This window comes from Plasmodium knowlesi (genome assembly GCF_000006355.2).
Source record: "Plasmodium knowlesi strain H genome assembly, chromosome: 10".
NCBI classification, from domain to species: domain Eukaryota; phylum Apicomplexa; class Aconoidasida; order Haemosporida; family Plasmodiidae; genus Plasmodium; species Plasmodium knowlesi.
In genome coordinates, this window is record NC_011911.2 from 593,999 (window position 1) to 715,894 (window position 121,896).

Genomic DNA, 121,896 nt, shown 5'->3' on the forward strand with positions numbered 1-121,896 from the left:
AAAGAATGCGAAAGTTACAATGGCCAGAGTAACAAGGAGTATGAAACATACAACGAAAATAGCAGTGGGCAAAATAATCATAGCACAGGAGCACAGGGAATGGTGGGCACCAACCTAGAGCAGACAGATGACGGGAGAAATGGATTGAACAACTCCACCCACAAATCAAAAATATCTGTAAGAACAGGTCAAGCAACTACATTTGGACATACAAGAGGAGGCATTAAAATGAAGGGGCATCGACATAAGAAAAAAGGAAGAGCACTCCATAGGTTACATGCAAATATGAATATCATAAAAGGAATGAACAAAAGTAGCGAATCAAAATTTAGTCATTCAGCAAATGCAACTATGCCCCATTCGCAAAACCTTGACAAGAAAGACTTCTTCACAAATGAGAACAATGAGGATCATGTAGTCCATGATAAAGTAAGGAGTTCGCCGGGGTCGCACTTCCATGGGCACAGTAATGCGAAGGAACACTATGGAGACAACGAGAATGATTACATGAATAACGAGAATAGTTCGCATAACTACGGAGCTCGATACAATGGGGATTATTTCGAGAAGGAAAACCACACTGGTAGGTCTATTGTGATATGCGCATCCTGTTCGCTCATCTTTGATTTGCTAACGAAAGAGCGAAAATTGAAAAAGTGAAAAAGTGAAAATTGTTTCCTTGCTCATATCCATTCATATTTCCCATCACCCCCCCCCCCCCTCTAATAGAGCACAAGAAGCGGAAAAAGAGAGTCACCGAGGAAGGTTCCAAGGACAGTGGCAAAATCAACGTAGGGAACAAGCACCAAGTACCCAAACTTCCGAACTTCTTTCTGTGCCGCTCCGAATTAATGTACAGAAACTACGAAACGGTGGAGGAAACAAATAACGACCAAGTTTGCCTGACATGTTCAGGTTTGCCTTGTCATTGCCGCGTAGGAGAAGCGACGTTAGTATATTCACCATTAATGTTAGAAAGGGTACGAGAGAAATGTTTGAAGAACAGAGGTTACCATAAGTGCATAAAAAATGAAATCGAGTTATCAGCATATGTTCAAGAGTGCGCAAAAAGCTGGAAATCAAATATAGACGAATGGGTACCTTTTTCACCTGAGTACGCATATAAATTATTACATTATGCAAATTACGATCCACATAAAGCTATCAGCATTATGAAGTCCTCGGAGTTTTCCTTCCGCAAAATTATGGACCCTCCCACGAGGAAATATCAGAACAAATGGAAGCCAAAGGATAAGCGGGAACATATGTCCAAAAATCCCTTTCCGTCTCCCTTGACCATACGAACGTACCTCTCCAAGAGGCACCATATCAGTGGCTACCACCTGAGATGACCATATTTGCATGGAGTACCTCCCTGGATGGGTAGCACACTTCTATATCCTTCACACGCTTTTAGTAGGTTACTGATATCTGTGTACGACACGTAGAGGTTTTCGAGATTTTAATGCTTCCCAAAACGTTCTCCCGCCTGTGTCCCGTCCCTCCTATATTTCTGATGATAATTCGAACTGCATTTCCCCTTCTCCATTTCTGAGTGTACATTTCCACACTGCTTTAAGAGAGATGATGTTACAAATGGAGAAGGAAAAAAAAAAAGTATATGAACAAAACGGGGGAATATTTTTCCTTCTCAAATGTAACTCTGTCGCGTTTTTGCGCGTGTGTATATATTATGTCAGTAAAGGAGGGAGTTGTGAGGCATATACTGCTTGCGAGATTAACCCGTTTTTATGAGCCGATTCTTCCTGTTGTTTAAGCGTGTATATGAAGAAGCGGGAGAAGTGGAAGTTGCGGAATTGGCTGAATGTCGTCATTTCAACTTTACGTCCAACTGGGAAAGGAACATGTTGTATTTACGAGAGGCTGTCCTTCTAAGGGGATGCCCACGTGACGGTGGTAATGTCCAAGCGTAGAAGAACAAAATAGAAACCATTTGGGATAAGAGTAGGATGTGTTTCCCCTTCGTAAGCACATACCTTACTGACATATGCGTACACAGAGCGATATGGGTAAAGACGCACCGGTGCACCAAATCAATTGACCTCTTTTCGTATTCATGTAACATTTTAACAACTTCATCCTTCCCTTTTTTCCTTCGCCTCGTTGGTGATTCGTTTCATAGCAACAACCCTACCCACTGCCTCTTCTGTGTCACTCCACCTCTCTCGCTGTTTCTTCTCCTTTTTTACCTTTTTTACCTTTTTTTGTTTTTATTTGATTTAATATACCCCTTTTTTAATTCCACGACGTTTTTCTTTTTTCCCCTCCCCACGTGCAACTGTGCGTGCTGAATAGTATCAGCACGCGCAAGCTCATATGATGCACACACACACTCTTGTGCTAATTTTATTTTCTCCTCCCTGTTAAAATATTTCATTCCGCTATCGGATTGTCGCCTTATGGCTTTATCTCTTTTTTTTTTTTCTTTTTTTTTCGAATAAAAGATTTTCCTCAAAACTTTTTGCGCACGTCTAGGACAACTGCACAAGCGCGCTTTTTTAAGTCTCAACCTTTTGGACATTAAAAAAAAAAATAAATAAAATAAAAATAACATACCTTCCCGCACAGTAACAAGCGGCCCCAAAAAAGTTGTATATTTCTTGCGCACAATAGTTAGGAAGCCCTAGTTTTTCTAACAAAGGGGTGACGGCGTAATCGAGGTTCTCATAAATATATGGAAATGTACACAAATAAACATATACATATTTGTGCAGTAAAAAGGAATGGGTCACTGCGATTAAATTAAATCATTAATTTTCTAGAGGGCATCGGGCTGCGCATTCGGTTAGTGCCATTGGTGAACTTGTGAAAAAAACAACCCCATGGATGCGTGGCCTCTAGCAACTTTCAAGGTATCTCTCTCCTTTCAAACCTTGCGCACTTTCCCTCTTATTTAGTGTCTCATCCTTCTTTAACTTATTCCCGTCTTCTCATCTCACAGTTAAAAATTAAGCAAAGGCACTTATTTTATCTTCACACACCCTCAGGGGAAGAAGGTTGGGTATTAGACTATCCCGCCTATGCAGTGATAACATCGTAGATGTTTTGCCTAATGTGCTTAAAGCGTGGATTGGTAAACAAACGCATATTCCGACCTGTGCATGCTAAAAGCAAGCACGTGTGTGTACAACATTTAAACTGTACTGTTGGCGCCTTAAAATTGTTGGGCACTCTAATAGGGGAGAAGGTTCGTTTCTCTGCCCCCAAAGTTTGTTAAAAATAAAGCACGCAAAAATTAATTAAAAAATGGAAAAAAAAAAAAAAAAAAAAAAAGACTCAAAAAGAGCACAAAATAATTCGCAGTGTGTTCGAGGAACGGTTCGCATGGAGAGATGGGTGTCAATTCCAAATGGCGTATGCAACGCTAGTGGATTGCTTAAAATGGCAAAAAAAAAGCAATAACATGAATGTATATGTATACTCCCTTTGGGGTTTTCCTACGCGTGCGCATATCCCTCTGCTTGGTCCTAAAACGAATATGTAGACGCTCAAGAAGGGGTGAAAAACACTTCACTTCACTGTAGCATCTTGGAAGTTCTAAATTGGTGCCTGCAGTTTTGCTCATATTAATTGAGTAGGACCATTGATCTCTCTATAACAGTTGGCTAAACAAGCTACTGTTATTACAAAAATATATTTAGGTACTCCTATACAATGGGATTTGTGCTTTTCTGCTACAATTTAAAAAAAAATAGGAAAGGATATAGTAGCATATGCTACTGCAACATCGCTGCTATAATCCATGGGCCAAGAGGAAGGGGTTAGTTTATTTACTCAATCCCCCCCCCAACCATATATATCCAAGCAGACACACACCCTTTTCTCCATGGTTGACGCCTACTCGGCTACTTTGTTTAATCCTTTATTTCCATCCACTTGCAACATTTCGTTATTTTTAAAATATGATTCTAAGTCGTTGTCTAGTCTCGACTTTACATTGCTCGAGCCCATGTAATTGTCCAATTCGTCGTCCTGTGGTGGTGAGGAGGGGGTAAATTTTTAAAGTGCGGGTTTTCTCTCAGGGGTGTCTTGCGGGGTAGGCGCGGCTACTCCCTATTGACAAATGTACCAAAAATTATTGCTATAATCACATTCGCATAAACATTTGAATCATATCGACTTGCACGAAGAAAAAAGAAGGCGGAAAAAAGGAAGGCCAAAATCCTTCACTACTGCTTTGCATATACACAGTTAATAGTAATAACGCAATATTTGTATATCCGCTCCCTGGAAAAACAGATGGGAAAACACATTGAGTTGCAAACGATGTGCTGGTAAAAGCTTATAGCCACTCTCCACTTACCAATTCCTTCGACGTGAGTTTGCCTATCTTGTCATGCAAATTCTGCGTTTTCTTGAAGAAGTGATTTCTTCTCTTGGTAGGTCGATACTTTGTTGTTCGTATTTTCCTGAAGTTATTTGCCTTGGTAATTCTAACAAATCCTCCATGCCCCTTGGAAAAAGGCCTATCCTGATATTTTCCTCCGATTCTTTTCTTTCCCTTCGTGTAAAATGAGTTAATTCCTCCTACTCTTCTGGAGTATTTTCTATTCATCATGGATAAATTACTTCTTCCGTACTGTTTAAAAATATGTTTCCTCACGTCTACTTTTTTTTTCTGTGGAGTGTATTTAATTATTTTTCCTGTAAATAAAATTTGTGTTGAGAATAATTAGGAAGGCGTGGGAGAGAGTAATTAATCAATCTGGTCGGGCCGAAGGGAGGTGCTCTTGGACGCATGGGAAGGCAAAAAAATACAAAAACAAAAATACAAAAACAAAAATACAAAGACAAAAACAAAACAAAAACAAAAACAAAACAAAAACAAAACAAAAACAAAACAAAAAACAAAACAAAAACAGAAAAAAAACAAAACAAAAAACAAAACAAAAACAGAAATGGTGGAAGGGTGGAGAATGAAAGTACAGCAGAAAAGCCACATATTCGGAGCCCGACGTGTGCGCGTAAACATGAACGACTGCTCATGTGGGAACATTCAAGTGTACACGTTCATGCAAAATGAAAAGGTGTCGCTGTAGTAGAGGGGTGCGAAGCGGAAATAAGTATTTTATATTATTTTCACATCGCTCTTTCTGCTTCATATATATTCATGTCTATATATGCACATATGGTACACATATATATCTATAAATATTTTTTGCACAACACCAGTCAGACTGCAAACTCAAAGCACCCACACATGTACATACATGTACATACACGTACTCATATTATGTATTCATATTTTGCGACATAGCTCTACTATTTTTATGGGGGAGGAGTGCCATCACAAATTCTGCAACGCGTTACTATGAAGAATGTGTTCGCCATTAGCTTCGTCAGGCGCGTTCCGTTGAGTGTGACACTCCACCCCTTTCTCTGTTAAATACATATTGAATGATGTAATTCCTCCGATGAGTTACACACTAGTTCTCGCGTTCCCTCCTACATGACCACACGTCTCCTAAACCATAAAACTCCCAGTTGCCACTTCACCTTGATAAGTAACTTTTTCCTCACATTACATCCAAGCATAAAGCAATGTTCTCCTTGTGTCCTTATTCCATTTCTCCACTTCACATATATACATACACGATAATACGAAGTTAGCCATTCAAGACGACCGGCTGACAGAAGAGAATTCCCATTTTTGAAGAAAATAAGGAATATAACAATACTGATACAAACTGGTAGCTCAACCCTGTATATTTTATCCGGCAAACATGTTTTTCCCTCCACTGATAAAATAAACTTTACTAAACGCTCTTAGACGGCACTGCAACTTGCACACTTCTTGGGGCAGAGGATTTCGTAAGGGGGGCGAGGCTATGGGGAGACTACGATGAAGTCGCACTCCTGCTGAACTAGTCCATACAACAACCGTTGGTAAGTAACTACCCCCTCTCCCTAATCCTTTCTGTATTTTATATGATCTTAAACTACGAATTGAAAATTATCCAATTTTTAACCTTCTTCTCAGGCTTCTCCGATAGGGTCCACTAAATATAAAAAATTCCCTTCCTTCTGGACATGTCCCCAAGAAGGGAAACATATATAGTGGAACAAACAAACGTTCTTATAAATCATACACATGTGTATATATAGTTTCAAATAAATACGCTCATCATTGTGCTGATTCTTCTTCCTCATCAGAAAAAAAAAAAAAAAAAGAGGCCAAATTTTTTGCTTGGTTCAACAGCCCACCCCCCTTTTTATCTTCTTACTCCGCCTCTTCCCTATTCTCCTCTTTCCTTTGCATAACTCATTGCAATTTGGCCATGGTTTCAACCTGACCAGTTTATATAGCAAAAATAAAGTTGACAACTCATGAATGTGCTATGTGCCCCCCCATGAAGTGGACTCGCATCCCTCCTTCCATGCATTCCTCTTCTAGTCGTGCAGACCAATAGACACCAAATTAGAATGTCCCATTCGCTTCGCCGCCAAAAATATATGTATATACTTACGCATGGAGATACAAAAACTGCTGAGATACAATACAATTGCGGATTTGGGGTTCTACAATTTTTAGACAAGCGTCATTGTTGTCCTATGACTAATCCACCTCTACATCGATCACCATTCGCAGTGTCACCAATAATGGTTACAGTCCATCGTGGTCCTCATGTCGTCTTTTTTTTTTTTTTTTTTTTTTTTTTTATATATGTACTCTCGTGCATGTATGGGTGCTTTTTTGTGCGCATATGTATAAGTATATATATGTACATGTGCATGTGGTTCAAACGGTATCGTTCATCCACGTATTCATTCTCTCGCTCATTCATTCATTTCTTTCCCGCAACACAGTCGTCTCCTCATGAATTGTGAACAGAAATAATAATTATTTAGTATGCTCCTATTCACGAAATAACTCTTTTCCCTCATAAAAATTATAATTGCGAGGATGCAATAAAATTGGAATTCATTGGTGAGTTCGTTCATTGCGCCCATTCCTTGTGCCGTATATTCCCTTTTTCGGCCCACACCATTTCGTGCAACGTTTATCTTTGTTCCGTCTTTTCTCGCTTCCTTTCGTTCGATTTCGATTTCGCTTTGCGTTGTTTTTTCTTTTTTTTTTTTTTTTTTTTACGCACCTCTACTTGGTTGGTAGGAAAACTTAGAGAATCCTGCTTTTCTCGTTTTTACGATTTTGGAATCTTTGTTTCTTCCTTGAATTTTGCTTCTCTCCATCTTCGCCATTGTTTCCGGTTTGGAGGGGTTAGACAGATATGCACTGAAATGTGTATATATTTAAGTCACTAGGATAGGCGTACTTGAACGCAGAGCGTTAGTTGCCAATTTTATTTAGCAAATTGCGTGCGCGCAATGCTCCTGTGTAAAGACAGCTTCCGTGCAACTGCTCCGTTCGTAAGAGGTATCTCTTTTTTTTTTTTTTTATTGGGAGTTTCCCCACGGAGATGTTTGTATATTTCCGTGTGTGTATGATGGTATGTCTGACTGCTCTCTTCACAATATGTGTCCAGTTATCCTTCCGTACGACTCGTTTCGACGTTCTTAGGTCTACTGCCTTGCTTCTTCTTCTTGAGAATTGGCAATTTTTGCTTTTCTATTTTGTAAGAGCGGGGACTGATCTGCTGAGGCTCTGCTTGGACTGTTAATCTCGTGCGCGTTGCAGCGAATACGTTCAACTGAATGATGAATTAAATGGGGAGTATATTTACTTAGGCTTATTGCAATTTCGTATGCGTAATTGTGTACATTTGCGGGTGCTCGACTGTGTGCATAAGGATAGTTGCACATCAAACAGCACTGCGCATGTGTTCAAAATGTGACTACACGGAAAACATGCTCTTCATAATGTTCGCATTTAAAAAAAAAGAGAAAGGGGGAATAAATAAAACTGCAAAATACGTTGGTGCTGTGAGTATTAAAACGAATCAGTATACTGACACTGAGTGACTGTGGAATTAGTTGCTCTTATTCACGCGTTAAACATTTTAATGCATGGTGCCTCTTTGTAAAAAGTGTGAGCATGAACGGGGACATGTATTTGTTTATATGTCGAATTGAATTATGCGCGGGGGGCGATCGTTAAAAAAAAAAAAAAGTCACGATGGAATTGCGTCATATCTCGCAGGTACAGGCAATTTTAATTGTTCCTCTGCTTCGCTTACTTTTTTTTCTTTTTATCTTTTCTTCGTCTGATTTTCTTCGCTCTTCCTCGACAAATGGTTAACTTTGTGGCCACATAAAAGTAAGGTACGTACGGACGTAGCTTGGGCAGGGGTACTCCTTTTCAGTTTTTTTATATATACATGGGATTTTATGCTTCCCTTTGGTGGATATATACTTTAATTGAATGAGTACATATATATATATATAATTATATGCGTACAAACAATACTTGGATTGTTCTTTTTGTTTTAATTTTTTCTTCTTCGTTTTGCCAAAAAATGCGCAAATATTTTTAAATATATTCAGCATGGCAATTTTGGCTCTCTGAATTGGATATATTTTTTTTTCTGTTTCGAAAAAGTAAATTGCTTTGCTCGTTATTTAGTTAATTTCAGCCGATAGGATGTTTGGTATTTTTCCTTCGCGAAAATGTATGTTTTGCTTTTTTGCGTTTTTTTTTTTTTTTTTTTTTTTTTAAAACCACGCATATATATATGTATATATACGCATTACGTACTCCATAATATTTTTGCGCATATATGCGCATATAATATACATGCACTGCGTATTTAAAGTTTTATATGCGGCGTATTCGCCCGATCGTCCTATGTACATGTATACATGGGCAAAGATAAATGCGCCCGGGCAACAACTCGGCGAAGAAGGAAAAGATGGGAGGGGAGGGTACTTTCCAGCGGAGGTGCCCAAAGAAGTAAAGCAATTTTGCGAACGCGCGCGGGAAAAAAAGAAACCTTTCCGTAGTGCCGTATATTTGGCCGCTTTATGTACTGTAAACCATATGTTGCCACATTATATACGTATTTCATTTACGCACGTTACCCCTATGCATTCTGTTCAGCATTACCCTTGCCGGGCATCTCCTTTTCACCAAACGGGTGAGTTTATATATATTATATGTATTTAATTTATGTAGGTATGTATATATATGCCCATATATGCATTCCCCCCCTCAAAAAAGTTCTCTAAATAGCCATGTTGCAAGAAAAAAAAAAAAAAAAAACTCCCTTTGAATAAATTTACTCCCCTCAAGGGATTTATCCCTTTGCCGCTTTAATTTGCATAGCTGGCGAGTACTCTTGCCCACATGTCACCACATAAGTATATACGTATATGTGTGCACAGGGGCAATATACCCTCTGAGTATGCCCCTCGCCGAGAGTACCTGTGCGCAAAGGTTTGATAAGGCCTAAAAACGCTTACGCGTCCCCAATTCGAAATTGTGATAAGGTGTCACAGGTTCCGTTTGACCTCTTCGCCAACCCGAACAGCTGCGGACCCTCGCTTTTAAGTTTTTACCCCTTTGATAAAATTGTCATTTTCTTCAAATGCCAAATTGGTTAATCGATTACCAACATCATCATTCTGCTATTAGCGCTTTCTCTTTACCCCGTCGATATGCATATTTATCCACGCGGACGCTTGGAGGTCCCCTCTTTTTATATACTAGTACGTAAACTATGTGCTGCAACCCCTGCCTGGGAAAAACAACTCGTGCAAAGTACGGTTATTAAGCAGAGAAAGAAAAACAAAAAAGTAACCTTCCCTCGTGGTACATGACCAAGAGCATTACTAAACAAATGGAAATTCCTTTTTGATCATTTTTTTTGGATGCTTTGTGAAATGTCCATCCCTTCATTTAGCAACGAAGATGTGTGTTACGCATCTCAGTGGAACAAATGGAAGCCGAATTTAAAAAAAAAAAAAAAATATATATATATATATATATATATATATATATATATATAATAATTAATTAATAAAAGGAAGGTCTAACTTTATGCAGTTCAAGGGTGTTCTTTCTTACCCCTGCTACCTCATGACGTATCGTCGCTGAAACTCTGACATGACCAACTCGAACAGGAGCTTCGTTATCTTAGAGAACGAGTACAAGTCTTCTGTCATGTATGGACAAAAGGCTCGGTGGTTCTCAATCAAGTTAAACGCTCGAATGGTTCGCTTCCGTGTGGTGCCAGCTGTTTCATCTGAGCCCACAGTATTATCTGTGTAGTTGCCCCCATCCGTACCGATGTCCGCTGTCGTGCGCTCCTTATCCAAATGGGCCAAGTGGGGACCCCCTCTCAATACGTAACAATCATGCTCAGCTTTGCTAAATAAATTTTCGTCCTCAGTGTACCTACTTATCTCGAGGAATACACGACTAAGTATATTTTCCAATTGCACTTTTTTTTTTATTCTTTTCCTTGCACATGGCGCGTTTCCTTCTTTATTTTGGGCTAATCCTCCCTGGTTGACGCTCGTCGGGGAGCATTCACTTGGCGAGTTGTCATCAGGGTTCTCATTTTTATCCTCATTCTCGGTGCTCTTTTTTGGGAGAAAGAACTGCTTGATGCTCCACTTGAAGGAAAAACCTTCCTGCTCCTCGGCGTTCTCTTGGTCTTCGCTTTTGCCCTCGTCAGGAAGGTCTTTTGTGCCGCCTTCCTCATTGGGGGCAATGTTCGCGTCCTCGCTTACATTTCCGTTACCCTCCTTTTCATTGCTTTTATTTCCTTCCCCCAGTGGTTCTCCACCCTTCTCTTCTACGCCCTTAATTTCTTCCTGCTCCTTTTCTACCACTCCTTTTTCTGTTTCCTCCACTTCTGCCTCATCTCCTCTTGCCTCCTCTCCCGCAGACATTCTTACTTCGCCATCCCTTTCTTCATCCACCTTTTCCTCGCCTTCTTCGCCTTCCTGGGATTCCTCCTCCTCGTCCGTTTCAATCCAACCATCCGCCAACCCAGTAAGGCGTTCCAGCGCGTCCCGCGCACCGTCTAGCGACTGTTTTGGGGCCTCCCCGGAGGGCTCTATATCTATGGTCTTGAACAAATCCAACTTGTTATGCTTTCTCGCAAGGGTAGAATAATCAGCCAAATTAACCTCCCTAAAGCAGTACCTACAGTAGAGGATGTGGGAAGAGACGTCAGGGTCCTCCCCCTCCGGAGAAGTTTTATATGTCCACCCTAACAAGGCGATTAGCTTGTAAATATTGATATCTTCGTATTCACAATTTTTCAGCTGCTTTACAATTTTGAAGTACATATTGAGGTCTTCATTGGGGTGGCTTAGTTTCTGTGTTCTGTCATTCGCATCTCCTACGATGTTTATGTATGTGTGTACATCTAGGGGGTCGTATGTCAGACTCTTCAGAAAGGCTTCATCCACAAGGTGGTTCTTCAAATGTTTACACTTCTTTCCAATAAGCTGTATTCCTCGGTCGACCAGATTTTTGTGACTCTGAAATATTTCCACATAGTGGCTCTTGAATAATTCTACATAAGAATTGAAGAGAAGAAACTTCTTCTTCGAGTCCTCATTCGTTAGATACTTTTTAACAATTAGAAGAAAGTCGCTAATCGTTTTTTTTATGTCAATATATGGCACATCGTGTGTACCATTTTGCAGGAGCGTGGTAACATTTTGGTACTCCCTAAGTAGGTTCTCCCTTTTTAAAGATTCCCCATCGAGATGGAGAATCTGCAGATCCATTAACTTCCCTTTCCACGGGCAATTTTTCAAATGGAGCAAACACAAGTCATTTATTCTTGTGTACATGGAATACGTGTCCTTTTCGTACACAAATTTGCATTTACACATTTCGCATCTTATGGTGGTTTCATTTTCACATATAAACCCACTTCTAGCCAAAAGGAGTGAAGATAGATGTGCAGGCTTTTTTACCCATACGTTGTACGTTTTTATTCGTTTCACGTAGTTCTCCTGGTCTCTTAAATACTGACGACTGCTCTTCGTGTATTCATCTTCCTCTTCTCCCAAAAATGTTTTCCTAACATTTATGAGTTCCTCATTTTGGGGTTCTAGCCGGTCTACCCCAGTTGCTTCACTTGGCAAAGGGTCATTCATCTGGGCTCCTCCCCCAATTAGTGGACTAGCTCGACAGTAAACGCCGCTCTGCTCGTAGGTAAAGAGAGCAACCTGGATAATCCCACAAAAGAGGATTCCCAAAATGTTCCTAAATCTCTACCGTAGTTACGCTTGGGAAGTTCCACTCTCCTCGCGGTTCAATCGTAGTGATAACTTGGGCCTGTCAGTTCATTCCTTCTACCGGATAGGGTCACCTACCATACGCATATGCCTGCGGTAATCACTACCCTAAAAGGCGCTCCCCCCCCTTCTTCACCTTCTTCACGTGGGGAAGAAAAATTAAAAAAAAAAAAAAAAAAATCACATGTTTTTTTTTAAAATTCTGGATTTTCTCATGCTTCAGTAAATTATGCGAGGGTGTATTTTCCCTGCGAATGTAGAGGACACTTAACGGGGTGATGAAAAATTGTGATGCTTTGAAAAGGTACTCCTGGGGGGGATGCGAATACGTGATGTTACATCGAAGGGGAATAGTGGAAGAAAAGGAATCCCTGTCCCTTCCCAAGGAAGGTTATCCTACCAAAGGAGAGCTCATTTTGTAAAAAATAAATTGCACCCTCTCCTCCGAGTTGTACTTTCAATGTGGCTTTATTGGTTACTTAAGCAGAATGAAGAGGTCAAAATGATAAGCGGTACAAAGAAGAATACCCCTAATAATGGCTAAAAATAAGCATACATAAGAAATGGCCTAAAAAAAACAAGTGTTGTATTAAGAAAAAAAAAAAATGCTTTGGAAATTGTACCTCCATTCACACATAGTAATAACAGATTTGAGAAAAAACCCGCTGAATGTCCTTTTTTGAGAACACCTTTCCCCTGGTACTTCACGAATTATGGTAAAGTCTTCACGTCAGATATAAGACAAAAAATATATGTTCAGACTGCTCCCAAAGAATGCAAAACTGAAAGTTGGATAACCCCACGACATAGCTTTGCAAATTATAGTTCATAGTAAGGAGGAAAAGTTTATATCCCGTTGGGGAAATAAAAAGAGGCGGTTGTAAGTAGGCCGTAAAAGTAGCTTAGCTGTGTTCATATTCCGTTGTCAAGAGGAGACAGTGATGGACATTTGGGGTCGTGAAACGTGTTTTTTTTTTTTTTTTTTTTTTTTTTCTTTTTTTTTCCCGCGGTTTGGCCTATGTAAAAAGACGTTATCAATTTCCTTGTACGCTGAGTACAATTGTTCGCCCTATTTTTGCACCATTTTCGAGACATTTTTCTCCCTCTGCCAAGCTCGCACACTTGCTCTAGTGCGTTATCCCGCTTACCACCGGACATACACTGTCGCACTGCAACTGCACATTGCACCTTTGTCCGCATATCTCACGTGCGCAAATTTAAAAAAGCGGCTCCTTGTAGCTTTCACAAAAATACGCCTTCCCTTCCTGAAATCCCAACTGCTTCATATGCCCAACGCGGCCAAGTCGTGTCGACAGACCATCTTTTAATACATAGCTGACTCTCACCCGATGCGCACATTTACGCAGGTAGCCATGGAAGTACGTCAATACGATAGGTTCTACAATTTTCGTTGCACAAATATCCGTATAGCCATGTTGTACATTAGGGCGAACTAAAATGAAAAAAACGATAGCTTGTGTTTTCCCCCGTGTGGAGAAGTTTGCGCGGATTTATTATTACCCTAGGAGTGCAACCATGTAAGGGTGTGGTGGTTGGAATAATGAGACTAAGTAAATTTTCACCTCCGGAGGCATGACATGGCCAAGGAACTTTTTATCGCCCATGCTCTCGGTTTAGGCAGAAGAGAGAGGGTGCGGACTCACCTAAAAATAATGCATACAAGCTATTCTTTCAAATTATGTTCGGCTTGCAAACGAGGCGTTCAATCAAAGCTTATTTGCCCCCTTATCCGTGTTGCCGACTCCCTTGTTTAACGTAGGAGGGTGTTATACTTCCCTCTGCCAAGGTGTGACGCAACGATCAGGTGATGCATCGGCGCGTGCTAAGCACATCAACATCGGACAAAAAGTATTATGTGCATAGAATTCATAGATTTCTCCTCACATATTCCACTCTGTAAAATACTCCTAATGCGCATACGTACGCGTCGCTTTCCTCCATGCGACATGACGTATACTTTAGGCTACATGAATCCCCTTCATACAGATGTGCACGAACGTGTACGCTCCTCTTCTATGTGTTAACGTGGTGGAGCGAAGGCTCCAAAAATAATTCCTGCGGAGTAATTGCTACTCCAGAAAAAAAAAAAAAAAAAAATTAAAAAAAAAAAAAAAAAAAAAAAAAAAAAAAATATTGTGCATTGTTTCTTTGCGCACTGTGATACTATATATTGAATGAACTCTAAGCAGAGTGGCACTATAAGGAGATTTTCGCGTTTGATCAATTTGCATTTTTTTTTTTTTTTTTTTTCCTATTTCTTTCTCCCCCATATATATATATAACCAAATTTATCTTCGCGTGCTAACCCAGTATGTGAACTCACTGGTTTTGTGTAACCTCTTCGTTTTAAATTATGTACATATGTGAAATGTACGAAGGGGCGAATGGAATGTACGTCAGCGTACGGGCGGATGCACAATACGTACGTTTGAAAGTGCGTACAGGGTACTTCTGAAAGTACGGATGGAAGTACGTTTCGGAATGAATACGCATATACGTGCATGCCACTACACATGCATCCACGCTCGCATACGAGTAAAGGAAGTATTGCGTATGCATATACCGATGGGTGAATGTACCAACGGCCCTGTTCCTCTCACTTATTCCTATCTGTGAGTGTAGCAACGGTCACATGCCAAGCTCCGATGCATATGTGCGCATATACTCGTACCTTAGGTCATTCATCCGTACGTTCGTATGTGTCAACTTATGCACCCCTGCACGCATGACTCATTTAAACCTTTTGAAAATTGTGCGAACGTTTATTCGGCCCCCTTGCTTTATCACTTTTAACATACCTCTTCTGGGGCGTGCGCCCCTTACGATTCGAAGCACAACTCGCCGTACAACCTCTTGTGCTCGTCGCCCCGTGTACGTGTACACCCATTTTGCTGCTTCCTCTTCTTAAGTCCGAGGGAGAAGTACCTACTCTGCCCCTACGTGTGTATGTCCACAGTAACATTTACGCATGTGTACGGTTACGATGCTTAACTTATGAGTTGCATTCTCCGGGCACATGCAGACAAACCGCATGCCTTATTGCCTACGAGAGCTTTGTGTGTGCGAACGTGTGTTTGCGTATGTTGGTACAAGTTTACACCGGTATGCGCCATGCGTTGGTCGAGCGCGTTGGTACAGACTGGTGCTGATCGTACCATCGCGCACACATAATTAACCAAATGTGTGTATTCGTGGATCTCACGAAGGAAACAGAAATATACATGTATATATATAATGAAAATGTAAACTGTTCATAATTTTCGCTGCTCTTTCTTTCTTTTTTTTTTTTTTTTTTTTTTTTATAAAATCATTTAGGGTATATTGAGAAACGAAGCCCATCAGAAAATGAGAGTTTTACGTGTAATGTGCTATTCAAATGATGAGCATCGTCTGCTTCTTTTCATGTTTTCCCCCCTTTCATGTTTCCTTTTTTTTTTTTTTTTTTTCCTTCAAAATTTTGAATGTAGTGCAAGGAAAAACGCTTGTAATCTTCATACAACACTGACTCCTTGTTCCTCCTTACCGAATAGGGACGCATCAGCGAAACTTTTTGTTGCATACACAGGTACGTGCATGTGTTGGGACGCAGTTCCTGAGCTTGCGCTGTGCATTTCCAACAAATAGTTATCTTCCCTCCTCAATTTTGTACCATGGATAACTCCCCAAAGGGGAACTTCATGTTCTTTCAAAAGAATAAAAGTAATGATAATCAACTGAGCCATAAATTTGAAGAAACCATGTATGCCAAAGGAGAGGAAAAGAAAAATGGGAAGAGGGGCGGCACAGATAGCAAAGGTGTAACACCTGTGCTCAAGGACCAAGGAGTTAACATCTACATCAATACTCCAACGAGTATTCTAGATAAGAACATGAACACGGTGAAAAAATATGATAATGTCACTGGGTCCTTGTCGGCCTCTTCCCCTATGGGTGAAAAAAGTTCCGACCATGGGCAGAACATTTTTGTCGATCGAGGCCTAGACATGAAGAAGATGCTCGGGATGGAGGAGAAGGAGACTCCAGGCGGGATGAGTATTTACACTCTGAAGAACTACAAGGTTAGCGGTCACGGGATGAGTATCCATAGGGAGAGCTCAAAAGAACCCCCTAAAAATACGCAGCAATTTAAGCCCAAATTTAACAAAAATAAAAAAAATACAACCAAGGAGGAGGGCAACATGAACAACATGTCGAAGGACATCAAAATTCGAAAAAGCAACATTCTAGAGTTGAATAAGTTGCTAAAGGAGAATTTGAGGATAGAAGAAAATTTAAAGAAAAAGAAAAAAGGGAAAGGAAATAAGGATGATGGAGAGGATGATGATGACGAAGATTACGACGGGGGGTATGACCAGGACTACTACCAGATGTGGGGCGACAACAGCAGCAGATATATTCCCCGAGATAATGCGCGCGATAAGGCAACTCCAGGGGAACAACATGAACATGTACAGAAGGATATGAGTAGCCAAGAGGAAGGCTCTTTGGAAGGTAAAAGAGACAACGGAAAGGAGAAAAAGGAAAGGGGGAAGAGGAAAAGTAAGGAGAAAAACAAAGACAATAAGGCGAAAGGAAAAAACGAGGAACGCGAAAGGGAAAAGGATAAATCTATTTCTAAGGGAAAAATGAAGGAGTTTGACCTCAACGATCAAGAGGAGAGCGACAAGAAGAAGGACCCGCTCTCCATTAGCAACCAGAACAACGTGGTTAATAGCAACATGATCAACAACGTGAGTGGCAATCCGAGTAACAGTCCAAGCAACAGTATGAACATCATGATGGGTAGCAGCTTGAATAGCGGTCCGAGCATCATCCTGAATATGGATAATAAAAACAGCGGAAAAAATAAAAAGGCGAGGAACAAGAAGGGAGAACAACACCAGGAGAAGAAAAACGAATCGCCGCAAAATCGAAAAAACGAACCTGGACAAGGCAAGAAGAACGACTCACCACAAAATAAGAAGAATGATTCGCCACAAAACAAGAAAAATGAAATGATGCAAAATAAGAAAATGGATTCCCCGCAAAACAGGAAGAACGATCAGGGAGAAAACAAAAAGATGGAGTCTCCCCACAATAGGAAGAATGACCTAGGGAACAACAGAAAGAACGAATCAGGGCAGAATAAGAAAAATCATTCTCCACACAACAGGAAGAATGATTCTCCACATAACAGGAAGAATAATTCTCCACACAACAGGAAAAACAAAAGGGAAGATTTTCTCACAGGTATGAATGCAAACTGCCTGCTCGATCAAGGAGATGGTAAAATGATAAAAAATGAGTTACTCATGGAAACTGGTGTAATTGGGAAGAATAAAAATATGGACAACTCGATAAATTTTTCCCCACACTACAGTTATTATTACAGCAATAACAGAAGTGACATCCCCACCGTGAACACATCCAGAAGGGGGGCATTCAATAAAGTCCACTTGGATCTCTACTGCGACAATAGTGGGAGCTACATGATGGACTCCAGTGACAACAAAAGTTTCAACTATAAGAAGGAGCCTCGAAATGATATGTTCAAGTTAGGCAATAACAATGTCAACAGTGGTGGTGGCCACGGTAGCGACTCCGGTCCCATTGGTAGTACAGGCAATCTTGGTAATCATGGGGGCCTATCACTGAGCGGCAAATTCCACATGAGTAAAAATTTCTTCAAATCACAAGAAATGGGGAACTATCATTTTCAAGACTTAAGCAGCACATATGATAAGTACAAGGGCTCCTTCGACCCGACGTCCATGTCTGAATTTCTTGACCATGAGAGTGGCAAGAGATATGTCCACAACAAAACATGGAGCAGTCACAGTGAGGTGAAAAATGTCAAGGACAACAACGTTGTGAACGTAAAAAATACCAATGTTATTGGCACCAACAGAAATAATCATATGAACCTGAATCTCAGCAGTAAGGATAATCGTCTCGGCATTTCCAAAGGGAGCGATAAGAGAACGCCTAGTAATATTATACACTCCAGTACCAATAATGTAGGGAAGAAATATACCAATAGCAAAAATTTGCAAAGCTTTAATAATAAGTTGAACTTTTCCAGCGACGGAGTTGATCTGGGCATGAGCTCCAAGATGAATATTTTTAACAACGCCGGTGAGGTAGGGGGGAGTGCGCTTGGTGGAAGTAGTGGTGGGGGGAATAATCTGTCTGCGTATCATATGGCTAACCACCATTTGGGGAGTAATCACCTCGGTAGTAATAACGTAGGAAGTAATAACATAGGAAGTAATAACATAGGGAATGGTAACATGGGGAATAGTAACCTAGTGAGCAATAACGTAGGTAGCTATAACCTCCCCAGCAACGTAAGTAGCAGCAACTTGGGGAGCAGCAACAGCGTGAGCAACGTATTGAAGGATGAGAGCCACCTATTGGGGAGCAGGACCTACAACAACATGTTGAGCAGCAGCAACATGAATCCTCTGTTGAACGGAGAAAATAATAATTTGCTAAGCAGCAGTTATGCGAACGTTACCAATGTCCTAAGCAGCAGCAACGGGATGGTTAGCAGTGGGAACAAGGTGTACAACAGTGGGGGTGGTGGTGAGGGTAACCTTAATGACAACATAAATAATGTTGGGAGCTTAAACGGAACGAGCTTCCAGACGAACAAGTCCAACTCTAGCGTCAATAACAGAATAAATAGTAGCAAGAATCATATGGGGGACATACTGAGTGGCCAAAATTACGTGAACAATGTTTTACTATACGACAGTGGAGGTGTTATGTATAATGGAAAAGTTGGAAGCATGAATAGTTATGCAAGGCAGAACTTACCGCACTTTTCCGGGCAGACCTTGGAAAATTACCCAAACCAGAGCGTGGATAACTACGCAAGCCAAAGTGTAGACCATTATGCCAACCCCAACATTGACAACTACGCAAACCAAAGTGTGGATCCATATGCCAATCCCAACATAGACAACTACCTGAACCCTAACATAGACAATTACGGGAGCCCCCATTTGGACAACTATGGTACCCCAGTCATGGACAGTTATGTGAACCCAATTATGGATAGTTACGCGAACGCAGCCCTGGATAACTATGCCAACCAGAGCGTAGATAACTATGCCAACCAGAGCGTAGATAACTATGCCAACCCGAGCGTTGACAACTATGTCAGTCCAAACGCCGACAACTATGTGAACCCCAGCGGAGACAATTATGCTAATCCTAATGTGGACAGTTATGTAAATCCGGACGTGGACAACTACCCAAACCAAAGCATGGATAACTACGGAAACCAGAGCATGGACAATTATACCAATCAGAATGTGGATAACTACGCAAGTCCTCACATGGAGAATTACACCTCCCCGCACATGGATAACTTCGTGAATCCTCTCATGGATAGTTACATGAACCCCAACATGGAGAGCTTTGCAAACCAGAGTCTGGACAATTACGGTGGCCAGAATATAGGGAATTTTGCCTCCCCGAATGTAGATAACTTTGCATCCCCCCCCAGTGTAGACAATTTCGCCTCGCCCAATGGGGAGAGTTTCCCCCCCCAGAACGTGGAAACGTTCGTTGGGCCTAGCGGAGAGTCCTACCCCCATGGATATTTGAACAACCTCCCTATGAATTACCTAAACGGAGGAATGACATCTGCACTGAGCAATAACAGAGGCACATCTTCTATAAATAACATGAATCAGTACTCAAACGAGCTTACTAATACATCCTCGAACATGCTGAACAGTATAGTAGGAAAAAAGAATAACCTTCTCCTGAGTGGCATGAACAACACAGTGAGCAGCTCCAAGGGAAACTTCGGCATGAATTACATCAATGATACATTTAAGAAGGCGTCGAATTTGTTCTTAAAGACTGTCATGAGGAGGGGGACCAGAAACGCAAGTGGAAATAAAATAAAAAGAAATAAAAATAAAGAGTTGCTAGAAAGCAAAGGTGGAAAGTACGAAATGACATCACCATCGAAGGAAGGGAACGGAAGTGGCATGGTGCCCGATAGAGGGGGGGTAAATTACGTACTGGAAGATCCTCCTCCAGGAATAGCAAAATATATACATAGCGGCGAAATGGCAGAAAGGATCAAGGAGAACGATGCTGCGAGCGCATTGACAACAGCCATCGCAACTGCTATCGCAACTTCAACAAGTGGTGCGGGTACTAGTGTCCAACACATGAAGTGCCTAGAAGAACATGATACAATAAAAAAGAAGGTAAAGAAAGAAAAAAGAACACAAGTTAAAAACATTAAAATAAATATAGACAAAATTAACCTCCTCGAAAATAAAAAGAAAAAATATTTGGCCGAAATTATTAGGTGCGAACTTATTTGGGGACCCACGAAAAATAAAGAACCTATAACTCCGGTGGAGAGTTGTGAGCTACATCCTGTTGTTATCATAAAGGACCAGTATGGACATTTGTACGATGACGATGAAGACAATGAGAACAATCCCATAGGAAAAACAGTTAATATTTTCTACAGATGGAGTAGAGGACCTCCTCGAACCGTTTGCTTCTTCCATCCGCAAAAAATTGCTTGTCTTCAATGCACTGTTACCTTTAGATGCTTTTGCTCCTATGAATGTTTCATGAAAGGATTTGATCATGTGCACAAGTATTATCGAAGCAATGGTCTCATTAATATTCCTTCCCACCCAAATCTACATACCTATGGTGTGCCTTGTTCACCATTCGATTGGGAAAATTATGAAAAAAATATCGAATTCGATGAGAAACACTACAATTCCTTGATGCAATCTGGATTGCTGAACTCCCCGGACATGGAAAAGTGGGAAATAATTAACAACGAAAGGAACTACATCCCTTGCTTGAAGGATGTAGGGCATCAAATAATGCTAGAGACTATGTTGCTGGATAAAAATACCATGTCATCGGAGAACGGGACAACCAGCTCCGACGAATGTGAAGGTAGTAGTGTCGACGAGGACAGCAGTGAGCATGGCAGTCAGGCGGGAGAAGAAGGCACTGTTGGCGCAGTTGGTGCTGTTGACGAACTTCATAAAGGAGATGTGCGCGAGGGCAGCGATTGTAACTTGTCCTCCTCTGATGAGAAGAACCCAGGAAAGAAGAAAAGCCCCGCAGAGTGTGCACGTTATGCAGATGTCCAGACGAGCGAGTTAGATACGATGAACCCAGACCAGGTAGGAAGCTTGAATGAGATGCAGTATGCTGGTAACCATAAAGAGGAAGACCCGTACTCAGGGCAGTTGGCCGACGGAAGTGGCATCGCCAATGGGGATGCAGACACGCCTAACCAGAACGATGCGGGAACGAACACGGTGTTCACTTCAAAGGGAGACTCGTCGACGGAGGCAAACGCGAAGCAGCCCTTACCTATTGACGGCACGTTGAATGAGAACAATAATGTGAGTAGCTCACCAGGAGAGGAGGGCAAGGAGTTAAGCAAGGAAGAGTACACAACCAAGAGTGCCCTTAATCACGGCACAAATGAAGAAAGCGAAGGAAACGAAAAGAGAATGGACACTTTTGGCGTTAATGGTATGGACAACGGGGGCATCAATGACACCTTTGTGCGCAACGATGAAGCCATGTGTGTACAGAATGAAGGAGAACCGACAAGTGGATTAATCCCCCCAATTGCTGAAGCGAAGGAGGAGGGGGCAGAATTGAAGGAGAAGGACGTGGCAGCGCCTGCAAATGGAGACTCTGGAGAAAACGTCGAGGATAGGCAAACGAATCAAGGTGCCAGAAGTGGCATACCGACTAGCCCTAGTGAAAGCGCAACTGCTGAAGTGGAGAGCAAAGACGCCACAGAAAAACTCACACACGAAGGGGAAAAGAATCAAATCGAGCCAACCCAGGAGAATGCCCTTCAGTTAAAGAAGAAGAAGAAGAGGAAAAAGAAAAAAATATACATATTGGATGACCAAGTGTGGAACAACATAAGGGACCCCAACATCTATCACAAAATAATCACGGGCTGTTGCATTCCCAATGTGACTATCTCCCCGAATTATAACGTAACATGTTTTAAGAATTCCACTGTGAGCAATGTAAACAACCAGTTCACCATCATGACATGGAATGTTTTGGCTGAAATTTACGGCACCATTGAAGCCTTCCCCCACTGCGATCCCTACATGCTAGCCTGGTCCTATCGCAAGACAAAGATCATTCAGGAAATTTTGAACAACAGTCCGGACATCATCTGCCTACAGGTGGGTCTCGCATGGTTATTACCCCCCCCCCATCATTAACCTTTGCTCAATCATAACCATATTTTAAGTTTTGCCCTTTTCCATTTTACCATGTACCTTATTTTTTTTTTTTTTTTTTTTTTTTTTTCCACAGGAAATTCAGAACGAACACTTTCTGGACTTTTTCAAACCGTCCTTGGGCGAGCTTGGCTACGAAGGCGTATACAAACAGAAGACGAAGGAAATATTTACGTCCCCCTCTGGAAAGAGAAGGGGAGGAAAATACACCATAGACGGATGCGCTATCTTTTACAACAAAAAAAAGTTGAAGTTTGTGGAGACTTACGCTTTAGAGTTTAGCAAGCTCATCAAGGAAGCATCAGTGTTTACATTGCCAAAGGAGGTCCAGAAGAACCCTTCATTGGTGAAGAGACTATTGAAAGATAACGTGGCGTTGGTCATATTGCTCGAATACATACAGCAGTATTCAAAAATGTATGACAGTAAGGAGGAAGGCGTGGAAAAGCCAAATAAAAATCTCATCATAGTTGCCAACACTCATATTGTAGCAAATCCTGAAGCCAATTATGTGAAAATTTGGCAAGCACAAATATTAGTAAAGGTAGTTGAATACTTGAGAATAAATTTTATAAAAAAATATGAAACGATTCCAAGCTTAATTATATGTGGAGATTTTAACAGTACTCCTTCAAGTGCTGTTTATCAGTTAATATATAAAAAAACATGCAGCAGGAGTCATGAAGACTTCAGTTCAGACAAGTACAGTTTATTGACGGATCTACCCCTTGGTCACAACTTAAATTTGAAGTCAGCTTATGCTATATCCAAGTTATTGTCGCAGAAACTTAACCCCGAAGAGTATAGTTCCAAAATGGAGATTTTCGAGCCCTTGTTTACGAACTACACCGGGAACTTTATAGGGTGCTTGGACTACATCTTTTACAATGACGAAAACTTGAATATCATTTCCACCGTCAATATTGCTGATGAGAATCAGCTAATGCAAGAGGCGCACATTTACCAACTGTCGAACTGCGCTTTACCGAGCCCCATTCGCCCCTCCGACCACTTGCCCCTCATCGCCAAGTTCGAGTTCAAGATTTACTGATTCGCGGATTGCTTGTACAGTGCGTGGGTAAGGGCTTCACTGCGCGCTTACTACCTCTCACCTTTCTTTTCTACATCGACTCAAGTCGCCTCCCCCGTTATGAATCTCAAGAAGCATGCAAAAACGTATGAATGCTATGTGCTATGTTACCTTTTCGTAATGAATGAAGGTCTTCATCCGTGGACCAAGTAGCCACGCTGAAAAAAGGATCCTTTCTGACTTTATCTCACCCTCGAAGGAACCCCCCCCCTCTCTCTTGCCCAATCACAGTTTCCCCACATTATACAAACCGTTTTCATTTTCAAACCGTCGGTTGGCGAATTCAGATGGTAGCAGAAAATTTTGACCCCCGGTTAACGTGGCCAATTTTGATGACGCCCCTTTTATCGTATCAAACAGTGCTACCATGCCTCAAACATCACCCCACTGTATTAATTTTTTCTCTTTTTTTTTTTTTTGTAATTAATTTTATTTACATTATTAATAAATTAATACAAATAGTGGTGAATGCACTGGGGGTAAAACGTTGCTCGTGCATCTGCATATGTGTATGTGTATATGTACATGCATATGGCACGTTTCTCCCTCCCTGTATGCTGTATATTTGCTCCCCATCTGGCACACGCTTAGGAATTCTTCCCTTTCGTGTTTAGGATACATTTTTAAATATAGCTAATTTTAAAGTGAGTGCTTTTTTTTTTTTTTTTTTTTTAAACAGCTTTTCACGTGTGTTTTTTCCTTTTGAATATGTCCACGTAACTCTTCCATTCCCTTCCCCTTGTGTGTGTATATAGCATGTATGTGTTGGTCCAAGTGCATCATTAGTATACGCACGCGTCCGTCACCGGCTACCGCAGCGTATATTTGTGAACCCAGGATGTATTTGCGCAAGGACACGTGCACATGAAAGCCCCTGCCCTTCGCCTTTTTTTTTTTTTTTTTTTTTTCGTTTGACTCTTGTTTTGTGTCCTTGTTCGTAATTTATTTGTACAAAAAAGGAAGTGCACATGTATGCATATATGTATATGGGTATATATATATATATATGTGCACGCATGTGTATATTCTTTCTTGTTCCTTTTATATAAAATGTTTTTTATAAATAAATTTCTCCTATATCCGCTTAAAAAAAATATAAAAAGTGAAATTACCCCTTGTAGCCACATATTGTTATAGGGTTCGTTTTCAGCACGACGGTGATACGATATTACAACGGTGCGTGCTGTTGAGGAAGCTACGTGAACATCTACGCCAATTAAAAAAATAAAAAGAGCCTTTTCCTATAGCATAAACAAATCTACAAAGCGTGCCGAACACGTAAGCATCCCTGTGAAGCGAGAAGTTACCTTCATGGATCCATTTACTGTTTCATTCAATTCCTTCTCCAACCTCATTTTCGGGGGTCTCAACCCCCCCCAGTGTTAATGCACCTTAATCACTTCGCGGATGAGCAAACACTAAAAAGGTAGTTGCTAATAGCGTACCTGACATTAACGCTACCGCAGTATGGAATAACCGGAGCGAATGAATTGCAAGCAAGTAGAATGGGGAACCAAAAATATATGGCATCATATGTTCAACACGCAAAGGCAACAATTTGTTCCTCTTAATGTATAGCAATAGGTTAGCCGGATATTGCCAATTTTTATGAACCTTCCAGAATTGTATAAATTTTTGTTTCAGTGCTTCTTTATAATATATTTTTTTTTATTTTTATTTTTTTTTTTTGGAAAAGATTGCTGAGTGCAAATAAAATGGCGCCCCCCTGCACTTCACGACGGGATTTTTTCCGCGGCCATTTTTTTTTTTCTTTTTTCCAACGCCGTATTTTTGAAAAGCCAAAAGGATTGCAGGGTGCAGGAAAATGGAAAAGGTGGTTTCGTTCCCCTACGACTTGGAGGCGTGCATAAGGGGGTGGTATATAAAAATAATACTTATCACCCACTTATAGCTAAACGGGCTTACGCATTAAAAAAAAAAAAAATGTATGATGATATTGACGAGGTTATGGATAATTCTACCTTGCATGTTACTATGTATATTATGCGCTCAACCCTTCACACGGCATACCGTTTTTTTATCAAAACGAAAGCTAAAAATCAGCGCAATATCGGTACACGTTCCATGTAGCACTGCCAGAAGAAAGGGGAAATAATAATAATAAAAAATACGCCTGTCGTTTATATTGTGGGAGCACTTCTGCACGGGTTGTATAAGATTAAAGAAAAGAAAAAAAAAAAGTGAGCCGATTTTTTTGTATAAGGTTAAAATTTTATTTTGGCGAAATTGTGGCTCAGTCGACATTTTAAGTGCGCCGCAGGTGATATGTACTTCTGCGTAAACGTTGCAGAAAAAAAAAAATAAATAAATAAAACAAAACAAAATAAGTAAAATAAAAAATAAAAAAAAAATAATTACGAATTAACGAGTTCACGAAAAAAGCATTTAGTGAATTAACCATTTATCGAGTAGCCAAACCAAGCGAAAGATATCGTAAAAGTAAGCCCCTTTCGGCCGAAATACCAAGCGCACAAGTTTTCGCGGCATCTTTCAGCAATTCTCCAACCTCCGTGGGGATACCTACACTTTATTGTGCCTCTTGCGAAATTTGCATAAGAACGGCATTTTCAGTTAGCAAGTTTTGTCGCAATTCTGCTAATTACGCTGAACGAAGGAAAACAAAATGGCGGAGCAATTCACAATTCGTGTGAAGAAATATATGAGCAACCCCCTGCTGCAAAGGAAACAGTTCGCCCTGGAAATACTACATCCCAACAAGGGCTCCGTGTCGAAGAAGGACGTAAAAGAAAAGTTAGCGAAAATGTACAAGCTCAACAACGTTAATACAATTGTACTATTCGGATTTAAATCCCTATTCGGAGGTGGAAGAACCAAAGGGTTTGGCCTCATTTACAACAACGTGGATGCTGTTAAAAAATTTGAAAAGAAATACAGACAAATAAGGGAAGGATTAATAACCAAGGAGAACAAACCAGGACGAAGGGCTGCCAAAGAATTGAAAAATCGAAGAAAGAAGGTATGTTTTTTTTTTTTTTTCTTCCACCGCATTTTTTTCACAGCAGTTACGCTAATGTGCTATTTTGCACGTGGTGCACGTGTCAACTACTGAGGGCACGCGTTGTCATTTGGGTGCAAGCTCAACACCTACTTGCCAGCTCAGTTGTGTATCCGCTTTACTCTGCCACTGCACCTGTGAAATTTTGCGTTGTGGAACTTATTTTTCATCCCTTTTTTCTGTGTGCTGTTTGTTCTGTTTTTGCCTGATCCAGGAAATATATTTTTTGCACATGATCTGGTCAACCTATTCATTATTTATTTATTTTTTTTCTTTTTTCCCCCTTCAACAGGTACGTGGTACGGCCAAGACAAAGGTTTCAGGAGCAAAGAAAAAGTAAACTTATCTGCCCCCTCACTTTTGCGTATTCGTACTTGCAAATTTTTGTGCTTAATTTCGATACAATTACACAATGGGATGTTTATGATTTTTATTATATGTTCCTCTAATGCTTTTTTTTTTTTTTTTTTTTTTCCCACTCTACACTTCTTTTTTCTCCCCTCTGCATTGCTACTAATGTTCACCATGACATGCTTACTTGTAAAAACAACATGCCTCTGCACAAGCCATTACGGCTTTCGACATCACGAACAACTAAAAGAGAAAAGTAAAAGAAATTTTTAAATAGCAAATGAGGAGAGTACTTCCAATGCATGGCTAAAAAAAAATTATGCATCGCGTTGCCAAAATGATGATGTATCCACAAAGTCCTTTTCTCTTGAAAGGCTACAGTACAGGGACTACCTTCTGTATTATTGTTGATATAGGTGTTCCCCCTTTTACCAAGAAAAAGCTCCTCATCCTAAAGACAACCGTATTATACATATGGCCAAAGCACATGAACCGCATATACGACACGACAGAGTGTTCAACCAAATTGTGTGAACATGTCCCTTGAATGTTTTTTTTATTTTCTTCCGCTTCTCTGTGGAACATTCCAGATGAAGCTTTACAAATTAAGTTCCCTTCCGGTATAACCAATTCGAAAAAAAAAGACAAAAAAAAAAAACACATAACAATGCAGTGCACAGCGGTCCCTTCTGTATAAATACAGCGGTTTTTATCCACCCAGGACGTTGAGGATGGCATTTCCACAAAGGAGTTGCTATGAAAAAACTACACAGAATTTGAGAAGCCGCTTCTTAAATTTCGTAATTGCATATTCGGGGGTATCGGTAAGCTCCTCTGGTTTGCCCTCATTCCTGGGAATGTCACATTCATTTTTCTCTGCACTCGCTTCTTCCCTTCTTCTGCTATTATCCGGAATCTGTGTGTGGTAGGATGTCAAAGCTAGCAGGATAATGATATGCCACAGGGAGTGTTTAAAAAATGAGCGAATGTTTCCCTTGGAAGGATTTCGTAAAATGGCCTGGAACTTGTAAAATATGTAAAGATTGGGCAATAGGGAGGTCAAAGTGTACATGTAAGAAGTGTATCCACAAAAAAAAAACAAAAAAGGTAACGATGATAAAAGAATTAAGTATGGACTACACAACTTGGCTGTGTATAATCCATTCTGTTTATCCTGGAGGGGAAACATTTTATATTTCCCTTTTAAATAATCGTCTTTATATAAATAGGCTATCGAATAGAAATGCGGAAACTGCCACAAGAACTGTGTAATGAATAGTATCCATGGTTCGGGGACAAGTAAGTTTTGCGACACCGCTGTGCAACCCATTAGAGTGGGAATCGAACCAACGATTGACCCTACGTGCGTGTTGTATGGTGTTCTCCGTTTTAAGGGTGTATACACACATGCGTAGAGCATTATGTTAAGTATGCCAAGTAGAGCTGTCATGGGGTTATTTAAATGGTACAATATGGCCGATCCTGTGATGGCTGTCAAAGTACCAAATATTTTTGCATTCCTCAAGGATATTTGCTTATTATTACATGCCAGTGGCCTTCGTTTAGTACGCTGCATTATTCGGTCTATGTCCCTTTCGATGATTTGGTTAAACGTATTGGCGCTACTGCTGCAAAGATATACGCCCATGGCTAGGGAGGCAAGTTCGGTTAAGTTAGACCCCCCTAGCATGAAATAGCCAAAAGTGCTACTCATGCTTACCCACAGAGTCAATTTAAATTTTGACAATTCAAGATAACCAGTCAAGTAGGGGTAGATCCCCATGTGGGTACTTCCCTTCTTATTTATATTACTACTGTCTGTTTCCTGGATCTGTTCTTCTCTTTTTATGAACTCCCCAGCGGTAACAGCTCCGCAGAAGGGGATGCTACCCTCCGTCCTGGAGAACCCATACTTTTTGCATTTTTCTCCTTCATCAGTAAGGACAATTAAACCTTTGTTGGTTTCTTTCGCTGGACCGAATTCAACTTGGATGGACTCTGTCACAGAGACACTGCTTTCCTCTACCCTGCTTTCCTTCTTAATTTTTACCATTTTGGCTGTATGGAATTTCATAACATTTACCATTTTGGAGGTGCCATTGTGCTTCCTTCCCTCACCATCCTGCAGCATAACACCTTTATCTAGGGATAAGTACTTTCTGTAAAAATGTACTAACCCTAGTTGGGCACTTCTGTTCGTTGTGTATCTCCTCTCCGTATGGCTGCCCCCCCCCTTACACGTATAGGAGTGCGTTCCATTATCACAGCAAAGGAACAACCTGCGTGGTCTCTTAATTGTAACGAACCTAGATCTTCCCGACTGAAACTCCTTCTTCCCTACATACGTGCTAAATACACACCCTCTTCCAAGCATCGTTTTCTTCCTATCATTCCGTTAGAAAAGAAAAAATGGGGGCGGGGGAGAAAAATCGAAAAAGGGGACATTCTCCATAGAATGCGCCTGCTTTTATATCATGATCGGCCTAATTGCACTGAATGGTACATATTAGCGGGGAGACGAGTCAACCCTTCACAGGTGTAACTAGTTAATTATTAAACGAGGATACAGGTCGTATTTGTTTTCTTCCTTCCCATGCTGCCTATGCTACGAAAAATGTGCCGCCAAGCAGGTCGTGCAAGTATGTAAATACGAGTGGGTAAAGTAACTTTGATTAAAAAAGAAGAATGGTGAACTATTGAGAATTTCCCCCTAACAGGAATACTAAGGGGGGGGGGAATGAAATGGCATTAAAAAGGATCCGCATTTTTATTTTTTATTTTTTTTAATTTGATCAATTCCCCCCTTGGGGCTGCAAAGAGTGAACATACTCCAACACATATTACGCGAACATGGAAATAAGTGAATTACCTATAGCAGGCTGATAACAATTCCAAAGCAGTAGCTTTACGCCCGCTCTCCACCAAATTTGGGCTATGGTGGACTAAGCACGAAGTGTATGGTCAGGCAAGCGACCCCTATTGGGTACTCCTCCCACATCGTGCCCCTTCGGCGTTCCCTCAATTTTCGCCATCAACAGCTTCGTACTATCTGATATAAATGAAAATGTACGAACGATCTGCGTGTAAATTTTTTTTTTCCCCTCAAACCAATGTATATTCGTGCAGTAGGGGGAAATGCGTCTCTTTCATCCGCGTCAGCTGCTTAGGTATTAAAATGGGGCAAATCATGTTTGTTGTTTCTTCTAAGGCAAAACGTTTTTTTTCTGCGCCATATACTTCATTTGCATTCTCTTCCCCCTTCTGCGGGCCCCAAAATAAGTGTGCGCTGAAAGTTCTTTTTCGCATAACTCGGTTGGAAGTAGTGAATGAGAAAGTTTCTTGTACCCCTTTGCGTTCCCGTCGCACAACGACATTGACACCTGGACGTATGAGTTTGCCTTTAATTATGTAATCCCCATCCACTAGTTAAAACGACAGAAGGTGTTCATTTTTTTGGGAGATGGACCATCTCTGGGAACTCGCGGCACACACCCTACCATACATGCCGCACACCTGGGAGGTACCCCACAACGGACGCTGCTCCGCTTCAGCATATCAAACCATTCTGGTGGCTAGCGAAAGTGTGTGCTGGCGTCGATGGGGATCCGGCCAGAATGTCCTAAGAGGAGTGCGGGTAAAGTATTGTAGCGTCAGTATTTCATCAGCATGGCAGTTCAACATTTCATTCCGTTTCCCCTTTAAGCGTTAAGCAGAATGGCCACCACATGCGCGAAGTCATTAGTTAACTCGTGAAGGTCGCGCCACGCGTACAGTGACGGATAAAACTTCTACGTACAATGCTTACACGGTACACCGCATTTTTTACTTGCACCATGGTGAATGAGAACATTTGTGTTATATGCCCCACCTTTCGATTGATGCACAGACAAAATGTGTGTGCAAAAGGAAAAAAGGAACATTAAAAAGGTTGTCAATTAATTGTAGTGCTCGGTTAACAGTGCAGTTAATTTTTAACAAGCGAAGCAGTTCATTCGATGGTTCAAACACATGTGATGTGTGCAGCGTCTTTGTAAAGGTACGAGATGGGGGGTAGGAAACACGGAGGATGAAGTGTACGTGGTTATTTACCTGCACGGTTCCCATTTTTTTTTTTTTTTTTTTTTTTTTTTTGAATTGCCATACTTTTATTTTGCCTGAACAAAAATGCACAGCTTTCCCCCCTCCAAAAAAAAAAAAAAAAAAAAAAAAAAAAAACAGAAAAGCCACATGCGATTTTTCAGAAGTCTACCCATTGGCTGTTCTTTGAAGAAGAGTTCGCTTCGCCTTTCTTCATTTTGACCCATCATTTCGGAGGTAAAACTTTACTCAATTTCGCTAAACGCAGCGTTAACGTTAATTGGTTTTACCTAACACCCTTTTTTGCCAATACACAATCACGTCGGACAGGAATACACATACAGTTTTACACTTTGGCGTTAAATAAATTTGCGTTTTCTTGATTGTAAAGGAGAGACCACCTCGATGGGTTGGGGTGTAGGAGAGAAGTCCAATTTGTGCAACGACATGGAGCCAAATAGGCTACCTTTAAATTGACCACATGAACCCACGGTGATGAAAAAGGTGACCGCCCTCAAAAGGGAGTAACAAAATGTGTAGTACGTATATAAACAAAGTATCCACCCAAGTGTGTGTATTTAAATTCAACCTGTGTACGCCTATGCGTTAGTATATATATATATATGTTCGTACAAATGGGTTACTTACGGAAAGGTAAAAAAATGTGTTTCTCTTAGCCCTTTGGTCCTGGTCATGAATGGGGGGGCCCTTCACCCATATTGTATAGAGGTTTGGCCGCCCCATTTAACAGTCATTTGTTTGCTTATTTTCCAGGCGCAATTAATATGACACCCTGGGGTGGAGGTGCATAAAATTATGTGCATATGCTTTATGCGAAATGTACACAACTTGGGAATGTTAACATAACACTGCCATTTTGGAAAAGGCAAAAAAGGAGTTTTTTCTTTCTTTTTTTTTTTTTTTTTTTTTGTTCCTCCTTTTAACATTTTTCCTTCTTCTGACTGAGTTGTCTGTACTGGGGGGGTGCGAACATTTTTTCGTCAAGTGGAACTCAAAGAAAAAATAAAATAAGAGGGACACACTAAAACTTGAAGCACAGAAAAGGAGGTAGCACAAATGGCACTTTCCACTACATACATATTTCCCAACATGCCATTTGACACTTTTTTCTTTTTTTTTTTCTTTGGTGTGTTTCTCTGCCAGCCCATGGGGTGTTACGCATCATTTACACGTGTTTGTGTAGTTATTTACATGTAAGAAGGCTTTAAGAAGGTTTTTCCAAAAATTGAAATTTTTTTTTTCTTTTTTTTTTTTTTTTAAATTTCTGCCAATTTAATAACTCAATATATGCATGCGAGAAGGGGATTTTTTTTTTTTTTTTTTTTTTTAATTTATTTTTTCAAATTACATAAACACTATTAAAACCAAAAAAACCTTTAAAACATATTTCGCATTTTCCTTGTTTTTTTTTTTTTTTCTTCTTCTTTTTTCTTCATTTACCCTCGATATGTATATTTACGTGTATATTTATATGCCAACGAGTTAACATTTTAACATACGCATTTTTCATCATACATTACTCTCTGTACATTATTGATACGCGCGTTAACCATACGTTTGGGAAACTTTCGTGCTGACATTAGCATGCATATTGACATACGTGTACTTATTCCGCATACCCCCCCCTTTCTGTAAAGTTTATGTTGTTGGGCCATTTTCCCTGTTTCGCTATCTGGGCACTCCGTCATCCACGCTGACCGTTGATAGTCACCGCTTGTTCATTACTCGTTCATTTCTCGCAATTCGTGCCTCCCTCCCCTCATAATCTAAGCGTTACAATTGCATAGGGATACCTCCTCCATTTTGCTCGCGAAGCTTTGCAAAGAGCATCCAACATTATCACTTTTTAACCCACTTTATCTTACCTTTTTTTTGTTACGAAAATGCGACCATGTGATCCCAATTCAGCTTTCTTTGGGTTTATGGGGATAGCCGCGTCCTCCATCTTTTCGAGTAATCCTTTTTTTTTTTTTTTGAGAATGAATTCATTTTCCACAAGGATAATGCATGCATGTGGTTTTGCAGCCACCTGTGTGATCAAGTTGTGCATCTTAAATTTCTAACGTTGGGGAAATTTATGTTTTTCGACACCGTGTCCTCTTTGTCCTTCCTACCCACCCGTTGTGTATAGTACTGTGTGCAATATTAACCTGCGTGAAAAATTATGCACACTCCGCATGTAAATTGTTTTATTGTTCATCTCTTTTTACCCTTCCTTTTGCAGACCTCGGGGCCGCCTATGGTACGGCGAAAAGTGGCGTTGGAGTGTGTAGCGTTGGTGTCATGAGGCCTGACTTAATCATGAAATCGATTTTGCCAGTGGTTATGGCTGGTGTCCTTGGAATTTACGGAATCATTATGTCTATCCTTATATATGGAAAAAGTAAGTGGAACCCACACACCGTTTCTTCAACCCGGGGTGTGCTCACCTAATACGAAGAATAAAATTCCCGGGCGTTAATGCATTCGGGGCGATCTTCTGCTTTTCGCCCTTCGCACAGATTCACACAGGCGCAAGTGCACACCCGTGAATATACCTATATCTACCCCCCTGTCCCTCCCGACAGTGTCCCCCGCGGCAGAGTATTCTACCTTTTCCGGATACACTCACCTTTCATCTGGACTTATAGTCGGACTGAGTTCATTGGTAAGGACAGAATTTTCGAAACGTTTACCTGCGGGGTGTGTATATACATAGGGGCGTACTCTTCCGTCCCATTAGAACTGCGCCATTATGCCAGTGTGGCGTGTCGCATCATTGGATCCCCAAGGGAGGAAGAACACGTGAGCCATTTTCGTGTTTTTCAATTTTCTCCACCTAAACCCCTGCAGGCCGCCGGACTGGCTATCGGAATTGTTGGTGACGCTGGAGTAAGAGCCAATGCGCAGCAAAACAGATTATTCATTGGAATGATTCTAATTCTTGTCTTTTCGGAAACCTTGGCGTTATATGGTGAGAAGAGCTGTGCGCGACTGTACGCAATGGATTCCTAACTGGAACTAGATGATGTGCATATGCATTTTATGTTGGCGTTTAGTCTGACCTGTGCTTTGCACTTTTAGGTGTCCATTCACTCGCCTTCCACGCATATGTGTTTACTGTTCCGTAGTATTCTCCACACACACACACAAACACAATCATATTTGCGCTTTATTGGCCTGTCCTTTTTTTTCCTCTCCCGCAGGTTTAATTATCGGCATTTACATCTCCATCTCCGACACTCCGAAGCTTTGTGCTCCCTATGCAACCATCTAGGATGTCCGAATTTTTATTTATTTTACGTGTTCCTTATTGCGGGAAAGTCTTTCCCCCTTTTTTTTTCTTTTTTTTTTATTTTTTTATCATGCATGCGATTGGCCACATTTTTCCGGACCATCAACCATGAACCTCTTTTTTTTTTTTTTTTCCATTTTTGACGTCAAACGGAATAAGCTTACATGCCACATAATTAAGTCGACAAAGGAACGCTCAGTGGGCAGCTACACGGGTAACGGTTATTTGCTCGAGCTTCCATTTTTTGGAGCATCTTCTGAGGGGTGCGTGCTCGTAGGATGAACAAGGACGGGTGGTGAAGGCGGCGCAGTTAAGTAACACTCCAAGCAACGCCGCTCAACCGAGCAGTGACCGCTCAAGCCTTTTGAGAGGATGCCCATTTTAAAGCACGGCAACTCTAGCATTTTTAACCATACGTGCGAAAAGAATTACAGTCTTATTCATGACGCTTATATTTTTTACATGTGTATACATATATATATGCATGGCTATTTATTTATTATTTTTTTTTTTTCCCATTTTATATGCGCAAAATAACAGTTCTTAAAAAAAAGTGAAAAATTATTTAAAAAAAAAAAAGAACATCGAAATGGAGGGGGCGCGCAGCTTTTCTTCTTTTGCAGCTTAGTAGGGAATGGGAAGAGGGGTCTCCTTTACGCCTGTTAGTCCCCGCTCTTCCTTTACATTCCTCCGTTCCGTACAGGTAATTAGAAAATGTACCTGGCAAGGTTTTTACAGTTATGCCTCGTCTCCATAGCAACGGGGCCCTTTATTTTGGTTGCCTTAAGTTTATTCTTCGATATAATAACAAAAGCGTTGTCATCGAATTTGATGTAACTGCCATCTTTCCTTTTCGTTTCTTTTTTCCTTCGAACGATAATTCCCTTGGGAGTTTTTTCCTGAATGGTGCAATCGTTTGTTTTGTCTCGTATGGAAACCCGAATGCGGTCTCCTATTTTTCCCGTACCCCACTTGTTTTTGCCAATTCCGATTATGCATGCTTTGATGACTCCACTGTTGTCTGCGCTTCGAACGATGGATTGTCTCCAAAGTCCGCTCAGAACCTGAGTCAATTGCATCATTGGGGAAGGGTCTATAGTTGCAGCAACGGGCAAACAGAGGTGCTTGCCTACATGGTATTAAGTCGATGTTTAAGCGCATGCGTAACTTCGGGGCGGATCCCTTTAACAAATCCACGTGCTCACTACCCTGCAAACGGACCGCCAAAGAGACCCCCTCTGCACCCTCCCCACAAATGCGTGAGCCCGCGATTGTTCTCTTCTCCACGGTCGTTTTGATTGTACTCCCCGCTGTATCACCTAGAACGCGTAAATAAGTTTTTCTGGTTTCCCCTTACTCGCCTGTTTCTTGTGTGTGCCTGTGCAATGGCATGTGTGGAGGAATCCGTTTATGGGAAATAAAAAAAATGAGATATAATATTACTACGCGTTGACCTTCACAGGAGAAAAAAAAAAAAAAAGCAAACTAACAAAAAAAAAAAAAAAAAAAAATTGCGAAAGCGTAAAAGTGCGCTAACTTCCGAAAAGTCGAAGCACGTTCGAGATAGAACATTCGCGCCAAACACATATACGCGCAAAGCGCAACGAAGATAAGTACACCTTAAATATGATTATGCAAAGGAGTAGGATTTTTCAAAAAGAAGTATAATTAAATAATTTCCTTTTTTAAGGACTCATGGGCATGGCAACCCCCCTTTTTTTCACTTTCATTCCTTTTCTCTTCCATTTCTTTTTATTCCTTTTCCTTTTCTCTTTTTCCTTTTCTTTTCCTTTTCCTTTTCCTTTTCCTTTTATTCCTTTTCTTTCCTCTTATTCCTTTTCCTTCTCTTTCTATTCCTTCTCCTTCTCTTCTATTACTTTTCTTTTTATTTCTTTTCTTTCCTTTCCTTCTCTGTACTAAAAACCTTTCTCTTTCTAACCCCCCCACCCCACGCCGTTCGCGTTACGTAAGTAGAACAAAATGTTTGTGTGTAAAACTTCCGCTTTGCCCCGTCCACGCTAAGCTAAAATCAGGAGTACACGAAAAAAAAATTTGCGCACTTGCAATTAATGGAAAAAAAAAAAAGTAACATACGTATGGTATGGAAGTACGCCTGCGGTGTATATAACAAGGTGGTGTCAATCAGCAGCAAAGTTCCTACAACGTTGTGCAAAGTTCTATTATCCTGTTAAATGCACAACTTCCTGTTCGAATGACACGTAGCTCATTACTTTTTTTAAGCAAAAGTTCCCTCCGCATTAGACAGGTCTAGCGGTGGCATAATGAAAGGGGGAATCATGGATTCAAGAGTTCATAGGCTCATGCCTTTATGGATTCAATGTATAGGGTTTATAGTTCAGGGTTTCGGCTTTACGGTTCACGATACACAGGTATAGGGTTCAGGCTTTAGGGTCTAGGGTTTAGGGTTTAGGGTTTAGGGTTTGAGGGTTTAGGTTTCAGGATTTAGGGTTCAGGGTTTAGGGTTCAGGTTTTAGGGTTTGAGGGTTTAGGTTTCAGGATTTAGGGTTTAGGGTTCAGTGTTCAGGGTTTATGGTTTAGGGTTTAGGGTTCAGGGTTTAGGGTTCAGGGTTTAGGGTTTAGGGTTCTCAGGGTTTAGGTTTTAGGGTTTGAGGGTTTAGGTTTCAGGATTTAGGGTTCAGGGTTTAGGGTTCAGGGTTTAGGGTTTAGGGTTTAGGGATTATATGGTTCAGGGTTTAGGGTTCAGGGTTCAGGGTTCAGGGTTTAGGGTTCAGGGTTTAGGGTTCAGGGTTTAGGGTTCAGGGTTTAGGGTTCAGGGTTTAGGGTTCAGGGTTTAGGGTTTAGGGTTTAGGGTTTAGGGTTTAGGGTTTAGGGTTTAGGGTTCAGGCTTTAGGGTTCAGGGTTTAGGGTTCAGGGTTTAGGGTTCAGGGTTTAGGGTTCAGGGTTTAGGGTTTAGGGTTCAGGGTTTAGGGTTCAGGGTTTAGGGTTTAGGGTTCAGGGTTTAGGGTTCAGGGTTTAGGGTTCAGGGTTTAGGGTTCAGGGTTTAGGGTTCAGGGTTTAGGCTTCAGGGTTCAGGGTTTAGGGGTTTAGGGTTCAGGATTTAGGGTTCAGGGTTTAGGGTTCAGGTTTTAGGGTTTGAGGGTTTAGGTTTCAGGATTTAGGGTTTAGGGTTTAGGGTTTAGGGTTCAGGGTTTAAGGTTTAGGGTTTAGGGTTTAGCGTTTAGGGTTCCGGGTTCAGGGTTTAGGGTTTAGTGTTTAGGTTTCCGGGTTCAGGGTTCAGGGTTCAGGGTTCAGGGTTCAGGGTTCAGGGTTCAGGGTTCAGGGTTCAGGGTTCAGGGTTCAGGGTTCAGGGTTCAGGGTTCAGGGTTCAGGGTTCAGGGTTCAGGGTTCAGGGTTCAGGGTTCAGGGTTCAGGGTTCAGGGTTCAGGGTTCAGGGTTCAGGGTTCAGGGTTCAGGGTTCAGGGTTCAGGGTTCAGGGTTCAGGGTTCAGGGTTCAGGGTTCAGGGTTCAGGGTTCAGGGTTCAGGGTTCATGGGTTCAGTGTATAAGAGTAGGATTCCAGGTTCCGGGATTAGGTTTCAGTGTATAGGAGTAAGATTCTGGGTTCCGGGTTCCGAGTTTAGCGTTCAGTGTATAGGTGTATGATTCCGGGTTCCGGGTTCCGGGTTCCGGGTTTAGGGTTTAGGGTTTAGGGTTTAGGGTTGTGGGTTCAGGGTTTAGGGTTTAGGGTTGTGGGTTCAGGGTTCAGGGTTCAGGGTTCAGGGTTCAGGGTTCAGGGTTCAGGGTTTAGGGGTTTAGTGTTTAGGGTTCAGGGTTTAGGGGTTTAGTGTTTAGGGTTCAGGGTTTAGTTTTCAGGGTTTAGGGTTCAGGGTTTAGGTTTTAGGGTTCAGGGTTTAGGGTTCAGGGTTTAGGGTTCAGGGTTTTAGGGTTTAGGGTTTAGGGTAAAGGGTTTAGGGTTTAGGGTTCAGGGTTTAGGGTTTAAGGTTTAGGATTCAGGGATTAATGTTTTAGGGTTTAGGGTTTAAGGTTTAGGATTCAGGGATTAATGTTTTAGGGTTTAGGGTTTAGTGTTTAGGGTTCAGGGTTTAGTTTTCAGGGTTTAGGGTTCAGGGTTTAGGTTTTAGGGTTCAGGGTTTAGGGTTCAGGGTTTAGGGTTCAGGGTTTTAGGGTTTAGGGTTTAGGGTAAAGGGTTTAGGGTTTAGGGTTCAGGGTTTAGGGTTTAAGGTTTAGGATTCAGGGATTAATGTTTTAGGGTTTAGGGTTTAAGGTTTAGGATTCAGGGATTAATGTTTTAGGGTTTAGGGTTTCAGGTTCATGGTCTCAGGTTCAGGGTTTAGGGTTTAGTGTTTAGGGTTCATGGTTTAGGGTCTCACGGCTTAGGGTTTAGGGTTTAGGCTTTAGGGTTCATGGGTTTAGGGTTCAGGGTTTAGGGTTCACAGTTTAGGGTTCAGTGTTTCAGTGTAACTGAATGAATTTAGAGGGATGTGAGTACATTTGGGGTATGATTATGTATGAATGAAATCATCTTGGTGTAAACTTTTTTTTTATTTCCAATATCGAATAATAGAATGGTAAAATTTCTATCTTAAGGATGAAAAACTGAAGTATGTTCCAGAATGAGAAGTAAAGGAAGTAATAAAAAAAAATAAAGGAAAAATAAATTAGAGAAGAAATAAAAGAAGTGGAAGTAATAAAAATGAAAAGTATATAAGAAAAAAAAGGAAGAAAGTAAGGAGGAAGAAATAATGTTTGATAAGGAAGGTGGGATGAAATTTTATTAGAAATGGATAGAAAAAGAAGGAACTATGATTTTAAGGAACAGAAATTCATTTTTTTAATTTGAAGAAGTTGATGTTTTAATGTGAATAATGTGAAGTTTTAATGTGAAAAGGATGAATTTAAGTAAAAAGTTGAATAATGTTAGGAAAAAGATTGTTTTAAGGAATTTTAAGGAATGTCAGAAGAGAAAAGAATAGAAGAATGTTTAAAGGAAATAGGAGGGAAGAGGGAATTCCATAATTATTAAATTAATAAATGTATGAGGTCGAAGTAAGTGTAGTAAGGGGGGGAGAAGGAGTCCCTTTCTTTTAATGTAGAATTCATTATATAAGTATATATACATTTGTATATGTATATATATATGTATATATATATATATATATATATATATATATATATATATATATATATATATATATATGTATACATATACGTATATATATATATGTATATATGTATATATATATCCTATAAATAAAAACAATAAGGACATAACCAATAGGAGGATTATTCCTCCTTATTGAAATAATGGAAGTAAATACAGAAATGTACTGTAGTGGCACATAGATATATATATTCCACCCATGTTGCAACGTTCAGCAGCAGGGAGGTATATATATGTATATTGTTGGAATTATATTTATACAGTTGCATGTTGGTCGATTCGCCCTTAGAGAATATGGCCGACGAGCAGAACACAGGGGGGCTCCAGTGCAGTGTCACACGGACGGAATTGGAGCGTTATGGGGAAGAACTGAGGACAGTTTTAATGCCAAACTACTATGATAAGGATCTATTGGATGATATTTCACAGGGCTCGTGTTGTTTATCTAACATATATAATTCCAGTGCCGATCCGCATGCTCGCTGCCATCTTATATATTATGTAGTGGGGAGTATACTATATAGACGGTTAAGGGATGACAGTTTATTTAAACAAACTATGGAGAAAGTGGGGGAATTATTAGGATCAGTCTTACAGGGGAAATCATGTGAAATGGAAAAGAGTGAGAGTGGTAAGAAACTGTTTGAATTCATGGAAAGGTGGTCCCTGTATAATTTAACCCATGATAGTACTTTGAAAGAACAGGGGGCAAATGACCAAATCAGTTGCGAAAGATATGCGACATACTTAAGGGACCTTGCCAGAGCATGTGCAGAGGTGAAGGAACATTGTAGGAATTCGCAGATTAATGATGGCGAGTGTGTAGGAATTGCAGAGGAAAATGATCAGGGCAGCCCCGAGCATTTATTAGGGTTAATATATGGCATAATTCCCAAGTTCGAGTCTACTTTGAAGGCCGAGAGGGAACAGGTATTAGGGGTTATTTCCCGTTAATGTTGGGTTTATATGAATGTGCATGTAGCACTTTGTACCTAATGTAATAAAATTGGGGAGGCATGCATAGGAGCGTCCATTCTTGCATATTTCACTTGCCTGTTCATGTTATATTTTTAGGAACAATGTTTGAAGCACTTACCTTCAAATTTGGGATATCTTTCACTTCTTAATGTAACAGATAAATGTAATATTAGTTCTGTACTCACTAAGGAAACAACAACGAAGGCTGCAATAGAAAATTCACTGAGGCAGTATCAGGGAACACCGCATTATGCGGATAAAATTATAAATACGTGGTGTTACGCAAATGGGTTAGGGAGAAGTACATTGTCAGGCGGGGAACATTGTCGTTATTTCTATTTTTGGTTAGGTGGTATATTATCTAGTGTACGGGGGGAAGTTCAAATTTTCTCCTCACTTATGAAGGCGATATACGATGAATTGGCGAAATTTGGTATTAATGATGGCTGCACTAATATATACGAGCACGACAACATTGACAATATCGACATTTTCGAAAATATGAAATTAATATATGATTATTCTAAGGACCACGGAACTATAAAACAATATGTGGAAAATCCCCAGGGCGCTGGATTTTCCTGTGCTAAACACTATTCTAGTTATTTGGAAAAAGTCCTTTCAGCCTACGAAAATATGAACGCAGAATGCCCACTACAGAAGGAAGGTCAGAGTAATACTAATAAACTATGGTGTAATGATCTTAAAACCATGCTTGCTCAGCATAGTTATGATGAACTGCTACAATTAAAGTCTTCCCTAAAAAATATATCCCCCCCGTCCACCACAGACTCTACCGCCGCAATCACCGGCTCTGCCGTGGGTGGTACATTATTCACGCTAGGATTACCATTAGCGGCTTTCCTTTCTTACAAGGTAAAACTACAACTACATAATTACAACTACATAACTACATAATTACAACTACATAACTACATAATTACATAATTACAACTACATAATTACATAATTACAACTACATAACTATAATTGTAATTGTAAATGCTAATTACAAAGTACAAAGTGTAATTGTAATAACAATAATTGTTCATTATAATTGTTTACTATAATTATAGTGTAATAATATAAATAATAATTGTATTTTATTATTTATTTCCTTCTTCTTTACCTTCAAAAAAAAAAAAAATTTAATTTAAAAAAAAAAAAAAAAAAAATTAAATTAAAAAAAAAAAAAAATTAAATAGTAAAATAAAAAAATTTTAAATAAGAATAGAAATATATAGAATAGACTGTATTTATTATATACACATCTATATATACCACATTATGCCTACATATATATACATACGTACATATATGTATGTATATATGATATATATTTTTACATTCTCTTCTTTTTTTCATTCACAAATTTCTTCAGTATGATCTTTTACCATCTGGAATACGTAAATTCTTCTTAAGAGGCGGAAATGGAACCAGAATGAGAAGAACAGCATTCGAACCGAATTCTAGCACGGAAATGGAAAATTTCACTGAATATTACACGGAAAACGGCTCAACAACAATAGATCCAACAGAATATTCCACACTAGCAGGTTCATCATCTAATTTAACAACAACTTCAACAGAAAACAGTTCTATTTTATATGATGAAGATGGACCATCGCGATCACCACCATTACCGAGAAAAAAAAGGGGAAGAGGAAATAATAGAAGGGGCCAAAATATTAGTTATCATAGTATGGAACGTTGAATGTAACATTAAATAGGGTGTCCCAAAAAAACCCTTCCTGAAGGGAAGGCATACAGAACCACGCACAATTTATAAAATATAAAGAACAAAAGGACGATTCCTTTCTTCTTATTTTATTATTATTTTTTTTTATTATTTTTCTGTACTAAATTGTTTATGTTCATGTGTAATCAATATGAGAGCCTATAGAGAAAGAAAAAAAAAGAAAAAAAAAAGTTTTCTTTCTTCCACCTTAATTTCTCATTTTGTTTGCAACCTTTTATTTTTTTTTTTTTTTTGGGGGAAAGGACACCTTTTTGTTTATAGAAAAAAAAAAAAAAAAACATTCTTCTTTTTTTTTTAAGAACACACATTTTTTTTTTTTCTTTTTTTTTTTTTAATTTTTTTTATTTATTTATTTCTTTTTTTCCTTAAATTATGTTTCCATCGTTGCGAAAAGTTGCCCCCAATAGGTGTTATATCCTATTCTCGTAAAAAAGTGTATGGGACATCCGCGCGCGGGCACTATATTACGGTTTCCGCGCAAAAAAGTGTGGAAGAACGCTAAAACATTCATATAATTAGAACTTTAAAAAAAATAAAATAAAATAAAAAAAAAAAAAAAAAAAAAAAAGAAGCAAATAATGAGAAAAAAAAAAAAAAATTGTGTTCTTAAAAAAAAAATAATAATGTTCTTAAAAAAAAAGAAGAACGTTTTTTTTTTTTTCTATATAAACAAAAGGTGTCCTTTCACCAAAAAAAAAAAGTTGTAAACAAAATGAGAATAAAATTTGGAAGAAAAAATCTTTTTTTTTTTTTTTTTTTTTTTTTTTTCCTCTTTAGGATCTCATATTCATTATACATTGAACATATGAGCACTATCAAACATTACAAAAATGAAGATAAAAAAAAAATAATAAAAGAAGTTAAAAAAAATTAAAAAAGTAAAACAAATATCCTAACTAATTATATGTGTATATCACATAAAAAAAAAAAAAAAGACAAAGAGGTGTTAAATCAATATTCTTCTTATCACATATTTACTCCACTCCTAAATCATAAACCCTGAACCCTAAACCCTGAAACCTAAAACCTGAAACCTAAACCTGAAACCTAAACCTGAAACCTGAACCCTAAACCCTGAACCCTAAACCCTAAACCCTGAACCCTAAACCCTAAACCCTGAACCCTAAACCCTAAAACCCTGAACCCTAAACCCTAAAACCCTGAACCCTAAACCCTAAACCCTAAAACCCTGAACCCTAAACCCTAAACCCTAAAACCCTGAACCCTAAACCCTAAACCCTAAACCCTAAACTGTGAATCCTAAACTGTGAATCCTAAACACTGAACCTTAAACCAGTAACCCGGAACCTAAATTTGGAACACGTTCCATTGGAATACTTTCCATAGGAACCGCTTCCATAAGAACCTCTTCCATAGGAACCTGTTCTTCTTCCATAAATTCGGATCCCATGAATTCTTGAACCAAAAGTTCCAGAAAATCCTTCTGGTTCAATTGTGTGTCTCCTTTTTGACATTCGTCCAACACTTCAAAATGAATTTCAATAATCGTGCGGCGATTCACGGGACCAGAACGTTTTGTTCTTGTTGGAGCAGAACGAGGTTTTCGTTCCTTCACCAATTGATATTCATGTGCAGCACCTTCATGCACATGACCGAGGACTTGTTCCTGTACCGATGAACCAGGAATTTCAGCAGGAGATCTTCTGAAACGTGCTCCTCCTTTACCGAGAGGACCAAAATACTACAAAAAAAAAAAAAAAAAAAAAAAAAGGGAGGATATTTTTGTTAAGAAGATTGTGAAATATTATTTTTACACATTTATTTTAATTTTTTTTTTTTTTTTTTTAACCATTAAAAATTTTTTTTTTTTTCCTTTTAACAATTAATTTTGTCCATTGAAATTTTTTTTTTCCTTTGAACCATTAAAAAAATTTTTTTTTTTTTTTTTTTTTTTTTTTTATCTTACCTTCCAAAGATAATAAGCCATAGCAGAAAGGCCAATAGACACAGGAGCCAAAGGAAGAAAAGGGGTAAGGATATCCGTAAGAAGGATGGGACAAACTGTATTCTCTAATGTTTGTTGCATATGTTTTTTGTTTTCGTCGTGCTTGAACAATGTTTCCACATTGGTCTTTACTTTATCATTGCCAATTTTGCAATCATCATAATCGTTATCATTCCATTTGCATTCAAAACAAGAATTACCATTCTTGTTGCATGGAGATGTGTCTTTCATAATTTTTTCACTTTTGCTAAAAGCGTGATCTATGCCCTTATCTATTTCACAAAGAGGATGTACCTTATACTTTTTTTCTTTATCTGCCATTACTTTTAATTGTTTTGCATACTCTTTAAGAAATAAACAACCCATCGTTTGTCCAAACGATGGGCCATTAAACTGGCCCTTCTTTTGGCCGTTGGGACGGCCATAAATGTGCTGCAGTCCTGCAGCAAAATGCAAACAAGCTGCTCTATTTGTTCGCCTTTCTGTATGGCCCTTATTATTCCAATTAGTGTCGTTTTTGCAGTATTGTTCAACTTCTTTCTGCTTTGTAGCGTCGTTCATATTATTTAAAAGTGCTGTTAATTCCGTCACGATTTCAGTCTTCAAGGTATTCTAAACATAGAACAAAAAAAAAAAGAAAGTAAGAAAAAAAAAAATATATATGTATATGTATACACATATGTATACACATATGTGTATACATATACATATATACATATACATATGTACATATGTATATACATATATATACGTATATATGGACGTATATATATGAATATATATATATATATGTAGTTGTCTATCGCCCCTTACCCAAGGTTGTGTTGTTCCGCTTGAGGTTGCTTGTCCACTTCTGCTCTTTAGTTTTTTTTTTATTGCGCATTGGAGTTGAGTACAGAAAGAAGAGGCCATTTCAGTGATAGTAGTTAAGGTGGTCCCTATGTTGGATTTAATGGTAGAGTTGGGGTTGGATTGAGATGAGTTGTTGTCTTTGGATTCGAGGAGATTGTTTATTTCGTTTTTGACTTCTTTTCTGTTGTCGTTATTATTGCAAGGTTCATTTCCACCTGATGAGGATGCTGCAATTAAGTCTTTATCAACGAGGAGGTTGCAAGGACCAAAATTTTCTTCCCTTTGACATTCAAAACAAACATTAGTACTACCACCTCCATTACATGAAGACGAAGATTTATTATTTTGTAGATTCCATTTAGTGAACATATCTTGTATTTTAGATTCATCAATGGGACATTTATCAGTCAACTCATCTCTTATTTTAGTTGCGTAAAGATTAAGTGCTGCGCACATCATAGTTTGTTTAAAAAACTTGTCATCCGCCTTTGCAGTTGCAATCTGGGTGCCGCCGTTGGCGACACCTTCGGCTTCAGAAATGTATTTTAGTCCTGCCGTGATATGATTACAAGCTTTTCTTTCAACACTATCCTCATTACCATCACCGAACTGTTGGCAGATTGTGGTATTCGAGTTATTTACTTTCTTCCCTCCTTCGGAGGCGACATTGTCGAACATTTTCTTCAGTGCATCTTTAACAGTCGTATCCCAAAAGTCACACTGTAAAAGAAAAAGAGAAGGTTATATATATGTAGTATCCGGTTGGTGTAGTATCCGGTTGGTGTAGTATCCGGTTGGTGTAGTATCCGGTTGGTGTATTATCCGGTTGGTGTAGTATCCAGTTGGTGTAGTATCCGGTTGGTGTAATATCCGGTTGGTGTAGTATCCGGTTGGTGCATAGTATCCGGTTGGTGTATAGTATCCGGTTGGTGTAATATTCGGTTGGTGTAGTATCCGGTTAGTGTGCCATCGGGGTTCCCCTCGGCCATCCGGTTAGTATGTAGTATCCGGTCTCTGTCGGCGAGGAGTCTTTCCTCTCCCCCCCTGAAGCAGCTAAAGCTAACCCCGGAACCTGAGTCCTGAACCCTGGAACCTTACTCCAATAACCCTAAAACCTTACTCCTATACCCCTAAAACCTTACTCTTATACCCTAAAACCTTACTCTTATACCCTAAAACCTTACTCCTATACCCCTAATACCTTAATCTAATACCCTTACAACCTTACTTCTGAACACGGAATCAGAAGAATTTTTTTTTTTTTTCTTTTTTTTTTTTTTAAATATTCATTCCATTCCCACTAAGTGTTGTGTTTTTTTTAGTAATACTTACCCAATTCTTCGTGGGAGTAGGAGTACCACCACTATTACCGTTCGGTGTTGCCCTGTTTTTGAACCATTTGGGTCCGGCACATCTAATATAATCGCATAACTTATTCATTTCATTTATTTTCGGTAGAATCTCTTTTGCGGTGCCCTCAATTTTGTTCTTAACTTGGTCTAATTTGTTCTTTACTGGCGTTTGTTCTGTTTTGCCATTTGTGCCAGATGTAGTAATTGTGCATTTGCCATAGTCCTCGTCATCCCATTTGCATTGTCCCCCAATTAAATTTTTACCAGCAGTGCCGAAAGCTTTCTTTAAACCGGAATTGATAACACACTTGGATTCTTTTTCCATTTTCTTTGCATATTCCTTAAGAAGAAAACAACCCACTGTGTGTCTCAAGGATTGGTGCTCAGATAGGATGTTAGTTCCTGTCGAAGGCGGCGTCCCCGTCGTCGGCGGATTGTACAGTTGGTTTAAGCCGACATACAAATAATTGCATGCCCTCTTTTCAGGGTTAGTTGCTTGTCTGGTGGCACCTGGGGTGCCACCAGTGCCACTGCCATTATCATACATTTGATCACATCCATTCTGATCCGTTTTGCCATCCTTTGTCATTGCTGTGGACAATTCTGTCCACAGCTTTCCTACGTCGCCATTCTTCTCCCAGAAGTCCTTCTGTAAAGAATAATATATATATATATATATATATATATATATATATATATGCATATGCATAAATGCATATGCATATATACATATACATATGTATATGTATATACATATACATACATGTATATGTATAAGTGTACATGCTTTGTCTTTTCTTTTTCTTTTCTTTTTTTTTCTTTTTCCATCCTGTTTTCTGCCATCCGGTTAGTATGTAGTATCCGGTTGGTGTGTAGTATCCGGTCTCTGTCGGCGAGGAGTCTTTCCTCTCCCCCCCTAAAGCAGCTAAAGCTAACCCCTGAACCTTATTCCTAAACCCTGAAACCTTATTCCAATACCCTGAAACCTTACTCCTAAACCCTGAAACCTCATTCCTATACCCCTAAAACCTTATTCCAATACCTTGAATCCTTATTCCAATACCCTGAAACCTCATTATAATACCCCTAAGACCTTATTCTGACACCCCTAAGACCCTGTTCTGACACCCCTAAGACCCTATTCTGACACCCCTAAGACCCTATTCTGACACCCCTAAGACCCTATTCTGACACCCCTAAGACCCTATTCTAACACCCTTACCACCTTATTCTGACACCCCTAGGACCCTATTCTGACACCCCTAAGACCCCATTCTGACACCCCTAAGACCCTATTCTGACACCCCTAAGACGCTATTCTGACACCCCTAAGACGCTATTCTGACACCCCTACAACCTTATTCTAACACCCTTACCACCTTATTCTCACACCCTCAGCACCTTATTCTAACACCCTTATCACCTTATTCTAACACCCTTACCACCTTATTCTAACACCCTTATCACCTTATTCTGACACCCTTATCACCTTATTCTAACACCCTCAGCACCTTATTCTAACAACCTTACCACCTTATTCTAATACCCCTACAACATTATTCTAACACCCCTACAGACCTATTCCAACAGTCCCACCACCTTCCTCCAAAAACCATATAACATTATTCTAACACTCCCACAACCTTATTCTAACACCCCAACAACCTTCATTCCTAAACCCGGAATCTGAATGTTTTTTTTTCCTTTTTCTTTTTATTCCTTCTTCTTTTCTTTCTTTTTTGCTTTTTCTTTATTCCTTTTTCTACTTACCGCAGTGCTTTGTCCTGATGCCTCAACTCTAGAGGATAAACATTGGAGACGCTTGCATAAAGAGGGACCCTTATTTCCTGGTGTGTCAGTTATTGGGGAGAGAGCGGTCTGCACGTTGGCTTCTTCCTCTGTGAGTGGTGCTTCCAATTTAGGTTTTACTTTCTCCTTCTGCTCTTTATCAAAGGAGCACTCATCATATTTGTCCGTGAGCGTGCACTCAATGCAGGGTTCCCTGTTACAGTGTTTGGTTCTAATTTTTGGTGCCGCCGCAAAGGCTGTCCGAATACCCTCATCTATGTTGCAAATTTTGCTCCTTTTCTTCATTTCTTTTACAACAGCGTTTAACATTAAGCAAGAAGCGACTTGATGGAACTCTTGGTTATCGTAAGGGTTCTTCTCCTCATCTGTTGGACCTGGGTTATGCGTTCGCTTAATTTTAGATATATGTTCTAGCCCTGCGGCAACAAGTTGGCATGCAGTTCTATTGGCGTCCCCGGCTGCACCAGTTTCCCAGTCTTTACTACTAATGTTCTGGTTGCAGTATGTGCCAACATTGTCCTGATTGCTTTTCATGCTTCCCAGGAGTTTTGTTAATTCCGTCTTGAACTCCTCTCCAATTTTGTCCTGAACATATAGGACAGGTATATATATATATATATATATATATATATATATATATATATATATATATATATATATATATATATATATATATATACATATGTACATACATATATGTACAATGCACATAGTCTAATACAGACAGTTCAAGTGCAATAGAAAAATAGTGACACTTACGTAGTTATTTTCCACTCTATTCTTTTTCCACTTATCACCTATGCACTGAAGTTGTTGACACGGGTTGCTCTTGTCTTCTGTACACGGTTTACCTATAAGCAGACACAGATGAACACATAGACACATACATATGTACACATATATATATATATACATACATATACATATGTACGACTATATATGTACATTTATACATATATATATATATACATATATACGTCTATACATATATGCATATACATATATACATATACATATATACAGATATACAGATATACATATACATATATACATTTATACATATATATATATATACATATATACGTCTATACATATATGCATATACATATATACATATACATATATACAGATATACAGATATACATATACATATATACATTTATACATATATATATATATACATATATACGTCTATACATATATGCATATACATATATATATAGGTATATATATATATATATATATATATATAGAACAAATTGTTTCTGTTTTTGTTTATGTCTTTGTATTTTTGTTGTTTTTGTTGTTGTATTTTTGTTTTTGTTCGTTGGTTTTTGTTGTTTTTGTTTTGTTGTTGTTTGTTTGTTTTGGAAATGGATGAAGGTGGATGTGAATGGATGTGGAATGGATGTGAATGGATGTGGAATGGATGTGGAATGGTCATATATTTGTTATTGGTAGGTTGGAGGAGAGAAAAAAAAATGTCTACTTACATATGGTCTTCTCCAGAGATTCTTTCTTGAGTGTAGCATTTTGATCTAGCATGGGTTCTACTTTTTCCTTTACATTCTTATCGTCATTATTCAATGTGCAATTCATTAAATTCCTTTCCCTAACACACGTAAAACACTTAACATTATCATCCTTGCAACCTTCACTTGCCTGCTTAATTTCATCATTCTTCGTATTAAATGCCCAATTTATCCCTTCCGTTACACTCCTTTCCTCTTTACATGGAAATTCTTCTTTTTCTAATTTATCTGCAATGGAATTTAATAAAACACAACGCATCGTTCTTTGGAACGATGCATTAATGTCGTCCTTATCGTTGATGTCGTAGAGACTTTTTAATCCTGCTGCTATAAGGAGGCAAGCCTCCTTATCAACTTCCTTTCCATTCTGCCCTTGGAGACCGTTGCAATATTTCTCAAATTCTGTCCTCTTATTCTCAGTTGTGGCCTCCTTGAGAGCTTCGCTGAGGGAGGTTACTTCATTTGGGATTGCCTTCCAAACGTTATCCTACAGTTGAAGTATTATATATATATATATATATATATATATATATATACATATGCATAGCGCATATATATGTATACATATGTATATACATATAGACATATACATAGATGTACATGTATATGTGAGTATATATATATATATGTACATATGCATATGTGTAATGGTTATTTGATTACCCAATTACGGGGGATCCCTTTTTCTTTATTCTTATCATGTTTCCTCCAGCGGGCCGCTACACATTGGACTTGGTCGCAAAGTTCTGTCACATTATTTACTTCCTTTGCCATGTCTACTATTTTGGAGTCGTCCTTCTTAACGATGTCCTTCAATTTGTCCTCAACCTTATCATTTTGGCCAGTACCATGTCCGTCAACTGTGCATTTGCCAAATTGCTCTTCTTCCCATTTGCATGGAATGCAAATTTTGTCACTGCCATTGCAAGTATCAGGTGCTTTCCTACTGAGGTCTTGCCACGCATTAAATGCTTTGCTTATCCCCCCGTCAATATCACAAACAGCCTTTTCTTTCATATGTTGTGCATAAGCGTGAAGTAAAAAACAACCCATCGTTTGTCTAAACGATGGGTATTTCTTAGATAGGACGTCGTCGCCTGACGGCGACGGCGTCCCATACAGCTGTTTTAAGCCCGCATGCAAAAATTTGCATGCCGTCTTTTCAGAATGAGTTGCTTCTCTACTGCCACTATTTGCATCATTCACATTATCACAATCAGTTCCGCTTATTGTTGTGCCATTATTCGTCATTGCTGTGGACAATTCTTTCCATAGTTTGGCGACTTCGCCGCTATCCAACTTCCAGAAGTCGTCCTGTATAAGTGGAGTAATATATATATATATATATATATATATGTACATATACATATGTATATGTATATACTTATACATATACATACATGTATATGTATAAGTGTACATTCTTTTTCTTTTTTTCTTTTTTTCTTTTTCTGTTTCGTGTTGGGGTGTAGTGTACGTTTTTGGATTCCCTGCCATCCGGTTGGTGTGTAGTATCCAGTCACTGTCAGCGAGAAGTTTTTCCTCTCACCCTCTAAAATAACTAAAGCTAACCCCTGAACCTTACTCTTAAACCCCGGAACCTTACTCCAGTAACCCTAGAACCTCACTCCTATAACCTAAAACCTTACTCCTATACCGTACAACCTTACTCTTTTATCCCTAAAACCTTATTCCTATACCCTAAAACCTTACTCCTATACCCTAAAACCTTACTCCTATACCCTAAAACCTTACTCCTATACCCCTCAAACGTTACTCCTATACCCCTCAAACGATACTCCTATACCCCTCAAACGTTACTCCTATACCCCTCAAACGTTACTCCTATACCCCTCAAAATTTACTCCTATATCCCTCAAAATGTACTCCTATACCCCTCAGACGTTACTCCTATACCCTAAAACCTTACTCCCACACCTCAACAACCTTATTCTAACACCCTGCAACCTTCTTCCTATACCCCTGTAACGTTATTCTTATACCCATAGAACCTTACTACTGTACCCTACGACGTTACTCCTATACCCTAAAACCTTACTCCTATACCCTAAAACCTTACTCCTATACCCCTCAAACGTTACTCCTATACCCCTCAAACGTTACTCCTATACCCCTCAAACGTTACTCCTATACCCCTCAAACGTTACTCCTATACCCCTCAAAATTTACTCCTATACCCCTCAAAATTTACTCCTATACCCCTCAAAATGTACTCCTATACCCCTCAGACGTTACTCCTATACCCTAAAACCTTACTCCCACACCTCAACAACCTTATTCTAACACCCTGCAACCTTCTTCCTATACCCCTGTAACGTTATTCTTATACCCATAGAACCTTACTACTGTACCCTACGACGTTACTCCTATACCCTGCAACCTTACTCCTATACCCTAAAACCTTACTCCAATACCCCTACAACCGTCTTCCTGAACCCGGAATCTGAATTTTTTTTCTTTTTTTTTTTTTTTTTTAATTCCTTTTCTTTTTATTCTACTTACCGCACGCTTGCTTCCCATGGTCAGCTGAACTCGAGATGCTAAACATTGGAGACGCTCACAGAGGGGGTTTTTATTATTAAAATCAGTTAAGGTTTTATGTATTTCGGTGTCCTTGGTTTTGTCGTTCTTCGGGAACAATTTAACCACATTGTCCTTTACTTCGTCTTGGCCGTTGCCATTGGGAATGGTGCAACTTTTAAGGTCGTCATCAGTATTGTCCGTCCAATTGCATTCAAAACAATTATTGGTATTACTAGCTGTACATTGATCTGACGCACTCCCCATAATGGTTTTACTATTCTTAAAAGCTTCCTTTAGACCACTTTCTATGCTACAAAATCCTTTTTCTTCTGCTTTTTCTTTTAATTTTTTAGCATAAGCTTTTAACAAAGCACATTTTATAATTTGATCAGAATATTTGTCAGAGCTACCATCTGAATTTTGGTACATTTGATTCAACAATTTTGCCATGTGTTTGCAAGCTTCTTTATTTGCATTATCTGAGCCCGAAATGCCGCTGCAGTAGGCATCTGTGGTGCTACCATTGTCTAGCGTATTAGAGAAGAGACTGTTCAATTTGTCCCTGACATTGCTGCTCCAGAAATCCTTCAATATAGAAAAGGAAAAGATATATATATACATATGTACATACATACATATATATACATATATACATATATGCATGTCTCATATATATACACATATATACGTATACATATATGTATATATATGTATATATGTACAGTCTTTTGCCCCTGCTTACGTTGCTGCTGCTACCCCGGCCTTCCTTCAATTCCCAATATTGTTTTGCACATTTTAGTCGATCGCAAAATTTCGTGCTGTTTTTCATGCATACTTCAGCTGCGGAAAGAAAAAAAGAAAGGGAGGAAGAAAAGTTAGTACGACATGTAAAGTGCCATATGTGTATACGTACGTTGTGTGTATGTATGTTGCATGTTGTGTGCTGTATGTTGTATGTTGTATGTTGTATGTTGTATGTTGTATGTTGTATGTTGTATGTTGTATGTTGTATGTTGTATGTTGTATGTTGTATGTTGTATGTTGTATGTTGTATGTTGTATGTTGTATGTATGTATGTATTTATGTAGATTAGATAAATGTATGTCATTCACAATCGATGAAAGTTTTTTCTCTTTTTTTTTTTTCTTTTTTCGGTTGGGATTGTTCTAAAATTTGCGGTTTATATGCCATCCGGTCTCCACCATCCAGTCTCCACCATCCAGTCTCCACCATCCAGTCTCCACCATCGAGCCTCCACCATCCAGTCTCCAACATCCGGCTCATAGCATCCGATTCATACCATCTGCTTCATAACATCCAGTTCCCATCATCCAGTACATACGATCCGGTCCATACCATCCGATCCATACCATCCGGTTCATACCATCCAGTTCCCACCATCCGGTTCATACCATCCGCTTCATACCATCCAGTTCCTACCATCCGGTTCATACCATCCGGCACCTACCATCCGGTTCCTACCATCCGGTACCTACAATCCAGTTTCTACCATCCGCTTCCTACCATCCGGTTTCTACCATCCAGTCTCCACCATCCAGTCTCCACCATCCAGTTTCTATCATCCGGTTACTACCATCCAGTTTCTATCATCCAGTTCCCACCATCCAGTCTCCACCATCCGGTTCATGCCATCCTGTTCCCACCATCCGGTTTCTACCATCAGGTTACTACCATCCAGTTCATACCATCCGGTTCATACCATCCAGTTCATACCATCCGGTTCGTACCATCCGGTTAATACCATCCGGTTCATACCATCCGGTTCATACCATCCCGGTTCATACCATCCAGTTCATACCATCCCGGTTCATACCATCCAGTTCCTACCATCAAGTTCTCACCATCCAGTTCATACCATCCTGTTCCTACCATCCGGTTCATACCATCCGGTTCATACCATCCGGTTCATACCATCCGGTTCATACAATTCAGGTTCATACCATCCGGTTACTATCATCCGGTTACTACCATCCGGTTACTACCATCCGATTCATACCATCCGGTTTATACCATCCGGTTCATACCATCCGGTTAATACCATCCGGTTCATACCGTCCGGTCCATACTATCCGGTTCATACTATCCGGTTCATACTATCCGGTTCATACCATCCGGCCCATACCATCCGGTACCTACGATCCGGTTCATACCATCCCGTTCATACCGTCCAGTTCGTACCATCCGGTTACTACTATCCGGATCATACCATCCAGTTCATACCATCCGGTTTCTACCATCCGGTTCATACCATCCGGTTCATACCATCCGGTACCTACCATCCGGTTCATACCATCCGGTTTCTACCATCCGGTTCATATCATCGGGTTAGTATGTAGTATCCGGTTACTGTCCGCGAGGAGTTTTTCCTACCCCTCCCGGGAGGGATGCTGGGATGCTTCCATGCCATCCGGTTACAACCATCCTGTCCCCACCATCCGGTCTATACCGTCCGGTTACTATCATCCTGTTCCCACCATCCGGTCTATACCGTCCGGTCACTACCATCCGGTTACTACCATCCGGTTACTACAATCCGGTTACTACCATCCGGTTACTACCATCCGGTTACTACCATCCGGTTTCTACCATTCGGTTCCTACCATCCGATTACTACCATCCGGTTGTTGTGTCGTATCCGGTCTTTGTCTTCGAGGAGTTTTTCCACTGCCCTCCGGGAGGGATGCTGGGATGCGTCCCTGCCATCCGGTTACTACCATCAGGTTCCTACCATCCAGTCTCCACCATCCGCCTTCCCACCATCCGCCTTCCCACCATCCGCCTTCCCACCATCCGCCTTCCCACCATCCGCCTTCCCACCATCCGCCTTCCCACCATCCGCCTTCCCACCATCCGCCTTCCCACCATCCGCCTTCCCACCATCCAGTTCATACCATCATGTTCATACCATCCGGTTCATACCATCCAGTTCCTACCATCCGTTTTCTACCATCCAGTTCCTACCATCCAGTTCCTACCATCCGGTTTCTACCATCCGGTTTCTACCATCCAGTTCCTACCACCTGCTTCCTACCATCCACTTCCCACCATCTACTTCCCACCATCCACTTCCCATCATCAAGTTACCACCATCCGTTTACTGTGTAGTATCCGGTTTTCCGTCTTCGAGGAGTTTTTCCTCTACCCCTCCCGGGAGGGATGCTGGGATGCGTCCCTGCCATCCGGTTCCCACCATCCGGTTCATACCATCCGGTTCATACCATCCGGTTCCTACCATCCGGTTCCTACCATCCGGTTCCTACCATCCGGTTCATACCATCCGGTTCATACCATCCGGTTCATACCATCCGGTTCATACCATCCGGTTCATACCATCCGGTTCATACCATCCGGTTCATACCATCCGGTTCATACCATCCGGTTCATACCATCCGGTTCATACCATCCGTTTCCTACTATTCGGTTGGTGTGTAGTATCCGGTTCATACCATCCAGTCTCCACCATCCAGTCTACACCATCCAGTCTACATCATCCAGTCTCCACCATCCGGTCCACACCATCCGGTTCATACAATCCGGTCATTACCATCCAGTTCGCACCATCCAGTCTCCACCATCCAGTCTCCACCATCCAGTCTCCACCATCCAGTCTCCACCATCCAGTCTCCACCATCCGGTTACTATCATCCGGTATATACCATCCAGTCTCCACCATCCAGTTCCCACCATCCAGTTCCCACCATCCAGTCTCCACCATCCAGTTTCCACCATCCACTTCCCACCATCCAGTTCCTACCATCCGGTATATACCATCCACTCCATACCATCCTGTCTATACCATTCGGTTTATACCATCCGGTTAATACCATTCGGTTCATACCATCCGGTTACTACCATCCGTTCTCCACCATCCACTTACTACCGTCCGGTTACTCCCATCCGGTTACTCCCACCCGGTTACTCCCATCCGGCTGGCGTGTAGTATCCGGTCTTTGCCTTCGAGGAGTTTTTCCTAACCCCTCCCGGGAGGGATGCTGGGATGCGTCTCTGCCATCAGGTACCTACCATCCGGTTCATACCATCCGGTCACTACTATCCCGTTATTACCATCCGGTTCATACCATCCGGTTTCTACCATTCGGTTCATACCATCCGGTTCATTCCATCCGGTTCATACCATCCGGTTCGTGTACCATCCTGTTTCTACCATCCGGTTACTACCAACCGGTTCCTACCATCCGGTTTCTACCATCCGGTTTCTACCATCCAGTTTCTACCATCCGGTTACTACGCCATCCGGTTCATACCATCCGGTTCATACCGTCCGGTTCATACCATCGGGTTAGTACCATCCGGTTCATACCATCCATTTCCCACCATCCACTTCCCACCATCCAGTTCCTACCATCCGGTTCCTACCATCCGTTCACTGCCATCCACTTCCCACCATCCAGTTACTACCATCCGTTTTCTACCATCCAGTTCCCACCATCGGGTTTCTACCATCCGGTTCATACCATCCGGTTCATACCATCCGGTTCATACCATCAGGTTTCTGCACCATCCGGTTTCTACCATCCGGTTCATACCATCCAGTTCCCACCATCCAGTTCTTACCATCCAGTCTCCACCATCCAGTCTCCACCATCCAGTCTCCACCATCCAGTCTCCACCATCCAGTCTCCACCATCCAGTCTCCACCATCCGGCTCATACCATACAGTTCATACCATCCGGTTCATACCATTCGGTTCATACCATCCGGTTCATACCATCCGGTTCATACCATCCGGTTCATACCATCCAGTTCATACCATCCACTTCACACCATCCAGTTCCCACCATGAAGTTCCTAATATTTGGTTCCTACCATCCAGTTCATACCATCCGGTTCATACCATCCAGTTCATACCATCCGGTTCATACCATCCAGTTCATACCATCCAGTTCCCACCATACAGTCCCCACCATCCAGTCTCCACCATCCGGTCCGTACCATCCAGTCTCCACCATCCGGGTCATACCATCCAGTCTCCACCATCCAGTTCACACCATCCAGTTCCTTTCATCCAGTTACTATCATCCGGTTCCCACCATCCACTTCCCACCATGCGGTTCGTGTATAGTATCCGGTCTTTGTCTTCGAGGAGTGTTTCCTCTCCCCCTCCCGGGAGAGATGCTGGGATGCTTCCCTGCCATCCGGTTCATACCATCCGGTTACTACCATCCGGTCACTACCATCCGGTGTCTATCGTCCGGTTACTACCATGCGGTTACTACCATCCAGTTCCTACCATCCGGTTACTACCATCCGGTTACTGTGTCCTATCCGATCTTTGTCTTCGAGGAGCTTTTCCTTTCCCCTCCCGGGAGGGATGCTGGGATGCTTCCCCGCCATCCGGTTCATACTATCCGGTTCATACCATCCGCTCACTACCATCCGGTTACTACCATCAGGTTCCCACCATCCGGTTACTACAATCCGGTTGGTGTGTAGTATCCGGTTAGTGTCTGCGAGGAGTTTTACCTACCCCTCCCGGGAGGGATGCTGGGATGCGTACCTGCCATCCGGTACCTACGATCCGGTTCATACCATCCAGTTCCCACCATCCGGTACCTACGATCCGGTTCATACCATCCGGTTCATACCATCCGGTTCATACCGTCCAGTTCATACCATCCGGTTACTACTATCCGGATCATACCATCCGGTCCATACCATCTGGTTACTACCATCCGGTTTCTACCATCCAGTTCCTACCATCCAGTTCATACCATCCGGTTGTTACGTAGTATCCGGTGTCTACCATCCGGTTCATACCATCCGGTTCATACCATCCGATTCATACCATGCGGTTCATACCATCCGGTTCATACCATCCGGTTCATACCATCAGGTTAGTGTGTAGTATGCGGTTCCTACCATACGGTTTCTGCCATCCGCTCTCTACCATCCGGTTCCCACCATCCAGCCACCACCATCCAGTCTCCACCATCCAGTCTCCACCATCCTGTCCCCACCATCCAGTCTATACCGTCCGGTTCCCACCATCCTGTTCCCACCATCCGGTTCATACTATCCGGTTTGTACCATCAGGTTCATACTATCCGGTTTGTACCATCCGGTTCATACCATCCGGTTTCCGTACCATTCGGTTCATACCATCCAGTTCCTACCATCCGGTCTATACCGTCCGGTCACTACCATCCGGTTGATTCCATCCGGATCATGCCATCCCGTTCCTACCATCCGGTCTATACCGTCCGATCACTATCATCCGGTTGATTCCATCCGGATCATGCCATCCCGTTCCTACCATCCGGTCGTCGTTGTATATAGTCCCTGTCTTCGAGGAGTTTTTCCTCCCCCCCCCCTTACTCAACTAAAGCTAACCCCGGAACCTGAATCCTAAACCCGGAACCCTACACCCTAAACCCGGAACCCTAATCCTAAACCCGAAACCCTAAACCCATGAACCCGGAACCCTACTCCTAAACCCGGATCCCAACTCCTAAACCCGGAACCCTACTCCTAAACCCGGAACCCTTCTCCTAAACCCGGAACCCTACTCCTAAACCCGGAACCCTACTCCTAAACCCGGAACCCTTCTCCTAAACCCGGAACCCTACTCCTAATCCCGGAACCCTACTCTTAAACCCGGAACCCTACTTCTAAACCCGGAACCCTACTCCTAAACCCGGAACCCTACTTCTAAACCCGGAACCCTACTCCTAAACCCGGAACCCTACTCCTAAACCCGGAACCCTACTCCTAAACCCGGAACCCTACTCCTAAACCCGGAACCCTACTCCTAAACCCGGAACCCTACTCCTAAACCCGGAACCCTACTCCTAAACCCGGAACCCTACTCCTAAACCCGGAACCCTACTCCTAAACCCGGAACCCTAATCCTAAACCCGGAATCCTACTCCTAAACCCGGAACCCTACTCCTAAATCCGGAATCTAAGTTCTTACACCCTGACACGTTTGTCCTAAACCCGGAACCCTACTCCTAAACCCGGAACCCTACTCCTAAACCCGGAACCCTACTCCTAAACCCAGAACCCTACTCCTAAACCCGGAACCCTACTCCTAAACCCGGAACCCTACTCCTAAATCCGGAATCTACGTTCTTACACCCTGACGCCTTTGTCCTAAACCCGTAATCTACGTTCTTACACCCTGACAACTTCGTCCTAAACCCGGAATCTAAGTTCTAACACCCTGACCTCTTCCTTCTAAACCCGAAATCTAGTTCCTAACACCCTGACACCTTCCACCTAAACCTGGAATCTAAGTTCTAACACCCTGACACCTTTGTCCTAATCCCGGAATCTAAGTCCTAACACCCTGACACTTTCCTCCTAAACCCGGAATCTAAGTTCTAACACCCCTACAACCTTACTCCTAAACCGGGAATCTAAGTTCTAACACCCTGACACCTTCCCCCTAAACCCGGAATCTGACTTCTAACACCCCCACAAGCTTCCTCCTAAACCCGGAATCTACGTTCTTACACCTTGACACCTTTCTCCTAAACCCGAAATCCAAGTTCTAACACACTGACCTCTTCCTTCTAAACCCGAAATCTAGTTCCTAACACCCTGACACCTTCCACCTAAACCCTGGAACCTTACTCCTAAACCCGGAACCCTACTCCTAAACCCTGGAAACTTACTCCTAAACCTTGGAACCTTACACCTAAACCCCGGAACCTTACTCCTAAACCCTGGAACCTTACTCCTAAACCCGGAACCCTACTCCTAAACCCTGGAAACTTACTCCTAAACCTTGGAACCTTACACCTAAACCCCGGAACCTTACTCCTAAACCCTGGAACCTTACTCCTTAACCCTGGAACCTTACTCCTAAACCCGGAACCCTACTCCTAAACCCGGAACCCTACTCCTGAACTAGGAACCCTACTCCTAAACGCGGAACCCTACTCCTAAACCCGGAACCCTACTCCTAAACCCTGGAACCTTACACCTAAACCCTACTCCTAAACCCGGAACCCTACTCCTAAACCCGGAACCCTACACCTAAACCCGGAACCTTACTCCTAAACCCTGGAACCTTACTCCTAAACCCCGGAACCCTACTCCTAAACCCGGAACCCTACTCCTGAACTAGGAACCCTACTCCTAAACCCCAACAACCTTCCCCCTAAACCCGGAAACTATGTTCCAACATCCTGACACCTTTCTCCTAAACCCGGAAACCAAGTTCCAACATCCTGACACCTTTCTCCTAAACCCGAAATCTAAGTTCCAACACCCTGACCCCTTCCTTCTAAACCCGGAATCTGAATTCTGACACCTTGACACCTCCCCCCTGAACCCGGAATCTAAGTTCTTACACCCACACACCTTCGTCCTAAAACCGGAATCTACGTTCTTACACACTGACGCCTTCCTCCTAAACCCGGAAACTATATTCTAACACCCTGACACCTTCGTCCTAAACCCAGAATCTAAGTTCTAACACCCTGACACCTTTGTCCTAAACCCAGAATCTAAGTTCTAACACCTTCAAACCTTTGTCCTACACCCGGAATCTATGTTCTAACACCCTGACACCTTCTTCCTAAACCCGGAATCTGACTTCTAACACCCTGACACCTTTGTCCTAAACGCGGAATCTATGTTCTAACACCCTGACACATTCCTCCTAAACGCGGAATCTAAGTTATTACACCTTGCCTCCTTTGTCCTAAACCCGGAATCAGACATCTGACACCGTGACAACTTCCTCCTAAACCCGGAATCTAAGTCCTAACACCCTGACACCTTTGTCCTAAACCCGGAATCTAAGTTCTAACACACCTACAACGTTATTCCGATACCCCTAAAACATTATTCTAACACCCCTACAACCTTCCTCCTAAACCCGGAATCTGACTTCTGACACCCTGACAACTTCCTCTCTAACCCGGAATCTAAGTCCTAACACCCTGACAACCTTCCTCCTAAACCCGGAATCTAAGTTCTAACACCCTGAGACCTTCGTCTTAAACCCGGAATCCAAGTCCTAACACTATGACAACTTGCTCCTACACCCGGAATCTAAGTTCATACACCCTGACATCTTTGTCCTAAACCCGGAATCTAAGTCCTAACACCCTGACCGTTTCCTTCCTAAACCCGGAATATAAGTTCTAACACCCTGACACCTTTGTCCTAAACCCGGAATCTACGTTCTAACACCCTGACAACTTCCTTCCTAAACCCGGAATCTGACATCGAACACCTTGAGCCTTCCTCCTGAACCCGGAATCTAAGTCATAGCACCCTGACACATTTGTCCTAAACCCGGAACCCTCTTCCTATACCCCTAAAGCGTTCTTCCTAAACCCTGAATCTAAGTTCTTACACCCCTACAACCTTTATTCCTAAACCCGGAATCTATGTTTTTACACCCTGACACCATCCTCCTATGCCTGGAATCTAAGTTCTAACACCCTGACACCTTTATCCTAAACCCGGAATCCGAATTCTGACACCCCTACAACCTTCCTCCTTAACCCGGAATCTACGTTCTAACACCCTGACACCTTCCTCCTAAACCCGGAATTTAAGTTCTAACACCCTGCAACCTCATTCCTATACCCGCAATCTGACTTCTAATACCCGTAAAACCCTCCTCCTAAACCTGGAATCTAAGTCCTAACACCCTGACACCTGCCTCCTGAACCCGGAATCTAAGTCCTAACACCCTGACACCTTTGTCCTAAACCCGGAATCTAAGTCCTAACACCCTGACACCTGCCTCCTGAACCCGGAATCTAAGTTCTAACACCCTAACAACTCCCTCCTAAACCCGGAATTTAAGTTCTAACACCCTGCAACCTCATTCCTATACCCGCAATCTGACTTCTAATACCCGTAAAACCTTCCTCCTAAACCTGGAATCTAAGTTCTAACACTCCTAACACCTTTGTCCTAAACCCGGAATCTAAGTTCTAACACCCTGAAACCTCCCTCCTGAAACCGGAATCTAATTTCTGACACCCTCACAGCCTTCCCCCTAAAACCGGAATATAAGTTCATACACCCTGACACCTTCCTCCTACACCCGGAACCCTACTCCTAAACCCTGGAACCTTACACCTAAACCCTGGAACCTTACACCTAAACCCGGAACCCTACTCCTAAACCCTGGAACCCTAATCCTAAACCTGGAACCCTACTCCTAAACCCGGAACCCTACTCCTAAACCCGGAACCCTACTCCTAAACCCGGAACCCTACTCCTAAACCCGGAATCCTACTCCTAAACCCGGAACCCTACTCCTAAACCCGGAACCCTACTCCTAAACCCGGAACCCTACTCCTAAACCCGGAACCCTACTCCTAAACCGGAACCCTACTCCTAAACCCGGAACCCTACTTCTAAACCCGGAACCCTACTCCTAAACCCGGAACCCTACTCCTAAACCCGGAATCTAAGTCCTAACACCCTGACACCTTCCTACTGAACCCGGAATCTAAGTTCTTACACCCTGAAACCTTCATCCTATACCCTAGAACCTTCCACCTAAACCCGAAATCTAAGTTCTAACACCCTGACACCTTCCTTCTGAACCCGCAATCTAGGTTTCTACACCCTGACACCTTCCTCCTAAACCCGGAATCTCACTTCTGACACCCTCACCGTTTCCTCTTAAACCCGAGATCTAAGTTCTAACACCCTGACACCTTCCTCCTAAACCCGGAATCTAAGTTCTAACACCCTGACACCTTCCTCTTAAACCCAGAATCTAAGTTCTAACACACTGACACCTTTGTCCTAAACCCGGAATCTAAGTCCTAACACCCTGACACCTTTGTCCTAAACCCGGAATCTGAATTCTAACACCCGTACAACCTTCATCTTAAACCCGGAATCTAAGTTCTAACACCCTGACAACTTCCTGCTAAACCCGGAATCCAAGTTCGTAAACCCTGACACCTTTCTCCTAAACCCGGAATCTGACTTCTAACACCCTGACAACTTCCTTCTAAACCCGGAATCTGACTTCTAACACCCCTGACACCTTCCTCCTAAACCCGGAATATATGTTCCAACACCTTGACACCTTCGCCCCAAACACGGAACCTGATATCTAACACCCTGACACCATTGTCCTAAACTCGGAATCTAAGTTCTAACACCTTGACACCTTTGTTCTAAACCCGGAATCTGAATTCTGACACCCTGACACCTTTGTCCTAAACCCGGAATGTAAGTTCTAACACCCTGACACCTCCCTCCTAAACCTGGAATCTAAGTTTTAACACCCTGACACCTTTGTCCTAAACCCTGAATCTAAGTTCTAAACCCCTGACACCTTCCTTCTAAACGCGGAATCTAAGTCCTAACATTTTCACACCTTTGTCCTAAACTCGGAATCTATGTTCTAACACCCTGACAACTTCGTCCTAAACGCGGAATCTAAATTCTAACACCCTGACAACTTCGTCCTAAACGCGGAATCTAAGTTCTTACACCCTCACACCTTCGTCCTGAACCCGGAATCTAAGTTCTTACACCCTGACAACTTCCTCCTAAACCCGGAATCTAAGTTCTAACACCCTGACACCTTCCTCCTAAACCAGGAATCTAAGTTCTAACACGCTGACACCTTTGTGCTAAACCCGGAATCTAAGTTCTAACACCCTCAAACCTTCCCCCTAAACCTGGAATATAAGTCCTAACACCCTGACACCTTTGGCGTGAACCCGGAATCTGACTTCTAACACCCCACAACCTTCCCATCTTCACCCAACCTATTTTCTTTTTTTCCTTTTTCCATCCTGTTTTCTGCCATCCGGTTAATGTCCAGTATCCGGTTCGTCTTCCCCTTCCATCCGGTTACTACTATCCGGTACCTACAATCCAATTCATACCATCTAGTTCCCACCATCCACTTCCCACCATCCACTTCCCACCATCCACTTCCCACCATCCACTTCCCACCATCCACTTCCCACCATCCGCCTTACGCATAGTATTCGTTCAGTGTCCGCGAGGATTTTTACTTACCCCTCCCGGGATGGATGCAGGAATGCTCCCCTGCCATCGGGTTCATACCATCCGGTTCATACCATCCGTTTCACACCATCCAGTCTCCACCATCCGCTTCCTACTATCCGGTTACTACCATCCGGTTCAAACCATCCGGTTCCCACCATCCGGTTCATACCATCCACTTCGCACCATCCACTTCCCATCATCCACTTCCCACTATCCGATTACTACCATCAGGCCGACCTGTACTATCCGGTCCCTGTCTGCGAGAAGTTTTACATACCCCTCCCGGGAGGGATGCTGGGATGCGTCCCTGCCATCCGGTTCATACCATCCGGTTCACACCATCCAGTTCCTACCATCCAGTCTCCACCATCCAATCTCCACCATCCAGTTCATACCATCCGGTTCATAACATCCGACTTCTACCATCCGGTTTCTACTATCCCGTGCCCACCATCCGGTGTCTACCATCCCGTTCATACCATCCGGTTACTACCATCCAGTTCATACCATCCGGTTCATACCATCCAGTCTCCACCATCCAGTTCATACCATGCAGTTCATACCATTCGGTTCATACCATCAGGTTAGTGTGTAGTATCCGGTTCATGCCATCCGGTATCTACCATGCGGTTCCTACCATCCGGTTCATACCACCCGGTTCATACTATCCGTTTCCTACCATCCAGTTCCCACCATCCAGTTCCCACCATCCTGTTCCCTGCCATCCGGTTCATACCATCCGATTCATACTATCCGGTTCATACCATCCAGGTTCATACCATCCGGTTCATACCATCCGGTTCATACCATCCGGTTCATAACATCCGGTTCCCACCATCCGGTTGTTGTGTCGTATCCGGTCTTTGTCTTCGAGGAGTTTTTCCTTCCCCCTCCCGGGAGGGATGCTGGGATGCGTCCCTGCCATCCGGTTCATACCATCCAGTTCATACCATCCGGTTCATACCATCCAGTTCATACCATCCGGTTCATAGTATCCGGTTCATAGTATACGATTCATACCATCCGGTTCCTACCATCTGGTACCCACCATCCGGTTCATACCATCCAGTCTATACCGTCCCGTTCCTACCACCCAGTTCATACCATCCCGTTCATACCATCCGGTTATTACAATCCGGTTTCTACCATCCGGCTCATACCATCCACCTACAACCATCCAGTCCCCACCATCCGGTTACTACCATCCGGTTACTACTATCCGGTTACTACCATCCGGTTCATACCATCCGGTCACTACCATCCGGTTACTCCCGTCCGGTTACTAGCATCCGGTTGATGCATAGTATCCGGTCTTTGTCTTCGAGGAGTTTTTCCTCTCCCCCTCCCGGGAGGGATGGTGGGATGCTTCCCTGCCATCCGGTTTCTACCATCCCCTTCATACCATCCAGTTCATACCATCCTGTTCCTACCATCCGGTTTCTACCATCCGATTCCTACCATCCAGCTTCCCACCATCCCGTTCATACCATCCAGTTCCTACCATCCGGTTCATACCATCCGGTTCATACCGTCCGGTTCATATGATCCGGTTTCTACCATCCGGTTCATACCATCCAGTCTCCATCATCCAGTTCCTACAATCCCGTTATTACCATCCGGTTCATACCATCCAGTTCATACCATCCTGTTCCCAGCATCCCGTTCCCACCATCCAGTTCCCACCATCCAGTTACTACCATTCGGGTCCCACCATCCGGTTCCTACCATCCGCCTTATACCATCCTGTTACTACCATCCGGTTTCCGTACCATCCGGTTCATACTATCTGGTTCATACCATCCGGTGTCCGTACCATCCGGTTCATACTATCTGGTTCATACCATCCGGTTTCTACCATCGGTTCAATGCCATCCGCTTACTGCCATCAGGTTCCTATCATCCGGTTCGTACCATCCGCTTCATACCGTCCAGTTCCTTACCATCCAGTCTCCACCATCCAGTCTCCACCATCCAGTCTCCACCATCTAGTTCCCACCATCCAGTTCCCACTATCCAGTTCCCACCATCCAGTTCCCACCATCCGGTCTCCACTATCCAGTTCCCATCATCCAGTCTCCACCATCCAGTCTCCACCATCCACTTCCCACCATCCACTTCCCACCATCCAGTTTCCACCGTCCACTTCCTAACATCCACTTCCCACCATCCACTTCCCACCATCCACTTCCCACCATCCGTTTACTACCATCCAGGTCCCACCATCCAGTCTCCACCATCCACTTCCTACCATCCGTTTCCTACCATCCTGTTCCCACCATGCAGTTCATACCACCCGGTTTCTACCATCCGGTTCATACCATCCGGTTCATACTATCCGTTTCCTACCATCCGGTTCATACCATCCGGTTCATACCATCCGGTTCATACCATCCGGCTCATACTATCTTGTTCCCACCATCCAGAATCCACCATCCGGTTGTTGTGTCGTATCCCGTCTTTGTCTTCGAGGAGTTTTTCCACCCCTCCCGTGAGGGATGCTGGGATGCGTCCCTGCCATTCGGTTCATACCATCCGGTTTCTACCATCCGGTTTCTACCACCCGGTTCCTACCATCCGGTTCATACTATCCGGTTCATACTATCCGGTTCATACCATCCGGTTCATAACATCCTGTTCATACCATCCAGTTCATACCATCCACTTCCTATCATCCAGTTTTCCACCATCCAATTCCCACCATCCGATTACTATCATCCTGTTTCTGCCATCCGGTTTCTACCATCCGGTTCATACCACCGGATTCATACCATTCGGTTTATACCATCCGGCTCATACCATCCACTTCATACCACCCAGTTCATACCATCCGGTTCCCGTACAGTCCAGTTTATACCATCCGGTTCCTACCATCCGGTTAGTGTGTAGTATCAGCTTCTTACCACCCAGTTCACACCATCCAGTCTCCAAACGTCCAGTTCCCACGATGGGGCTTCCCACCATCCGGTCTGCACAATCCGGTTACTACCATCCAGTTCCCACCATCCAGCTCCTACCACCCAGTCTCCACCATCCAGTCCCCACCATCCAGTACCCACCATCCAGTACCCACCATACGGTTACTACCATCCAGTCTCCACTATCCAGTCTCCACCATCCAGTCTCAACCATCCGGTTCATACCATCGGGATCATACCATCCGGTTTATACTATCCAGTTCATACCATCCGGTTACTACCATCCGTTTCCTACCATCCAGTTTCTACCATCCAGTTCACACCATCCACTTCCCACCATCCACTTACCACCATCCAGTCTCCACCATCCGAATCCTACCATCCGGTCCATACCATTCGGTTCCTACCATCCGGTTTCTACCATCCGGTTTCTACCATCCGGTTACTACCATCCGGTTACTACCATCCGATCTCCACCATTCGGTTCCAACCATCCCGTTCCCACAATCCGGTTACTCCCATCCGGTTATTGTGTCGTGTCGGGTCTTTGTCTTCGAGGAGTTTTTCCTCTACCCCTCCCGGGAGGGATGCTGGGATGCGTCCCTGCCATCCGGTTCATACCATCCGGTTCATACCATCCGGTTCATACCATCCGGTTCATACCATCCGGTTCATACCATCCGGTTCATACCATCCGGTTCATACCATCCGGTTCATACCATCCGGTTCATACCATCCGGTTCATACCATCCGGTTCATACCATCCGGTTCATACCATCCGGTTCATACAATCCAGTTAACACCATCCGGTCACTACCATCCGGTTCATACCATCCGGTTCCTACCATCCAGTTCCCACCATCCAGTTCCTACCATCCGGTTACTACCATCCGGTTTCTACCATCCGGTTTCTACCATCCGGTTTCTACCATCCCGTTTCTACCATCCGCTTCATACCATCCGCTTCATACCATCCAGTACATACCATCCGGTTCATACCATCCGCTTCATACCATCCAGTCCATACCATCCGGTTCATACCATACGCTTCATACCACCCAGTCTCCTACCATTCAGTTCCCACCATCCAGTTACTATCATCCGGTTTCTGCCATCCGGTTAGTGTACCATCCGGTTACTACGATCCAGTTTCTACCATCCGGTGCATACCATCCAGTTCATACCATCCAGTTCATACCATCCAGTTCATACCATCCAGTTCATACCATCCAGTTCATACCATCCAGTTCATACCATCCAGTTCATACCATCCAGTTCATACCATCCAGTTCATACCATCCAGTTCATACCATCCAGTTCATACCATCCAGTTCATACCATCCAGTTCATACCATCCAGTTCATACCATCCAGTTCATACCATCCAGTTCATACCATCCAGTTCATACCATCCAGTTCATACCATCCAGTTCATACCATCCAGTTCATACCATCCAGTTCATACCATCCAGTTCATACCATCCAGTTCATACCATCCAGTTCATACCATCCAGTTCATACCATCCAGTTCATACCATCCAGTTCATACCATCCAGTTCATACCATCCAGTTCATACCATCCAGTTCATACCATCGGGTTAGTATGTAGTATCCGGTTTTTCGTCTTCGAGGAGTTTTTTCCTACCCCTCCCGGGAGGGATGCTGGGATGCTTCCCTGCCATCCGGCTCATACCATCATGTTCATACCACCCAGTTCATACTATCCGGTTCATACCATCCGGTTTCTATCATCCGGTGTCTACCATCCGGTAACTACCATCCCGTTCCCACCATCCGGTCCATACCATCCAGTCTCCACCATCCAGTCTCCACCATCCAGTCTCCACCATCCAGTTCCCAACATCCAGTCTCCACCATCCAGTCTCCACCATCCAGTCTCCACCATCCATTCTCCACCATCCAGTTACTACCATGCAGTTCCCACCATCCAGTCTCCACCATCCAGTCTCCACCATCCAGTCTCCACTATCCAGTCTCCACCATCCAGTCTCCACCATCCAGTCTCCACCATCCAGTCTCCACCATCCAGTCTCCACCATCCAGTCTCCACCATCCAGTTCATACCATCCGGTTCCTACCATCCAGTTCCCACCTTACGGTTACTACCATCCGGTCACTACCATCCGGCTACTACCATCCCGTTCGTACCATCTGGTTCATACCATCTGGTTCATACCATCCGGTTCATACCATCCGGCTCATACCATCCTGTTCCCACCATCCAGTTCATACCATCCGGTTACTACCATCCGGTTACTACCATCCGGTTCATACCATCCGGTTCATACCATCCGGTTTATACCATCCGGTTCTTACCATCCGGTTTATACCATCCAGTTCCCAACATCCAGTCTCCACCATCCAGTCTCCACCATCCCGTTCCCACCATCCCGTTCCCACCATCCAGTCCCCAACATCCAGTCTACACCATCCAGTCTCCACCATCCAGTTCTCACCATGCAGTTCCCACCATCCGGTTAATACCATCCGGTTAATACCATGCGGTTCATACGATCCAGTTCATACTATCCGGTTTATACTATCCGGTTCATACCATCCGGTTCATACCATCCAGTTCCTACTATTCGGTTCATACCATCCGGTTCATACCATCCGGTTCATACTATCCGGTTTTTACCATCCGGTTCATACTATCCGGTCTTTACCATCCGGTTCATACCATCCGGTTCCTACCATCCGGTTCATACCATCCGGCTTCTACCATCCGGTTACTACCATCCGGTTCCGACCATCAGGCCGACCCGTAGTATCCGGTTCCTGTCTGCGAGGAGTTCTTTCCTTCTTTCCCCCCCCTTAAAAAAACTAAAGCTATCCCCGGAACCATACTCCTAAACCCTGGAACCTTACTCCTAAACCCTGACCCCCTCCTTCATTCCTTCCCTTTCCTTCATTCTTTCCCCCTCCTTCATTCCTTCCCCCTCCTTCATTCCTTCCCCCTCCTTCGTTCCTTCCCCCTCCTTCATTCCTTCCCCTTATTCCTTTCCTTTCCTTTCCTTTCCTTTCCTTTCCTTTCCTTTCCTTTCCTTTCCTTTCCTTTCCTTTCCTTCCCTTCTCATTCTTTCTCTTTCCTTCTCTTTTCCTTCTCTTTTCCTTCCTCTTTTCCTTCCTTTCCCTTTCTCTTTCCTTCTCTTTCCTTCTCTTTCCTTCTCTTTCCTCTTTCCTTCCCCTTCATTCTCCTTCCCCTTCCCTTTCCTTCATTCCTTCCCCTTCCTCTTTCCTTCCCCTTTCTTTTTCTTTCCTCCTCTTTTCCTTTCCTTTCCTTTCCTTAGTCCCTTTTCCTTTCCTTCATTCCCTTTCCTTCCCCTTTCTTCCTTTCCCCTTCTCCTTTCCTTCCTTCACCCTCCTTTCTTTTCCCCTTCCTTCATTCCCTTTCCTTTACCCTTCCTTCTCCTTCCTGCCCCCTCCTTCATTCCCTTTCCTTCCACTTCCTTTTCCTTTCCTTTACTTCTTATTACATTAATAATCTATTACATTAATACATTAATATATTATTAATATATTAATGATGTAATACATTAATACACTAATAATGTAATACACTAATAATGTAATACACTAATAATGTAATACACTAATACATTAATGATGTAATATATTAATAATGTATTAATGATGTAATATATTAATAATATATTAATGATGTAATAATGTATTAATGTAATATATTAATATATTAATGATGGAATACATTAATGATGTATTATATTAATAATGTATTAATGTATTAATGGTCTGATACATTAGTGATGTGATACACTATTAATATATTAATAATAAGACACTTACCTATATTTTTCTTAGATTCCTTCTCTGCGTTCTCCATTATTGCCTTCGTTAATTCAGCGGAGTTAATAATGCCACCAGGAGCACCATTACTGGCACTAGTGGCACTCTGTATTGCTGTAGAAAGTGCTTTTTGAAATTTTTCCTGTGGTATGGTGTAGGCGTCATTAACTAATACGTCCTGTATGGATGGTTGAGCAGCAGTACTACTACTACTACCACTATCATCGCCCACTTGTAGAAATGATGTCATAATTGGGGCATTCTCTTTTCTCTGTTGCTGCAAATTCCCTTGGTCACTCTTCTGCTCTTTACAGACCGTTGGCCATTGAGACCAGGGCAACCACATCCTCCGGGGACCCCCTGTTCGCCTCACTCTCTCTGTGTCCGCCCATTGTTTGATTTTTTCCTGAAGAATTGATTTACCGAACATTAAAGCGGGGAGGTCAATGTTTTTACATTTATTCAACTGCCCTCCACGTTGCTCCTTCTCCAAGTGTCCCCTTAATTTCCCCTCCATCTCTGTCTGGACCTTCTTTATAATATTACCTAAATAACAATGATATCCGTACAGTTCGTTCAGAGCGACAGCTCCGACAATACAACGTGCATAAGCTTTATCGGGAGTGAGTTCCTCAGAAGATATGTCATCCCGCACCCCCCCCCTACCCACAAACTTCGCGTCTGCGCCACTTATGAAGTATCTAATTTCGGCAACACCTTTACACATCTCCTTCAAAGCCTTCTCAGCCCCTCCTCCCCACGACCCAGCCACGTCCGCACAGAGGCCCTGTATTTCATCAGATTCCTTACTCCTCATCACCCAGTTCTGCAATTCCTCCCATGTTTTCTCCAAATCCTTACGCAAATCATCCTACAACATAAAAAGTAAAGAAAGAAGTAAGGTGTGCATACATATACATATATACACATACATATGCATACATATACATATATACATATATATATGTGAAAATATATATAGAGTTGCCCAAGTCCGCCTCTTTGCACAGCAACAGCAACCCCCTCCCCCTGTGGGGTGGCGGGGTTGTTGTTCCCCCTTTTTCCTTATTCCCCATTTATATTTACTTACTTCAATACTAGTTATATCTGCCGCCGCCTTATCCTTCAACAATGCCTCCAACCAACCCTGCAACAATCCACTACTGCCCCCTGCTGCTGGTGGTGTCATGATTGTTGTATGTCTTCGCCGTCAAAGAAGAAAAAATTATATACTATATATTATATATAGTATATAAAGAAAATATATATATATATATTATACATATATTATATATATATTATGTATATATTATATACATATATTATACATATATTATATATACATTATACATATATTATACATATATTATATATATATTATACATATATTATACATATATTATATATATATTATGTATATGTTATATACATATATTATACATATATTATATATACATTATACATATATTATACATATATTATATATATATTATACATATATTATACATATATTATATATATATTATGTATATGTTATATACATATATTATACATATATTATATATACCTTATACATATATTATACATATATTATATATACATTATACATATATTATACATATATTATATATATATTATACATATATTATACATATATTATATATATATTATGTATATGTTATATACATATATTATACATATATTATATATACATTATACATATATTATACATATATTATATATATATTATACATATATTATACATATATTATATATATATTATGTATATGTTATATACATATATTATACATATATTATATATACCTTATACATATATTATACATATATTATATATACATTATACATATATTATACATATATTATATATATATTATACATATATTATACATATATTATATATATATTATGTATATGTTATATACATATATTATACATATATTATATATACATTATACATATATTATACATATATTATATATATATTATACATATATTATACATATATTATATATATATTATGTATATGTTATATACATATATTATACATATATTATATATATATTATATATACAATTTAAGAAAAAACTATATATATATATATTCTTTCCTTCTCCTCTTCTCCAGCACTCCCCACACACTTTTTTTTCTTTTTTTTTCTTTTTGCAAAAATATTCTTCTATATATATCCTTTGAATTCGACATACATACATATATATATATATATATATATATATATATATTTTTTCTTCCTTGAAACTACTTGGAACTACTTTTTCCGGAACTACTACTTTTGGAAACTACTTTTTTTGGAACTACTTCTTTTGGAAACTACTTCTTATGAAACTACTCCTTTTCAAACTACTCCTTGGAAACTACTCCTTTTGAAACTACTCCTTCAAACTACTTTCTTTGGAAACTACTCCTTCAAACTACTTCTTTTGAAACTACTCCTTTTGGGAACTACTTCTTTTGAAACTACTCCTTCAAACTACGACTATATTCTTCCTTTTTCTTTTTCTTTTTTTTCTCCTTTCAATTACAGGTTATAGGTTACCTCCTGTTACCGGTTACTTCTGTTACCGGTTACTTCCTGTTACCAGTTACCTCCTGTTACCGGTTACCTCGTTACCGGTTTACCTGTTACCGGTTTACCCGTTTACCCGTTTACCCGTTACCGGTTACCTCCTGTTACCGGTTACCTCCTGTTACCGGTTACTTCTGTTACCGGTTACTTCCTGTTACCAGTTACCTCCTGTTACCGGTTTACCTCCTGTTACCGGTTACTTCCTGTTACCGGTTTACCTCGTTACCGGTTTACCCGTTTACCCGTTTACCCGTTACCGGTTACCTCCTGTTACCGGTTACCTCCTGTTACCGGTTACTTCTGTTACCGGTTACTTCCTGTTACCAGTTACCTCCTGTTACCGGTTTACCTCCTGTTACCGGTTACTTCCTGTTACCGGTTTACCTCGTTACCGGTTTACCTCGTTACCGGTTACTTCCTGTTACCGGTTACTTCCTGTTACCGCTTACTTCCTGTTACCGGTTTACCTCGTTACCGGTTTACCTCGTTACCGGTTTACCTCGTTACCGGTTACCTCGTTACCGGTTTACCTGTTACCCGTTACCGGTTTACCTGTTACCGGTTACTTCCTGTTACCGGTTACCTTGTTACCTCGTTACCGGTTCACCGGTTACGCGCTCGCCAAAACTCACTCTAAATATCTTCTTTTGAGAAACTTCTTTCCTCCTAAGCCTTTTCTTTTTTTTTTTTTCCTTCCACGTTTAACCGTCCTTCTTTCTTCCTTGTTTTCTTCTTTTCTTTCTTCTTTTTTTCTATTTCGTTCCTTTCTTCTTTTCTTCTTTTCTTCTTTTCTTCTTTTCTTCTTTTCTTCTTTTCTTCTTTTCTTTATTTCGTTCCTCCTCTACTTCGTTCTTCCGTGTTCTATTTCGTTCCTTTCTTCTTCTTTTCTATTCCGTTCCTTTCTTTTTCTTCTTTTCTTTATTTCGTTCTCTTTCTTCTTTTCTTTTCTATTCGTTCCGTTCCTTTCTTTTCTATTTCGTTCCTTTCTTCTTTTCTTCTCTATTGGTTCTTTTCTATTTGTTCCTTTCTTTTCTTTTCTATTCTGTTCCTTTCTTTTCTTCTTTTCTATTTCGTTCCTTTCTTTTCTATTCCGTTCCTTTCTTTTCTATTCCGTTCCTTTCTTCTTCTTCTATATTCCGTTCCTTTTCTTCTTTTCTTTATTTCGTTCCTTTCTATTTCGTTCTTTTCTTTTCTTTATTCCGTTCCTTCCTCCTCTATTTCGTTCTACTGCCTTTATTCCTATTCCGTTCCTTTTTCTTTTCTTTATTTCGTTCCTTCTTTTTCTTTCTTTTCTGTTCCTTTCTTCTTTTCTATTCCGTTCCTCCTCTATTTCGTTCCTTTTTTCTTTTCTTCTTTTCTTCTTTTCTTCTTCTCCGTTCCGTTCCTTTTCTTCTTTTCTATTCCGTTCCTTTCTTCTTCTTTTCTTTTCTATTTCGTTCCGTTCCTTTCTTTTCTTTTCTTTATTATTTCGTTCCTTTCCTTTCTTCTTTTCTTTTTTTTCTTCCAGCCAGCTTCTTCATAAAAGGAAAGAAGGTTTGAAAAGAAGAAAGAAAGAAGGTTAAAAAGAAAAGAAAAGAAAGAAGTATGAAGGAAAGGTTCTTTCCTATATTATTAGAACAATAATATATGGCCTGCTACTTACCTCCTTAAGGGGAGAGGGAAGGGAAGGTGAGAGGTTCCTCTTTTTTTTTTTATTTTTTCCTTTGAGGAAAAGAAGAAAAGAAGGTTTCCAGAAGGAGGGATGGAAAGAGGAATGTTCTTTTCTCCTCGATTATTAGAATAACAATATGACCTGGTACTTAGCCACCCTAAGGGGGAAGAAGGAACCTTTTCTTTTTATAGGTTTTAAGGGAGGGAAAAAGAAAAAAGGTTTCCAGAAGGAGGGAAGGAAAGAAGAAGGTTCTTTTTCCTCGTTTTCTTCAGAACCACAATAACATATGTCCTGTTATTTTAACGTCCTTAAGTGAGGGAAGGGAAGAAGAAGTTAAAAATTTTTTTTTTTTTAATTTCTTTTATAGAGGAGAAGGTAAGGAAAAGAAGGAAGGTTTTAAAAATTGGAGGGGAAGAAGGTTTTCAAAGGGAAGAGAAAGAAGGTAGTTTAAGGGAGAGAAAGGAAAGAAAAAGAAGGTTTCTAAAGGAGGTTCAAAGAAAGAAGGCAAGTTTACGGGAGGAGAAGGAAGGAAAAGGAAAGAAGATTTAGGAGGAAGGAAAGACTACTTAGGGGGGGGGAAATGAAAGAGTACTTAGGGGGGGGGAAGGAATGTTTTGTTTAGGGGGAAGGAGAAGGAAGGAGTGTTTAGGGGGAAGGAGAAAGAAGGTTTATTGGGAAGGAAGGAAAGAAGGTCTAATAAGGAAATGAAAGAACGTTTTAGGAGGAAGGAGAAGGAAGGTTTAGGGGGAAGGAAAGAAGGTTTAGGGGGAAGGAGAAGGAAGGTTTAAAGGGGGAAAAGGAAGAAGGTTTAGGGGTAAAGGAAAGAAGGTTTCCTGAAGGAGGATAAGGAAAGAAAGTTTAAGGGAGAAGAGAAAGACCTTTTAAGGGAGAACAGAATAAGGTTTCACAAAGAAAAAAAGGAGTATCAAGAAGGGTTTAAGAGAAAAAAAGAAAGCAGAAGGAAAATAAGGAAAGGAGAATGAAAAGGAGGAAAGGAGAATGAAAAGGAGGAAAGGAGAATGAAAAGGAGGAAAGGAGAATGAAAAGAAAGAATGAAAAGAAGATTCCATGGTGTGGAAATTAGGTTTCGGATTTCGAGTTAAGGGTTAATGTTTCAGGGGCAAAGAAGTAAGCTTTTGTGTTTAGGTGTTTTAAGAGGGAAGGAGAAGGAAAAAGTTCTTGAACACAGGCACGAAACCGGAAACTAAGGCAACCTAACTAGAGGAAACAACGATATCCCTTACAACACAACAGATGAAATAATAGAAAAAAAAAAAAATAAATAAGGAACTGCGCTCGGACAAATTACAATATTTTTTTTTTGGTCTCACATATGTTTGTGAGTTTATACAAAAACAAAAAAAAAAATTAAATAAACATTTTTTAATTTTCACTAAAAAAGAGAATGTTACAAATAAAGTAAGAAATAAAGGTAGAAGAAAGAATCCTTCTTTCCTTTTTTTTTTTTTTTTTTTTTCCCAAAGTTTATATGCTCATCAAAATGGATGCTCATATAGGGTAAAGGTAGGCCGACAGCACATTGCCAAACTTCTAAAGGTGGATATCTAAACAGAATGAGACATTCAGCCCCGCCCCCCTTTCCGTGCGACCAAATGGAGGACATGCCCTCATAGGGGGAACATTTTCCCAGAAGACACATCTTCCTTTTTTTTTTTTTCTTTTTTTTTTCTTTTCCTGCTTTTTTCCCCACACACTTGGCATTTAAAACCTTTTTTTCATTTTACTTTCCCGGCAGCTACTTCTAGTGGTACACTTTACATAAACTGGGCAAAGGCACTGGGAAACTTTCGCCTTCTCTCGGTTCTGCATGTACGCCTTTATCTCATCATTAGCCGATACACCTTTCGCTCTTGTGGCAAGAACTGTAATGTCGCCGGTTTGGGATTGTTCCTTCCGGTTATTGTCAACGCTGGAAGGTGATAGATATAAGGCACGATATTTCTCATACAGGGGGCGATATTTCTCTTCATAATTTTTCCTTAATGATTGGAGGGAGTTTTCCAAGGCCTCCTGCTTAATAACCACAAATTCGTTATTTAATATGGTGCCACTAAAATTGTGAGGCAAAAATAAAAGCGGTTTATCCAGTATGTGATGGAAGCTCCCCCGGTGCCCCTCACCATCACCATTATCATCATTGTAGTCGTTACCGATGTTGTTGTTGTCAACGTTGTTGTTATCGACGTTGTTGATATCGACGTTGCTGATATCGACGTTGCTGTTATCATCATTGTAGTCGTTACCGATGTTGTTGTTGTCAACGTTGTTCTTATCGACGTTGTTGTTATCAACGTTGTCTCCTTGTACAATATTCCTTAACGCCCTAGTTGCAATTTGTTCATTTCTTTTTCTCAAAATTGCAATTTCTCCTGGACTCAGTTCAGGCAACTTTAACTTGGATAAATAATTATACTTCTCCGAAGGGGGCAAATTACAAATGTATTTGTGCATCCCCTCAGACATGTTCCCCCATGCGTGTACCTGTTTCCTCCATTTTTTCATTTCTTTATTCCATTGGGACAAGCTGACATTCTTCTTAATTCGTGGAGTCTCGGGGTGCCAATCATTTTTCATATCTTCCCTTCTCTCCTCCTTTGGTATAGCATTGATGTACCGCTCATATGATATTAACCGCTTGGTCAAACTGATGTTTTTAATTCTTTGGTTCATTTGTGCTTCACTCAGGTCGTTTTTCCTGTTCTGCGATTTTTTCTTTTGGAAGCTCGTTTGTTCTTGCATGGTGCCTTCCCCGTGGGGCAAGGAAGGACGATGGGCACACCCACGTAGGTACATACATAAATACGTGCGTCTTCACATGTGCGTGCCTATTCTTTAAAAGACGAGCGGACTTGGGCGATTTTTGAATATTTGCCAAGGCACTCCTTCTTTCTTTCCCTTTTAAATGGTTTGTTTACCTTTGGCGGACTATGAGTGGTGGATTCAGGGTAACTTCCAATTGGGTTCCCAAAAGGTCGCTTTACCATTCCCATTCATTTTGGTCGGCTATACTCTTTGGTTCCCCACCAACCAGTTGGGCAGTTACCAGTTGGGCAGTTACCAGTTGGGCAGTTACCAGTTGGGCAGTTACCAGTTGGGCAGTTACCAGTTGGGCAGTTAGCCAGTTCGCGCACTTTTCCCCTTAAAGCGCATTTCTCCTTCTCCCTGTTCTTACGTTCCTCCTTTGTGTTAACTGTTCCCCATGATTCCTTTTCTCCCCGTCACTCTGCCTTATGTTGTGACATCCTACACCATTCCTTTCCTTCTTTTTTTTTTTTTTTTTTTTTTCTTTTTACTTATTTTATTTTTTTCCTTAATTCCTTCTTCTTCTCCCTCCCTTTAAACTTTCTTTTTTTCCTCTTTTTCGTGTATCCTATAGCTGTGCCGAAAATGGACGAAAAAAAGGTGAAGTTAAAAAAAAAAAAAATAATAATAAACCATACAGCTCCCAACAATATTAGGTGTACTCTTGCGAGAAGTTCGCGCGGTATGTGACAAAATATAGGATATATTTTTTTTTTCCCTTCCGAAAATAATGCTCTTCGGTGAACTGAGAAATAAGGACCTCTCAGCTTCATGCTTGGGGAACACTTTTCGCGAGAACCGTCGCCCTGATGCGACTTCCAAGAGTAGTGCTATCATTCTGTTTACTCGACAACCACACTAATGGGGTTTCCCCTCTCCTTAGCTGTTAATAATTTTAGGCACATCATTTAAGAGAAGGTTCATCCTCGCGTGAATGTGTATAGGGGACAAAGGTAGTTAGAAGGGGCTCCTAAAGGAATGTGGCTCCTACTCGCGAGTTCCGCATACTTGTTACTTTCCCCATCACCATGTGCTGGAAAAAACGAAAAGTTCCAAGCACTTCACAATTCCGTTCCCATGGAATGGTGAAACCGCATAACGAATTTCCTGGTTCTTAACTTTTTCATCTTTTACCAAAGGGGCAGACGAGGCCATTCCATTTTTTTTCTTCCCGGAAAGCTCATAAAAACCGGGGACTCCCACTTCGTGGGCACTCTTCCTTACATGCACACGTAGGAGTAAATAGCGTACTCCCACCTGTTGCCTGTTCACGCGTGGACGGGAAGAATGACAGTGTGCACACATACAGCCATTCCTTGTGAGTGCACGTGCACATGCACATGCACATGCACATGCCCATGTCCAGGCGCACTAACGTTCTGCAGCTAACTGGTGGCTTGTCTTTAAAGAACAACACACTCTGTTACGCTCTTAAGCGCACAACGCTTCTCCCCGAGAGAGACCAACAAAAAATAGAGGCGTGTCTAAACAAACGCCGGTAGCACTCTCAGTTGTAGTAAACTAGCCATTTTCTTTTTTTTTTTTTCTGTTTTTCGTATATTTTACCTGAACATGCAGGAAGAAAAAAAAAAAAAAAAAGCTTTTTTCTTTTCGAATTAAAAAAAAAATGCTGTAATAAATAAATACTTTGTTCTAAAAAAAAAAATAAAATAATAGCTATTTTTCCTGTTTTTTTTTTTTTTTTTCTTTTTTCCTTAATATTTTGGTACACCTACAAACAGCCGTAAAATAACACATGTTATGAAAAATGTCCCCATTTTTTGGTTATATTTTTTGCCCTTTCCTGAACTAAGACAAAATTGAACAACAAAAGGACTAACGAATCAATCCATTCCAAGAATGTTGGCTTCTCTCTTTCTGCTTTAACACGTTAAAAGCTACACCATCCATCACCCACCACATATAGCACAACACCCGCTTCTGCCCTACTGCGACAATTCTCCCTTTCCTTCCTACGGACGAGTGATAAGAACTCATATTTCGTGATAAACTTCTTGAGCGTTATATCTTTATGTCCAATCGTTAAGTTCATTCTTCCATGCAAACTTTTTCTTAACTCACTCCTTCGTCAATACGCCAACACATACACACATAGACCTTTTGCATTATATATTTATACTACCTACAATGGACGCCGTAGACTTGCCCAATAAAGGTAATAATCGTGACAGAATGGAGCATGGAGAGTCACTTCACGACATTCCATCCGTACATGCACACTCGTTCATTGATAATGGCTTTTATCGCGTTTTCCCCCTTCCCGATGGACTCATCCGCAGATAACGTGAGCTCCCAGCGGGGAGGTATATCGGATACGTCCAGCAAGGATCAGAAGGCGGACACGCCTAAAGGGACATCCAATTCGGCCAAGCTCGAATCAGCGGGCGAACCGGGCAACCCCTCTACATCAGCTGCCTTATTCATAGGAGACACGGATTCTGCTACTATCGGTACGGATGATGACAAAGCAAATAAGTACAGAATGTTTCTGCAAAATTCTAGCGACCAATATACAGTTCAGCAGATGGAAAGATTTCTAAAGTAATAGCCCTACAGATATACACAAAAGGAACACATGCGATTTAGAGAAACAGCTACAGTCCTCTTTATGAGTGTAAAATAGACTGGACTAATACTTCAGTCTCCTACTTTTCTTTTTCCTCCCCCTATTTTGGGTTTCTCCATGCTGGCAGTGCTCTCTCCTTGTATTAAGACATGTTGTTCCTTCCCCCTTCTGCAGACATGGGATTTCAGATAATGGCATGAGGATGTTGACGACGGATACTTGCACGTGGTGAGTTCTGCATGCACACATGGCTGGATGGTGGGTGAAACGCGCACCTTTCCTGTCCCCGGCCATATACGCAATTGCGCAGAGACAAACATGCGCATATCTGAACCTTCATTGACGACATGTATATATTGTATCGACCTGTTCTCACATTTTGCTCGTACGGACACCTTTTACAGGGTTTACGATTACTACAAAACCACCAAGACGTCCACTCCAAATTTGAAGGAACTCACGCCAGGCACGACCGTCGACTATTATTATTACTCGACTCCCTTCCGCACACAAATTGGGGACATAGACCTGGTCATGATGCATAGTCAGGTGAACTTTGAAGACGGAACTGCTGCTCCCGCCGACAGGGTTTTCAAGATGAACGAGGTAACGCCCGAAATGGTAAAGGCGGCAAAGGTGAAGGCTCGGCAGTATAAGAATGAGTGTATCGACTGGATTTAGCCAACTGAGACTGAAGTGCAGGAAGTACAAGCGACGTAGGGAAATCAAAGTAGTTGTTCCTTCTTCCACACTTTCTCTATCACACTCTCCTTAATTTTTTGCGCACCATTTGTGTCCACCTTCAAATGGAGTATGACTCCCTGCATGGACATCAAAATTGGTTGCCTCCTTCGATTGGGTCGTTTACTACAAAGGGCTGCCACGGAGCCTCAGCCCGACCTATTCATACAAAAATTTTTTACTTTTTTCCGATTTTGCTTTAACTTGCACAATTTTGCTCCTTCCCGTTTGGTGAATCGCCTTCCCCTTTGTGGACGCTTCACCCCCTTATCCGTTTTTTCGCTTTCATTTTTCGCCTTACTTTTTTATTTTATTTTTTTCCATACCCCCCTGCGCAACGCTATCGACTTGCACGGGGGATTATACTTTTAAGGAATGTCCAAAACATGACTAATTAAAATATATATATATACATATGGATATACATATATATATATATATCCGTGTCTTCAACTTTGTTCGCGACGTAACTACTGATTGGTGGGCTAATCGCTAAGGAGCTCCATTTGGTGTTCTCAACTTTGTTTACCTGGTCAAGTTGTCGTCCTCGCTGCTAGCACATCAAGAGAGTGCATTTTATGTAGAAGAAGCTAGAGGGGGGGAGAGGTCACAAATTGAGCCAATCACGCAGCTAATTTCTCTGGTTACTTCCTCCCGGTGAACCGCCAAGGCAAAAGGGTTCACTTCCCTTTTCCACCTACCGCGTGAGTGGGATTCTGCTGTGGTCTTCCAGTGTACTTACACGTAATTTTTATTTTTTTCCTTTTTCCTATTCCTTTTTTTTTTATTTTTTCACTTGTATATGTTTACAACAATTAGCAATATATGGTACGAGCGCATCCATGTAGACATGGAATTTGCCAACTTCCCCTATCCATTACCCCCCTAGAACATAACACCTTTCTACGCATATGTGTAAATACGTCCGTTCCGGTTCTGTCCTCCGTTAAATCTTTACATACGATTTGTTCACCTGCATGTGTTCATATAACTCCTTTTCGCATATCACAGCATAGAATAAAAAAGCATAACTTGCATTTGTTCCTAAAAAAAAAAAAAAAAATATATATATATAAGTGCCATCTCCTTAGACAAGTGTCTTCCGAAAGTGTGGCTTCACCTTCTGTTCCGCTACCCCTATTCAAGATGCACTATTTGTTTTTCTTCGTTCTGTTTTTTTCAGTAAATCTGCTGCTGCCTGTTATTTATTGTGAGAAGGGGGAAATTTTACCATTCGGTGAGATCCTCTCCGGCGTCGCAGACATAGCCAATGTGATTACGCCTATAAAGGAAAGCGCCTCTGGTGATCCCGTCGCCGCATCTACCAGCAGAATCAATTTGAAAATAGTTCCATCCAAAAAGTTGAGCATCACGAAGAACGATTTGATGTTCCTCATGTCGGAGATCCGACAGGAAATTAAGAGACAGGTAAGAGGAACCCAATTGGGTTATGCTGTCACAAATAAACTAATTCCAAAGTAATCATCTTTTCTTTCTTTTCCTCCCCATTCTGGGGACTCCTCTGCAGATTAGTATCCTGGAAGGTGCGTCCAGAAAATTGCACGAGAGAGAGGGAATTCTCGCAAAATGAGCAAGAAAGAACATGTTCTGCGTTTCCGCGAGAACATGCACTCACGGTATACTGGTTTGCCTTGCACTCAGATGAGCTGGAGGAAAAGGAAAGAATGAGGAAAAGATCCTCGTCCCTGTGGACACTTAGCCATTCGGCTGTTTATTCCCCTGAAGAAAGTGGTACGGCCTAATGCGCGCGCACATGAGACCAGCAGTTCGTAATACAGGGTGTTACATCCTTCAATATCTTTTTTCGCTACATCCTCCTTCTTCTTTCCCTTTTTCCATGAACCCCCCCCCCCCTTTTTTTATAAACATCTCCTTTATTCTTCCTAAATATTCAGTTGATAATACTCAGAAGGTAAGTAACAGGGTGCCCATTTCAGATGGAGACGAGGGAAAGATCCTTGCAGCAAATTAGAATAAGAGTCTACAGATGGGTGCGGGGTGCCCATGTTGTGCCATGCATGTGGGTGGGGGCCATGGCCTTCGTAGGAGCAGCACATAACGAGTAATATAAATATATATATACATATATGTACATATGTATTTCCCCCCTTTTTTTGGCAGATGGATAGTCTGGAGGAGGAAGAACGGGAAGAAGTCGAAAACATGCTGGACTCCCTAAACACGGTTAGGCGGACGCGCATTGGTGGAATTGCCTTTTCTGTCCAGAAAGGGAAAGCGCCAAAAAAGGTTGCACCCAGGATGTGTATATAACTTACCAACCCAATGGGGTTTGTAACCCGCACCGCTCTCCCTACATTTTAGCTGGAGAAGGAAGACCATATAACGCCGCAAGGAAGCACATCATACAATGTTCAAATTGGCGGTGAGAAAGATGAAGAGGATGCTCAAAATGGTGAAGCGAAGGGTATACGGTTCAGTCAGAAGGCTCTGCGAAATGGTACTAATATTTAACGTAGATTTGCTTACGCCTCTGTTATCATAATTTGTGCATTTCTGCTCCGCGTACCGGCTGGCTTGCCTCCCTCCTACATGACCACCATCGTAAATTTTCCTTTTCCCCCCCCCAATCTGCCGCGCTCATTGACAACTAGGCCCAATAACAAGAAGATGAATGAACAACTGGTGTGTAGCAAGAAAAGACATCCATTAAGAAGGAGGAATAATTGTTATATATTTTTCTGTTTCATTTTTAAATCTACCTCGGTAATGCGCGAGGGGCAAGAAGAAGTGCAAATGGAACGCGCCTATTATTTCATTTTATTTTTTTCTTTTTTTGTTGTTCTTCTGGTAGTGAGGCACAAAGCGTGCCTTCCTTCGTGTCACATGTTTATATGTACATACACATTTATATGGGGTCATATATGTGCGTGACCCTTTCCCCGTGGGAAGGGGCTGCGGATCGAGGACAGTCATTCTGTCCCTCTGAACAGTTTTCCCTGGGAAAAATAGCAGCTGTTTCTCATCTGGATTAACCTATATTTGTGAGCAGGGATGACTCTCCGCATTGAGGTTTGCCTTGTCTTTTGTCTTTCTGTTTGCGCTTACGTTTCCTATTCATCTTCCATTTTTTTTTTTTTTTTTTTTTTTTTTTTCCTCCGCCTATCATGCGGTGCAAATTAGCACCTGAGGATACACGCCGTATGTGAAAAAAAAAAAATGTTTCAGCTTTGATAGTGCTAATAATATGGGATTAAAAATGAACAACAATTTTTTGTTCGTCGTCCTGCGTCATGAAAGAACTTAGGGAAAGTGTCTAAGTGATAAATCCATCTGGAGCAATGCCCAACGGAGCTGTTCATTCTGGTCTGCCTCCTTAAAGTTCTTTAACTTTGAAGGAAAACAAAAGGGGTACCATCGATAGGGTTGTCCCTCTTTAGAGATAATGTGTTCGTCCAGTTGGACCTTCTCCGCAGGTTGCGCATCCTGATAACACGCGCTACTTTTAGGGCAGCACCTACCACAGAAATGTGATTGTATTCGAAGAGTCCCCATGGGGTAGGCACAAAGTGCACCTCACATGAAACATTTTACTTCTAATTCATTGCGCAATTTTTGAACATTTCGTTGAGGAGCACTTCCCTCCCCCCCAGGGGTCTACACATATAGACCTCGGAGAACGACGCGCGTACACAAAGAATTAGGCGGATCGCGTACTCCTCGGAGGAGGTAACAAAAAAAAAAAAAAAAAAAAAAAAAAAAAAAAAAAAAAAAAAAAAAAAAAAAAAAAAAACATACACGTATACATAATTATACATACACATTTACATATATTCAGACGTGTGAAGACGGGGTATAATTGAAAAAATGGGAAAAGTGAAAAGTGCGCTGCAATCCAGAATGCCTGTCTGGTGGGCACTTGCGTTGAGTTAAAATTCTGGTATACTGCATAAGAACTAAAGGGCATTTGCTCACACAAATTTTTCACCGCACAATCGGGCGAAACTTGGCGAGCTCGCGTAGGAAGGGGTGGACGAACTTTTTACGTCGTCTTCGGGAATCCTTGCGGATAGTCGTCGCCCTTGGGTGCACGTTCCAAACCATGATGGTGTGGTCATCCGATGCGGACACCATGTATGGGAACTTGGAGCTCGCAAGAGGCCATATAGCAATGCTGACGGTGGACGCATGACCATTAATCACGTCCAGAAGGAACCCCTTGGTTTTGTGCCAAATATAAATTAAACTGTCCTCACTCCCGCTAATAACATAGTCTTCCTTCTTCCCCCCAAAAGTGGAGTGCACAATGAACCTCCCCTGCTTGTGTCCTCGATACGTCTGAATAATGTACCTATGTTTCACATCCCACAATTTTACAGTGGGTCTCTGGTCAGCTATGTTCACTAGAATATGGTTATACAAACTAGAAGCACAGACAGATGTGATGGTATCATATTCAGGCAAAATATATAACTCCTTCTTTAGGGCAAAATCAATTACCCGTACGTTTTTGTCAGACGGAACGGCAATTAAGTACTTTTCGTTGTTGGTGAAAACAAAATTTTGTATCCTTGTACTAAAGGACCAGACGTAGAGGATAGAAAAACCCTTCAATTCTTTGTTCAATTTGGTGCAATATATTTTTTTATCGAAAGCAGATGATATTATGGTAGAGTCATCCTTCGACCAGTATATAGACGTGATAGGCCCATTGTGCATTGTCAAGATTAATTTTTTTTTATTACTTTTTGGACTCCAAATGATGATATTAGAATCGTTAGAACCCGATACTAGGTACTTACTGTTATGACTCCATACGACGTAACTCACTCCGTCCAAATGACCATTCCATTCCCTTAGCTTGTTAAATGGATAAAGGCCTTTCCAAAGAATTATACTTTTGTCTTTACTTGCCGACGCAATGTACTTTCCATTCTTCGATACATTTACGTACCACACCTCATCCTTATGACCTTGCAAAATTTTGATGCAGTAGTAAGGCAACTTTATCTTTTTACATTGGTGGTTTTTCAGCAATGATAAGGGAAATGTTTTTCTGTCAGCCTCCTCGTAGATGCCGCTGTGAGCTCTGTCTTGTCTGGTAAATTGACTTCTTCTCTCTTCTCGCATTTCACTTTCTCCGTGTTTCCCCTCTAGACGCACGTTGTGGATATCCTCCCCCGTTTGAAAATACAGTGTCTCTTCTTCACCCTTGCATCCTTCAAGGGGCGCGCTCTCCCCCTTTGTAGTACTTCCGTCACTTTCATTTCCCCCAGCATGACCGATTAAGAACTCCTTCTCCTGGGTACTAGTAAAATCGTCGTTCACATTAATCATATTACTGGAACCGGAAATTCCATTCCCCTGCTGTATTTTCTGTTTTCCGATGATGAACGCATTTGGAATTTTTCCCAGTGTAACCTCTCCCTTTCGTTGTTCGCTCCTGGATTCCTTCAGGGTACATATTTTGGGCCCGTCACTCGCAACCTTCGCGTACTTTCTGCATGCCGTGGACTTGGCGTTTTTCACGATAGATTCCTTGAGGCAAGGGAAGGGGTTGGTGAATAGTGTGTCCTCACTAGCATTGACACGGGCACATGCGCTGCTGCTCGTGCTTTCCCTCGTCAGAGGCGTGTGAACCTTCCCGTCTGGTGCGAAGCGCGCCGCCTCTGCCTCTCTAGGTAGCTGAACGCACTTCAGCTTTGTGTTCTTTCTTACGGGTTGGCCACTGGTTATGTTAAACTGGTTTTCCCCTAGGAGGTCGTCATCCCACAGGAGGGTGGTCGTGTTGGTGTAGTTGTCTGGCTTATCAGGCGGCGGATCGTTCAACAGGGTTTCGTTGGAGGTGAACTCGCAGGGAATCCCCTTATCTGCGGTCGTGTCGTCTAAGCTCACATAGGCGTCTGACCCTCCGAAGTCTGCATGGCTATACTTGGGATTCGCCTTGTGGTAATACATGGAGCATGCACCCCGCACGTTCTCGTGGTACCTAGGGATATCCCTCACAGAAATGTTCATTTCATCCTCCTGGTTGGTATTCTGTTTTGTATTTATACATGGGTTGGAGGCACTGCCAACCTGTATATTAACATTTAATTTTTCTTCTTTCTTGAATTCTAAGGTTTTGGCTTGGCACGCTGCGCTGCACGGGGGGGTGAGCTTGCATCGCGGCATATTCTGCATTTTGTCGTTCGGATCGGATGAGTCCGTAACATCTGTAACGTTTACTCCATCTGCAGCCTTCGCGCCGTTGGCGGTATACAACTCTTCCGGTCCCTCCTTCCCCTGCAGGAGCGCCCTTATGCGCTTCACGTCGGAGAAGTTATTATGGAACAAGCAGTTGTCCACCTGGTATTTCAGAGACTGGTGGAGCAAAATGGCTAGTCTCCTCGGAGGAATAATAACGTGTTCAGGTAGCAAGCGATTCATTTTTTCAAACAGTAATTTACGTGAACTCTTCACCTTGGCCTGGTAATTTTGTTTTCTCTTTTTTATCAAGTGGGCATTATTCATGGACATAAAAAAAGTTGTGCACTCGTGCAATCTGTTATAGGTATCCTCGTCGAAGCAAAACTTGGCTAGCTTGTTTCTTAGACACCTGAGCGCAGCAAAGTGCTTTCCTTCATATAGATATTCTATAAAGCATTGTTCATATAGTAGGAAGGAAATTGCCTTTGTGATTTTTTTATTTACACGTATCCTTTTCAAGTTACGTATTGCATTTTTCCATTTCCCTGCCAGGACATTCTTGTGCATTTCCTTCACTATTGGTTGCTCCAGTTCGATACCACTTTCTAATTCCAAATGTTTTGCTGATTTTTTATAACCCATGTTTTTTATGGCTTGTATTAGGAGGAGGATCACATCTCTTTTTAGGAGCCCTTCCCATAGGCAGTCGCCGCTGCTCGGTTTCTGATTGCCTTCGCTGAATTTTCTTCGCTTCTGGTTTCTTCCTCCTTTGGAGGCGCGGCTTGAGCTGCCGTAGCTGTCCTGGCTGCCGTGGCTTTCGCTGAAGTCGCTACTTCGGTTATCGCAGCAGCTGCTACTACAGCTACTGCTGGACGGGCTGCAATAGCATCTGCTCTGACTGCTACAGTTGCTATGGTTGCTCGTGTGCCCCCTGTTGCGGATATGGGCGCTATGGCTACCACCTACTCCGTTTTCCCTTTTTTTCTTCTCATTTCCCTTGAGCTCACCTCTCGTGGGTTTTTTGCCCCTGATCCTCTTTAGTTTATTCACTCCATTTCCGTTCAGATCATTTTTCCAGCCTTGCTTTTCCCGTTCCCCATGCTGTCGGTAAACTTCCTCTCCGCCTCCAACAGCGACATCCAAATGAAACGGAGACTCGTGCGAGTGGACCAAACTCATGTCGGGATTATTACAAAAAGGAACAAGAGCACTACCATCTTGTGTGTACGCATGCATTCCAGCGGAAGTCGCTTTGTCTAGACTAATATAATCATCGTAATTTACGCAGTGGTTACTTGATATGTTGCCTACCCCATCAAGTGTGTACTCACTTGTATGTACCTTCTTCGTGCGGAACGAAGTGGACGCAATTCCATTTTGAGTATTCCCTTCCAAAGAATTTAACATATTCCAGTTCTTGTATTTTTTCTTAATTACATGACTTGTTCCCTCCTGTCTTTTTCTTTTTTCGCGGTTAATGATACTTGTTACATTCATAACGATTATGAGAAGGGGGATGTACTTATTATCTGCTGTCGTGGGTCACATTAAAGCACTATATAGCTATACACATATGTGTGTGCGTTGGTAGGATGAGGAGGGGATCATTACGTGTGCAAAGGTGTGGCCTTCTCTAGGGCCTCCTCTCAGAATCCGCGAAAGGAAGGGGGGGAGGAGGATGATGGAAAAAATGGGAAATGCGTTTGCAACAGGAGCTGCCGATGGGATTACACGGACGGCGTAAGAATTGTGAAAAAAACGAAAAAAAAAAAAAAAAAAAAAATAGCTAAAAATCACGATATTTTACCTTACCCGTTCAGGCAAGAAAGGGATAAATTTTCGTACCCTCTCACAAAAAAAAAAAAAAAAAAAAAAGAAAAGAAAAGAAAAGTAACACAAGGAACACAGCTAAAAAAGGCAACACACGTAATAAGCATAAATTTACTCTATCCACGCTTTAAGGGCTGTAAGCTCGTTTGACAAACGAAGTGGAAAAACCTTATTCGGGTGCAGCATCAATATGTATAAGCTTAAACGTAAAGAGCAAAGAGAGACGCGTGTGTACGTGCCACTTATGTTGGTAAGAAAACATACAAGACGAAGGGGAAAAAAGGAAAAAGGCGCAAAAAGTGGCTCCTTCGCTCTTCAGCGTAGGCAAGTTTTAGTTTTTACAATTCACCTTACACCACCCTCTTTTTTTTTTCCTTGTTCCTTTTTTGAATGATTTCATTTGGGACTTTTGCTTTTTCCCTTATTCTGCTCGGTCCATTTGTACTTGTTTATTTGTAATTTCTGTTTATGAGTTTTGCCGGTTGGACCTTATTTACAATGTGAAAAATGGCCAATTTACCTCGTCAGCTGGGTAAGGTGCCTTTATTCGTTCGATTCGCTCATTCGTTTCACTTGTTAGATATACCTGCTTTATATGTTTTTTTTTTTTTTTTTTTTTTTTTTTTTTTTTTTTTTTTTATATTTTTTTCTACCTTCCACATTCACATCAATTTGCTCCTTCTGCTCATGGATTTTTTTTTCTTTTTTTTTTTAATTGGCATGACTTTTATGTCGTGTACGGATGCGCTAGGCACTCCCTTACATGTGTGCCCTCCCCCTCGGCGTGCACATGCTCTTATATGCATTCCTTCATACACGCACGCGTGTACTCCTGTACGTGTGCACTTGGGCATATCCTTTCGCATCCGGTCATATGCTATTGCCACTGAGCACGAAGAGCCGCACACATTTATGCTTTCATATAAAAAGAACGTGTGCTTGCAATATCTACATGTATCAGTACATGCACGTCACGACAAGCACCATCTGTTCGCGCGTTCGAAGTGGAGGGGAAGTTCACGGGTTCCTATCATTCATTAGGGTTATGGCAGTGAACGGAAAATGGGGGAGGACAGGAAAAAAAATTAAAAAATAAAATAAGTTTTCTTTTAATTTCCCCCCTTTCTTGCGCACGTAGGAGGAGGGGAAAAGGCACTTTACCCATGTCCCATACAAATAAATACAACTACCTTGCTGTATGAATATAAAAGGAAAAAGCATCAAAATGTGTTTTTCGGTGAACGGGTGAGGAAGGGCAACAAATGGTGCGCTTTTGGAATATGCCAATATTTCTTTTCTGGGCACACACTGTTTTTTATGAGGTGGGGTTAAGCAAAATAGACAAAGCGAAAAGGATTGGGAAAACGGACCAAAAACACCTGCGCAGACATTCAACCGGAGCTGCTAAACGCGCTTTTTTGATCTGGCACACAAAATTTGTGCTCGCTAGGAGTGCCATTCTTTTTCGCGTGAAACTTATCCACGTGAGGAACATGTGTTTCCCTATTTTTTTCGCTTTCACAAAGTGGTTAGTCCTCCCAAGGTATGTTGCATCATTTTTTTGGGGGTGGGGGGACAACTAGGATGCATCCACGAAATAAATTTCATCCTCATTTTGGGGGACGGGTGTTCCGCATGGAGAATATCAATCTAGTTCATATTTTTTATTTAGCTGGTGGGTAAGGTGCTCTTGAATGATGTACAGAGACGTATTGGACATTTTACAAAACATTTGATGGCGCAACCCCTTTTACTTTATTTCCCCTTTTTTAAAAACCGAAAAATGCGAAAGGAAATTTGCCAAATCATCTTGTCCCAGTTAACATTTTACCGTGACGTTGTCTAACTTGGTGGTCGTACGGCAACACCACACATTGTTGGGTTTTTCCCTGGGGGAGGGGGTAGGAGGAGGATTTATAAGGAACGGTTGCACCTGCACGGGTATCATTCTCATAATGAGAGTCAAAGGAAGAAAAGAATCTTCCTCTCATCCATGTCCATGAAAAATCCATTCTATATTCTTAACACGGTAATCGCGCGGAGAAAAAAGAAACAAATAATAAAATAACTGCAAATAATCGAATACAAATGTCCCACATGTGGATTGTGCGAAATGGAATTTTTTGGCTGCATAATTCTTACAGAATTTACTACTTCTTCCCAAATGAAAGGTATATTCATTTTGTGGAGGAATGATTGTTACCCCAGAAGATAGTGATGACATTGGTTACCTTTTTTTTTTTTTTTTTTTTTTTTTTTCGATGAACGATTTCTTCCCGCACGATTCTTCCCCAGAACATACATTCCATTTCGCGCCTATGTTTATTCCCCCTTTGCAAATTAACCCGGAGGAGGTAGTTATGGTCCCACTACATGGCAGAAGGTTTTTCTTTTTACATTTTCGCTGATTTCGGCGTGGACTGATGGGGATGCGACGTTCTTCACAACTGTGATGATTTATTTATTAATTTTTTTTTTTTTTTTTTTCCCCGTATATCATCGAAACTAGTGAAGGGGGTGAGTGGCCCATCGCGAATGATCATACGTGTGAACATACTTCTCAGTGTACCTATGCACACGATTCATAGGTACATGTATTATATGTACCTAACGCAGTAACGAGGAGGAGTTCCCTTTTTCCCCCTCGCGCCTGCGTCCATGCCTTGTCGCCGCACAGATGTTCTTCTTTAGGAAAAAGCAAACCCCCGCCGAGGAGGCGCAGGGGGAGGAGAAAAAGGAAAAAGGCAAGGAGAAGGACGAAGTGGTAACCCTAGAGAAGGCCCCAGTTAATAACCCCTTTCAGAACATCCAAAAGGATAGCCAGGAGGTGAAGACAGAAAAGAATTTGTTGCAAAACGATGATGAAAATGAGGGGGAAAGAAAAAAGAATAAAGAAAAGAAAAACAACTCAGAGCGGAAGCTGCACTCAGCGGCGAAGTCCCATGAAGGAGAGAGAAATGAGAAAGAAATATCCATCCAAATGGGAAATGGCGAAACCAGTGAACATACAAGCGGACAAAGAACGCACAACAAACTTGCGCGGGAAGAAGGGGCATTCCCTAGTAGTAACAATGTCCAGAGAGACACGTATAGATTATTTCCGAGCGGAATGAAAAAGAAAAAAATCAACCTGTATAGCTCATCCAGCTCTTCTGACGCATCTTCAAATGAAGACCTATTTAGTGGTAAAATTCAAAGGGAAAAGGAGACCATGGAAGGGCGGAAATACAACCAAATTAGGAAGAACAGGAGGGAAGAATTTCAACGAGACAACGAAATGAGAAATGGAACTACTACTACTACCACGAGCACAGTAAGTGGTAAGAGCAAGATTTTTGCCAACCTCAGCAATGGGAGTGAAAAACTAGTCTTCTTAACCAAGAGAGACAGAGAAGAAATGAAGCGAAAGGCGGATAAAAGAGAAAATGAAAGAATAGCTGTGGAGGAACAAGACCATTCGAGGGGGAAGTTCCAGGGGAAGGACTTCGAAGATGCAAAGAGAAGGAAGAAGGATATCGATACCAAGACTGACCTGAAGGATGACAGACATAGGGTAAGGAGGAACTCGGAGTCGAATCAGGAGATAAGAAGGCGGAAGCTGTCAAGTGAGGATTCGACTGAGGAGCAAAGTGATGGAAGAGTTGGAAACGCTCGAAACGGTGGAAGAGGTGTGGAAAGCCGTTTGAGCGAGACGAGCGCGTACACGAAGGTGGAGTCTTCCTTGGCGGAGCTGAACATGCTTAACATCAGCGCCATTGAGCGGGAAAGCCAAAGGGAAAAGGAGCTGGAAATAATTAAACAGCAATATTTAGGATTAAATAAAAAGAAGAAGAAGATGCAGAAGCCTTCGGAAAAGTTTAGGAACATTTTCAATTTTGAATGGGATCAATCGGAGGACACCTCCAGAAATGATACGAATCCTTTATACCAGAACAGACTAGAACCACAGTTACTGTTTGGACGAGGGTATATTGCTGGTATAGATGTTCGAGAACAGAGGAAGAAAAATAATTTTTACGATAAATTAGTACAGAATAGGATTAACTTTAGTGTGAAGAAAGGAAGGATGGAAGATAATTCCCAGAGGAAGGATCTGAATCATGGGGGTGGCACAAAGGCGGGTAGCAACACCGAGAATGAAGCATCTAGCCATGTAGGTATGTCAGACCTGGCGAACACGCCGAATCCAATAGAGCATCTGACGAACGCAAATAATCAATCCTTGAGTAGAAGCAAAACGGGTGAATTCATCTACGAACCGAAAGTGAACAACATAATCGTAGATGTTCACAACAAACACTGGAGTGAGAAAAAGAGAGAAGAAATGACGGACAGAGATTGGAGGATTTTTAGAGAGGACAACGAAATTTACATCAAAGGAGGAATTGTTCCTGCACCCATCAGACGGTGGGAAGAATCCAACCTTTCCAGTGATTTATTAAAAGCCATTAAAAAGGCAAAGTATGAAAAGCCCACCCCAATCCAGATGCAAGCTATACCTATAGCCCTTGAAATGAGGGATCTAATTGGGATAGCAGAAACGGGTTCAGGAAAAACAGCCGCTTTTGTTTTACCCATGCTTTCTTACGTGAAACAACTCCCCCCATTGACATACGAAACGTCTCAAGATGGACCCTACGCTCTTATTATCGCCCCATCCAGAGAACTAGCCATCCAAATTTTCGACGAAACCAATAAGTTTGCCTCCTACTGCTCATGTAGAACCGTAGCAGTAGTGGGAGGAAGAAATGCAGAGGAACAAGCATTTGAGTTGAGAAAAGGAGTGGAAATCATTATAGGTACCCCAGGAAGAATACAGGATTGCTTAGAAAAAGCATACACCGTCTTGAATCAGTGCAATTATGTAATCCTGGATGAAGCAGACAGAATGATGGACATGGGATTTGAAGATTCGGTGCATTTTATTCTAGATAAAATACCAACATCTAATTTGAAGTCAGAAGATGAGGCCTTAGCCTTACAGGAAGAAATGATGGCCAAGGCTGGGCATCGTCTGTATAGACTAACGCAAATGTTTTCTGCGACTATGCCACCAGCCGTGGAGAGATTGTCTAGGAAGTACCTGAGAGCCCCAGCCTACATATCCATTGGAGACCCAGGAGCTGGTAAAAGATCCATAGAACAAAAATTAGAATTTATTACAGAAGGAAAGAAGAAGCAGAAATTGCAGGAGGTGCTAGAAGTGTATGAACCCCCCATCATCGTTTTTGTGAACCAAAAAAAAGTGGCAGATATTATTGCTAAGTCCATTAGTAAAATGAAATTTAGGGCAGTGGCTTTGCATGGTGGTAAGGCACAAGAATTGAGAGAACAAACCCTGAATTCTTTTAAAAATGGAGACTTCGATATTTTAGTAGCGACAGATGTTGCTGGAAGAGGTATCGATGTGCAAGGAGTAAAACTTGTTATCAACTTTGATATGCCTAAAGATATCGAGTCTTATACACACAGGATTGGACGTACTGGCAGAGCCGGCATGAAGGGACTGGCAATTTCTTTTGTCACTGAGCAAGATTCTAACCTATTTTACGACTTGAAACAGTTCCTCATATCCTCCAACAACATCGTTCCTATGGAGCTTGCCAATAATCCTGCATCGAAGGTCAAGCCAGGATCGGTCATGCACACACCAAAGAAACCCCCTGTCATGTTTAAGGGTTAACACAGGGCTACAGAAGTATCAAAGGAGGAAGGAGGTGAAGTGGTGGATATTCCCCCAAAGATCTGAACTACGTGTATGTTCCACCTTTGTGTACACTGAAGGATTTTGTGGAAACGATATCATAGCGTCTGAAGGTTTTTTTTTTTTTTTTTTTTTTTTTTTCCCTTGGAGGGGTACTTACCGTGGTGTGTGGCTAAGAAGATCGAACTCCTGCGCACAGATAAACTGCGCATACCTGCCCATGAAGGGACACGCCTCCTTACAGGACGTGCTTACACCGCTGTATCTTTTTCCAATCGTGAAGCTCCGTGCTGAATAAACATTTGCATACCGTTTTGGTTTCCCCCCCGCAACTCCCCTTTGCAAATGAATTTTTTTTTTTTTTTTTTTTTTTTTTTTTTTTTTTTTTTTTATGGAAGCGCCGCATGGTGGAGTTGGCACCGCGGGATGTTTGCTTTCCTATGCGCACATGTGTATGCGTGCATTTGTGTTTCTTTTTTCCCCCATTCTTTCGTTCTTTAATTATATTCAATTGTCGTTAATTATTATTATTATTTTTATTTTTATTTTATTATTTTTTTTTTTTAATTTCCAGCGGATAGGAAAGTGCGATAAGCTCTTCGAAGTGACCATTCGATTTGGCAAAAGTGCGCGCGTGTGTAGATGGCCCTTTTTTGCGCTCATTTAACTGGTCATCTGTTAAGGGATCAATCGGTCAATCGGTTTAGCCATGCGATCGCGGCACTTTGCAAGCGGACGATCGTGAAGACCACCCTGTGTGCCCAGTAATCACCCCTCTCTTCTCCATATAACTGTTTGGTCTGCCCGTATATGAGGGCTAGCTCTCCCACGAGGGAGCCCAACACAAAACACAATAGTGTGTAAGCGTAGAAGCATGAATTATACAGGTGCACAAGATGGAGGACTATAACACAGAAGCAGATGTGCCAAGGACAGACAAAAAGTACATTTCCTACCTACCAATCGTTTTAGAGAACATGATTAAGATAAACAGAGGGAATGGAAAAATCACGAGCTTCCATGCATCCAAAGTGCCAGACATATCCATTAAGAATTATGTTGAACGGATTGGAAAATACACAGGGTGCAGTAATGAATGTTTTGTCCTACTAATGATATACCTAGACAGAATTGTAAAAATAAATACGGACATTACTTTGTCTCTTCTCTGTATCCATAGATTACTCATAACGGCCATAATGATTGCTGCAAAATTTTTCGATGATTTATATTATTCGAATGCTTTTTATGCCAAGGTTGGAGGGGTTTCTACAGAAGAGATAAACAAATTGGAAGGCACGTTTCTCCACCTCATCGATTACAATTTGTTTGTATCATCAGAAGAGTACAATCTATACAGACACTCCATATCTTTGGCCGTCGAACGGTACTTGCGCAGAACCCATGTTGACGGGAAAGTCGGAATAGGGGCAGATAAGAAGGGGGGGCACACCCACGGGGGTAACCATCATGGGGGTAAATGCACCAGCAAATATCCCGGCGAATATCCCAGGAAATGCGGCAGCCGTCCTGCCCCTGTTGTAAAACCCTATAATTTGTTTAACTACAGCACTGCACAGAGGACCAATATTATGTTCCTTAAACCGGGAAATGGCGCTCATAATTTTCAGCCTCCGCGCGGGGGGTAGGAGCATGCTGAATAGGTCACTGCGTGGAGTAACGATCCAAGACGATAAACCAATCCGCCTTCCTATGTAACACCCCTCAAATTCGTAGCTTCCCCCGAGAAGAGTCCCCCTTTTTTATTTGAACATTGACTTGCGTGCTTTTTATTTATTTTTTTTTTTTTTGTAATAATTCCTCCCCTACATGCACGCAGAGGTGTACATTTCATGTATATGTCCCCTTTTGGCAACTTTGCACTAGCTTTTTTTTTTTTTTTTTTTTTTTTTTTCCCTCTACCGTGGTGCGAGACGGTTGTTCTTTCGATGTTATTCGTTACTGGCAGTTAACCCACGCTGTGCACAGTTTCCCCAATTTTTATGTCCAACCAAGTGCGTCAAATGGAAAAAAAGATAAAAAAAAAAAAAAAAGGAAGCATCATAGTTATATTAAGAAATTGCACAATAGGTGTGAACATGCAGACTGACTGGTCTTCCCGCACGGAATACATACATGCCGAATGTTGTGGAGGATCTGCTTCTGCACTTGTAGTTTTTTGTTCATCTCTTCATGGGGGACAGAGATATATACATTATATAGTTACCAACACTTTCCCATAGCCATAGGAAGAAGTGCCCCTTTACACTGAGCGCCTCGTTCTGCCTGACATTTTTCACTTTAAATTAACTCCGCGGAGGCAAAGAAAAACAAAAGTGGGGCATTATGCGGGAGAAGTTCAACCAAACATGGGGGAGAGAGGGCACCGTAGCGTGTAAAGCCGATCGTCCCGACTTCGCGCATGTCACATGTGTACAACTGAGGATGGAAAAACTCTGCGCACTTGGGGCCTGCATATAAGGGTGAAAAAAAAAAAAAAAAAAAAAAAAAAAAAAAAAAAAAAATTTACCATTTCAGCTGTGAATATTTTCCAAGCAGTTCACTGCACTACGAAAATAAAATGTTCACATAAAAGAGGAGTCGCTTAAACAGGAATCACAAGAGAGGTGTTTCCTTTGTGTGGCAAACGAAAAATCCCATTTTGCTGCGGCTCACTATTTTTACCCATTCACATGTGCGCGTGAGAAGTATCAGCAAAAAGTTACCTGACCAACAGATAACCCTTTCTTCCATTCTAAGCATTCCTTACACCTGCCAAGATGGAAATTCTGCCTCTAAGTGATTACTCAGGGGAGAAGAAGCCAGAGGAGAGGGAAGGCCCAGTGGAACATGGCCGCGGATTCAAGCGCTGGAACCCTTACGTGGACAATGGAGGGTATGTCGAAGGAGAGAGAGGATAACGAGCTAATCGGAAAAAATCGATCGTTAGGAGAAAGAGTGAACTTCTTGGGGAATAATACCCCCAACACGGCACCATGAAAAAGAAGGAGGATAGAGCTACGGTCAATACACCAAAGAGACATAGCAGTTGGCTTTTCTTAGTCAAATGAGAGAAGAAAACCTTAGCAAACAAATCACCTAATCGATTTTCTTCGTACGATGGATATTGCTGCCTCTTCACCTTCACAAACGAAGTGTATTATACGCATAGGAAAACGTTACACATAGATGTTCCATTCTTTTTTAATATTTCCTTTTTAACAGAACCGTTATCGGAGTGACCGGCAAGGACTACGTTATCTTGGCCGCAGACACGAGACTCTCTCTGTCCTACTCAATTTATACGAGATACTGTCCCAAAATATCAAAACTGTAAGGAGCATGGTTTACTCTTCCCTTTTTTTTTTTTTTTTTTTTTTTTTTTTTTTGCTTGTCTGTTGTTGATTGCGCGAGTGTGCGAACCGGACAGTAGGTTCTTCGCCAACCGAGCAGTGTGTGGAGAGGCCACCCGTAATGACACATTGCCCCTTTCCCCTCTATCCACAGAACGGATAAGTGCATTATCGGCTCCTCCGGAATGCAATCCGACATCAAGACGTTACATTCCTTGTTGAAGGTAAGAAGAGAGAGTCACGCAAACTCTTTAAGCTAGAGGATACGCGAAGAGCTAATAGAGAATTCAACTTTAAAGCTTGGTCAGGTGGAAAATCTGATCATTTATATTCCCATCGCCACCTTAAACTCCTCCTCTTACACCCCTCTATCACCTTAACACCCCCGTGTGTAGAAAAAAATTGAGCTCTTCGTGCTGGAGCATGGGCACTACCCGGATATCCACGTGATAGCGAGGCTCCTCTGCGTGATTCTGTACAGTAGAAGATTCTTCCCCTACTATACGTTTAACCTGTTGGCGGGAGTAAGTAACGACAACAAAGGAGTTCTTTACAATTACGATGCGATTGGATCCTACTGCGAAGCAACACACTCCTGCGTTGGTAGTGGAGCAGCACTGATCTTTCCAATATTAGACAACCGAATGGAACAGAAGAATCAGTTAATCAAGAACTTAAACTTCAACTTGAGGGATGATATTGATTTTGTTAAAGACGCCATTACATCAGCCACGGAGAGAGATATATACACTGGAGACCAAACAGAGATATATATTATCGACCAGATGGGTGTCAAAACCACCACGCTTGATTTGAAGCAGGATTAGGTTACCAGCTAGCGGTCTATGTGGCTTCACCTATATTGGGTTGACCCTATGGATTTAACCCTCGCGAGGAATGCTGATCCCTTCCCTACGCAAGCTTGTCAAAAAAAATGGGGGCACAACACAAATACGCAACTTCCCTTACCATTATTTCCATGTTGCATATAGCTGCGTTTTTCGTATTTTTCTTTTTTTTTATTTTCTGACCACAAAATTTTAACTGTGCAATGTGCATACGGAGGGATAATAAGGCAAAAGTATAGCCATGTAAAAAAAAAATTTCATGTTTAAAAAAAAAAAAATGCTTCATTTTAATTCCTCCCTGTCATATAACCTTCTAAAAAGGGTGCCCATGTGAATTCTCATGCAGAGGAAAACAAAAACATTTTTTATCATTACCAAAGGGGGAGTAAGAATTGGAAAAAAAACAAAAAAACAAAGTGTGATGAAAAGGGCGCATGCGCTGAGGGCGCGCGTGTATTCCGTGCGGAAACGCGTCGCACATGTGCATGTGCGCATGTCCGGATGAATTGGGGTGCTTGCTCCCCTGGACATCCGCCGCCCCGATGAAGGGGTACTCAGGAGTGAACATAAGAAAGGGGAAATGGTAAAGAGATTAAAAAAAAAAAAAAAAAAAAAAAAAAGTGTTAAAAGGGGAAAAAAAAAAAAAAAAAAAAAAAAAAAAAGCGCTAAGGACAGCAAAATAAAAAGCACACAAACCGCAACCAACGCAATCAGACTAAAAGGTGCAGAAAGCAGTCGCAAAGGATACGCACGAAGGAGCTCGCACCATTGCCCTCACGCACACCCCCCTTTTGACACAATATGTTCCACTTGGTGGAATAAAACCAGGGCGTACTTACCCATTAATATGCTCACATCGACTAATGTGTGAAAGAAACTGAACGAGGGACAAGTGCCGCAATATATATTTTCTCATGTGTGTGTATTATTACACAGGCTGACCATAATTCTACTGCTTTACTGCTCTGTTGCTTTGCTTCTTTCCCGCTTTACATCACCACCACCACATATTTATTAAGTTCACCCTTTGATCACCACGAAGCAAACAAAATGGACTCCCTCAGAAGAAACATACTAAACGGCAGACTTTGCACCACTCGAGGGATAAAATTCCAACCAAAGAACTTCACCAAATTTTACGCAAAAAATTACTTCAGTACAGACAATGAAGAGAGCAGTGAAACAAAAGGGAAACAGATAAACGCCAAGGAAAAGAAACCAAATGGATTACAAATTGACTGCGAAATTAAGAGTCCCTTGAAGGAGTTTTTAAACACAGACACTGCATCCAGAGTGTTTGTTCTGAAATATGCTTGGAAGTACATTAAAGATAATAATTTGCAAAATCCAAACACGAAGAGAAAAATCATCCCCGATGAAAAGTTGAAGAATGTGCTCGAAAAGGATGAAGTGGATATGCTGGAGGTGCCAAAGTTGTTGTTCCGCCACATGTCATCCATAAGGAAGGAGTGAGGTTGCATTTGTGGGATGCGTATACAATCAGTGTTAACTTGGACGGGGATCGCTCCACACATATTGTCCATTATCCTTGCACAAGGTTCCCACACACCTTTTAAGTTAATGAAACGTCCGAAAAATTGCAATACACATTTCGTCTTTTGGTTGTGTCTGTGAACAACCTTTGGCATTTTTTTTTTTTTTTTTCACATGCCCCCTTTTCTTGCTGTTAAATATTCCCCAGTGAGCAGCCCCCTCACATTGCATCCTCGCTTTTCATGTTTTACTCCAACATCATGTGAGCTTACAGACTTCCTCTTGAGTGTGAGCACGTGTAGACATCGCTTTCCCAAGCCGCGGAAACGAACGACCTGTTCCTATCACTACGCAGCCATTACCAAATGTAAATCCGCCACTAGTGAATTGGCTCATGCATATAAATAAGGAGGCATCCCCATATCATGTTTGTAATTTTTTTTCATTCTAACTTTATCTCATCACCCTCATTTGTAAATATGATAAATCAAATGGACATTTCAGCTATTCGGATTAGCTAGCCAAAAGGCAGTTGCGTGTGCAAAAAAAAAAAAAAAAAAAAAAAAAAAAAAAAAAAGTATGAACAGGTTAGGCAACTTTTTCAAAAAAATTGCAACATTTTTCTTTGCCCCAACGGTTAGACATCCGTTGCAGGGCCTTTTCCCCACGTGTGTTAAGATGTCTTAAGGGGAGGCAGAGAAAGAAAAGAACCAACGCCACATGTGCGGTGACAGAAGTGCATCGAAGTAACTTAAAAAGTTGGATAAACACAGGGGGGTAAGGGGGGCCTCCAAATGGCCATGCGGCAAATGCGCTGAATTTTGAAAAAGTGAACAAAAAAAATTGGGAGACATCCGTCCTATACCGAGCTGCGGCTAACCGTCTCTGCCAAAGTTCACGTTGCTTAGGAACTTCTTCAAAAAATTGAAAGTATTCAAGGCGCTGAACATGAAGGTGTGCTCGCTAATGGAAATGGAAATGACGGAAAAGCCAAGCGCCCTCAGCAATCTCTTCTTGAAGAGCGAATTGGGATTGTACAAAATGAGTTTCCCCTTCTGGAGGAAATGGCTAGGTCCGTCTATTTCAATGGCGACCTGCAGGGGAAGGGGGGAAAAGGGGATATGTCAGAGGTGTGGCAGTGATGTTCGCGCTGGTGTTGCGACATGGAAGTGGTGTAGCCGTCCTCTTTCACGCGGCTCCTTCGCAACATATCCAACATACCCTCGCACTGGGTACGTAAACATCCACGAGAAGGGAGTCCAAAATGAAATACTCGTTGTGGTGAAAAATATTAAGGTGCCTCAAATCGTTCGAAATTTTCTTATGTACAGATGAAGAAACTTGATTTTTTTCTTCTTTCCGTTGATTTCTAGCTAGCTGTTTTTTCCATATACTTAACGTGTTGGAGGAGACTTTGAAATATTTGTCAAATGTAGCTTGTATTTTTCTCTTCAACGACGTAGTATTATCGATATGTTCATTTGGAGGCACCGTTTGTTCATATCTTTTGTCTATTTGTTTACTGGCCTTTGAATTTTTCCTCATTAAAAATAAGCAGTAAGCAAAAGAGGCCTGATACAACTGTGACTGATGGATTTGCGAGATAAAAAATTGCAATTTGCTTGAATTTTTTTTTTTTCCATATTTTATAAATCTCTTATTACATTCCTGTAGTGCATTTTCAAAAATACCACTCGGGAAGAGATTCAAGATGGAAAGACTCCACAGGATGTTAGCAATGGACTGAACTTCACACTTGCTCCACTTTACACTTTTTTCTTTCAACTGTGATTCGAAGAGGCTTAGCAACTTCACCATCACCGCGCTCCTGTTTGTGTCATTATATAAATTTTCGTCTTCTTTTTTCTCGTTTATGTGATTCATAAAGTTGGCATATTTGTCCTCTTCTATTTGTCCCCCCCCTTTAGGGTTACTTCTCTGTTGGTGTGATTCGTCTTCTGGGCTCTTGTTCCCTATACTGATTAGTGTGCTCCCACCATGAGGGGTGTTCGAAATCGGTTTGTTCATTTCGTCGTTTGGTAAGTGAATCTGTTGTGTCCCGTTTGAACCCACCCTAGGGGCATTGTTATTCACATTGCTAAACGGCTGCTCATTGTGCGTTTCCTCCAATCCTTTCACATGCATACTTTCACTTGTCCGCATTGTTTGGCGGTCCATCTCCTCGAAATGATTACTATCCCATATTTTCGCGTGAGGCGTATTTGGGGGAGAATGGCTCACTTTGTTCTCCTTCCTGTTATATATATCTAGAGGAACACTTATTCCGAGGTCCGCCATTTCTTTCTGGTTCAACTGGGTACATGTCTCCTGGCGAATATCCTCCTCCATCAGGGGGAAGACGTACTCTCCGTCGGTGATGTGAACATATGGCTTGCAGTTCGTGGGCGGAGTGGCTTCCTCAGAGGCATTCATTTGGGGGGGGGTGTTTGCCTCTCTGCTACCGTAGAGGGTATTTCCCTTAACGCTTTCACCAAGGGTAATGTTTCCACAATTTCCATAAACGCCATACGTGTAGTAGCGTAACTTGTGCTGTGAAGGCACATCCCTGTAGAGACCCAAGCCGATATTCGCGCAGGGCCAGAAAATGCTAGACCATGTCCGCATAGTCATTTTGTCCTTCTCCTTGGTAATTTTCTCCAGCGAATATAACAAAAAATTTTCAAACAGAAGAAAAGCTGCGTATTTTTTATCACTATCTGTATTTTGATTCATCACTAAACTATTAATGGTGACATCTGAATGTCCATCTCCACTGGTTCGTTTAAAATAGCTGAAATTTTTTCCGAATATATCTTTTGATTGATTTGTGGAGTCTCGGTTAAGTTTACAAATTGTTAAGTAGTCTTTCTCTATGCCAAATTTTATCAAGTGATTTTCTCTAATGACATCGAGAATATCCTTATTAGAAGAATCCGCCGCAAAAATAGAGAGACTGTACAAAATGGTGGCTATATCCTTCAATAGAAGAGAATCAAAAATATCCAACGCATAATTGTAGAGGCTGATTAACAGGTCGTAGTTACAACAGTTGGATGTTGCGATGGCCCAAATGACATTGCTAAATTCTTGAGCCTTAAATTTATATTCCCTCAAGTACTTCATCAAGCAGTTGTGCACAGAAATGAACTCCTCCTTAGTGGTAATTATTTCGAACTTGATTGCACTGAAGGACCAAAGGATGATAGAAATTTCTTGTGCCTTGAAATTGTTGGCATTTTCGAAAAATCTTTTTTTTATATTGTTCCATATGTCTACTTCTCTGTTGGACAAAATGGCTGAGGCCCATGCGATGTTTGCCACGTGTTTTGGGATTACAGGCGCGTTGGACAGTAGAGTTTGCTTCATCAACGCATAGATGCTACTGTAGGTGCGTCTGGTCAGAAGATTTGTGTGGTTGCTACAGGGAGGGCGGTCTTCTTCGCGCCGCGTATGTTCGTCCGTTGGGAAAAGATCTGCTCGATATACCCCACTGGATTGCTCTCCCTTGGACCGCTCCTCAATTGAATTCCATCCCCCCACCGGGGAATAGGTCTCGAAGAGGCTGAAGGTCACCGGGTCGAAGTCGCTGCTTGATGTTCCTCCTTGTCTTCCTCTGCCTTCTCCCTTCGAGGAGAAATTTTTATTTTTCACATGTTTGGCTATTCGGTGATAAGCCGTCACGATATTGACTTCATTAAAAACTTTTTTTTTTTCCGAATCTGTTTTAGCGTTTTCGCTGTGCTTGTTAAGGACATCGAATATCTCTTCCACCGACAGGGCATTGACTAACTCCTGATTAATGATTATGTTCGTGTGATTGGCACTGGGTTTTCCGGATGTACTCTTAGCCGAGTAGTAGGCGGACTGAAAATTTGGGGAGAAGTTTTCACTACCTACTGAGTCGTTGTGCTTGCTATACTTCTCCAGGTCAAAGCTGTTCATTTCGTTGGTGTTATTCCACGATGTAAATTTAAAGCTTAACTTTTTTTTTTTTCTGTTGGCACTGATTTGGGGTTTGTCCCCCCTTCCGTTGTCCCCATCTTTCTTGTCCCCTCCTCCATTGTCACTTTCTCCGTTTACGTTGACCTCATAGTCCGCTGTTTCTCCAAGTGAATTACCTTGATCCTCCCCGCTCGTTAGCTTCAAGCAGGTGCTAGGTGGGAGTCCCCTCGTGGTGCTTCTCCTCTTTTTTCCATCTTTGGTACAGCCGGTTAGGTTAAAACGAGTCACAAGAAAGGCGATTTTCTTCCTGCTACCGTGGTGGACACATCCATTGTCACATCTATTGGTAACTCTTCCAAAATTATACCTTTTGGTGAAAGGCTTTCCGCATTTCTGGTGTAAAAGCGGAAGGTTCCCATTTCTCCTGAACAGAGCTAGGTAATAATGGCTGCTGCTTTGGGAATTTGTTTTCTTAAAAAAGTACAGTTTGACAAAAAAACAAATAATGATGAGTAGTCTTAACATCAATTCTTTCGATTTTCTACATCCTTTCAATTGTGTACATTGCAGCATGTGCCTCTTGTAGCTTCACGTCGAGTATTCTTACTTTGTTTTCTTCATCAGCCTTATTTCAATTTTTTTTTTTTTTTTTTTTTTTTTTTAAATATTTTTTGGTGAGTCATTCACCTGAGCAAGCCTTCCGCGGGGGGGGAAACGAACATGCAGGCATGTCGAAGGATAATAAAATAAAAAATGGGAATCCCGCGGAACGCCATGAAATGTGGAGAAAAAATCAACACTAAGCGTAGCCCATCAGGTGCTTAAGCGGCAAATAAAGTATGATCAATAAGGGGGGGGGATGGATGTGTCACTTAAGTTGCGCCAGGTCCACTGGAAGAAACACAAAACGGGTAATAGGCAAAGGTGCCGGAAAACGAGGGACATGTACCACATTCGCGTGGTGTGCATTGTGGGAGCCCGATACACGCCGGAGGAACATTCTGTTTATGCACCTTGAAGGAGACAACCCCAATAGATATCTTCCTCTATATTTGCACTTGACATGGGACGACCTGTTGCTGATCTCTCCGTGTCACACCGATAGAGCCTTACTACGGGCGTTACGGCACAACGAAGGACACGCCAATATGCACGCCGGTTTCCATTTAGAACGTTTACACCGAAGTTTAACCCTCCTGCGCTGCATCAGCCATCGACTTGGAGCTATCCTTATGGGTGCAGTCCACCCGTTTCATACTCATTGGGTTCTCCCTCACGGGGTAGCTAACTTTGGAGGTCATATTACACGAAAAAAAAAAAAAGGAACAGTTACAGAAAAAAAAAAAAAAAAAAAAAAAATGTAACACGGGAATGCAAACATGTTCTTATGCATATACACAAGGGAATACAGAAAAAAAAAGTAAACGTCGTGATGACGCGGCGCGCGTGGTCATGCACGGTGAAGGGAGTGTCCAGCAGACTGGTGGGCCAAGCGGACACTCCCCCTCCAACTTGCATCACAGAAGGGACTCCCGGTACATGGTCTTCTCAACATTGCTGTGCGAGCAGAAGGCTGCAAGGAGGGGAAAAAATAGGAAAAAAAAAAAAAATATTTCAAAATACACAACTAAGCATTATATACCCTTTTGAGTGGACCCCGCATCACCCTTCCGTCGTCTCTACGTCTACAGACGAACTCACATACAAAAGGCTCCCTGCACACAAGAGGAAAGCAAAGCAGCCCCCGTGGCGCGAAAGAAGCAAATCCTCTTGCGGAAGAAACCGTGCGTATACCCGTTCCGCCTGGCTGTAGATCGATGAAGTCCCCATCCCCGACAGTAACCTCCAGGGTATTCTTCCCGTAAATGAACTTTTCAAAAATGGACTAAAAGGGGAGGAATGAACAACGAGGCATGAAGGAGGCATGCTGATGATGGAACGAGGAAAGCAACGTGAAGAAGATGGAACAACTCTCGAAGCGCTTCCTCTACAGTTGCCAAGCACACCCACCTTTATAATTATTTGTCCCGTTTTTTTGATGAGAATGGCCCTCTGGTGATCGATATTCTTCTTAGAGTAGGAGCAAACCCAGCTCTCCCTGCGTTGATGAAGCGGCGCAATGTCATGAAGGCTTCGATTGGTAGCTTGCGTGGCGCCCAAGCCGCACCCTGCTCTCTCAAATCTGCACATTCACACACGCATGTACATACACACACGCATGAACATTCACACACGCATGTACATTCACATACACATGGAGTTCAAACGATGGGGACTTACTTCCCGTTCTGCATGTCGCCTTCTTGCGACACCTCCGGGTTGATGGTTATTAGATCTTCCATTTTCAGCGCCTTCCCACTAACTGGACATGACAGGTTCTTCGAAGGACGACTGAGCTTCTTTTTAATCAAGTCCTTCGTCTTTGCATTGCTTGCCAACCAAAAGTTGTTTGATATATCTAGTAAGTTCTTTTGTTCTTCCTTCTACGGAGGGGGAAAAACCAACGTGCACGTTGTTAGGGGTATTTCACCAAAAAGGGGCAGAATTCTATTGGAACGATGTTCATGTAAGCGACATGGAGGAGGCATACGCCTACTGCATCAGTGGGGTGTTCTTTTTTTTTTCCCCCTCTAGGGAGTGCAAAATCACCTGCACACATTCAGAATTATCAATTTTTTCCAACTCCTCCATGAATTTTTTTTTCTTCCTTTCGATCTGAAGGGAAGCCTCTTCTTCCTTCCTCCTCTTCAAATCTCTAACATATTGATCGTACTCCTTCTTCCTCTTAGCGTAGATTTTTTTTTGAGTCAAGAAATGATTGACAATGCACATTTTGCAAAATATGTGTCCATACGGGGTGCTCACGGGGGTCTCGGCGTTCCTCAGGCATATCCAGCACTGCTCGAATCTTCGCATGGAGTCTTTCCCTAATCTTTCCTTCAGGGTTCCCACGTCTAAGGGGGTGAAATAAGAAAAGGATGGATGGATAACCCAGTGGTGGAGATTATGCTGTTGGTGGATGACCAATTGGCGGAGGGTGACCTACACATGAATGCACTTGTGTTTACTTCCACGCTTGGCCTCCCCAGACGAACTCTATCTGGCCCCTCTTTCATCAGAAATAACATAATGTGGCATGAATCCAAAGTTCTATTAACAAAAAACAGGTGAGCACTACATAGTTGAATGTAGTTCTTACCGGATACTTTCTTCCTCTCATGGTACGTGAATATAGGATTTGCGGTGTTATTTTTGCTATGCCTTGTCATTTTTGCGTCGTTTTTTGGGGGTATTTCATATCCAGGGGGTTCAGGACGGGGTAGGAAATCACTTCCACATGTAGATACTTTTTTAGGATCAGATCAGTTGTGTCGTTTCTTCTTCCCTTCTGCCTCCTTAGGGTAGCTCTATTGGCTTGTTCCGTGAAACATTCAATGTGATCAATGGAGAAACCAACTGAGTGATGCGTATGTTCCGTTCCTACCTTAGGATAAGAGGAACTGCATGGTAAATTAGATTTTGTTTTTTATTTATTTATTTTTATTTTTTTGTTACTTCTATGCTAATTTGTTGCTAAAGCTGCTGGTGCGGTGAGAATGGGCATCGTTTGGGAAATTTTTTTTTTTTTCTTTTTTTTTTTTTCAAGTCAATTCCGCATTTTCAACACGCAATGCCTAGGTGAGTGGGCTGAATCGCTCTCCCCATTTTTGGACGCACAAAATGGGTCGCGTTTGCTCTTGTTAGGCTTTTTTTTTTTTTTTTTTTTTTTTTTTTCGCGATGACCGCTCGGACAAGGTAACACAGAAATTGCAACACAAAAGTGGTAACACCGAAATGGACACCCTGCCGGTCTGCCCACGCAACTCCGGTTTCGCATGCGCGGTGGCCAAGTCGTAAAGTAGCAAAAAGTTACAAAGTTGTATTTTGCTAAAATGTTAAGAAGCCAAACCTGCTAAACGACAAAGTAGTGAATTGGTGCCATCCCCCCCCAATTCTGGGAAAGCATCCGCGTGTGCATACAGAAAGACGCATTTCGCGCGGCACGAAACGCAAAAAGGTTTTTTCGTCCAATCCCAGGGGGGTTATCTTTTCTTGGACAGCTCATTCCACGTAAAGGAACTGAAAGCGCATGAATCGTTAATACCTTTTTCTTCTGAACTGAAGACCGCGTAAAGGGAATTAAACTTTTTTTATGTCTCTTATATTTAGCGCTTGCCCTTCCCCCCCTTTGCAACCCCGAAGCCTTTGCGAAAATGACACTGGACCCACTGCGAACGAACATAAGCTTCTTGGACAATAACTTGACACAGATTTTTCGAGATTCGGAAGAATGGCTAACGCTCGAATATCTGCTACAAATGAATGTGCGGACATCCAGGGTCCGACTGGTGCAGGCATGGCACGTTTCCCCTGTGAACCTGATAAACAAATTTGAAAAAAGAAATTCGAACAAGTTGGTTTTGAAAAGTTTTATTGACGTATCGTCCTTGGACATGGATAACTGTATCCAGGACATCTGCACGAGGGGGTTTTCCGTGTCGCGCAGGGGGCTGCGCCTCTCCGTGGGGAATTTCAAGTATGTGTAACGACGCGTCAGTTCATTGATGCGATGGTACAACAATGTTGCGTGGCTGCGAACCAACGCTGTTGTCCAGCATTGCTCAAACCTTTGCCACACACACACACACACATACACATACACATACACTTTCCCCTACTGTAGCATCCCTGGATTCCCCCTAACCTCCCTAGACGCAGGATACGAAATGGTGAACCCAAATGAGCAGGACGCAGGGACAGGCGCAACGCACAAGGCGAAGAAAACTTTGAGGAACATCCTAAAGCACAGCGAAACGGTGTTGCTCTCGGGGGAGAGAAGCGTATTTGAGTTTTTCCTATGTGACGTGGGGGTGGGTCTCTCCCTATCTGTGAGCGAGAAGGACGCAGAAATATACAACAGAGATACAGTGCCTATAGAATATGATAGTGTTTTTATTGAGAAGAAAAAAGTGAGTGCATTGGATCACTCCTTGACAGTCCACTATAGCGATCGGGATGAATACCAATGTAGGGAGAGCTCGGGGCGGGTGGCCAAGAGGGAGGATGAAAACAGCGAAAGAATAAACTTAGCCTTGGGAGGAGACACCATGGCATCATGTGGAGTGCTCCCACATTATACATTCCATCACGAGTACATCATTTTTGATAACTCACAGATATTGCCTCGGTATTTAATACAATTTGAATGTGACCCAAATGGGGAAGAACATTTCAGCCTGCCTTTATGTGATTATTGTGGAAATGCACCATCTGTTTTTTACTGTGAATCGGACGAAGTCAAGTTGTGTGCAAAGTGTGATCATATGATACACACACAAAATAAACTTGTAAGGAAACATATTCGAAAGACTCTAAACGAAGCACAAACCATATCCGGGAAATGCAAAATACATGTAGAGGAACGTGTCAGTATGTTCTGTACAATTTGTCACATGCCCATATGCAATAAATGCATTTCGAGTCATGAACACACAGATTTGTGCGGAGAAAATAGCCCCTGGTTAAGTAAAAAAAACGATGCAATAATTTCGCTAAATTTAGCTTATAAAGCCATCATAAAACACAGTGCCATTCCTTCAAATTTGGTCAAAGAGGAAAAAAAAAAATTAAATGATATGTTGAAAAAAGTTGATAAATTATATGAACAAGTCAGGTCAAATATTAAGGATGCGGAAAAACATGTGTACACCATTTTGGAAGATGTGATTAAACAACTACATGTTGTTACTGACCAGAAAATGTGTGCAGTGTTAAGTGAGGAATATGAGTTGAAAAGACAGTTTTGCGAAATTGCATGGAACGAGAATTTTCTCTATTATCTGCAAACAGTGTTGCCTCCAGCCGATTTTATGAATGCCTGGCTTAAGCACTGTTTGGTACGAGAAGAAATTGAAAAAAACTCTGGGTATGCAGAAAGGCCAAACGCCCTGGTATTTCCCGACATGTGCATTCGGGGGAATATCAACGTCGTCACGGAGGAGTCTGCACACCACTCGGAGAGGAAACGACACTAAATGTGGGGAGGGAAGTTCCACGTGGAGAACACTCAATGGAGTATCCCCCCTTGGTGGTGGCCCGTTCGTCGATTACTCACTGCAACATCAACATGTTGGAATATCCCTTTTTCGACGTTGCGAAGATTGGACTTTTTTTTTTTCCCCATTTTCTTGAAGTTCTTACAGCAAATGATGAGGAGAAAAAAAAAAAAAAAAAAAACGAGCATTAGGGACCACGAAACTGGACCTAACGATACTTTTCTTTTCTTTTTTTTTTTTTTGTGTTTTTGGGCATGTACTTATCCTCTGCAGTGACGATTGTGTATCCCCCTGCCTATTCTCTCGAATGCTAACTGAAATGCTTTTCCGCATGAGTAAATTAGTTTCTCAGGGTAGTGATCCCTCTGATTAGCAGCGCTATCATATGACATCAATAGGCGAGTGTATCTTTGCATGCACACAAGTGGGGTGGGGTGCCACCTCGGTAGTACATGTCCTCCGTTCATGGGTATCCCTCCCCCCCTTATCCATATGCCTAGGCTAGTTCCTTCCAAAGTATCCCAATTGTGTACACATTTGTGCGAACTGGCCTCAATTTCCACTTCCTCTTTTTCTTTTTTTTTAACACAAAAGTAGGTCCCCAACTCGAATTTATTTTAGAAATAGTGCCAATGTACGAAAATAAATATAAAAAAAAAAAAAAAAAAAAAAAAAAAAAAAAAAAAAATACCTTAACCGTTAAGGCTATTTAGAAAAAGCTAACAATGTGTACGCAGAAAAAAAAGAAAAAAAAAAAAAAAAAAAAAAAAAAAGTATTTTCTACTAAAAAAAAACGTATAAGTTTGATAAAGTAGAAAAACAGTACGTGGTGAGGCGGAAAAAGGCAGTGTGGTGAATTTGTAAAATAACGACATTAGATAACACAGCAAAGTAGGGGGCTAACCGTGAAATTTCGAATTCGTGAAATAAGGAAAAAATAAAAATGAAAAATGACAAATGGCAAAAGAACGAAACAACGAAAAGTACAGGCAGGAAGTTTTCGAAAAGTAGCCATTAGAAAAAAATGAAAAGAAAAAAAAAAAAAAAAAAATGTTTCATTTCCAGAATTAGGAAAGGAAAAGTAGGTGTCCTTGTGCCTATTGATACCAAATAAAATTCTTCCCTTTTTTTTATCACCATTTATAATTGTTTTTTACACTTTTGTGTTTAAGTTTTTGTAATTTCCCAATTCATAGTACACATTTTTGTTGTTTATTTGTTTATGCTTTTTCTTCGCCTTTCCGCTTCACCATTGGGTGAGGTGGGAAAAACCAAGTAGAGACTTTGAGGAACAAGTTCTACTGTACCATTACCTGGATTCTGTAAGAAGAAAAGCAGTTAAAAGAAAAAAAAAAAAAAAAAAAAAAAAAAATTGTCCCCATTTTGTGCATATAAAACTGGTTGGGCTGGTGTGCAGATAGACCAACCCAGGGTGCATAAAGTATATTGACTCCAGATACAGACAGGAGTGTTACCAAGCCTGGTTTAGTTAAACAGGAAAAATAATAGGAAACCCTGAGGACTATCCAAAGCAGCGAAGCACGCGCCTAGTCCCACCCCTTCTTTCTTTTTGGAGAAGACCCTGCACAATGACGATAATGAAACAGAAGTGTTAAATCACCATAGGGAGAGTAGCACAAGTAGTATACCTCCCCCTATGTAAGTCGTGACGATTTGCTTGAAGGAGAGAAGACATACCAAACGTGTTAGTCGTCGGTAGGGTAAAAACCCTCAAACATAAAAGAGGAGAGTGAGTTATAAAAAAAAAAAAAAAAAAAAAAAAAAAATTAACATGTTTCTCCTTTCTCATAAAGGGGATAGACACAATTGACATCCTCGAAAAAAAGTGGAACATGAAAATCGTAGCCATTGACAAAGGTGAAATTACACCGATTAGTAACGCCAATGAGGACCCCACCGGGGTTTGCCACGAGAGCCCCTCCCCCGGTTACAATACGGACGATATTAATGAGCATATCAACGATTGTGAAAAACCCGAAGGAGTTTGCTCCCGATTGGGGAATAAAATTCTGAATGACAGTAGTGTAAATGTCTTACGTAATAAGGGAGTTCATGGGGAGAAGGAAAATTCGTGTGTCTTTAGTAACATCGGAGAAGGTACCCCCGTGGGTGGTGACAAATATGTGCACCGCCCACAGAATAATACAGGGTGTTTGCACACTGGTGAGTGTGACATCGAAAAGGAGACAAAGCGAATACGAAGGGGCAATTCCCTTTGGGGAAGAGGAAGAAACGAAACACCTTCATCATGGTACCAACGTAGCGAAAATGCAGAAAATACAGAAAACGCTGAATCACTACCCTGTGCTCATTCTAACTGCTCCGTGAAAAAAAAAAATAATTTCCCTAATGATGATAATTCCCGATTGGTAAAACCCCCAATTGGAGATCTTCCCAACAGGGGTGGTAAGTGTACGTCAAAGGGGAACGATGGTACGGATGGAAACACTTATCGTCCTCGTTCATGGAAGGGAGGAAGACCCCACTGTAGTTTCCCCTCCCATGTGGACGAACTTCCTCGTCGGAAGGGAAGAGGGAAGGAAGAAGAAGGAGAAGGGAAGGGAAAAATCCCCCAGGCGTATGAAGAAGAATCAACTGCCCACGGAATAAATTGTCTTCCTCTTCCAGATAGCACCACTGGTAACGGCAAGAGCGAAAGCAAACGGAGCAGGGCAATTTCCTACCATCGTGAAAATGCTAAAGAAGGGGAAAATCGCCTGCAGAGAAAAAAAAATGGTCCTAGTTCTTCCTCCTCGACATTAATTGGGACGAAGGGAGGAAGAGTACAGGAGCGAAGTGAAAATGGGAAGAAGCTCACGCAGGTGGGTCCCCGTTCTATTGACAAGTTGGAAAACCCGTTAGAGAGGGATCACGGGGAATATCTCCTCCGGAGAGATGCAATAACAGCGGAATGTGCGGTACATGGTAAGGGTAAAAGTAACGTGAAAAGGGAGAGACTCTTCGTAAATAAGCAAAAGGATGAAGTGATGATGGGATCAGCTACATACGACAGGGGGGAAGGACCCATCTGGAACGGAAATGAAAAGCTGGAAGAGGACAAAAGGAGAAAAAGAGGCAGATGGGTAGAAAATGAAAAAAAAGTGTGCATGGGGGGAGAAAAGAACGAATCTTTGAAGGATACTCATACGAGAGACAAGAAGGAAGAAGAATCATCCCCCGTGAGAAGCCTCCTCGTGTTTGATGAAATCACCAACACGTGGAACATCCTATGGAAGTGTGGAAGCGTATCAATTATAAAAAGCTATAGCATAGATGTGGGGGGTTCTGCATCTAGGCATGTAGCAATGAACGATCTCCAAAGTATTAACAACCTGTATAGTGAGGTGTCCACTGGTGGGGACTACATCTCTCCTGAGAACACATGGGAGCTTATGAAATGGAAGATTTACAAAAAATTTGGAGAAAAATACTTTTTTATAGGAAAAGATTATGATTGGATGAATGGAAGAATGAGTGGGGAAAAAAACAAAACGAAAGAGTTGGAACAGGATAAATCAGGCGTAGGTGTTGAATCTATCGGGGATATTGTCTCGAAAATGTGGAGAAAGCTAAGGGAGGCACACGATGATGGGAACCGTGTTAAGTGTGAACAGAATTGCAGTATGGGTTACGGTACAAAAGATGAATGTGGGGAAATCTTCAACATAGAACGGAAAAGTGTTATTCCATTTGGCCAATCAAGTGAGGATCCATCTCTCAAGTGCGAAAAGGAGAGGAAGATTAAAAAGGGTGAAGAGACGGGGAAGAGAGGTCGCAGCAATGAACGGGGTACCGACCGGAGGAAAGAAGGCACTGTACAAGTTACCGACACGGAAGGGATCCGAAGGCAACAATCCAAGGGGAAAGAAGAACTGATCTGGAAAAGCCTCACAGTGCAAGCATCAACTCCAAATGCGGAGGAAAGGAGAGAACTTCTGCGAAGAAGACATGAAAATAAATTGAAAGAACAACTAGCGCGCAGGGAAAGGAAACTACGAAGAGAGGAAGAAAAGGTAAGAAAAATAAAAATGAAGGAGGAGAAAAAGAGAATACGAGAAGAAAAAAAAAAAATGAAAGAACAGGAAAGGATAAAAATGAGGGAGGAAAAAGTTAATTTACGGAAGATGAGGAAGTTGGAAAAATGGCAAAATATAGAAAGGATGAGAAGGTGGAAAAAAATGAAGAAGTTGGAGAAGATGGAAAAGCTTGGAAGGTTGGGAAGACGGGAAAGGATAGAGGAGCAGGAAAAGCTGGAAAGACAGGGAAGGCTAGATAGGACGGAAGGACTGGGTCCCATGGGGAAGTTAGCTCAGCTTGATTCGGTTGATAGTGTGGAGAAATTGGAAAGCTTAAAGAACATCATTGCGGAGAGGAAAATGAACAAAGTTAACTGCTTTGCAAGTAAGATTAATTCCTCCCCTGGAAAAGAAGAAGGTAGTTGGCCGGAGGGTTCAAGTGAGTTAGGGGAGGCCCATTGTACCCCTGATTTCATCACCAATGTTGTGAAAATATCACTAGAGGACGAAGAAAAGAGAAGGCTCTTTTTGGAGAAGAAGCAAAAAGTGTTGAAAGTAATGAGGAAGAATGTCCTTGTTCAGGGGAAAGTGTACCTAGACGTGGGTTATGGTGATAATACAAGTGGGGATGAAGAGGGCGATGAATGGCAGGAATTGGGGGATTCCTCGTCAACGGGAAATGCAGGTAGTTGGGTAGTCTCTTGGGTTCTCTACGGAAGAACATGCAGAAAGAAATTTCCAATAGAAGATTACGGTTTTGAGGAAGCTAGACAGATGGCGGAGGAATACAAAAGAGACCGGGTGAATTTTATCTTGAATAACTTCTCTGAATATGATACATACGTTAGGGAAGCTCTGAACAATGATTCGGAGGAAGGAGGCGCAGTAGGAGCGTACAAAGATGACAGATGCACAGTGATGGCAAACCAAGAGCAACTACATCACGAAGAGTTGATTGAGTTTTGTTGTGAGCTGCTAAAAAATCCAGTGAGTGAAGAACACTGGAAAAACAAAGTGAAGTGGGTTCAGAATAAAAAAAGTTGGAACATTGAAATTGTAAAGAAAGAACAAAATAAGTTTATTAGAGAGAAAATATATTATTCAGAAGAAAAGTACGGATACATAATTGGCAAGTGTATAGCCGTGTATGATTACCTGAACGCAGAACACAAGCTTCTGAAAAATTACTTCGATGTGAATGTAGCCAACCTACAATATGATAGTAAAAGACACGCATGGAAAATCTCTAGATACGTTCCTAATCAATTAAACAAAAAAAATTATTATTTTGATGTAGGTGTATATGGATGGATGTACTCCAGAAAATTAGGTCTCTTGTTGGCAATTTATTTAAATACCAGGAGACCTGTTAAAAGTGATGAGGACATGCTAACTAGGAGTTGCTCTTTTGTGAGACATTTGCAGGATGATTCCATTGAGAGGAGAAAATACCTTTTTCCGGAGAATACTATGGGGCAAGATCACTTTAAAAATGTAGAACCTAAATTTCCTGATGATGTGATGATGAAAGGGGTAGATTTGCCTGCACCGCTTCTGGAACGCGACCCCTGCACGGAAAAGAGTGTAAAATATTTTCATGCGAATGTAGTTGTGGAAGAGGCATCGAAGGAATGGATGAAGGAGAATGAAGTAAGTAGTTCCTGCGATGGTACAGTTGAGGGGGGGTCACCAAGTAACAGGATTGTAGCCAACACAGGGGAAGAAGATGAAAGGGGGTACCGGAACGCGCCTGGTGGTCCTCTGGAAGGTGCTTCGGAAGATAGCCCTCCTATGGAGATGGATGAGTGGAACAGGGGGGAGGACAGCCTCGATAGGCGAGACGAAGAGGTGAAGCGAGGGCGGAAGAGAAAGAAGAAGGCGAAGGGAGAAGAGGAGAAATTTTCCAATTGGGCAACCGATGATGAGGATACGACAAACAAAAGGAGACATTCCCAGAATGAAGAAGAAAAAATAAAAAATAAAACAATGAGACAGAGCGGAAGTGATTTAAAAAAGTTGTACGAGATGGTACACAACAGAAAGTATTGCCAATTGAAGGAAATGCACACATGTGGTGAAAAGGAGTTATTAAATTTTCTCTCTAATGAAAATGACAGGGCCTTGTTCTTGATGGAAGACATACACATCCAAGGAGAGGACGAACACTATTTGGTTAATATTTTGGAAAATTATTACTACTATAATTTGTGCCGGAAAATGCTGAAAGTGAGGAAGAAACTTTCCATGTGATTTGTTTTCCACATTTTTGTTTTTCCACTTTTCTTTTTTTTTCCACTTTTTTTTTTTTTTCCACATTTTTTTTTTTCCACTTTTTTTTTTTTCCACTTTTTTTTTTTTTCCACTTTTTTTTTTCCCCCATTTTTTTTTTTGTCCGAGGGGTTAACTCAGTTTTTCTAATATGTGTGCCTGATTGGGTGGAGTTACAGGGACCATTACTCAACTAGTTTGCTCTGGGGTGTACGTATGTTCACATAAGTGTGTAGGTTCCCATTATATACGTTTACTTATTTATTTTTTATTTTTTTTTTTGGGGGGGGTATGGACAGCATGTGCCATGGCACCTTTGGTTTTCTCCCCAAAGGCGTTTACAACTATTGTAGTACTGCGTCAGTGTGTTTTTATAATTTTGCAATTTCTTGAAAAAAAAATCCTCCTTTTTTTTGATCATTTTTCATTGTTTTTCTGTTTTTTTTTTCCTTTTCTTGCAACAGTTGTTAGCGCTTTGTCGTGGGGATATCGACGTGTCTATTACACCGTTTAGTTATTCCCCTGTTGAATGTAGTCCCCACGGATCTATCCTTTTTTTGTGTGTACGCACAGGTGACTGAGAAAATAAAAAAAAAAAAAAAAAAAATCCAACGCGATGACCTCACACACATACATACGTATATACATACGTATATCCATACGAACATGCATATATCCATACATGTGTGTACCCGTGCATACCTTCACGTGAAGATAATTTTTTGAAGAAAAACTTTTGTTATTAAGGGAAAGCCGGCTTTCATCCTTCTACTGAAAAGGCATTTTCACTTTGTCCACTCGGTTGTTTTGGCTACTTGAGCGCCCGGCCAGGAAAAAAAAAAAAAAAAAAAATAGCCATAATTTTGAACATCGCAAAAAAAGTAACGAACCGTGGAATGAACGTGAAAGTTGCGCATTTCATTTTGTGAAATAAGCACCCCTTGGTAGGGAGTCCATCTACCTCACCTCCTTCATTGGTGGCCCAATCAGTAGACTCCAATGGATTACACGAACCTATATGACGGTGCCTTGAGTGGCAGTTCCCACTTTTACCCTGATGGCGACCTACAGTCTGTCAAGAAGCATTGCACCAATCTGAGCGAAATAGCAAAAATGAATTTTCCCCTGGAGGTAGGCATTCCAAAGGAGAAGGAGAGGAGAAGACACGAAAACGTGTTTGACCGATTGACGGATGAGAACTTTTACACAGGAATGCATAAGCAAAAGTTTGACGCATTAAGGAGAAGAGCCGCCTCGAAAGGGATTTGTCAAAATTTGAAGCTTAAGCATTTACAAGTGGAGGGAGGTGGTATAACCGGAGGACACCCCCCACGGACCATTTTTCAGAAGAAGTGCAAAACTAGTGTAGTTACGCCAGGAACATTGGGGATGCAAAAATATGGAATTCAAATTGCACAGCCAAAAAATATTTGGCTATTTCGCAACGGAGATGAACATCACAATGGTCTGCTTTTCCTAGTCAAGCCACACGTAAACAATTGGAAGTCGCTGCTGAGTGAAATTACCAAAGTGCTGAGCCCGACGATTGGACCTGTTAGAATTATTTACAACGCGAACTTTCGCCTAGTGCGAACGGTCAAGGAGCTGAACGATGGAGAAAAATACCTGTGTACATCTGGGGAGCCCCCAGCGCGAGTGGACAGACTGACTCGCTTTCTCAGTCCCTGGGTGATGCACGCCAATAATCCCCATGCGGGGTAGCCTCTCCCTCATTATCCCCGTAGCTCAGCAGATACGTGGCGCGCTAGCCTTCTTAATAACACTTCAAATGCAAATGAATAAAAAAAAAATTAGAGCTACACTATGCTACGAATTGAGGTGCGTAATTACTCACACCATAATGTGGGTAGTTCAATTCTTCGTTGCGGGTCAGTTTCCTCCGTTTGATGCTTCTTCTCACGACATGAGGACGCCGAGAGAACAACTTGGTTATGCTATGTGTGGAAAAGAAAAAAAAAAAAGGATGCCTTTACAAGTTCCTACTTTGAGTAGTTTTACATGTTGATTGATCGACATGAAGAAGGGGAGAGAATGGTGACCCCGAATTACTGTGCAACAATGCACAAATGCATTTTATTCATGCAGAGCCTTTAAAAATTGTTACAAGGAAGAAAAAAAAAAAAAAAAAAAAAAAAAAAAAAAAAAATGGAAAAGGGGGAGGTTGATAGATTCCTTTTCATCACTGCATTTATGCAAATATTTCCTGTTTGACTGAGAGGACATGTTCAATGACGACGGTTTTCTCCTCCCATTCGAATTGGCTCTCAAACTGCTCCCAATTTTTCTTGAATTCTTCATACTCCTTGAAGGAGTGGAAAAGTTGAGTGACTTTCTCTATTTTCTCGTTAAATGACTCTTCCACAGTTTTTCGGTCAGTTATGAGTTGATTTCGTTTGGCTTGTCTAACCTTCTCATCCATAACATCGAACTTTTTGGAATAGTCCTTTAAGTTATTTTTTATGTCGACTTTTTGCTTGTCACTGAACAGAGATTTGGGGTGTGGTCTAAAGAAAAACTGAAAGAAGGAAGGCTTCTTAATGGTCATTAAGCACCTGCCTTGAAAAGACCATATGAAAAATCCCGTTTCGCTATTTTCTTCCCTATAGTTGGAGCCACCTGCGTTTGCCATGCAAGAGACTGATGTGACTAGATACCTTCCACAGTTGCTCCACGAAACGGAATTCGCCAGGAGGTGTTCATCTTTATGTATCACTTCCACTTCATCATTGGAATTGAGAAGGCAGAAGTAGAGAAGACCTTCTGATCCTAATGAAGCTAAAATGAAGTAGGATCCCTGTGGTGACCAACGCATAAAGTTCATCTGGCTGTTAATATCAAAGGTGCTAATCCATTTAGTATTTCTAGCTGTGCCCTTGTTCTCAATTTTGTAAAACCTAATTTGTTGTCTACTAGTGGCTTCATCTCTAACAATTAAAGCGAATCTATTGCTACTGGATTCTTCCCAATGGAATTGCTTCGTTTTGATTCCATCTATTTGAACATTATCCACGGGGATGTTCTTTTCTCTGATGCGGAAAATTTCTAATTGGGTGAATTCCTTTTTGCTCTTCTTACTAATCTTTTTTTCGATGGTAGTTTTCAGACACAAGTAATCTCCCTTACTTTGCCAATGTATAGATGCATGCACCACATCATATATTTTTCTCGACACAAGTTCCTTCCTAGAGGGAATATCTACCAGGATTAATGTTCCTGGGGTAGTTTTCGTCCCTGGAATCCATATGGACATAATGTTATCAACAGGAGACCAATCGAATTCCTTCACAAAAGTGTACTTAAGAGGAGTCCTCTTCTTTTCGTGGTCTTCCATCAACAACATACTTGGCAGCTCATACACATACACCTCCTTCTGCTTTCCCATACAAGCAATGTATTTATCATCTGGACTCCACAAAAAGTAATGGTAGCTCTTATCCCTGGCGCTATATTCTGGCGTAATAAACGAACGCAACAATTTTCCTGTTATTACTCTCCAAATACATATGGATTTTTCATTTCTCAAAGACGCAGGGGTACCATCCCATGTGAGAACATAATTTTCATTGGGAGAAAAACTAATCTCCTTTACACTTTTATGCTGCAATCGAATTAATTTTTCGAAGTTGTCTCCCCCCCAGAGAGCTATACCAGGGTTGTGAAAACTAACTAAATAGGATCCTTGGTTACTCCACTGCACACTGGAGAAAGGTGCACTTTTCTTATAAGTAGTGTAAATGAGTTGTGGTTCTTTTTCCAGGGGATCAAACCAGTGAACTTCAAAGTGAGAATCGTACCGGACAATGAACTGTTCTCTACACCTCTCATCATATAACCACCATCTGATTTTTTCTCTCGTAAAACCAACGACATTTATTGGCATAACGTGTTCATCTCTACTTATAATATTTTCTATATCATCCATTTTCGAAGCGGTTAACACGTGTTTTGCATCCAGCTTCAACTTGTTCAGAATCTTCACTGCTTCGTTTGCCTGGAAACTGTCATTAAAGGTTACGAAGCAGATCCCTTTGGTTTTCTTGTCATCATCTACAGGCATGTATATTTTTATGTTCAATAAGGAGGAGTCACTTATTTTGGCATTCAAATGTTTTATAAATAATTTCTTCAACACCTCCGCCAATCTGCTATGCTTCTCTTCCTCTACCTTTGGAATACCTAATATCGTAACTATTTTGGGAAATTTGGTTTCCAGCGTAATCAGTGCTTCTTTCTCCGTATACTTTTTATTTAACAGTTCCTCATTTCCCTCGTCGCTGTCGTCCGACAGGAATTCCTCCAACTCCTTGTCGCTCAGTTCGCTCTCCGAGACCTTCACCATCCTGTTGCGTCGACTGTACAGCTGCTTAGTTGCTTCTACTGTGGCGTCGCCTTTCTGCTCCCTTATGGCGAGTGTTTTGTACGGTTACTGGTTCTGTTTACCGTTGCTGTCAATCCTGTTGCCAGAATGGGCTTTTATTTTATTTTATTTTATTTTTTTTTTTTTTTTTTTTTCTTCAGGCGACTAGCCAAAATGCAACGGCCACTGTGGCATCAGCTGCTGCGTACATATTTTTTACAGGGCCCCCTAATGAGATGCGAGATAACATGTGCCTGCGGGATGCGCAGTGCCAGGTTGAGAAATCCTCCTTTTCAACTGGATCGCCTTCAAATGACTTTCCTAATCTTGGTCACTTTACCACGGCCAAAGAGAAAAATCTTTCAAACTCCTTCTCTTCACGAATTCCCGACAGAGGG

At 41.6% G+C, this 121,896-nt stretch overlaps 24 protein-coding genes across 24 annotated transcripts in view; 14 read left to right on the forward strand and 10 right to left on the reverse strand.

Annotated features, from left to right (window-relative positions):
• Positions 1 to 1,352, forward strand: part of PKNH_1013300 (EELM2 domain-containing protein, putative) — a gene marked incomplete at both ends in the record, with an annotated part of 3,914 nt that extends 2,562 nt beyond the window's left edge. The window contains 2 exons of the mRNA XM_002259579.1: positions 1 to 583; positions 730 to 1,352. The exon at positions 1 to 583 is cut by the window's left edge and continues 2,562 nt beyond it. Coding sequence (XP_002259615.1) covers positions 1 to 583; positions 730 to 1,352 — 1,206 coding nt within the window. The remainder of the gene's footprint in view (positions 584 to 729) is intronic.
• Positions 1,353 to 3,858: 2,506 nt separating this feature from the next.
• Positions 3,859 to 7,212, reverse strand: PKNH_1013400 (FoP domain-containing protein, putative; the record flags this gene model as incomplete). The annotated part of the gene is made up of 3 exons (XM_002259580.2): positions 3,859 to 3,993; positions 4,325 to 4,665; positions 7,116 to 7,212. 3 exons carry the CDS (start codon positions 7,210 to 7,212, stop codon positions 3,859 to 3,861), a joined length of 573 nt encoding a protein of 190 aa, XP_002259616.2.
• Positions 7,213 to 9,987: 2,775 nt separating this feature from the next.
• PKNH_1013500 (zinc finger protein, putative) lies at positions 9,988 to 12,036 on the reverse strand (the record flags this gene model as incomplete). The annotated part of the gene is made up of 1 exon (XM_002259581.1): positions 9,988 to 12,036. The coding sequence occupies one exon, from the start codon at positions 12,034 to 12,036 to the stop codon at positions 9,988 to 9,990; it is 2,049 nt and encodes a 682-aa protein (XP_002259617.1).
• A 3,812-nt stretch (positions 12,037 to 15,848) lies between these two features.
• Positions 15,849 to 23,505, forward strand: PKNH_1013600 (CCR4 domain-containing protein 1, putative; the record flags this gene model as incomplete). The annotated part of the gene is made up of 2 exons (XM_002259582.1): positions 15,849 to 22,397; positions 22,531 to 23,505. 2 exons carry the CDS (start codon positions 15,849 to 15,851, stop codon positions 23,503 to 23,505), a joined length of 7,524 nt encoding a protein of 2,507 aa, XP_002259618.1.
• Positions 23,506 to 26,188: 2,683 nt separating this feature from the next.
• On the forward strand, positions 26,189 to 26,921 carry PKNH_1013700 (40S ribosomal protein S24, putative; the record flags this gene model as incomplete). Its single annotated transcript, XM_002259583.1, has 2 exons — positions 26,189 to 26,542; positions 26,874 to 26,921. 2 exons carry the CDS (start codon positions 26,189 to 26,191, stop codon positions 26,919 to 26,921), a joined length of 402 nt encoding a protein of 133 aa, XP_002259619.1.
• A 765-nt stretch (positions 26,922 to 27,686) lies between these two features.
• Positions 27,687 to 29,306, reverse strand: PKNH_1013800 (protoheme IX farnesyltransferase, putative; the record flags this gene model as incomplete). Its single annotated transcript, XM_002259584.1, has 1 exon — positions 27,687 to 29,306. The coding sequence occupies one exon, from the start codon at positions 29,304 to 29,306 to the stop codon at positions 27,687 to 27,689; it is 1,620 nt and encodes a 539-aa protein (XP_002259620.1).
• A 3,607-nt stretch (positions 29,307 to 32,913) lies between these two features.
• Positions 32,914 to 34,286, forward strand: PKNH_1013900 (V-type proton ATPase 16 kDa proteolipid subunit, putative; the record flags this gene model as incomplete). Its single annotated transcript, XM_002259585.1, has 5 exons — positions 32,914 to 32,983; positions 33,255 to 33,413; positions 33,598 to 33,677; positions 33,863 to 33,983; positions 34,216 to 34,286. The coding sequence occupies 5 exons, from the start codon at positions 32,914 to 32,916 to the stop codon at positions 34,284 to 34,286; spliced, it is 501 nt and encodes a 166-aa protein (XP_002259621.1).
• A 725-nt stretch (positions 34,287 to 35,011) lies between these two features.
• On the reverse strand, positions 35,012 to 35,386 carry PKNH_1014000 (50S ribosomal protein L14, mitochondrial, putative; the record flags this gene model as incomplete). The annotated part of the gene is made up of 1 exon (XM_002259586.1): positions 35,012 to 35,386. The coding sequence occupies one exon, from the start codon at positions 35,384 to 35,386 to the stop codon at positions 35,012 to 35,014; it is 375 nt and encodes a 124-aa protein (XP_002259622.1).
• Positions 35,387 to 39,320: 3,934 nt separating this feature from the next.
• On the forward strand, positions 39,321 to 42,138 carry PKNH_1014100 (KIR protein; the record flags this gene model as incomplete). The annotated part of the gene is made up of 4 exons (XM_002259587.1): positions 39,321 to 39,331; positions 39,710 to 40,376; positions 40,521 to 41,300; positions 41,806 to 42,138. The coding sequence occupies 4 exons, from the start codon at positions 39,321 to 39,323 to the stop codon at positions 42,136 to 42,138; spliced, it is 1,791 nt and encodes a 596-aa protein (XP_002259623.1).
• A 1,333-nt stretch (positions 42,139 to 43,471) lies between these two features.
• On the reverse strand, positions 43,472 to 72,163 carry PKNH_1014200 (SICAvar, type I; the record flags this gene model as incomplete). Its single annotated transcript, XM_039114100.1, has 12 exons — positions 43,472 to 43,885; positions 44,111 to 44,761; positions 44,963 to 45,721; positions 46,334 to 47,002; positions 48,124 to 48,747; positions 48,922 to 49,013; positions 49,656 to 50,181; positions 50,358 to 51,008; positions 52,218 to 52,823; positions 52,981 to 53,078; positions 70,975 to 71,845; positions 72,065 to 72,163. The coding sequence occupies 12 exons, from the start codon at positions 72,161 to 72,163 to the stop codon at positions 43,472 to 43,474; spliced, it is 6,060 nt and encodes a 2,019-aa protein (XP_038969720.1).
• A 4,789-nt stretch (positions 72,164 to 76,952) lies between these two features.
• Positions 76,953 to 78,044, reverse strand: PKNH_1014300 (conserved Plasmodium protein, unknown function; the record flags this gene model as incomplete). The annotated part of the gene is made up of 1 exon (XM_002259590.1): positions 76,953 to 78,044. The coding sequence occupies one exon, from the start codon at positions 78,042 to 78,044 to the stop codon at positions 76,953 to 76,955; it is 1,092 nt and encodes a 363-aa protein (XP_002259626.1).
• A 2,157-nt stretch (positions 78,045 to 80,201) lies between these two features.
• On the forward strand, positions 80,202 to 81,321 carry PKNH_1014400 (conserved protein, unknown function; the record flags this gene model as incomplete). Its single annotated transcript, XM_002259591.1, has 4 exons — positions 80,202 to 80,229; positions 80,354 to 80,615; positions 80,815 to 80,868; positions 81,045 to 81,321. The coding sequence occupies 4 exons, from the start codon at positions 80,202 to 80,204 to the stop codon at positions 81,319 to 81,321; spliced, it is 621 nt and encodes a 206-aa protein (XP_002259627.1).
• A 1,206-nt stretch (positions 81,322 to 82,527) lies between these two features.
• On the forward strand, positions 82,528 to 84,034 carry PKNH_1014500 (secreted ookinete protein, putative; the record flags this gene model as incomplete). Its single annotated transcript, XM_002259592.2, has 7 exons — positions 82,528 to 82,809; positions 82,910 to 82,925; positions 83,044 to 83,133; positions 83,298 to 83,314; positions 83,524 to 83,586; positions 83,725 to 83,860; positions 84,015 to 84,034. 7 exons carry the CDS (start codon positions 82,528 to 82,530, stop codon positions 84,032 to 84,034), a joined length of 624 nt encoding a protein of 207 aa, XP_002259628.2.
• Positions 84,035 to 85,344: 1,310 nt separating this feature from the next.
• On the reverse strand, positions 85,345 to 89,046 carry PKNH_1014600 (WD repeat-containing protein 26, putative; the record flags this gene model as incomplete). Its single annotated transcript, XM_039114101.1, has 1 exon — positions 85,345 to 89,046. The coding sequence occupies one exon, from the start codon at positions 89,044 to 89,046 to the stop codon at positions 85,345 to 85,347; it is 3,702 nt and encodes a 1,233-aa protein (XP_038969721.1).
• Positions 89,047 to 92,056: 3,010 nt separating this feature from the next.
• PKNH_1014700 (ATP-dependent RNA helicase DDX23, putative) lies at positions 92,057 to 95,062 on the forward strand (the record flags this gene model as incomplete). Its single annotated transcript, XM_002259594.1, has 1 exon — positions 92,057 to 95,062. One exon carries the CDS (start codon positions 92,057 to 92,059, stop codon positions 95,060 to 95,062), a length of 3,006 nt encoding a protein of 1,001 aa, XP_002259630.1.
• A 917-nt stretch (positions 95,063 to 95,979) lies between these two features.
• On the forward strand, positions 95,980 to 96,732 carry PKNH_1014800 (cyclin, putative; the record flags this gene model as incomplete). Its single annotated transcript, XM_002259595.1, has 1 exon — positions 95,980 to 96,732. One exon carries the CDS (start codon positions 95,980 to 95,982, stop codon positions 96,730 to 96,732), a length of 753 nt encoding a protein of 250 aa, XP_002259631.1.
• A 1,131-nt stretch (positions 96,733 to 97,863) lies between these two features.
• Positions 97,864 to 99,263, forward strand: PKNH_1014900 (proteasome subunit beta type-1, putative; the record flags this gene model as incomplete). The annotated part of the gene is made up of 4 exons (XM_002259596.1): positions 97,864 to 97,979; positions 98,309 to 98,416; positions 98,591 to 98,660; positions 98,832 to 99,263. The coding sequence occupies 4 exons, from the start codon at positions 97,864 to 97,866 to the stop codon at positions 99,261 to 99,263; spliced, it is 726 nt and encodes a 241-aa protein (XP_002259632.1).
• A 1,071-nt stretch (positions 99,264 to 100,334) lies between these two features.
• On the forward strand, positions 100,335 to 100,757 carry PKNH_1015000 (SWIB/MDM2 domain-containing protein, putative; the record flags this gene model as incomplete). The annotated part of the gene is made up of 1 exon (XM_002259597.1): positions 100,335 to 100,757. The coding sequence occupies one exon, from the start codon at positions 100,335 to 100,337 to the stop codon at positions 100,755 to 100,757; it is 423 nt and encodes a 140-aa protein (XP_002259633.1).
• Positions 100,758 to 101,653: 896 nt separating this feature from the next.
• On the reverse strand, positions 101,654 to 105,293 carry PKNH_1015100 (protein AMR2, putative; the record flags this gene model as incomplete). The annotated part of the gene is made up of 2 exons (XM_002259598.1): positions 101,654 to 101,872; positions 102,000 to 105,293. The coding sequence occupies 2 exons, from the start codon at positions 105,291 to 105,293 to the stop codon at positions 101,654 to 101,656; spliced, it is 3,513 nt and encodes a 1,170-aa protein (XP_002259634.1).
• Positions 105,294 to 106,237: 944 nt separating this feature from the next.
• Positions 106,238 to 107,989, reverse strand: PKNH_1015200 (uncharacterized protein; the record flags this gene model as incomplete). Its single annotated transcript, XM_002259599.1, has 6 exons — positions 106,238 to 106,293; positions 106,515 to 106,605; positions 106,731 to 106,818; positions 107,001 to 107,203; positions 107,370 to 107,674; positions 107,920 to 107,989. 6 exons carry the CDS (start codon positions 107,987 to 107,989, stop codon positions 106,238 to 106,240), a joined length of 813 nt encoding a protein of 270 aa, XP_002259635.1.
• Positions 107,990 to 108,973: 984 nt separating this feature from the next.
• Positions 108,974 to 110,794, forward strand: PKNH_1015300 (zinc finger protein, putative; the record flags this gene model as incomplete). The annotated part of the gene is made up of 2 exons (XM_002259600.1): positions 108,974 to 109,296; positions 109,444 to 110,794. The coding sequence occupies 2 exons, from the start codon at positions 108,974 to 108,976 to the stop codon at positions 110,792 to 110,794; spliced, it is 1,674 nt and encodes a 557-aa protein (XP_002259636.1).
• Positions 110,795 to 112,668: 1,874 nt separating this feature from the next.
• PKNH_1015400 (AP2 domain transcription factor, putative) lies at positions 112,669 to 117,102 on the forward strand (the record flags this gene model as incomplete). Its single annotated transcript, XM_002259601.1, has 1 exon — positions 112,669 to 117,102. One exon carries the CDS (start codon positions 112,669 to 112,671, stop codon positions 117,100 to 117,102), a length of 4,434 nt encoding a protein of 1,477 aa, XP_002259637.1.
• Positions 117,103 to 118,119: 1,017 nt separating this feature from the next.
• Positions 118,120 to 118,842, forward strand: PKNH_1015500 (uncharacterized protein; the record flags this gene model as incomplete). Its single annotated transcript, XM_002259602.1, has 1 exon — positions 118,120 to 118,842. The coding sequence occupies one exon, from the start codon at positions 118,120 to 118,122 to the stop codon at positions 118,840 to 118,842; it is 723 nt and encodes a 240-aa protein (XP_002259638.1).
• A 487-nt stretch (positions 118,843 to 119,329) lies between these two features.
• On the reverse strand, positions 119,330 to 121,480 carry PKNH_1015600 (eukaryotic translation initiation factor 3 subunit B, putative; the record flags this gene model as incomplete). The annotated part of the gene is made up of 1 exon (XM_002259603.1): positions 119,330 to 121,480. The coding sequence occupies one exon, from the start codon at positions 121,478 to 121,480 to the stop codon at positions 119,330 to 119,332; it is 2,151 nt and encodes a 716-aa protein (XP_002259639.1).
• Between the last annotated feature and the right edge of the window lie 416 nt (positions 121,481 to 121,896).